Below are 141,239 nucleotides of genomic sequence, written 5' to 3'. Positions count from 1 at the left end.
ATTTCTCAGCAAATGTTGGTATCGTTTAATAAAATATTAAATAAATGTATATGTTAGATTCCAAAATGTATTAAAATATGAGGTAATGCTTTATAAGAATTCAAACATATGAATGAAAAGCTTTTAGGTCACTGTATACGATGCTCTTTTGTTTTTTTACCTTATGATCACTAAGATTTTAAAGTGTATGAATTATGCAATACTCAGCGTGTTCACAATCATTGATTTATTGCATTATTACAATATAATGAAAGGTTTGGCAAACGAATTTTAGTTGGAGGACCTTCTGTTGACCAACACCCCTTCTTAGACACAGGTTCAGGTAGAACTAACCGGCGCAGGGAATATTACTGGAACCGAGTGTCGGCTGCCATCCAAAGCTGGTTTCTCATTGGTCAACGTAGTGTTCGAAAATGCCACATCATATTTTTGGTGAAATATTTCAATACCGTGTACACCGCCTATTGAGTAGCATCTATACAATACAATGCATTTTTAGTCAAGTATTAAATTTAAACATCAGTAATTTATTTCAACAACACGGTTCGTAAGTTATTAAATCTCTTCAGTGCTGCAATCATCCCGTCAACACGTGAACAGGTTGAATACTTTGGCAACAAACTGGCAACCCTTCACAGCTGATCTGTCACGTGATTCAACTTACACGTGACGCAACTCTCATCACATTCAGTACTCCTTCACGTGCGTGGATTGTGCGATCGTAAAATTGAACATATGTCAGAAAGCCATCCTCACATGTGAATTTCTTAATGAATTTTATCACAGTTGCAGATCAGCGTTATGTTGAAGCCCACCAATCGCACTATTGGAAGTTTCTTTAGGACTCAAAGATGTTATTGCAGAGCTTGCAGGCTCGTCTATAATTACCAGTACCACTGTAACACCGTGTAAATTGGTGAGTCGAAACGATATTTAAATGTAAGCAACTTTGAACATAGTAATGTATAGGCATGTCAATTAGGACAAACTAACACTTAAGTAATCCATCCCACAGCGCCATCACTGCGCATGCCCATAACACCAATCACCCTATTCACCTGACACCTGTCAATTTGTCACCACCCGGCAGGGATGCCAGATTAGGTACAAGTCGCGAATTTGGCTACATTTTAAGGCCTGGCACTACTAATGTTCAAGTTGTACTACTAACGACTTCAAAATATAAATTATTTGAGTTAAATTTGATATCATGGATATTAATAATAATTCATACTTAAGATAATAGGGAAAATCCTTATTTTTGATCGTAATAACGACGAAAATATGAAGTAATCCTGTAAATCATCTAGTAAGTCTAGTTATTAATTTGAGATACGCATGGGGCTAAAATCTCCGAACTTTAATTATAAGAATAAAGTCTTTCGGCTGTTGATCACAGTCCTTCACTGCCCAGTAGTGTCCTACACTCAAAAGGGAATTAACCAAACCTTTAGAAACAACTTGTAGATTCTCTTCCTCACCCCTTGACGTTCACCACTTATGTATACTGAGTTCCCTACAGGTACGTAGATTCTTTTATAAAGGTCGACATAAATATAGACCTTTCTTCTTACCTCATGTTGACCCGTCGGCTGGAAGTTGGGTGGGCTGCAGGGTTCTGAACTGGTTGAGCACTACCCGTAGTTAATTGCAGTTTATCTTCAGTGATTAAACGGAATGATTATGTGATTCCAAATCTGCCCTCCGGGCGTTCCTTCCTCTATTGAATCAGTGCTAAATTTAGGCAGCCATTAGGTCAACATAGTTAAACATGTACATAAAGTTACAGATCTCTACTGCTGTTAGTTTCAGAGATTGATTCGTAGGAAATGTCATCCCCAAAAGTCAACATCCATTTTGCCAAACATGAAGGATCATAACACCTAAAAGGTTAAATGAATCGGTAATAAATTTAGACAGGCACTAGGTCTATTACATGTGTGTGTATTAAGGGACCAAAGCTTTTGCATAGGGGGAAAGAGGTGTAAGAATAAAATATTATTTGGTATAGTGAATATTCGCAGACCGAATGTTTGTGTAACAAGGTATATCTGTGACTGGAAAATATAAATTTTGAGACTAAAGCACTATAGAGTTCCATGGTTGTACTCTACCAATTTTTAATCTTTTTTTTTTTTCATGAAACGACACAAAATTGCCAAGACAAAAGTAGTTGGGTTAAATAAGGTTAGGTTAGGTACAGTTAGGTTAGGTAGGTTAAGTTAGGCTAGGTAGGTAAAGTAAGGGTAGTTAGGTAACGTAAGGTTAGGTAGGTAAATTTAGGTTTAGTTAGGTTCGGTCAGGTTTCGTTAGGTTTGGATTGGTTCGTTCATTGCCTGTTTTTATCATACAATTTGGATTGGGTTGGCAAGTTGTTCATGAATTTGCCCAAGAAATGAATATGAAATCCATTTAAAACATATCAAAATACAGTATACAGGAAACACATATCGCCCAAAAAGTCATGGGTCCTAAAACGAATAATGACATATTTTCGAGAATACGACAGTATCCTGCTCATCTTATATATATTCTAATGATACTCTGATGTTAACTAGCAATTCTGAAGAGTGGAACGTTTGTACTAATGCATTAAATAAAGAAAGCGCTCATATTATAAACTAATGTCAACATTGTACGACTCACCTCTCTTGTGTTTCGGAAGTCGAAAGAATGAAAGGTATCTGTTCTTTATGGAGTTGCTACAGCGATTAATAGCTGCACAGTAACGGGGCCCCATTGCAAATGTTATAAAGAAATACACATAACAAAAGAAATCCTGATTTTGGCGATTATTTCGCTTTCCTCCCTTTATTCCTTGCTTGTTAATTATTTAGTTTACTCCCCAGCCGCTTTGCGGTGCCACTTTGGCCGGTGAACCAGAGCAGTTGATAGTTCGGTCAACTCAGTGACATGCAGACGCCAGGTTGTTACTTAGCTGATGAAGAAGTTTGTACCCGTATCGTAGAGAATGGTGATGATGTTTATTCATTAAAATTGTCATACACGAGGTCAGTCTTTTATAGCGGAAGTAGGCGTGGGTAGATAGTTGACCCCTGCTCCGTGGGCGGCGCTGGTTGACCTAGACCACGAGGCATACACTGGGGAATTCGCGGGATTGGCTACTCAGCGACAAACAGCGTTTGTAGGGGAGAAATCCACTACACCACTAGCTTCTCCAAATAAAAATCCTAGATCCGGGCACTGCTGGGTTCTGATAAATATTAATCAGCGCTCCATTAATTTATGCCTTTCATTTTTATTTTAAGGAGTTTCAAAACTAAATGGATTCGAAAATAATGTAATAATTGTAAATACAATATCATGTGTTTTTTGTGGGAATATTATGTAATTCATCCTGAAACCCGGTTTTATAATTGTAACATCCATTGGACTACTGTTAATGAAAGTGAAAACAAATTTGTGCTTTGAAGATCACATAAACCACTAAGAATGTCGGACCAAATGATGGGTCTGATATTCATTTAGACATTGATGTTTCAATAGGTTATTATACAAGGCCGTCATGCACTCATTTTATTCTAGGCAAATGATGTACAGCATTCACATACGATAAACGAAATCCACGTGATCGAAAGTGTTTCGAGATGGCCAACGAAATCCTGTACCTGAAGAATTTTAGTTATGAAGACCATCTGAGAAAGCTACACTCTTCACCACATTACAACAACTCCCCTAAGTTTCCACCACATAGCTCCATCCCTCTGAAATAAGACAAACATCTTTTCTTATCTACCTCTCCCGGGCAGATGTTTATTTCTCAACGTCTTACGAAAACCTTGTTTATCACCCCCCTCCCCCCCAACTCACACCAATAGACATACGGTATACTTATACCAACGTAATAAAATTAGTTTGATTAATTTAAATTCAAATTTTAGTGGCCATACAGGATGACAAGTATTAAAGGCTGTGTAGAAGTATAATGAAAAAAGTGTTCTTCCAGTTCGCAGCTCGGAAAACGGGGGTCATCTCTTGCAGTAGCCCCCCTCCCCCCCACACATCGCACTATTGCACCACAAAACCACTATCACATGTTACAAGTATATAATTCCCCAAGCGTATATATAACCTGAGAACCTGTTCAAACATATGTCATTCTTGTGTACAGGTGAGCGTCACTCTTGCTTCCTCTACAGTACAAGTATATATTGTCGTCATATCTGTTTCTATGTTTATTTACATATTTTCACATTGTCTAATCATTTTTTTCCACACCGTGAAATGGAAAAAAAAAGTAAAAAAGTAAAAAAATAAACAATGATAAACGAATATATGGTGAGACCCTGCACCTGTGTAAAGGCAGAAAGTCAGTCAGCTCAGCAATCCAGGATTTGGTCACAATTTTCATGATGCCATATGGCAGCAGGGTCTACCGTTAGACAACACATTATGCTTCCAATGTCTTTCCAGGCAGTAGTACTTCTCGTCATTGACGTGAGTGTAGTTAGAGGGTGGTTTGGGTATGAGTGTAGTAAGAGAGGTATTGTGGGCACGAGTGTACTAACAGAGGGTGTTATAGACATGGCTTTTTACTGATTTGGGCATCAGATATACTGCAGATGCTTAAGACAACACAGAATATTTCCACTTCCACATCAATTCACCTACTTCCCTTCACCATGTTCCCTTACATATGTCCCATTACCAAGTACAGTATGTACAGTCAACCAAAGCTGCATTGACCCCACCCTGGTTTTCATACTCGCAATTTTGCCTGGTGATACTTGTAAAGTAAGGCTGTATGTAATAGTGATTGTGATTGGTGAATCTATTTTCGTCTGTATCTCTGTCAGGATAAATACAGGGCGTCCTCGCCTAACGTCGGGGTTACGTTCCTGAAAATGAAGTTATGCGAAATGACGTTAAGCGGATCAATTTTCCCCACAAGATATAGATAAAATACGGGAGTTACGTTCCTGAGCCTTCCTTTGCCCCATGAAAAGTTATATATACAGAAAATCATTGCCATTTCTAGACAAAATAGTATATAGAACTACAGTACTAAGTTTGTATTGGTACTCACCAATGGGCGGAAGTGGTAGACCAAGTGTGTGGTGGGTAGTGGAGCAAAGGAGGAGGATGGCGGGAGCGGAGGAGGAAGGTGGGAGTGGAGGAGGGCGGGAGAGGAGGAGGGTGGTATGTCACTGAGACTCTGGGGCTGCCTCCTCCTCCTTCTATGACTGGGGTTCCTCCGCCACTGCTTGCTCCTCCTCCGTTGTTGTTTGCTCCTCCTCCGTTGTTGTTTGCTCCTGCTTCATTGTTGTTTGCTCTTCCTCAGCTGTCGGCTGTTGGAAGAAGCTCCTTCTGCCGTCCCGCGATGAAAATATGAATCCAATGTTGACTGCTTGATGCTACTCATCTCCTTCTCCTTAGAGATCTCGGTGTAACAACCAAGACTGTTCTCAATGCTGCATTGAACCTTTGAGCTATGTTCTCTGTTTGGGTCGTCATCTAGAAGCATTTGCATTGCTTGCTGGAACATGTTCAACGATTCTGCCAACCTCTTGGAAGCCAGTTTTCGTTAAGGTTCTTCTTCATCGTCGTCTTCAATGGGACTGTGTTCTGTTAATTGTTGCAGATCTTCATTGATGAGCTCTTCTGTATGGGATGCCAGGACGTCCTCAATATCCTCTGATTCCAGCACATCAAAGCATGCCTGTCTCACCAAGCTGAAGATATCCCTATTCACAGATGGGACTAGTCCGTGAATCCCATAAAACTGTTGACGCACTCAGGCCACAGTTTACGCCACACACCATTCAGGCAACTTTCTGAAACCTCTTGCCATGCCTTGTCAATGTTGTCAATTGCAGAAAGAATGTTGAAGTCACTCCAGTATTCTCGGATCGTTGGTTTATTTTCTCCGTCTGTAACCTTGAGCAGCTGGGTCATGGTACGGCATAAATAATTCGCCTTGAATGCGGCGATGACGCCTTGGTCCTTAGGCTGCATCAGAGCTGACGTGTTGGGAGGCAGGAATACAACTTTTACACTGTCATGCTAGTCGTCGAAATTGGGAGGATAAGCTGGAGCATTGTCAAGGATCTGAAGAATTTTGAAGTTAAGGTTCTCTTTGGCACAGTATTCCTTCGGCGCAGGGACGGCATACACGTTTAACCAGTGGCTAAATATGGAGCCGATTATCCATTCTTTTTTGTTTGCCATGTAAATGACAGGAAGGTGATCCTTAGAGTAACCTTTCAGAGCCCATGGGTTAGCAGCGCGAGAAATCAGCATAGGCTTCAGCTTGAAGTCACCGGCAGCGTTCGCACCAAGCAGCAGCGTCAAGCGGTCTTTTGCCGCTTTAAAACCTAGCGCTCTTTTTTTCCTCCTTGAAGATATAGGTCCTCTCAGGCATCCTCTTCCAAAAGAGACCAGTCTCATCCACATTGAAGACTTACTTCGGTGAGTAGCCCCCTTGCTGGATAATCCGTTTGAATTCTGGCAGGAATGTCTAGGCAGCAACCGTATCTGAACTGGCAGCTTCACCAGTCATCTTTATATTGTGGAAGTTACAACGACACTTAAATCATTGAAACCATCCTTGGCTGGCTGTAAATGTCTCTTCCTCTGATCCTTCACCCTCTTCTGCCATGAAGTCATCAAACAAGGATCTGGCCTTATGCTGGATAACCATAAGGCTCACAGGGGCATTGCAATGATAGAAAAGGTGGAAAAGATGCCGGCTATGTAGATGGAGGACCAGAATCAACGCAATGGGCCTGTGAGCCTTATGGTTATCCAGCATAGGCCAGATTCTTGTTTGACAACATGAAGAAAACAGAAGGTGAAGGAGCGAAGGAAGAGACCTTTACGGCCAGCCGAGGCTGGTTTCAACGATTTAAGCGCGGGTATAACTTCATAATGATGACTGATGAAGCTGCAAGTTCAGATACGGTTGCTGCCAAGACATTCCCGCCAGAATTCAAACAGATTATTCAAGAAGGAGGCTACTCATCAAAGCAAGTCTACATTGTGGATGAGACTGGTCTCTTTTGGAAGAGGATGCCTGAGAGGACCTATATCTCCAAGGAGGAGAAAAGAGCACCAGGTTTTAAAGCGGCAAAAGTCCGCTTGATGCTTCTGCTTGGAACGAACGCTGCCGGCAACTTCAAGCTGAAGCCAATGTTGATTTCTTGTGCTGTCAACCCACGGGTCCTGGAAGGTTACTCTAAGGATCACCTTCCTGTGATCTACAAGGCAAATAAGAAGGCATGGATAACCGGCGCCATATTTAGCCAGTGGATAAATATGAAGGAATGCTGTGGCAAGGAAAACCTTGACTTCAAAATTCTTCTGATCGTTGACAATGCTCTAGCTCATCCTCCCAGTCTCGACGACTTGCATGACAGAGTAAAAGTTGTATTCCTGCCTCCCAACACGACAGCACTGATGCAGCCTATGGACCAAGGCATCATCGCCGCATTCAAGGCATATTATTTACGCCGTACCATGACCCAGCCGCTCAAGGCTACACACGAAGAAAATAAACCTACGATCCGAGAATATTGGCAGGACTTCAACATTCTTCATGCAACTGACAACATTGGCAAGGCATGGGAAGAGGTTTCAGAAAGATGCCTGAATGGTGTGTGGTGTAAATTGTGGCCCGAGTGCGTCAACAGTTTTACGGGATTCACGGACTTAGTCCCATCTGTGAATAGGCAGGCAGGCTTTGATGAGCTGGAATCAGAGGATATTGAAGAAGTCCTGGCATCCCATACAGAAGAACTCACCAATGAAGATATGCAACTGTTAACACAACACAGTCCTGTTGAAGACGACGACGATGAAGAACCTCAACGAACGCTAAATTCCAAGAGGATGGCAGAAGCATTCAACATGATCTGGCAAGGAATGCAAATCCTTATAGATGACGACCAAAACAGAGAACGTAGCGCAAAGATTCAACACAGCATTGATGTCAGTCTTGATTGTTACACTGAGATCTATAAGGAGAAGAGTAGCACCAAGCAGTCAACACTGGATTCATTTTTTCGTCGTGGGATGGCAGAAGTAACTTCTTCACAACAGCCGGCAGCCGAGGAGGAGCACACAGCAGCCGGGGAGGAGCAAACAACAACGGAGGAGGAACAAACTTCAATGGAGGAGCAAACAGTGGCTGAGGTAGCTGCAGAGTCTCAGTGACTCACCACCCTCCACCTCTTCTCCCACCTCTGCCATCCACCTCCTCCACTCCCGCCATCCGCCTCCTATGCTTCACTACCCACCACACTCTCGCTCTACCACCTCCGCCCATCGGTGAGTACCAATACAAACTTAATAAAATAGTTGTATATGCATGCACTATTTTCCATAGAAATGTAATGTATTTCATGGGGCAAAGGGAGGCTCAGGAACGTAACTCCTGCATTTTATCTATTTCTTATTGGGAAAATTGATCCACTTAACGTTGTTTCATATCTCGTAGCTTTTTCAGGAATGTAACCCCGACGTTAAGCGAGGACTTACTGTACTATCAAGCAAATTTGAAGCAAGTTTTACAGCTGAGTGTCCTTCCTAATGCCAAACCAATTTTGCAGAGTGGGAACTGTGCATTAGATGTAGAACTTTCCAGCATCCTTTTCTGCTCTTTCTGAGACTTTTCTCTAAACTGTACATCTATCCTCGATATTCGCTGATTTGGGATAACACAGTACCCTCAACTGTGACCCAATATTTCATTATCACAGGGTGATTTGGGGATGGGTCAGCGATGGTAGTCACCGTGTTCAGCAAGAGAGGGCAGCAATGAGACAGAAGCTACAGTGTATGTTACAAAATGCATTGGTTCCCAGGTTTGTTATTGTTTGTGACTGCTTTCATCATCGGTCATGCCTGCTTGACTGTTTTAGCCATTTTTTTTGTACATTTATTACATCCTGCATCATATCACCAGTGCAGAAAAAGAAGGCTGCCCCTGACCCCAGTAAATACTTAAGACGTGTTTATTCACTGAAAGATAAGGTTGATATGATAAAGAAAATCCACAGATAACACTCATCAAAGTCTAAGTTGCCTGTTCCTTTACTAAACAATACTTGTATCATATACAGCTCCTCCCCGACTTACGACCTGCCTCAGCTGTACCTAAATTTTGTCAAATTACGTATTTTCGAGTCCCAACGTCAGTGATTGTGCTGTGTACTGAAAAAATTTTCGTTTGTAATTCACTTTAAAATAGCTGGCAAGCTTAAAAGTGAGAGTTTTGTGGTGCTGAGAAGAAAAAGAGACACCCATTTTAGATTTTCTATGTACTGTATTATTTAAGCATTTTCGACTTACGACCTGGATTTGGGTCCCTAACCCCATCGTAAGTCGGGGAGGAGCTGTATATTTAATTAAATTTGAGTCAAATACCCTTGTTCATATAAAGTAATTCAACAAATTAAAAAGTAATATAAATATTACAATACATCTGTGAAGATGGCATGCTGCTATAAAATAACAAAAATGAAGAGTATGGATATGTATGTGTGTGAAGTAAATGTGTGTGTGGACTTGGCAAGTCACTAAGTTAGACTGTCACTGTAGCTACATCCCCCTACCAGGCCAAGCTGTGTTATTGTTATTTTTCAACTCGTATTTTGGGGTATATAAACTTAATTTTTTTCCCGTTATATGCACACACAATCATTCATACAGAAAGGAAAAAAAATATAAAAAATTATTATCGGAAAAACATAAAGAATAAACATTTCTTATGTCGGCGGGAGTTAGCCCACTATCGTGGAAAGGGAAGAGGGATTGCATTCCTGTCTCTCGTGTCCTTAGTGAAACGATTGGCAAATGGCAATACAGTACAGGTATTTTTCTTTTATTTTATCTCTTAGTATTATATTTATTATTTCCTCACATTAATGGAGGCATTCATTACACCATGGAGGGATAAAGAAGCCATGCTAATCTGCCTTTATTCAAAATTCAATGCTGTGGTTGGTGAAATGGTATACAATACAGAGTAAAAACTTTGGATATCTGAAATCTGCGGATGGGAAATCCGTAGTTCGTGAGGGTCTACTGCATACAATTTAGTTAAGACAATGACACAACGGATGATAGATTTCGACAACTCTCCATAGACAAGAGGAGGTACAGTGTTCATTTTGAAATTCATTGAACCCACCCATAAAATTATTTGTTTGATTGTGTACACCACCTCCACAATAACCTACTACTGTATTGCTTAAATGGATATATTTTGCCCCTTCACAGCCATTAGATAACATGGAAGAGACAATGGAGGGTGATGGTGTCAGGTCACCCTGGACTGAGCATGGGCAGCGTATCATGTCAGCCGTATTGGACAAGTATAGTGAATACTTGACAGTAAGTCAATGATCCTCAAATTTTGTTTCCCTGTTGAAAATTTTTGTACATGTTTGGTTATTTGTCTCTGGAACATTGTTACTTTACAAGTTTGGCCATGAATATCAAAAGAATAACCCATAATCTGATAGGTTTGATGGCGGTGTACTGTGTCTGATACGGTTATCTCAAATTACCAATCCCAATTGGGCAGGCAGTTTATCATAGTTTTCAGTGTGAGTTAACACCTTACAATAGCAACATCCCCAAGTTTTGTTCCTTTTTTTGGCTTAATATAATAATAGTCCATTTAGACAAGTGACAAATGCTGTTTTTATTATGGTAATTAAAAAGTGTATTCTTTAAAAAGTTTAACAGTTTTACCATTTCTCTCGTCAGCAACCTATCTTGCAATGTTCTAAGGTCTTGTGAGATTCTACATGGCTGCTATCATCTACTGTATTGCTCCTTTCCTGTAGTACAGTACCATAGTGGACTTAACAATGGCTAGGTCAGCTGTAAGCTACTTTCTATTAATGACTGTCTTTCTTCAGGTAACCGACACCATTTTTGAGACCTTATTAAAGTTTAGCTCCTCAAAGCCTCATGTTGTGTTGGAACAGAAAATGGCCAATACGACCACAAGTACCCACATATATCCCAACCCCAACAGGCTTTCAGTGGGTTCAGAGCCTATCACATCTAAGGTTAGTCCATGATACAGATTAGGAATCATAGTATTGTACTGGAAATTCATATCACTGTTTACATAAAAGTTATTTATGTAGGAACCTTTCTAGCATTATGATGCCATTGTGGTAATAAGAAATCACCAAATGGGAATTAAGTTCATACTGTAATATTATCATATACAGTATTCAAAAGTAATATCTCTAACAACTCCTCTTCACTTCACTTGCATAACACTTTAGGCTGTAAAAGCAAGTTCCACATGAATGAGAGAATGCTGTCAGCTTAAGACTGCTGTAGGAAAAGCTTAAGTTAAGACTTGTTCACCATCTTGGCCATATCACCCACACACACATACCAATTTTTTTTTAAATTAAATATTATTTAACATATACAATGATTATTTTATGAGATAATATACAAAACACTTGCATTTAACTCACCACAAATGCTGTTGAGTGCTTCATGAGGTGCGGTGGTGCAATAAGAGTTATTGGGAGACGTAGTAAGCCCTAATGTTTTTGCAATCTGGCTGTTTTTTCTCCTGTATCAAACTCCATAAAACATAAAGTTTTATAAAAACTGTTATTCCTTTACGGGCTCTTTACCACCACTGCTTTTACTTACACTTGATAGCTTCTTTCCACGTATCTTGAATAAGGGTAATACACTGGACAGTCTTGAACAACTGTTAAATCCAAGAGCTGGGGTCAAGAGATCAAGCATACTTGCTGGGAAGTATAAACAAACTGAGTCCAGCAGCATGGGTGCACTGTGTACTCATACTTGGTGGTAGCAAACACCAAGAAATCGACACCAAAGGAATTATAATGTCTGAAATATTTTCCACAACGTGGGGGTACCTGTAATTATAAACACATAATCAGTTATTGTTGTATTGTAGTCACATGTTCAATGCAGACTACAGTACCCATATACTGTACACTATACCCATATTTAAGAGACCAATTTCTTTGAAATTTCCATTATTCCATTAACAAAATATGTTTAGCCTTGCCTACCCTATTCCAACAGCTTAGTTTATCAATAGACTGATTTTGTCTAAAACACTTATTAAAGCCTCTATCTCTGTAAAAATCATCTTTGATAGGTTATAGCATAATAATGTTGTTCAAGAACTTTTTGAGGCATTTAGGTAAAAATAAGTTGTCAACAATTGTGTAAATGAGGCAGAAGGTCAGATCAGCAACCTGGGACTTGGTCAAATTTTTTTTTTTGATGCCATATGGCAGCAAGGTCTACCATTCCAGTGGTTGTTAAACTTTTTTTGCCTCCCCCCCCTTCTGCATAAGTCCTAGATCCCACTCTCCCCCACCCCCTGATGCAACCCTTGGTTATTATAGTGGGGGGATGAGCAATCGTGTACAAACGCATTCAGTTCCTGACCAAACTTTTCTCTCTGACCGCTCGCGCCCCCCAGTTTAAGAATCACTGCATTAGACAATACATTATGATTCCAATATCTTCCCAGGCGGTCTTACCTCCCTGTTTAATAGCTACCTACTACCTACACTAAATGTGTACTGTAGTATAAAGATCTATACTGTATACAGTCTTCTTATCGTAAGTTATGGAAGGACGGAGTGAGTTAAGTCAAACAGGTAATATATGCAGCTGCTGCAGAACATAACTTTTAAGGATATTGATGGAGGGGGTAATGTTAATACTGTATTGTAGTATTTCTTGTGAACTACAGTGGGGTATGCTATAACGAACGGATTCTACCACGAATATTCCTATAACGAACGGTTTTACCTATAAAATTGAGAATGCTATAACGAACGAAACTCCTACAACGAACGCGGATGAATATGGGACTATTTCGTCCTGCGCATGAATATCGTTGTACCGCGGCTCATAGCAAGAGCGTCAGGCGCCATATTGGTTCATTGTGTAGTCAGTGCACCACTGAACTTGTTGAAATTTCCTCTTTTGATGTGGAAATTCCTGTTATTTTTATAACTATTTTGTTATACAAGTGTACAATTGTAACAATGAATCGTCAAAAGCGAGTGAGAAAGCTAATAACCCTTGAAACTAAGAAAGAAATTATAAATAAACAGACAAAGTGCCTGTAAGACAGTCACCAAAGAAGGCTAGGAAGGATGACTCCTCTCCTTCCACCTCTTCCTCTGCATGCTGAACAACACTAAGGTAGATAAAGTACCATATTTTTTACAATTTCCACAGAAATTTTTCATTGTTAAGTGGTTGTATTTGGGAGCCTGGAACGGATTAATCCTATAACGAACGAGGTTCTAGAACCAATTAGATTCGTTATAACATACCCCACTGTACAATGATTCATGAACAAATATATAAATAAGGAAAGATGAATGGCCATGTAATTGGAGGCTATCCAAAATATTAGACCCCCAGGAGTGCAGTTGTAGGCTTACAGTTAGCCTGGCCATTTATAGAGAAATCAACAAAGCTATGCAATCCGGTCAGTTTTAAACTATACAGCAGCAAATCTGGCCTCTGGCCAGATAGTAGAATTCACTAACATGTGGTTCCTAATTACAGTACCAGTGTTAATGGTGATTAGTTCTTTATGATAGCTTTTTTACCCCTATAGGAAATGGGCACTAAGTTCAAGAGCCGTGAGGCGATCATGGAGTTATTAATTCCTCTCGGAGTTGAGTTCGGTGATGAAGTCAGCTGTAGAGATATCAACCAGGTGAGTGTTTGACTCAGGACAATTGTAATCCCTTAATTTGTAGGTCACAACTGCAGACTTAAATGTAACCTACAAAAGGTGAACATTGTTATAAAAAATCTATTTATCATTTCACCACTCGCCATTCAGGTGGTTGGTCTGTTCCTAGTCATAATGGATAACACCCTTCCCACATTTGTTTAATATATGAATATACAGTTAACCAAAAGTCATCATCGCCATCACTGTTTTATGGCCATTTTCCGTACTTGTGTGGGTTAGTGGTGATTTCCTGATGACAGTTCTCCAATCTCTTTACATCTTCATTAATTTTGCTGCAGGCAGCATTTGACTTAGCACTGTCAACTGCATCTGGTCTTTCCAAATCTCGGTTTGAGACCCGGGGACGATCCTCCACCTTCCACCCTGATGAAGTCAAGTTGACAGGCTCTGGCTGGCTTGAAGCTCACCTCCTGTACAGTATCACAGATGCAGGTGTGTAAGAATTATAATACACTGTAATATTAACAATAATTACTAGACTGTAGAATATTTAAAATTCATGTTGAGAGATTTTATTAACTCGCCTCCAGTTCCATGGGTTGGTGGTTCAATCCCAGGCACTTCCAGTTCACCCAGCTATAAATGGGTACCTAAGTTTACAACTTGAGGAAGTGGATTTGGTTGAATGCTGCCTCCTTGTAAACCGAAGACTTAATTTACAGTGTGCCGCATCCATACTATCTGTAATGGGTAATCATGTCTATGGGATCCACTTCCACTTTTCAATATCCGTGGTCCAACGCATGCAAGATTACTGCTAACTGGGAGCAAAGTTTCCATAGTTAACCGCTCTGTTTACGGAGTACAGTCAAAGTCCTCGTCACTGCATAGTTATTATTTTCACTGTAAATGTGAGGCACTATAGCCCCAGCGTATTCTCAATTGTTAGTCTTCTATTTTCAAAAATTCTTCCCTTATAATTACATCCAGAAAGCATCAGACTGAAAGTGTTGCAAATACCTTATCAGCCAACTTTGATAGGCTTCTGTATGAGTGGTTTAATTACCATCACAATGAAGATACAGTACTCTTATTTCTAGGCCACTTTTGTGTGAAAAGGCCATAAAATTTCACCAGGAATTAAAAATTAATTAGTCTTGCAACTTTAAATGAACCATGTACGCAGCATATTATTGTCACATGACGCCATGTTGTGCGTGACAAGTTACTAACATAATCCGCATTGACCTATCAAACTTTCCCTCACAAGAACTCTGTCATTTGTCTACATGAACCAAATACTGTACAGTATCTTAAATTAATAATAATTAATTCATCTTAGGTTAGAAAAGTTGTTTTGTTTGATTGTGTGGATTGCCAAAATAATAATATTAAGTAAACTGTAAATCAACCTACAGTATTATTAATAAGTGTCACCCATTTTTGGGTGGTTAATACAGTACAGTCAACCCTCACTTTACGCGGTTAATGTAACCCACAGGGTGCCGCGGAAAGTGAGGAACGCGTAAAGTGAATAACATAACATATGGGATTAATTGAAATAGAGTCCGGGCCGACCCCCAAACTCCACTTTTTGACGACACACAACTATGTTGTAGTAAAAATATTATCTTAACTTTATGATGGCATGCACACACAATTAATAATTAAGAGAAATATCAAAAATATTAGGTTTTTTAACACTTACATTAGTAGAAAAGATGGCTGGGCACACGGGGACGGGCGGTTGGTTCCGAGGCAGAGGGCAGATTATTGGCCCTCACCTGTATCACTTGTATCAATTGTATCACTATCCACCACAGAGGCTTGCAGGGCCTCTTTGTCAAACCCCCCAAAGTTCATATAAGTCCATATCCTCACTATAATTATCAATATCACTGACTTGGGCCAGCTGTGGTGGGTGGAGGGTGAAGAACTGGTAATGTTTTGATGACTGGGCGACCTTGTGCGCACCATGTTCGCGCCGCTTACACAACATGGCGGATGGCGGGAGGTTTGGATCCAAAAATGGCGCGGCTCGCCAGCCGCTCTCCGCGTAATGGGGTACACGCACCGCGGAATGTGAGCATGTTAGGTTCCGGCAGGGCACCGCTTAAACGTGGAAACGCGGAATGTGGGACCGCGTAAAGTGAGGGTTGACTGTATCATTATTTTTAATGTAAGAAGGAATAATTTATTATTGTCTATGGTAAAATTAGTAAAAGATAAAAATATAAATACCTGTAAAAGTAAATTTATATGAATAATAGCCCCTTTTCCCTTCTCTTATAAATAGTTTGCTCTATTTACAGGGCTGGAAGTGAAATCTCCGTCGCTACCTACAGATGTCAACGTGGGATTTGGATTGGGCGGGATGCATTACTGTAAGCTGCTTACCCCAACCCGTGCCCTCGAATACCTCATAATCGACAGCCTTGTGGGTACACAGCCTTAGCTTCTACTCACAGCTATTTTTCATATCTGCTAAAGCTGATCAGTTATGAAGGCCCCCAGATTGGCTACTGATGTACAACACCAGTCCCTTCCTCTTCGTTTGTCACACCTGGGCCAACACAACCAAGGATGCTATATACTGTGAAACAAAAGATATAAAAAATTTGAAAATAGCTCTCATGCTACTATAAGGTCCACATCCTGTTTACAGTTCTCTCAGGCCATCATCCATGAGAATTTGTCTAAATTATTCTACTTAGCCTGACATGACTTAATCCCGTCAATGCCCTTCACTTAATTTGGATCCTTTATGGTTGCCTGGAAACCAAAGAGACAGTTACAACAACTTCTTCAGAAGGATGCTGTCGTTGACTTGAACTTTGATCTGTCACTTATCATGTGAAATTATCACGGTAACATTAACCACTGCATTTAAAAGCTGAGAATAACATTAATTTTGGCTGTACTCACAATTTTAAAGCTGCAGCACCAGAGGTTGGGATAGGAAGTGTAGCGAGTCCGGCTTGTGGTGTAATATACTGTGTTGTCATATCGAGTCTTGTTTTCTACTCCTGATTTATATCTTCACTGTTCCCTTTACATAATTTGATCCCTTATATATGTCTAATTTATTCATAATAAGTGATAAGAGCAGGAGTTACAAGTTTATTGCTTCTCACTAGCATTGTTTAAATTATGAACTGGCAACACGTCTTACGATGTACAGTATTATTATTCATAAATGTGCGACTCCACAAACATAAATATCTTTTTCACCAAAGTTTCTTACGTTTCCAATAATTATATGTCAAGTACAGTATTTACAATATTTTTGTTTTGTTTTGTGGAACAATTACACTCACTGCAACAATACCTAGTGTCTTGTGCACTTTTTCACAAAACACTGTGTTTTTGCATACATGACAAGGTCTTATGGCAAATTTTTTAGCCTGTCTTGAGGGTAGCAAACTTGGGAAGTAGCGAGGAGGAAGCAGTTGGGTGTGTGTGGGTGTAGTGGTGGCAGGGTCCATGAACCAAACCCTGCGCTTCTCCTCACAACTGCTTTATTTCACCCTCCGTCTTTCTATGATACCTTGCCTAACAGCATCATCTGACTTAGAAGAGGTTTTTGGAAAAAAGGAGGTTGGTGAAACAGGCTGATGTGTCTTGAGAGGTTGATTATTTGTCATAATTTAATTATATTAATTCTTCTGGGACATTTCAGACGCTGCAGGAATTTTAACCCTAGTAAAGTCACGATACGAAATGAACACACACAAAAAAATAATAATAATGAGTAAATAAATATATGAAAATACGTAAATAAAATTGTAATAATAATAATAATGTGGTATATTGATTATAAACACTGTACTTATATTCAATTACTACTGAAGTTATTGAGTAGGGTACATAAAAATATAAATGTTATAAAAATCAATGGCAACTAAAAAAAAAAAAAAACCTACTGAAAATGACTGAAGCAATAGATGTTGATACTTAAGACACTATAACAAGAAAACTAATTACTCTAAAGAATTTATACGTAAAATGACTATTCTGCAGTCTATCAGCTCTCAGCACATTGAAGCCCATCATCCCAGAACCTCCAGTATTTGCAGTACAGAACAAAAAAAGCAGCAAAAAAATGAGACAAGGTGGTGACAATATCGGATTTTGACAAAACCTTATTTACAGTGCAGGAAACCCAATATAAATTGCCAGTAAGTATAAAAAAAATATAAGTAAGGCCATTTATAGGTCAGATAAACCAACTGAAGTAATAAAATATTTGGTAAGAAATCTATAAGATTGGAAAAATATGTGATACATTCGTGTTATTCCATACCTGTACAAAATACATATAATGACATTTAATAGACAATAAAAAATAAAAAATAAATTTTCTAACACATATAAGTATTGATGCGTCTGTGGGACCCTTAACACCATAAAATAACAATGAAAGAATTGAAGCACAGACTAATGCACCTTCCTGTGGGCAAGGTCTAGACGGTTACTTAGGGGAGATGGACACAGTGGTCAGTTTTTCCCAAAAGGGGTTGACTCTGTCACCTGTTGCAAGGAGAGAGCGCTCAAGTGCCTGTTTGTAAACAAGCGCTACATTACCTCTGGCAAATTGAATACAGCTCCTCCCCGACTTACAACGGGGTTAGGGACCCAAATCCAGGTCGTAAGTCGAAAATGATTAAATAATACATAGAAAATCTAAAATGGGTGTCTCTTTTTCTTCTCAGCACCACAAAACTCTCAATTTTAAGCTTGCCAGCCATTTTAAAGTGAATTAGCAAAAAAAAATTTTGTCTGTGTACAGGTAGTTCTGCTATAACGCGATAATTGTGTTCTTGTAAAATATCTTGTTATAGAAAATCGCGTAATAGAAATAACAGGGCTTATGGAGAAAATAGGGTTAGGTGCAGATTACTCGAAATCGAAAAAATTTAGTAGTTAGCCTAACACAAAGGATAGCACAGTCTAAATAAATGTTACATTCATATCTAATAATGATATCATACAGTAAATGTAACACTTTACCTTGAAAAAATATGAATGTAACTTGATGGGGGAGAAGGGTGATTTTGAGGTTGATAACATCGAGCTTCTCTTCAAGTGTTATATCCTTTCTTTTACGATCATCACCGGGAATTCTATCACCAGAACGCTTCTTGGAGATATTCTTCTTTACCATATTCACAGTTAATACCACAAAATTGGAGAAATAGTAAGCAAAAATCGCGTTATAGCAGAACTCACTGTACTGAAGTTAGGACTCGAAAATACGTAATTAGGCAAAATTTTGGTATGACTTAGGCGGGTTGTAAGTGCGGGTGGTCATAAGTCGGGGAGGAGCTGTACTCATGTATGACTATTGATCACATGACAAAACAACACAAAATATGAACACAACTAAACGACCCGGCCATACCTGTTACAAGAATAAGGAGAGCAATCAAGCGCTGTCTTACGTTTCTCGTTCGCTAGTGAAAAAGTGTACTGTATAAACTTTTATTCTAATTGTGTTAAAAGATGAATTTGATACCATAATGATCCTGAGTAAATTCTCTACAAGACATTTCCAATAAGAGATCCTTAAAGAAAATATTTCAACATGATATAATGATGGAGACTCCATCCATACAGTATATATAGTTGTAACTGGTCGGAATAATCTCACTATTAGGTATTGTTTTTTTTTTTAGAGTTATAGTGGAAGCGCCCCTCAGAGAAAATTCCGAACCAGCACAAACACAATTAAATAAAAGTATTCTCCGTGACCGTGGAAAGCTAGTACAGTACCTGTGATTGGGGTTAATTAGGCACACTGGTAAAAGATGACACTTCTATTCCTTCCAACACTACAGATAGAATCAATAATTGTACACAAGCACTAGAGTACTTCTTAGAGTGGCTTGTAACACTACAATGGGAAACAAAAGTTATACATGGTATCAAAAAAAATATTAAAAGCTATTAATTGCATCTGAAGAGGACTACTAGTACAGCAGTACTACATACACCAGAACATCTGAAACAATTCCTTCGTACATCCTACATCACTTAGTGGCACATAAAACAAAAAATATTACTTGCACCGATGAACATGGCATCCGACAAAATTATAGCAACCATTGTAGAATAGAAATCCCGATTTTAGTCATACTGTACTACCCAGAACCCAAAAGTTGTAACTACTGTACTAACCTGACAAGGGGCAGGCATTTACAACAAACAGAGAAAATCACTCATGACCCGTCGGGCAAGCAGGTGCTTCCGCTGTTTTTTCATTACTCTCTCTAGATTTTCAGGAGTTATGAGTGTATTTCTCCACCAGCACCCGTAACATACTTCACACATAGGTTCAGAATGCACCCGTACTTTAAGGTACTAACAGCCTTTCACAAACTTTTGGAGAGGAACTCCTACGTCCCACGTGTGCAATCAACCATGAAGAGCGTTGATTACACACCTGGCCTTGGTTAATTCAATCACATACACCCAAAACTGGGGAGATGAATGTCTCTATGTAACCACTAGACCCCCGGTCTTAGTGTGTGTGTGACCTTTCATTCACTCAGTCTACACTCAGTTTACTCCCAGTACTTCATGGACAGGAAGAGTGACCGTCAGCCTGCCTAGTTAGGCCAGTTCAGAGTACAACCAGGTGAGCCCTGCCCAGCTGAGGGAGGTGGTTCTATTTTCCCATTAGTAAGATTTTTCACTGACTGACTGAAGAGATGTGGTGTTGTATGAACCAAGGTGGGGAGATTTGATGAACCAGATCGACCACCGACCAAAGTGCAGATGCTGGTCCCATGTAGTTAGTCGTCAGGGACACCTGTTCACCTCGTGCGTTGCCAGCTATACGACCACTGAACACCAACCAACCTCCGGCCACCGAGTGGGTTCTCAGAACCCTGCAAAAGGAATACTCTGTTAGCTACTGTTAAATTCTTCTCCACCCTATCTAAACACTGTCTGAGATCGAATAAAATCTTACTTGCAACACTGATGAAACGTGCGCGGGAAGGGACGAGGCCACGTGGTCACTTTCCTTGGCGGAACGCGTAGTTAGACATCTGTCTCGGTCAATGACCGGGAGCTACTGAGACCAGATCAGCTTCGGTATGCCTCAGGACGTTGGCCTGCCTTCACCCAATGACATCATCTTTCGCATATTACTAATAGTTTCTTTGGGACACACGTAACATATTTAGACTGAGAAACTATCCACAATAACATTAAATTTTATAATTGTCCCTTAACTTCATGAATCGTGTCTACATTAATTTGATAAAGTACATTTAGTTTTATATAAGCCTAGTTCAAAATGCTTCCGCCTTCCGCTCGATGGCGTTGCTTGGCCTTTTTTTAACTCGTCATGAGGCGTGGGTGTTTCAGCCTGGCCTACTTATGCTTTCCTGTTTTGGCAGATCGGCTACTTCTGTTCTAACGTCTCAAAATATCACACGAAAATTTCTGAATATATATATATATATATATATATCATCCCATTGCTTGGGAAAAAAGCTTAGAAGTATTTAAATCATCTTGTGTCACAGAAAGACTTCTGGTTGAAGCTAGTTTGATTAAGGAATCAAAATCAATAAACCTTAGTGATGGTCAGTTCAAAACTGATATGTTACACAAATTTATTTGTCAGTGGCCCAAGGTTAAAAATGCTTTGAAACCCTTTGATCTAGATGTATGATAGTTATTTAGTGGGTCCCTTATTTTTGACCTGACCTGACTAGTCACGTCACCCCTTTCTCTTAAGCTCCTCTACGTGTGTTGGTGTGGGGATTAGTGGATGACATCATTATGACCTGACCTCATGTTTTATAAGGTCACCCTGTATATTAAGCCTCTCTCTGTCCATGTAATCCAGTTGCCTCTGAAGATGTCTTGAATAAAGACGAAAGCTAAGGTGCTCCGTTGTTTCCCTTTTCCCGTGTGATTTTATCAATATATATATATATATATATATATATATATATATATATATATATATATATATATATATATATATATATATATATATATATATATATATATATATATATATATATATATATATATATATATATATATATATATATATATATATATATATATATATATATATATATAAATAAATATATATGACCGTGGACCGTTATCTCTTACACCACTAGGACACTAAAAGCAATCCTAGACTTTGTTATATTTCACACAGGGCCTGTTCATCGAGCTTACGGTTCCGTGAACCTCCAAGGGAAATGCCCGTGCCACTTAAGTGATCGGAAAGTAGCGTTTTACCAAATCCGGCTTCGAAACACGAGGTTCCATATATATTTCATTAGCCCATAAAGCACGCGGACTTCTACATATAATCAACAACCTCACCCTGCCAGGACTCGAACCCCACGATATATATATATATACACACAGGTACTCCCCGACTTATGACGGGGTTAGGGACCGACATCCAGGTCATAAGTCGGAAATGCTTAAATAACACATAGAAAATCGAAAATGGATGTCTCTCTTTTTTCTCAGCACCACAAAACTCTCACTTTTAAGCTTGCCAGCCATTTTAAAGTGAATTACTGATGTAAATTTTGTCTGAATAATTTAAATAAAATCTTGGTTATGGTAAATAAATATATTTAGGACAAAAATCTGAAATACAGGCATGAATGAAGCTGTATGTTACAGCAAAGACTAATTTTCCACTCTTCACAAGAAAATTTTCTCAAATCAAAACGACATACAGTAAAAGTCCAAAAATCCGGACCACCTGAGAATCCGGACTTTTCGAAAACTCAAACTTAACTTTTTTTTTTTTTAGCTGGCTTTTGTGTGCATGCGTGAGCGCCACAGCTGCACAGCGACCACACGGTCGCTACTTTAAAACGAGCAATCAAACTGTGACAACGTATGTAATTTTGAATCCTACTCATTCCATTTACAGAGTACTGTACAAGCCCATAATAATGGCTCCTAAAGTAGATAAACTTCGTTGTGTGAAGAGAAAGAAGAACACTGAAATTGAGTGACAAACTTGAAATAATTAAGAAACTAGAACGTGGTGTGAGCAATACTGTTCTAATGGAAACATATAACATTGGAAAGTCTACAATTTATGATATAAAAAAGGCAAAGAATAAAATTTTAGAATTCACAGCTTTATCTTTAAAACTGCTCTTTTAGATAAATGAAGCATGCTATATTTGCTAATGAATAAACTATCAAAATGTACCTGTTCATCTCTTCTTTATTTCTCCTGAAATTTGAATTTTAAAAGCACTGCCTGAGAATCCGGAAAATCCGAAAATCCGGACCGACCCAATCCCCAAGCAGTCCGGATTTTTGGACTTATACTGTATCTCGCATGGAACTCTATTTATGCATATACCACTGCACATGTACAGTCGGCCACAAGAATAAGCACAGTATACACCTACGATTTGTGTTTGATACAAAATATCTGTATCCAATGGTAGTAAACTTGTTGCTGAAAGGGATTGCTGTTATAGTACAGCTCCCTCCTCCTCCTCCCCCACTTTTTCTCTTACCCTAATTTTTTTTTTACTGAAGTTTAGATTAGTAAAGGAAAGAAGAGGAGTAAATAGAAGAATAAAGAAGGGTAATCAGAAAATAGTTAGAGATAACAGGTGGGGGTAGCTGAGTTTCATCATGCATCTGGATGCACAGTTTCAATGTTACCAGACCATTTTCGAACCTTACAGCTACAGTGTGTATACTTATTCCTGTGGCCAACTGTACAATAAAATGTTAATACTGTACTGTAAGCAAAATAATGTACAGTATACTACTACTATACTGTACTCACCACCAGTAGATGCAGTTGTCTTGAACCTAGAGTAGGCAGACACTGTCCACTCATCTGAATGTAATACTGTATTCATGTCTTAACACTTGCAATGGAGGTGGGGTGGGGGATTAGTGGGTCATGTTACTGACCTGACCTGATGCAATGTCAGGTCACCTATTGTCGGGGAGGGGTATTAGAGGGTCTCATGACCTGAAGATGTCTTCAATATACAAAAGCTAAGGTGTTCCAGTCTTTCCCACTTACTGAATGTACAGTACAGAATGTACAGTACAGTATACAGTAAAAGTAATAGTAATCACTTTTTATGTTCTTAACACTGCTTTAGTAGCTAAACATGATGCAGTTTTTCATAACAATGGGAACCTGTCCCCAGGCCCTGAGCAAAAAAGTTTGGATCGATTTTCTAGCAATTGCACATTATTTCAAAATCGACATTTGCTCGCAGACCCAGAAATAAAAATATGACAGATTTTCCAGATTTTTATTTAGTTTTATTATTATTATTTTAAATGCTCCTGATTTTCACCTTTGAATTTGTTACCAAACCAAGAATTTAGGGAATTAACCATAAAATTTTTTTTTAGCAAATTTCAATTCCGGCTACAGGAGATTTCTGTATATTGACAAGTATGCTTTTTCTCTATGCCACATAAACAAGTAGATTTATTAAGAAACTGTTATCCATTAAAAACTAGGGGGTTCACAGGTAAAACCATATCACTATTTACTGTAAAATATACAGTGGTCCCTCGATTAACGAACACAATTGGTTCCACAGAGTCGTTCGTAATAGAATAGAATTAACAAAACAATAAAAATATAAACTAAATACTGTAATGTACAGTATACTGCACAATAATAAATAAAAAACAATAGAATACTATATTTTAACCTACTTTGAGGTGTGCATGTCGTATTCCCGGCCGCTTTGTTTATATATCAAACATCTGATTGTACGTAGAGGCAGTCGATGATGACATGCCATATTCATTAGAGTGCATTGGTTATAATGCCTTCTTCATGTTTCATAATAATTTCTGCACTGTATATTATCAATATGTGAACTAAATTTCAGAATGACCAACAATTTTAATGTAAAAATGCAAAAATATTCAAGAGACCAACAAAATGGATGCTCACTCCACTGTAAACAAAGTTAAACTGAGAAGTGTTGTTGGGTGATTCGATCAGCTGATTGGCACACAAAAACTGTTCCCTGTACTGTATATATTATCAATACGTTAACTAAATTAGAATGACCAATAATTTTAATATAAAAAATGCAAAAATATTCAGGAGCACAACTTTCTTGATATTTACTCCACTGGAAACAAATGTAAACAGAACCAATTACTGCACTGGCGGACTAGCCGATCAGCTGATGCGCACAACAATGCGTGTTTCACGTAAGGCTTTCGTTAATCGAATTGAAAATCCTTATGGGAGCTAATTCGTTAACCAAAATTTTGTTAATTGGACCATTCGTTAATCGAGGGACCACTGTATTGACAAAATATTGTGTTCCAGATAAAAATATAGACAGCACATGAGGCTTATACAAACCTATAAGTCAATTAAAAATAAAATCCTCCATTCACCATGAGCAATATGATTAAGTTTAATCATGTTAATTAGAATAAAAAAATTTTAAATTTTGCCAAATACTAAATCCTATATTTCTTGTACAGTAGTATCAAATAATGATTAATTTCACATCTGGATATACTTTCAAATGTTTTTCACACACACACACACACACACTTTAAATATATAGTACTGTACTTTAATTTTTTCTTTAAGATAACAAATGAAGCACTTTAACGTGAGGCTAATCATGGACCAAAGCTGCCAAGCCAGACAGCTGTCACACCACAGTTCACATTTAAACAGACAATACATTCCTGGCTTTGTGTTGGAAATCTAATAAAGCAAATCAAAGCGCATGAGAAAAATTTGAATTTCATAAAAAAATGTGCAGTAATTGTAAACTGGCAAAGCAAGCACTGAACATTAATAGACTATCTATGTATATCCCTTTCAAAAAAAAAGAAAAAGTTAGGGGTAATAATATGGCTAATACAATACAGTAAACCCTCAAAATTCTGGACCATTTCCGGGCAAGAAATATTTGTCCAAACCCATAAATATTTGTCATTTGAAATTGCCACCAAGCAGCAATCCCTTGTCCTATTCCTCCTCCTAGACCCGTGAGCAGGTAGTTTATTTCCCCTCTTAGAAAGGACTCGCCCGTAATGCTGCACTGTGATCGGCTATAAGTTCAACACATTCAACCACAGAGATATGCTAAGATCTTAGGTAAAATAATTCAAGCTATGGTGATGATAATCCTCCCAGGAAGGGAGCAGAACACGCACACCTGGCACAGTCCATCTGTCTTCTTTATTTTGAAGTCAAATTATGCATTTACAGTACAGGTATACTGTATTGTATTTTTCTATACTATTAATGATGAAACATACACCAAAATAGGCTGATCACAAGAGAATATAATGAATAAATAAAAACAAACTGGTGAATGAGGAAACAGCCCCCCCCCCCCACAAAAAAAAATCCAGACCCCTTTCCCCCTAAATTGTCCGGACTTTCAAGGGTTTACTGTACTATAAATTATTTAAACTCTTATACATACTGTAAACACATCCATTATTCTTCCACAACATGTGTGACTCATTTCAGTCTTTCAGGAAAAACTAAGGAATAATTTAATAAAATGAGCAACCCAATGTTGAACAGAACAAACTGACACTGGACGAAAAAGTAACTTTGCAATATTTTTTTTTTTTTTAGTTAATTATGACAATGAATAAACATTAATCATTTCTGAAAATGCAATAGCCCCAGATATCCATCAGCAATGCTTGTAATCACAGGTGAAATTTACCCTGTATCTTAAGAGAATGTCATAACAAAATTTATAAACCGCAGACACAATAGCAAAAATAATGAGATTTTTTTTCTCATTCTAAGTACAGTATGTAATATAAATATTTTAGTAAAATCAACTCACATCTTTAAGATAAAATATGTTCTGAAACATATACAGTATTTGTTCAGTTAGGGCTAATTTATGGGAGTATGAGCATATAGTAGTACAGTATGCTGATCTCCCAAGTCTTAGCATTCAGCAGCTTATGAATTACCTACACACTTAAAAGGATGTTAATCTACTAAAAGGCTATTCCACCATCAGTAGGAACACTTAACTATGTACTGTACTTATTTATTCCTGAGTGTTCAGTGAAAAAAAGTTATATTTGTGTTGGTGCATGCAGTACAGCCTCTTCCACTTACAACTGTTACAATTGGTGATGTCAATCCACCCTCTCCATGTGGTGTGAACTGTGGGAGTATCACTTATTCCCAACTTAAGGAAACACCAGAAATGAAAAAGAATCAGCATTCACACAAAGAGGATTGTTTACTAAACATGATGAATCTGTGTCCCAAACTGTGTCTAATGCTGACATGCCCTATACCCCTTCCTCCTGACGTTACGTCACCTTACTGTCCAGTAGACAAGAAATAGATAATCTGAAAAAAAAAAAAAAAGTAACACATTCTACTCATAATTTGTATTTTGTCCTATGTATTTATATCATGCTTAATATATCCTGTGTTGTAACTGCACTGGTAATTGCTTAATTCTCTCCCACCCCTCTACACCCTGACCCTCCCCAACTCCTGTATTACCGTACCACCCACTGGCTCCAGTCCCCCACCCCCTCCTCCTGCACTCGTGAATGCTTTGGATTCAAGAGTGTACACTCCCAGGGTTCACACCACATGGAGAAGGTGGATTAACAACACTGATTGTAACAGTTGGATATGGAAGAGGCTGTACATATCTTTTTCCTTTCAATTCAAATACACCGTTCTTAATTACATATTAAAAAAACATCATCAATAAGTGGATCAATGTTAATATTCTCCAATATGCCAGCTTTAAGGCTTTTTTTCCTGAGTTTTCTTTATTAGAATTTTTTTAGTTTCTGATGGTTTATTCTCATTTTGGAGGTACTTTTTCTGACAGAACGTAATTCTTTTATCTTCATACTGCGTAAAGTATAGGGCTTAGCAGCAATAAGATTATTTGCCCTATCCTTTGAACGTAATGATTGAGATTCAGCCTTTGTCTCCAAAATATTCTTGGAGCTAAACATATTTCCAGTAGAAACTGGTCTGGAGCTCATAATATCTCTGGGAACAAACACTGCCTCATCAGTCAGGTTGTGATTACTATTATCCAAAGATTTTCTAGTGTATTGGTTATCTGTATTTTTGCTTGTGTACATGGGTGAACTTCCACATATATTTTCATCTTCAAGCAATGTTAAATACAGCTCATCTTGCATTTCTTCATCATTTTCTATACTATGTTCTGATACATTGTTTTGTAGCTCAATGTCACTAACATGGATTTCTTTTGGTGAAATTGTTTTAGCCAAAGCTGTTGTTACAGATACTGCTGCTTTACCATGTGCTGTATTGTGCTCCTCAGCAAACTGCTCTTCATTGCTTGTTAAGGAAAAGTCATCAGGAGTCATTTCCTCATCACCTCCACACATCATGCTATTCATTTCTGGTCCAACAGTGACCATCTTGCTGTCTGATACCAGTGGTGAATAAGATGCAGCACCAGCACTCAACACATTCCGAGATATTTCAGTTTCAGTAACCGATGACTCTGAGAGCATATTTTCATCTCTTCTTAATGAATCTGATGTACTGGATGGTGGTAAAATTGTAGATGATGCCACATTAGCATCAATGGTATTTAGAATATTTGATGAAAGCTGTACTTCATCCTCAATTGTAGGGTTCAATGTAGGATCCTGCTGTTTTTTACTTTGCACTGTATTGTTACTTTCATCAATTGTTAAGTGCTTCTTCTTTCTTGGGAAGTATTTTGTTAGAGGTTTGAGGATGTGTAATACAACAGGAACACTCCATGATTTCCCTAGTAGAGTTTGTCTCTCTTTCGGAGTTAGATTACCAACATCGGTGTAATGTTGTGGGAATCCAAAGATCTGACAAAAAATAAAAAAAATAGCAAGTCTGAGCATTTCATTCCCAAATTCAGTTCAGTAAAACTATTGCAAGAAGAAAACACAAACGCACTCAACTAAAACCTGGCAATACGTATTAACTCTCCAGAAACATTAAACAGTCTATATAAAATATAAAAACAAGCTTAGTTTGTTTCCATGAAAATTATATTTCTTAATGTTTAAGGATGCAGTGTTAGTCTCAAAAAAAAAAAAAAAAAAAAAAAAAAAGAGGAAACCCCAGGAATGCACTGTCCTGTCACAACAAAAAACCTCCATGTAGTATAGACTATAATATTCCAATCAGCTAATTCTAACTTTCAAAATAGTAATTAATATCTGGAAGATGAACAGATATCTCACACCAATAAGGTTGCAGAAAGAACAATGGTGAGTAGTACATAAATGGCACAACTCAGCAGCTCTTGTCTTGAATGGCAACAGCTATTTCTGATAACTGCTTTACTGAGTTCTGGTTTCAATTGGAAGTTCCAACTAACTACTGTACCTGTATTATCTCTGACTGCTATTTGATGGGTCTTCTGGGTATTGGCCATGTAGATTTAACTTGTGGTATAACAAGAGTACTTATAAGGTAGTTTATTATGAAACTAAACAAAGATGTGTCAAGAGAACATTAATTCAATCACATCGGCCTACAATAGCTTCCTCCTGGGACCTATTAAGGATAAATAAAATTGAAGGATAGAAATGAAAAGCTAATGGACAGAGGCAATAAAATAATATACATGCATAGATTTTTTTTAGAGTATAAATATTATGTACACTCTCCTCCAAAAAAATATCTCCCCCCCCCCTCCCACCCCAGGCCTTGATATATTTGGAAATGAACACAGTAACATGTACACAGCAGTCTAGGTTCGGATGGTATTTCTGAATGTGAGCTGCACTTTCGTTCTTTCTTCTTGCACCTGATAATCACCATGATATCTGCAGTATACCACCTATTGTCTTCATAATGTATTGAAATAGGGTGAATTGTGATACCATATGCAAAACCAATAATGTCATGAGTAACTCTGCTGATTTATGTACCTTGGATACTATATCAGCCCCGGAGGATGGGTTGCCAAATGGGAATATAACATTACTATGTTTTCATGAACCGAGGTTACAATGGAATCAATTCAAACGAAATATGAAACACTATGATCCGATACACTGTATTACATTCTTTGCAAATACAGTAAAACCTTGATAAATATAAATATAAATATAAATATATATATATATATATATATATATATATATATATATATATATATATATATATATATATATATATATATATATATATATATATATATATATATATATATATATATATATATATATATATATATATATATATATATATATATATATATATATATATATATATATATATATATATACATACAGTCGACCCTCGTTAATTCGGACCCCTTTAATCCGGATTTCGGATAAATCGGACGAAATCTGAACTGTCCATATCAAATTTCTGGTTCTGGGATTGTCCCAGTTGCAATTGGGGTTGCAATTTCAAATTCTGTGTCACTACTAAGAAATAACAAAGTCCCTGGTGCACTCTAAGATTAAGAGAAAACGGACGACTCAGGCGTCCTGAAGTGAGAGAAAACGGACTCCTATGACGGGGCACTCAAATAAAGAGACATGGCTACATGTTTTGTGGACTACCCACTTTACAGTATCCTTTTCATCACTTTGTAATAAACCTCGTTATGCCTATGTGTTTCTGAGAATTATCATAACATTATATATTTATATATTTAGCGGTTGTACAAACACAAGGCCTCACACATGCCATTCAGACTGACAGACTTGACAAGTTTTACCAACCATAAAGACAGTTGAAGCTTTAAACACCACTCACAATGGATCTTGAATATTCCAACTGTAATCAGACATACCTAAGTTGCCTCAACAATTGCAACCCCAGTTGCAATATCAAATTCTGTGTCACTACTAAGGCATAACAGTCTCTGGTGCACTCTAAGATTAAGAGAAAACGGACGACTCAGGAGTGCTGAAGTGAGAGAAAACGGACTCCTATGACGGGGCACTCAAATAAACATACACATAGCTGTATAATGCAATATTAACCCCTAAATTGGTTAATTCGGACAATCGGCTAAAACGGACACCCTTCCCCCCCCCTATTAGTCCGTTTTAACGAGGGTCGACTGTATGTATGTATATGTATGTATGTATGTATGTATGTATGTATGTATGTATGTATATATATATATATATATATATATATATATATATATATATATATATATATATATATATATATATATATATATATATATATATATATATATATATATATATATATATATATATATATATACTGTTGTGTATTTATAATCACTTAATAAATGCTATTGCAGTGCATTTATCATCACTTAATAAGTAATATTGTAGTGTAAAGTATTATGTATCTGTATATACCCTGGTTTATTCATTAATCATTTGTCTAAGTACAAGTATCCAAACAGAGTCATCATCATATAACACTCAAAGGCAGTAAATAATGTTTTTAAAAAGGTATCTTAATATCAAATACTTTACAGTGTTATAGTGATCCCTGTTGTAAGCTGGTCTATTGAAATCTTACACGAACGCATCTGAGTAAACAACCTTCTGATACAGCTTATCCTTTTATTTTCAAGTCATATTTCAAATTACATACAGTAATATATTTTTCTCTATTTCTGAAAATGCTATATCAATCTTGATAGAACCATACGAGGCCAATTATATGAGAATTCAATACTGAATAAATAAATAAATAAGCCTGACGAATGCAACAATGCCAGATCAGCCCAGCCTGCTTACATACTCAAGTATATTAGTTCTCAGTAGGCCTAGAGCAAATGTGATTAGACCACTGTACAGTATTCAGTAAGTGTGGTTCATTTCATCAAATTTTTTTAAATTTAATCCTCCCCATTTCTTATTTTATTTTATTTATTTATTTTTATTTGTTTTTATTATTTCTGGTGACCAGAGCATCTCAATAGTTCGAAAAAAGCGAATTCTGATACATTGAAGTCCGATTTATAGAGGTTTTACTGTATAGTAATAACAGGCATATTATGATGCTATATACAATTACAAAGACATTATAATTTACTGCATTTCAATATTATTTCTACCTCAACTGATGAGGTAACAAATTTGAATATAATGTATCATCTCATGATTTGTGATGGCAATGGAACATTATCTGATACACACTAAAAGATGATTTCTGTCGGTGCAAGCTGTATTTTCAATGAGTCTCGGGTACTAGTGTTGGTCGTGGATTTCCAACAGAAAACAACAGCTATTTGACTGCCGCTGATACATTTTCACTACATTAATATCATTATATTAAAGATGGACAACAGTGAATTGATTCACCATAATCACAACAAATGCTAGAAATAACAACTGGCAACCTCAAAGATACTCGGAAGGCAGGCCTACCAACACAATGCACGAATCACAATTAGTGATCGGAAATATTCGTCCATTGTGACGCATTAAATTGATGAGAAAGGTGCCGATACTTTTTTGGGAGTGTACATAGCATGCTTTCAACAAATCGGTAAGACAGTAAAGCTCTAATACTGCAAATAAATTCTTGATACAAAGGATTCCATATCAAGGGAACAGTAAATAATATGTCACATTCATGGAACAATCAAGGTAAGAGCAGATATCCCACCTTTTCGATCTCTGTGCTCCATGGTACGTCACCTATATCATTCATACGAATAGGCCATTGTGATAAACCACCAAGTTTCAAAGAGGCAGAATTTGTTGTAACACAGTTGATTTTCTTCACCACAGCTTTACGTCCACTGATCTGTTGGAATATTGTATAATATTAACATTTTTAAGATAAAATTTGTAGCAAAAGAATAAATAAATAAACAAACTATATACAGGGAGGTTTTCATTTTATGGCAGGGATGTGTTTCAGAGAAACAAAAATTATGGTGAAATATTTTATAATAAAATTTTACCACAAAAATGAATGTATAATTCGGGATATATGCGCTTCAACATGTACAGTTATACCTCTTGAAAGTCCAGGATGTGTTCCTAGAGAAAGCTTTCAACAAATCAGGTCATTATAACATACAGTACTGTACTAGTAGTGATGGATTGGATGTGAAATTTTGACATACACAGATGTGGATGTGACATCAACCTTTAACACACACACACAAACACTGTACACAGTAAAGCCTGATATAACAGACTATTTTGGGGGAAAGCCAGTCCTTTAAATACTTGTGGAGTAATGGTGTTTTGCTGGCTGGGTTGCGTGTACCCAATTACCCTCCTTGCAAATATTTATGGCACTTGATACATCTTGGAATTTTGGTATATACAGTATTTTAAATACAAACATACTGTATATTTTTATATGCTTATATGTTTCAAAATACTAAATCCAGTAGGTGCATCATGTGCCATAAATATTCATATACTGTATAAGCAAAGTAAATTTTCAAATCACAGTCTGTATAGCAGGCCAGTGTAATGATTGTTTATCAGACCACAGCTTACATCCCAGAGAAATACAACACATATAACAGTAAGCAAATAAGCAGGTGTACACCCATAAGTTGACATACCCTACAGTGACAGCAAGGCCTGTCCCAGGAGGCAAGGCCACAAAGTACTTAAGTTAACCGTCCGATATTACCGTGTTAAGGAAACCACACCTTGCCAAGACAAACCCGGGCGGTAATAATTAGGAAGCCTTACCAACCTGTGACATGACAGCGCACCTGGGCAAACACAGCTGTCCAGATCTAACCAGCTTAGTGTTAATTGGGAGAGGTCATCTGCCAGCTCTCCTCCAATATAAAGGCCCTGCAGCCCCTTCCACGGGTCATTCATCGTCATTCATTCAGGCATTACTTCAGACTTCACTTTCACGTTACTATCGACAGAGGACAGAGTCACGCTCGTCCTCCCTCAGGTTGGGAGGGAGACTTCCCTCCCCAGCACCGCATCACAAGCTTAGCAGTCTCCCATAGGAGACAGTCCAGAAGCACCTAACGGGCCTTCCTTAGGTCACACGTGAGTCATTGTCAGAGCTATCCATAGGGTGAGTTACTTACGGTGGGAAGTGTATCCATTTTATGTTTGTGTCCGAGAGTCAGCATCTAGTAACGTAAATATAATGTTCGAGTAATGTGTCCATACCATTCAGTTAATTAATTAATAGTTGTATTGAAAGCGGTGTTTACAAAGATTTCCCCTAAGAAGGTATTTACAGTTAAATAACTAACCGGCCACGCTACCAAACTTCCTCTCTTCACATTCCTATAACTAAATATTCTATCTATACTTTCTACCTCTAAATCCCCCCATTACACCAGCCACCCACTGCAATGTTGCCACATTCTTTTATCTTACAGTACAGTACTTTTATCTCCCAAATAACTCAATAAAATAGTGAGATTCAAAACTTAATCTATCATAAAAATGATACATGTGTGGCTAATGTTAATTTGCCAAGCCAATCTCCATAAAGCAACCAATTACATTAAACTGTGTGTGGTTGTGGACTAAACTGATGATTCGCCAGCTATGTGGCCGTGAAGGTGACAGCAGTGCACAGAATATAATGTCAATAGCACATCCGGCAACTACGCTGGTAAGGCCAATTTCAGTTTAAATACGCACCACACAACCACCTCTGCTGTAAGTTTACTTTATCCTCTTTGCCACTGATTATCAAGTTGATTTCAGCAGAGAATATTTAGGAAAAACATTGAAGGCATAAAAAATAAAAAATAATACATGTTGCTACTGTTACATACCGTATAATGAAACCATAAAAGTTGTGGAAACATCATTTCAATACTTTAATGCGACTTAGAAATAAAGTACTGTATATACGTATATAATATACAACAATAAAATAAGAAATATGAAGAGCATGGGTATGTATTCTGTGTCTCTAAGATGCAGTGTAACTCTCCAGCGCCACCGCAGAGATCCCTCGCGTCAGTTGTGGAAATTGTCAGATGCATGTACACAGCCTCCCTTACTCCCCATGCAACCGGTGGAGGGGCGAAGGCCACATTGTTTAAACCCGCATATTTTAATGGTTTACTGTAGATATATGCTGATTGCATCCAGGTCTTTCACCAATTCCTAACATGGGTATTATCCGCTCACAGGCAGGGGTACCATGGTTGCAAGCCAGTCTTTGTTGCCTGGTTCTCAACAAATACAAAAATACATATAAAAGCAGTGTCAGTCTTTTTTCTTTTTTAATGATATATACAGTATACAGTGGACCCTCGATTAACAAATACAATTGGTTCCACAGAGTCGGTTGTTAACTGAAAATTTTGTTAACCGAATCTATTTTTTCAATGGGATAATGGATAATTGGTTCCAACTCACAGAAAAGTACATACAAAGTACTGTATACCGGTAATAGAATTAACAAAACATTAAATATAAACAAAATACAGTACTGTACTGTACAGTATACTGCACAATAATAAATAACAAAACAATAGAATACCCTGTACTGTACTTTAACTTACTTTGAGATGTGTATGTTGTATTCCTGGCTGCTTTGTTTACATGGCAAACAGCTGATTGTAGAGGCAGTCGGTGATGACATGCCATATTTTTTACAGAGTGCATTGGTTCTAATGCCTTCTTTGTATTTCTTAATAATTTCTGCACTGTATATTATTAATATGTTAACTAAATTTCAGAATGACCAACAATTTTAATGTAAAAATGCAAAAATATTCAAGAGACCAACAAACTCGATGTTTACTCCACTATAAACAAAGTTAAACTGAGAAGCGTTGGCGGGTAATTCGATAAGCTGATGGGCACACAAAAACTGTACCCTATACTGCATAAAATTATCAATACGTTAACTAAATTTCAGAATGACCAATAATTTTAACATAAAAAATGCAAAAATATTCAAGAGCACAACTTTCTCGATATTTACTCCACTGGAAACAAATGTAAACATAAAACCGATTACTGTATTGGCGGACTGGCCGATCAGCTGATGCGAACACGAAAGCGTGTTTCTCGTAAGGCTGTTGTTAATAGAAGTTGTACGTACTCATTAATAGAACTAAAAATCCTTATGGGAGCTAATTCGTTAACCGAAATCGCGTAAATTTTCCCACCACACACACGTACACTCTTAGTCAGGCTTATATTAAAGAGCGAGCTCAGCAGCTTCTTCAGGGGAGAGAAAAGGTCGCCTACATGACATGCTGCAGGATTGGGTCAGGCGGTATCTGATGCATGATTCTGTTATGTGTAGCAGTGCTCCTGGGCTGGCAGTGTTGTCAAAACATATGTCTAGAGTTGCTTGAAACACTTCATAAAAATCAAACTATTAATACCTAGTACAGGGTACAGCAGTACCATGAGGTACTGGTAACATTTCATCATGGATATATCCATGATCGGCACCAGCCAACACCTATTGTTTATCACGGGTACTGTATATCTGTGATTGACGCACAGCAATGTAAATAAGCTAATCTGTGGTAGTGTAATATGCTGGCTGCTGTTTTGAACAATTGTGCCTCACTGCTGATATGGATGTCCAAATAATGGATTCCATTTGAGTAACGATATTGCTGCGGCTTAATTAGTTCGGTATTTGTTTTTTTCACTGTATTCTGTTTCCATAAAACCTTGACATAACATCTTTTATATTATGAAAACTACACATTATAATATCTAGTGAAAAGTATTTAGTCTTAAAAATTCATCTCCATCACTTATACCATACTGATGAGTATTCTTCCCCCAGTCTTCAAAGCCATACAAATGAATTACCGGCACCGTACATTGATTGACTGACTAGATAAAATATCTGGCATCGCAGCCTGTGGCTATTTGCTACCAAAAATGAAATTCATAATTCAAAAACTATGATGTAAATAAAATAAAATCCATTTAAGTTTAAATATCAAAATTAAAATCCCATATCTATTTAAAAATCATAAATGGTAGAGCACTACTTCTACTGCAATTAAACTTTTAAAGGCCACCATCAGGTACATACTTAACTCCTCTTGCTTAGCACCTTTGAGATGGAGTAGAAACCATCCTCCTGCCGGCGCTTAGCCAGAAAACGACCCCACTTGAGAAATAAATTGTTCAACAATATAATTAACATATTCACCTTGAGAAGACAGCGACTCAAATCTTGATCTTTCTCCATCTCTGGTGGGAAAGGTCTGCGCATTCCTGAAAGAGATGAGTTATACACTGAACAAGATTTATGATGTATAATGGACTGTACAGCAAAAAAGTCAATTGCCTTGGTGGATTTGGCTATTTGTGAGGTTCTTGTTGCATCAAAAACCCTCTCGTGCATGAAGATGCAATTCGCGTCATATTCATGATAAGACCAACTTCGAGGTGACGCAAATTGAGTCACCAAACTTTAACAAATTCACCAAAAATTAAGTTTTCAACAGAATTGTCATAGTAGCAAGTAATTTCTATCAATAAACTAATTGGCAGCTCTTGAGGCCCATAGGAAGGGAAGACCAGAACGATAAATGCACAGTATTATCTCAGCAGTCAGACCGTGAGTGTGAGCCGTGTCAATTTAAATTTTCATAACTCCTGGATTACAGTGCTTACCCTACTCCCCGAAATAATTTCTTTTTAGTGTTAGAGAAGTAAAGTGATGGTTGTGTAATGTAATAGTTTTTTCATATTTACAGGGAAGATATTTAGTTTTCGAAAGTAATTACCGTATCAGGCAATACAATCTCATTATGGTGACAATGTCTCTGAAAGAGGATGATTTTCTTGACTTACACAAATTTTATCAGTACCATTCTCTTCGTTTTAAAGTTGGCTATAAGATGCAATATAATTTATATCAATATAAAACATAGGCACAAAAACAATTGAAAAAAAAAAAGAAGAGAATTGATTTTTGCTATTTTCTAAAAAATTAGTGGTCATATCAGAAATCTGATCACTGCATTGGAAATCTCACAAATTTCTGCTTCTTGCAGTGGATAGTACTTAAAAAGTTGGCAAAGACAATTTTGAGCTAGGAGGTTGTGAACATATTGGTGTGTATTTTTTTCATGTTTATTAAAGTGAAGAAAAAAATTGCTATATACTTGTATTACTTATTTTCTTGTTTATGTTACAGATAATTCAGTTACAAAGCCAAAAATATTTGGTTTATGCTATCAAAAACAAGTTTTTGGGGGAAATCGAAAAAATAAAATAAAAAATAAATCACCGTGTGCTGTCTTGCTTGCCCTGGGGGCATTGGAGATGTGATCTTGGAACCAGAAAACTTAAAACTTATCTCGTGCATGAGAGGGTTAAGAACCTTTACCATTTATCAAATTACTTCACCACTTATCAGGTTACTAATCATTCAGGCAGTTGGTCTGCTCTTTGTTATGAACTTTATTGTCCAGTGTTAGTACATAAAGAAACTTGTCATGTTTGGTCAAATTACATTGGATAACACCCTTCCCACGTCTGTCCTGGGCCAGGACTCAAACCCAGGACACAGTGCCCGAAATGTTTGCTTCAATGTTGTCATTCCAATATTAATTTTAAGATAATAACTGGAGAATTCTTAGGTTAGTTTCAAAAATGTTCTGTAAGTGAAGGTATCTAGAAATTCAACTTAGTACTGTCTTGTATATTCAAGGAGAAAATAAGAAGGGACAAGCAGGAAGAGTGAAGTCAGTAATAATAAGTAGAAGAATTTATAAGTAATACCCCCATTAACTGGAATCCCTCAAACCCGGAACTCTCCAATAGCCAGAATTGAAAAGACTTTCAAAATAGCAATTAAATGCCAGGTAGATGTTTTAATTGCCTGTATGATGGCCTGGCGAATTGGCTAGGAATTAACATACCTAGGTAGCATTGCTGATCGTCGCATTCGAGCTATATCACAAAAACTGATTTTTAGAAAAAAATGGCTTTTTCTGGGGCACATTTTCTTGAAAACTCCAATAAAATTTCCCCAGTACTTGTACTGCACCCAGAAAATTACAGGGATGGAGTTTTTTCCCCAAGTTTGAGAGATGAAAATCAGGCGCATTTTCTGGCACCCTGAAAATTCCGGAGATGTGGATATTTTTCTTGGTTTGAGAATTAATCTAATGCGCAATTTCTTGAACTTCCAAGAACACTTTTGTTACCCGGAAAATTTCGTGGATGAGGGATTTTTTTCCCGGATTTGAGACGAAATACTGTATCATTTAGGAACTACAGGTTGTACCTCTCTAGTCCGGCAACCTCGGGACCTGACCGGTGCCGGACCATGGAAATTCACCCTTTTCCTGGATAGATAGTGACTTGTGCTTATGCTTGGAAGCACTAGCACCACTTTCTCAGCATCATGGTCTCTTTGAAGACATATTGAAGGGTTAAATGTTGTATAGTAGCTTCTCAAATTTCGCGACTTTTTAATTCTTAATGTATTTTATTGGAACACAAAATAATAAAAATAATAAATAAAAAATTTTGACGGCGGAAACTTGAATTTCGACGGGTTTGGACGGCCCGCCAACGTGCATAATCGTGTAAACAGCATCATTTCTCTTATGTACAAAAGATTCATTATTGTTTATTACTGAATGTCTTTTTTATTGAATTAATGTTTATGTGTGCAAAATGAACAATACAATTCATTAATAATACGTAGAATATTAAAACACACGAGGAAATGAGACAGCATTGTTTTCGTTGATTACAAAACCAGTGACTGACTGGTTCTACATACAGTATTACCCCGCCTAACGCGGTTTCACTTAACGCGTTTTATCATATACGCGGTGCCTCGCCAGAGCTGAACTTTCACTTAACGCGGAATTTTTCATCATATACGCGGGAAGCGGCGCGGGAAGCGGCGCGGGCACGATGCGCACAAGGTCGCCCAGTCATCAAAACATTACCGAGTTCTTCACCCGCCACCCACCACAGCCGGCCCAAGTCAGTGATAGTGATAATTATAGTGAGGATATGGACTTATATGGCCTTTGAGGGGTTTGACAAAGAGGCCCTGCAAGCCTCTGTAGTGGATAGTGATACAATTGATACAAGTGATACAGGTGAGGGCCAATAATCTGCCCTCTGCCTCGGAACCAACCCCCCATCCCCGTGTGCCCAGCCATCTTTTCTACTAATGCAAGTGTTAAAAAACCTAATATTATTGATATTTCTCTTAATTATTAATTGTGTGTGCATACCATCATAAAGTTAAGATAAAATTTTTACTACAACATAGTTGTGTGTCGTCAAAAAGTGGAGTTTGGGGGTCGGGCCAGTCTCTATTGGAATTAATCCCATATGTTCTGTTGTTCACTTAACGCGGTTTTCACTTAACGCGGTACCCTGTGGGTTCAATTGACCGCGTTAAGCGGGGTACTACTGTATAAAACTGAAGAAAATAAGACCTTGTCTGTAGCTATAGTAAAATTAATATGGCTGTTTTAAGTAATGTTATTTAATGTTAATAAATGGAACAATAGAAGTAGCTAACGATAATGGTAAAGAAAAAAGAGAGATCTCGTATGTAAGTGCGCATGCGCACACGTGAAAAGATATCGTCATTACTTTACATAAGAATATGAAAGCAACACTTATTTACTGTTCATATATATTTTAATTAATGTTTCTGAATTTGTTTTTATTGAATTAATGTTTGTGTGTGCAAAATTAACAATACAATTTATTAATAATACGTGGAATATTAGAGGAGACGAGACGGCTGCCGGCATTGTTTATGTTAAAGCTTACAAAACCAGTGACTGATTGGTTCTACATATAAAACTGAAGAAAATAAGACCCTGATTTTAGCTGTAGTAAAATTAATGTAAAAAAAAAAAATATGGTTGTTTGAAGTACAGTGAGTTCTGCTATAACGCGTGTTTTGATAACGCGAATTTGCTCTAACGCGATTTATGAATTAGGAACAATATTTGTATAACGCGAACGCTTGTTTGCTATAACGCGATTTTTGCTTACTATTTCTCCAATTTTGTGGTATTAACTGTGAATATGGTAAAGAAGAATATCTCCAAAAAGCGTTCTGGTGATAGAATTCCCGGTGATGATCGTAAAAGAAAGGATATAACACTTAAAGAGAAGCTCGATGTTATCAACCTCAAAATCACCCTTCTCCCCCATCAAGTTACATTCATATTTTGTCAAGGTAAAGTATTACATTTACTGTATGATTTCATTATTAGATATGAATGTAACATTTATTTAGACTGTGCTATCCTTTGTGTTAGGCTAACTACTAAATTTTTTCGATTTCGAGTAATCTGCACCTAACCCTATTTTCTCCATAAGCCCTGTTATTTCTATTACGCGATTTTCTATAACACGATATTTTACAAGAACACAATTATCGCGTTATAGCAGAACTACCTGTACCTGTAATGTTATTTAATGTTAATAAATGGAACAATACAAGTAGCTAACCATTAATGGTAAAAAAAAAAGTGAGACTGCGCGTATGTAAGTGCGCACATGTGAAAACATATCGTCATTACTCTACATAAGAATATGAAAGCAACACTTATTTACTGCTCATATATATTATATATATATTGAAGGGTTATATGTTGTACTCTGTGTAGACAAACTAAAATCGTTCCGGACCACGGGAGTTTCCGGACCACAGAATGCCGGACTAGAGAGGTACAACCTGTATTGAGAAAATTTTTTCATCACCCCGAAAATTTGGGGATGAGAGATTTTTTCCCGGCTTTGAGAAAGTTGTCTCGTTACCAGAATATCTCTCATTCCCGGAAGTGCTCCGCACCATCTGTTCCGGCTAACGGAGATATCACTTATATGGTGATCACTCAATAAAAATGAGGAATTTGATATTGCATGTTGGTCCACCTAATGCTGATCCTACACTGAAGTGTTCAAGAGCAGAACCAAAATTGGTAGAAAAACTTTTCTTTTTCAATAAATTTTTTTTCTTTACATGAAAACGGATAACTCTACCATCAAAATACTGTTTTATCCAAATATCACACACCTGGTATGTTGCCCCAGAAATATCTTGGTCGTCTTTGAGGAGAGCAGTACTTTGCATCAATCTTGACAGGTTCTTTCTCAAGGAATCTAAAATAATTAAAAAGGCCCTGTAAACAAGCACCACTCCTTAACAACAATAAAAAAAAATTATACATATGTACAATATCAATTAAAAGTAGCAACCAAGAGAACCGTGTCATCTCAAATCACTATAAAGAAAGATCAAATACTCGAGCACCATAGGCTGGACCCAAAAGACAACAAAATCAAGACTCAATGTATTGAAAAAACCCGTCCCAAGAGAGATGCATTCATGCACCTAACCTTCCCTAATGACTGAAATTCATAACTCTTATGCCAGGAAATTTGCCTTCATAACAATTATAAATTTTTAAAGTTATAATTAATTAATCTCCAAAGGAAGGAACAGTCACATTAAACTATGAGCCCTCCTACTGTTAGGGAAAGACAGACTAAACCCCCACATTATTGAACCTTCACTTCCCATGACACATATGAACTATCCACTGTCAGCTTAGTTGCAATAAGACTGAATATTGACAGTTCTTTAATATATATAATATAAACTTTATAATCAAATTCTGGATAAAAAAAAAATATATATATATATATATATACTCAAATTATTTGCTATCTTGCAAGGATTCCAGCAATGAAAGTTATATTCTGCTAAGTTTAGACTGTGACATTTTATAAGATAAAAACTGTAAGCCTAAAATTAGCTTCACCCTGGCTGGGAGGAGGAGTTGAGGTGTTGACAGCCAGACGTGGGGGGATTACCCAGTGCGTAGTTATCAGTCATATAGAGGGAGTTTAAGGTTTTTGCTTATAAAATGTCACTTAATTGAATTGGCAGAATATAACTTACACTGCTGGAATTCTTGTAAGATAGTGATTAATTTGAGTATAAAAATGCAAAAATTTGGACTAGACATAAAATTTTTAGTAATTATTTAGTACATTTGAGTACAGTACAGGTTTGCCCTTAGGACAATTACTTCTTTTACTTTTTTACAATACACTGTATGTATTTAGGATGAAATATGCATGTAAACGAGTAAAAAAAATGAAGAAAGCTACGTATATCTACTCAAAAATATGAGTTGAAAAGCTTGTACTTAAATGTACTACACTAAAGGACTAAAATTTTTATCTCTTGCAAACTATAGGATGTTTATACTCAAATTATTTGCTATCTTGCAAGGATTCCAGCAATGTAAGTTATATTCTGCTAAATTTAAAATTAAAATTTAAGGATCATTGTGGGGCTGCTTATTTGCTCAGTGGCCCCCAGAACCCCCACTTGGTAAAAGTTAGGACAAGTACCAAAATTGTCTGGACTTTCGAGGGTTTACTATATGTTCTATTTTGCCTCAGGCCAAATCTCACATCAGACATACAATTATCCTCTGAAAGATAAACAATTTACATGCCATGGAAATATAGTACAGGTACCACAATACTGTTTGGGGCTGGTCCCATAAACTCTCTAACAAACCAGCAAACTGGAGCACTCAGCAAAGCAAGCAATTTATATTGTAATGTAATTTATACTATGCATAAAACTACTAGTTAGAATATGTGAATGCAGTACACACTTAGCTGTTTGCACCACCAAAGGTGGTGTAGACCAAAATTATTAATGGGTGAAGCTGCAACTAAATCTGAGGTGGAAATGCTTTCAGCCAATGTCAAGCAAATTAATAGTTCAGTGCATATGTGTTCATGCTCAGCAGTAATAAATTTCATTCAATCTCCCACTTTTATGGTACCTTCATGTCAATAGATGTCCTTAAGGAATATTGTACTGTTTAAAGCAGAAAAATAAATTATTTCCATAATTGATTAATTTTCTAAATTCCAGGGACACAAGTTGGGACCTAGAGAGTCATCCCTTTAAGCTTGCTGGCTATACTAGTTAAATGATGCTAAGGAAAAGTTATATATGAAGTTGACTCCACAATCCATCTTCCTCAAACTATGAGGGTGAAGTTCATAATTTGTTTTGCATGCTGGTTAATTACTAGTCTACTTTATACGACCAGAAAAACAACGTACATGTTGATATGCAACTTGATTTCTTGAGGCATATTTGAAACATTTTCAAATAACCAGAAGAGATGAGTGTTGCCATTGACAGCTTGAATAGTTTTCTGGACACGGAAAAAATGAAAGAAAAGAATTCCACTACCAGTAGGATCTGAAAAGAAGTCAAGTCCATAAATCAAATATGTAACACAAAATATCCTACAAAACTAAAACAATTCAGTTCCATAAAATACAATAAACAGCAAGTGTACTGTATTCTCCACATTTTGTACTAATAAAAATAACTATCAAAGTGCAAGTCACAAGATACAGGTAATTTCATGAGAAGACCTTAAATACTAGATCAATATTAATAAGAGTATATCTGAGTAATACAAGATACTTCCAGAGTGTTTATCAAACTGAATAAGTGGTAAATGAAAATGAAAGACATAGTAAATTTCCTTTTTCTAGAGGAGCCTGTCGTCAGGTGGCTCTTGTTAGATGGGGGCAAACTTCCAAAGGATCCTTGGGCATATTGGCTGTGCTCCTAGTGTCTGCCATAATTAATCTAATAGTACTACAATGTATTATCTAACCGACAACCCTTCCTCTGCTGTACAGCAGGGAAGATTACACCTGGTTTAAAAGTAGCCAAGAACAGGCTCATCATCTTCATCTGAAGCTGAAACCCATGAACGTCTATCATTCAGAGAACCCGTCATTTCGCTGTCCAACCAGGTGTGGATGTTGACAGCGCAGATCCAGAACTACATCATCCAGTACCCCTCCAACATGTGCAAGAAGTATTGTGACAAGAACATATGGTCATAGACAATGCCCCTGTAAATCCACCCACTATGGGAGCGTGGTTAAAACACTCAAGGTGAAACTCCAACCACTTAACACCACCTCACTCCTCCAACCCATGGATCAAAGCATCATATACACTTTCAAGGCCTACTATCTCGGGCGGATGATGAGGGAACTTGTACAGCAGACTGAAGACAACAGGAACAGTATCAAGGAGTTCTGGAAGAATTACAACATCAAGGCCATTGATCACACCAATGAATCTTGGAAGGAAGTGTCACATTAAACTATGAGTGGTGTGTGGTCCAAGATTTGTACTTAGTCCCTGCGCTATTTCTTAGGATTTGCTGATGTGGGAAAACTGCAGCAGAACATCATCAACCTTTATTCAAGACATCTTCAAAGGCAACTGTATAAATACAAAAGCTAAGGTGCTCCAGTGTTTCCCTTTTCCAGTGTGATCTTATCAAGATTTATCTTATCCACGTTTCCAGTGTGGATATATATTATAGGGTGATTCAGCAAAGAGTACATTAAATTGAAGGATGAAATCCTTGGATAATTCTAAACCACAATATTTCTCTGGTAAAATGTCAGATTCTGCATATGCCCACGTGTTCGTGACAGATGCGAGCAAATTAAACATAGTCCAAGCATTCTGGAAAGCGTCAGACAATCAATGGTTCAACGTGTACAGGCCTGCATTGAGGCAGAAGGGGGCAGCTTTGAACATTTCCTTTAGGTTGTAACAAAGAGGGGTCACACTGTAGAGATGTGACGAAATTATTACAAAAACCTACGGGGATTTCACTTCAAATTCACTCTCATTAATACATCTTAAACATCTTAAATGTATTGTAACATATGAACTATACAGAATCTGACACTTTACCATAGACATTGTGGTTTAGAAATATCCAAGGATTTCATCCCCCAATTTAATGTACTCTTCGCTGAATCACCCTGCATATACTCCCCCGTTTACGGAAAGGTTCTGTTCCTGGACCCTATCTGTAAGCCGAATTTTCTGAAAACCAAAAATGACCCTTTCATGAGGTAAACATGTACTGTACTGAATCACAGATGGCATATCACAAGGGGAGATGATCAGCTGCCTTCTGCATATCCTCTGCAAATAGTGCTGTTAAGCCGTACCAGTTACCTTCCGTAAGAACAAACTTTTGCACAACCCAAATTTTTTTATAATGGGACTTATGGGAGGCATTCTGTATCCCCAAATTTCTGTAAATTGAGTGTTCTGTGTGTGTGTGTGTGTGTGTGTGTGGGGATTTTTACCCTCTTTTCAAAAAAAACAAAAACAATAAAATTAATGAAAAATGCAAACTATATTCTTTAAATACTGTTTATGAATGCACCTTATACAATATAAATTAATAATAACATGGTCACAAAAGAGGAGATGGGATGCCATTGTTTTTGTTAGTGTTTGCACCCGGGAGTCCGGGGCGATGGTTCTACAAAAGAAAATGAAGAAAATAAGACCCTGGTTGTAGCTGTTTTAAGTAATGTTAATAAATGGAACAATAGAAGTAGCTAACCACTAATGGCAAAGAAAAAAGCGAGATGGACTGGGAACGCCTACATATACATGTGCATTCAAGGAAACAGTGTCATTTATCTTAGTAAGAATATGTACAAAAGATTCATTATTGTTTATTACTGAATATGTACTGTATTTGATTGAATTAATCTTTATACAGTATATGCAAAATGAACAATACAATTCATAATACTATGTAGAATATTAAAACACTAGAGGAAACAAGACGGCATTGTTTTCGTTAGTGTTTACACCCATAATGTTAGTTATCCACCTGTAACTGAAGAAAATAAGACCCTGGTTGCTGTTGTAGTAAAATTAACGTAAAAAATATGTGGTCCCTCGGTTAACGAACTCAATTCGTTCCAGAGGGTCATTCGTTAACCGAAACCATTGTTTCAATGGGATATTGGGTAATTGGTTCCAGCTCACAGAAAACTATATACAAAGTAAAGCCAAAATCACAGATATACACACAGTGGTCCCTCGGTTAACGAACACTTCGGTTAACAAATTACCTTCCATAAGAATCTTCAATTCGGTTAACGAACAAAATTCGATTAACGAATCCTTACGAAAATCACGTTTTGTTGTGAGCATCAGCTGGTAAGCTAATGGACTGGTCTGCCAATTCAGTAATCTGTTCTATATTTACATTCGTTTTCAATGGAGTAAATATCAATAAAGTTGTGCTCTTTAATATTCTTGCATTTTTTATATTAAAATTATTAGCCATTTTAACATTTATTTAACATATTGATAATATACACAGTACAGGGAATTAGTTTTTTGTGAGCCCATCAGATGCTTGACTCAGTCACAAGGCATCAGTTGGGCTTTGAAAACAGTGGAGTGAACATCTATTTTGTTGGTGTCTTGAATATTTTTGCATTTTTCATTGAAATTATTGGTCATTCTGAAATTTATTTAACATATTGATAATATATAGTGCAGTGTTGATTTAAATAAAATAATCTTGAATTACATCTAGTGAACTTAAAATTTTATTGGTGAAATTACTGCATCAAGCATGGGTCCCCTGAAAGGTGATATCTCCTCCATCCCCAATTCCTTCTCTTCTCCCTTCTCCTCCACCCCCACTTCTAATTCCCATCATCATCATCAACCAGGAACCTTCTACATACACACCTCAAAGTAAGTGTACTTAACTGCATTTTTTTTTTACTTTGTATGTACCTTGCGGTGAGCTGGAACCAATTACCCAATATCCCATTGAAACAATGGATTCGGTTAACGAAATTTTCGGCTAACTAACGACCCTCTGGAACGAATTGTGTTCGTTAACCGAGGGACCACTGTACCAAACTAAATTATTCCATTGAAACAACACTTCGATTTTGTGCGAATTCGATTTAAAGCGACCTCTCTTGGAACGTATCTACCATTATACCGAAGTTCTACTGCATACACAAAGAACTGTACACTTACCCCAATAATGGAAGGCAGATCCAGCTGGACATGCCTCACTGCAAGAGGCTTGCAGTCATTTTGAGTCTGAGTGCTTTGAAATTCCATATTCAGCACATATTTGTGAGGGAGCATGTCATCTTACAACAAATATTTGTATTTATTTATTTATTTTTGTCTCAAAAAATAATTTTTTCCAGCTTAAGAGGGGTCCGCCTTAGCGAGGTTTTACTGTACTATATAAACTGTGATATTTCTTTTACGAAAAGAACTTGACATTTACTGTGGTAAATTAATTTAATGTAGTTGTAAAAATGGTTAGTTGAGAATTTTTATACTGTTTTTATGGATTTTTCTTCTTCTAATATATAAATAAATTCTTTGCAGAATCAAGAGCACCAAAGCTAAGCAGTGCCAAACGAATCTGCTCTAAGACGAATATTACTATACAGCATGTGTTGAAATAACAATCAGTTCACCTTTAAATGAGCACAGACAGTTGCTGTAAGAGTAAAGTATACATACAGCTTTAGAATAAAACTGCTTAAAGGTGGTGTTCCTGTAGTAAACAGGCAGATGATGTGGGATGAGATGCATCTGTTAGGCTCAACCATAAAATTTCCTCACTGAAAAAAAAGCGGACACAGCAAAATAACCAGAAAGCCAAATTTCACATTGTGGGGTTTTCCCAACAACTAAAATGAGTTCTGGATGGTCATAAAATTCCCCATTCTAACCTTGCACATGGTGGCTGTTGGGAAAAACTCAAAAGCCAAATTTTGCATTTTGGTTATTTTGTTATGTCTACAATGACTATATCACAAAAACTGGTTTTTAGAAAAAAAAAGCCCCCCTTTTTTTAAATGCGAGTAAATCTGTTGCTTGACCCAAACACATATAATGCTCAAACCTATCCTATGCAAGCAAAAAATGGGCAGGCTGGGGTTGAGATGAATCTTAGGCATTAATGCTTTTTAGTAAAAAAAAATAAAATAAATAAAAGATAATAATAATAATAATAAAAATAAATGAGCGAGAATGTCATGAAACAAACTGTTCTAAAAGAAAGCATCTTAAACTAGGGATGCCTGTACTAACTTTATATAATCTTATAGTGTATGTGTACTTACCAAATAATCCTTTTCTGTTTGGATTGACAAAACTGAAGTCATTGCAAGGGGAACCTCCAATGAGAAGATCAATTGGGCATATCTCAGTAATCTGTAATAATACACACTGGTAGTAATTAATAGTACTGTATATCACAGTAATATGAAAATGATAATGCAAGCATAAACATCACTGTTAAAACTAGGGTTCTTTTATTAATACAGAGGAAAAATTAATTTTTGGTCTTCATTCACAATGTTGAATTGCATGTAAAAGAAATTTGGATTTCCTCCATAAAAATTCTGAACAATTCTGAACAGTCAACTCTGAACTTTGTGATTTGTGCAAATAAAATAAAATAAAAATAAATAAATAAATAAATAAAAAATAAAATATATTCAAAGGCCAAAGTACAGTACTATATACAAAATTATTAATTAATGATAACACTTAAGACTTTCTTAAATAAGAAGATTTTATACTAATATGAGCAAATTCTTAACCATCTTTTTCTTCTCACCTTATTAATATAAACTAGACTTGTGTCTGGAACCTTGACAATAAAATAAATTCAAACATTTGGTTATTTTAGGTTATCATTCACTTTTAAAATAAGATTTATATACCATAAGCTTACTACTTGACAAAAATGTACCCCTAAGGGACGAAGGCTCTTAAAGTTTTACTGCGAAGCATAAACATGTACCACTTGGATTCCTTAATTTTTTTGCCATCAGTTAATTATTAAACATAACTTGTGGAACACCACCATAATCTCAGTCTCCTTTTGCACAATGTAGATAATATATAATCAGGTCCTGCTCTGGCCACACTTGCATGAGTTTGCAATAACTACCTGATGGCAGCACTCCAGGATGCATGATCTCTTGCAACTTCATTAGTCATTTCTCACAACCTCTCTTATTTTCCACACTCAAACTCATGCATCTCTTGACCCACTGTCCTCCCCATTCTCTGTGTATGCCTTAATCTTGGCCTATCTCAACACAAAACTTTACCAATACCCAGCAACCTTCTCTGCACAGGGTTTCCTATCACTCAATGTCAAAATACACATCAATCTCACCATTCTCATTTCACTTTAATCAAGTACAGTACTCCCTCTTTATCGACGGGGGTTACGTTCTGTAAACGGCCGTCGATAAAGAAACCGTCGATACCGTGATGGTTACGTAATTTTTCTAACTATTATTAGCATATGTTGAATAAATGTACCTTTAATCATTAATGCGTTTCCTTTACGCATAACCTTAAATAATAGTGTATAAATAATAATATAATAAGTGGACAAAAATACTAGCAAACTTACGATTTCATTTATTGAAGTGAACATCGGTCCTTACAGTAAACAAAACAGTGTACAGTACAGTAAAAGTCCAAAAATCCGGCTGCCCAAGGCAAATTGTTTACCATTTATTATTACAACACTTTACACTGAAACGCGGGTAGTTTCAACAAAAATATTGTATATTTCCATTCAAGTATTTATTCAAGTCAATTAGGAGGGAATATTATTGTAATACAACAGTTTTTTAACTAAACCATTCGAAAAGTGATTACGGTAACATCTTTTGAACGAAAGAAAGTGAGTCATTGTTTTCGTCACGATTTGATCCCACTTTCCACTTTAATACGTACGTCATTTCAACAAAAATATTACATTTCCGTGAATGTATTATATCAAGCACAGTATGAATAGAATATCATTGTAATATAACAGAATTTTAACCGAAAACTATTAAAAAAACGAGTAACATCTCAAGAACATCGGAAGCATAGGTAAAGTCTTTTGTTTTCGACATGTATTTTATCCTATTTTACATTGAAATACATCACGTTTCAGCAAAACTACTATTTATTTCCGAGAATATATTCATTCAGGCGCAGTTTAGGTAAAATATACGTGTGATGTAATAATTTTTTAACTGAAAACGATTCGAAAAACACGTAGCCTCTAGCCCTGTTCAAGGAGAGGACTGGGAGGAGCTGTTTGGTGCTGCAGACGATGACAAGGAAAATGATTTTGATGGATTTTAATGAAAATATTCAGAAATATGGTATCGTAATATTTATTCAAGTCAATTAGGATATTATTGTAATACAATACAACAGTTTTTTAACTAAACCATTCGAAAAGTGATTACGGTAACATCTTTTGAACGAAAGAAAGCGCAAGTCATTGTTTTCGTCACGATTTGATCCCACTTTCCACTGTAATACGTACGTCATTTTAGCAAAAATATTACATTTCCGTGAATGTATTATATCAAGCACAGTATGAATAGAATATCATTGTAATATAACAGAATTTTAACCGAAAACTATTAAAAAAACGAGTAACATCTCAAGAACATCGGAAGCTTAGGTAAAGTCTTTTGTTTCCGTCATGTATTTTATCCTATTTTACATTGAAATACATCACGTTTCAGCAAAACTACTATTTATTTCCGAGAATATATTCATTCAGGCGCAGTTTAGGTAAAATATACGTGTGATGTAATAATTTTTTAACTGAAAATGATTCGAAAAACACGTACCCTCTAGCCCTGTTCAAGGAGAGGACTGGGAGAAGCTGTTTGGTGCCAAAATAAAAATCCGGCTAAATAATCCGTCGATAATCGAAACCGTCGATAAAAAATCCGTCGATAAAGAGGGAGTACTGTACAGGTATTCCTCGATATACGAATGGGGGTAGGTTCCAAAATAAAATTCATTAAGAGAATTTTCATATTTCGAATAACAAAACAAATAGGAAAAATAGAATCTGATTCCCCAATGACAAAAATACCCCCAAAACATGAAATCGGTTCACAAACAAGAAAAAACATACCAAGCAAATGATAAATAGCGCACAACTACTGAAATTCCTTACCTAACACATTAAAAACATTAATTAGTTACTATACTATCTACATGAAAATATGCAGTTAAACTGTTAAGGAAAAGCTAAATAAAAGTTTAATACAGCCACCAGCAGTGCCATTTGCATAGATGCTGGCTGCTTCACTCATGGCCACCCTCAAGCGTCACCACAGCAACGCAGCCCGGCCACCTCTGCCGACACAGCATCACCCCTCCCCCCTGCTCTCACACACAGGGAAATGTTTATTCCCTCATAGACCTTATAATAGTTATTTTACCTTTTTTTTTGGACATTATGTGCTGTATGTAGGATTGTGTGTGCATGTAACCGAGTGGAAAAAAAAGTGAAGACAGAGAAGTTTACCTATCCAAAATTACGAGTTGAAAAATAATCATAACATAACTCCCCCAGATCATCCTGCTAACTCTCGCTGATGCAGGAAGAAATGTTTATTCTTTATGTTTTTGACCATATGATAATTTTTGTATTATTATTTTTTGCACAATCTGTATGTAGGATTGTGTGCATGTAACTGGATGAAAAAATTACGAATTATGAGTTGAAAAATTACCATGACCTAACTCCTACCTCAGCCTGGTAGGGAGAGCGCTAGGTGATGTAGCTGCCCCAGCTGACTCCTAAAGGCACGCAATTTGAATTTTGGCCGGGACCCAAATTCGTATAAGCAGTGTATACTTTTGTAACATAAAAGAGGTAGTACTTTAGGAAATTTGTATCCAAAAATGTTTGTATCTCAAATGTTTGTATATCAAGGGATACCTGTATGTGTATAGCATCCTCTTTAGTGCGTATACTGCACAGTTATGGAGAACTTGAGCTTTATTCCTTTGTGTCTTACTCTAAAATTTACTTCAGATTGGTTAGAGATATTGCTCCTATTTGGGGAGCAAGCTGAGCATAGCACTGAGAATTGGTACCCCCTACCTTCCTTATTGGTTTGCTTTCATAAACGAATTAGCTTGATCCAAGACTTTAGTTTTTATCTGAAAAGAGTGATTCTGAAATACAGTTTTATATCCAAGATGAGATTGAGTAACTCAGTAACCCTCCCTGTTCCCTATGGAGTACTGAGATGAGATGGATCTGGGATGTTGTTCCTCAAGTTGGGGATTATAAGCGACATGCAATGAATGAAAAGATCAGAGGGTTATGTTTCTTCAAGCTTGGAAGCAAAATTCCCATGCCTTCTACCTCTTCAAACCAGAATAACGCTAGGCTTATTGGGTGTGAGAAACAAGAAGATACAAACATTACAAGAGCTCTAGATACATTATTAAACTACAGACTTTTTTTCTTAAATGGACATGATCCCTATATCACAACCTCTGGCTAAGAAATTAAAAAAGAATATACTTCCTACCCTTTTTTTCTCATCTTATTTCTTTCCAAAAAATTCTTGTTTCCTCATTGGAGGGGTAAAGACAAAATCTAGGTCAAAGGGAGGATTACAACCCCCTGTATTCCTGATGAAGAATCTGCCTGTGAGTATGAGGAGGATCACTGCACCCAAGAAAGAGGAATTTTCTTCTCCAGTGTTCCCCAGTAACACTTCACTCAGCAAGCTGCTTTTATCCTGCCAAACATACTCAAGTTTACCCAACACCCTTACAACTATTCTGGATTGGAATCAGTGGAGTTGAAAATGTAATGAACAGTGGCTGGGTTAGTCTGTGTGTCCTACACTGGCCAATGGCACAGGTGTAGACCTTAGCAGAATGCTACCTTTACTGTATTCTCTGTTTGATGCTTTTGATATTCCAAATGCTTATTTGGTGGTCTAGGAGTCCAACAACAAATTGATTCATTCTTGACTAGACTTTTGAGATTAAAGAAATTGGTCTATGACTAGCTAGCAAGCTGATGAGATGATAATGTTAAGTAAATGAATATAGAAGTATAGCACAAGTGAATAAATACAGTACTGTACTGTATAGTTATTTGAACTATAAACTTCTTACTCAATATTTTTTTTCACAAGAAATTTAAATTTAGTTAATGAAATTATGGTTATATATTTTACTTACCTGTCCATTGGTAAAGTTCTGAACATCTCCAATGAAGGTAATTTTTGTTCCAAAGTTTAAGGTTGCCACATTCATTGCAGATTTATTTATTTCAGAAGCAAAATATGCTTCTACTTCAAGACCAAGTTTATCCAGTGCGTAAAAGCCTATGAAAGATAATTTAATAGTAAGTAAACGTATTACATGCACAAAACCATTAATATATACAGTAGACCCTCAATACAATATAATGCAAGAGTGGGACCAAGAATGAAAATGTCAAAAAATGATATTAATCTACAATAAATTTAGAGAGAGAAAGAGATATCCCCCCCCCCCCTTTTTATAGGCACAGAATCATTTTATGTCCCACATCAAGGCCTGGGGGAGGGGGGGATAATATAATAATAATAATAATAAAGAGCCATAAATAAATAAAAAAATAAAAAAAATATGAATAGTGAGAAATGATATACAGGTATGTATGTTGTGTTGTCAAAGTAAGAGAAACAGTTGAAACCCTCCAATTATGTATAAATGAGGCAGAAAGTCAGATCAGCAACCTGGGACTTGGTCACAATTTTAGTGGTGTCATATGGCAGCAGGGTCTACCATTGGACAACACATAATGCTTCCAATATCTTCCCAGGATGTAGTACCTCCCTGTTTGATAGCTGCCTACTTCCTACTACCTGTGAAAATGTCAGAAATGATCTTAATGTTGATCCTAGGGCTCTAGTGATATCCAGAGTTCACTTCCCATTTTCAAGACGACTTGATGAATCCATTTTTACATTTGAACTAATACCCTTTGCCAATGACTGGCTAGCTAGCCAGTCGGGCAGTTGGTTAGTTCTCTATTATGCACTGTTGACAAGTACTATACTGTACATGTATAGGCTCTAAAAATACCTGAATATGCACCAGTCTAGTCTTAAATGAGCTCACACTCAGTGCTATCATAACATTTTCTGTCAGATTATTCCAAGAGAACCTTTCCTACATAGATGTTAGCTCTGACAGTTTTCTGTGCTTGAGGATTCATTTTTTAGAGAAGTATTTAATTTTTTTTGTCATATCAAATAAACTTTTAAAAGTTTAATATGAGCTGAAGACAATTGGTCGGCTCACAAAAAACAAGTTTCCACCCTCACTAGATGGCAGGACTGACACACACACACACAAAAGACAAAAATGAGTTTAACTTTGCTATCGAGAATTGTAAAGTGCTATGTGGAGGGGAAAGTCTATGAGGAACTGAAAATTCCACAGATCCATGAATTCACCTTGGGCTGGTTTCAAATGTTGAAAAACCAGTACAGCATCTTAAAGCCACTGGAGATAAAAATTTCAGCAAACACAGTGATGGAAAATGTTCTTATGCCAATCACTGTCAGCTAACAAGCCAACCATCCCATGATGCTCTACTCAGACTCCCTTGTGTATTGCTGGCATTTTCTACACCTCCAAACATTTCTTCACTTCCAAAATCCACACTCTCTCTTATAACTCTACAATTTGTACATATTATCATATAAAATTTAAGAATAATTTTAATTTTTATCTACAGTACAGTACACCTGGATAATTCGTGGATCTTTATTTCAAGGTCCTCTAATATTCGTGGATGACACCCTGGCAGTACCCAAGAATGTCTAAGGGTAGTTTTAAAGTTGCTGGCATTTTTGCGGCTGGGACAGGTAGCCATTCGTTCTAGAGACAGTAATTTGCTTTAACTGTATTGTATATATGTGTGTGTGTGCAGACACATGCACACACAAAACACATACAAATCAATAATAATGGGAAAATCCTCTCACAAACCAAAAAAAATAAAAAAAATATTACAAATATTGAGTCTACCCTCAAGTCCACTCCGTACTTTGTTATTAATAAAGCACGGAGTGAACTTGAGGGTAGACTCAACATTTTTACTTTTTTTTTCCGATTATTTATGAGAGGATTTTCCCATTATTATTGATTCGTATGTGTTTTGTGTGTGTATCTACACACACACACACACACATATATACAATTGAGGTAAAAGAAATAATTGTCCTAAGGGCAAACACATAAAGGGAATATACATTTCTTTGTTCTCAAGTAAAAATGTAACCTCCCCCCCTCTGTCAGCAAATGTTATTCGCGGATTTGGAGATTCGCGGCCATTTTGAGAACCAAACCCCCATGAATTTGAAGTGCATGCTATATTTAATTGTCCGCATATTGTATGAGAAAATGGAGAGAAATTATACAATCAGGCAACTGGCAAAGTGATTTTGTGAGTGGAGACAAGTCTACTTACCTTCAGTGAATTTGAAGAGTAAGTTATATGGTGACTGTAGGAGAATGATGACACATTGCGAGCTTATTTGTAGAGCTTTGTAACATTGTAAGTGTTAAAGAATGAGATAAGTAAAATAAGAATGCATACTGTTAGTAAAAAAAAAAAGTAACTTTTGGGTTTTTGTTGTACAGTCATTCGAAATTTCATAAGCCAAGGCTTAATAAATTGGGGTCTACCTGTATGCACAGTATATATATCTCCTGGTTAACAAAAACAAGGAAAATCGTGTGCAGACCTGCTGGAACCCCATAAAGGATCACTTCAACTAAAACTATAAGCAAGCTCTCTGTAACCCCCATAGGAAAAGGCAAGGAACCTTCTCATCAGAGCAGTGTCTGGGCAGGTTGGCAGTGAAAGGGAATTGTGTAATGCAGAAGTAACTGTTAAAGAATGAAACAATAAGAAAGAAAATACTGTACAACATCTACTAATTAACAACATGTAGGGGAGGGGAGCTAAGATAAAGGTCAACTATCAGGTAAACTCAATATCTACTCATTAATAACTTGTAAGGAAGGAAATTTAAGATATAGTACAGTACAACTATAAGGCAAAACACAGTCTTCTACTCACCAGTGCCAATACCATCAAAGAGGGAGAGGACTCTTAGCGGTCTATTTGGAAAAGTTGATTTATCAGGTACGTCATCCTCCAAAATCATATTACATGAATTTGATTGATGATTGCCAGATTTAGCAGCCAGCTATTAAAATTTTGTAAAGTTAGTTGCATTGTAATTGGGATGTAAATGTCTCCATAAATCCTGATTCCTTATGATGAGTGTAAGATCTGTTGATAGAATGCTGATATGAGATTCATAGACTGCTTCATACATCAAGATGAATGAGCTATTAATAATTATATTTCTAACATAGGGTTAGTTAACCCTGTGTTTGCTTGTACATCACCCCCTGTATGCTAATACTCCCTATGGGCCCCTACCTGAGCTATACAGTTACAGATAGTTGCTATGGTCAGCCAAAAAAGTAATAATAATAAATAAAAGGTAGCAACTGACAGCCAGAAGGTATGCACATTTATTTTAAATGGATTCGAACTAAATTCATATGTAAATTTAGAAATGTATCTGACAGGTATTTAAATACAATATGGAAGTAAAGATAAACCTCTATATACAATAGGCCAACCTACAATAATTCACATTAACAATGCTGATATACTAACACCACTTCCCTATCTGCGATGTAAACAAACTCAAATTAACGATATTCGGCATATGGAATGCATCACCCACTTCATTTGTCAGCTGAGGTGTCATCTACCCAAATGCCACCTCGTGGCCATCTGATGAACTACAGTGCAAGCACTGTTTCTTCTTGATTACATGTGTGTAAGAAATGGAGCGCATGTTTATTGGTCATCATTGGTGTTGTTTTTTTTCCCCCTTACAGTGAGAGGATATCACTGAAGTTCACATTATACTCTGATTTTGTGACTGTGAAGTGCTTTTCCTGTTTAAGGGACAATGAAGTTCTTTCACTCTGACTATGAAGTGCATCAGGTCAGTAATATGAAACCACTAATCCACCACCCCACCGCCACTGCAAATAAAAGTTTATATATATTGGGTCGACCTGACATTGCATCCGGTCAGGGCAGCAACATGAGACCCACTAATCCCATACCACACGTCCATCACAACATTTTCATTTTTTTTCATAAAGGAATTCACTCCCTACAATTATTATTATGTTTTCGTGACTGAAGTGAGCAGTGTAATTTTGAAAACGTCTGGGAAGGCTAAGGCACCCAGAAAACCAAGTCTCTGGAGGTGAAGCGGCATGAGACTCCCCAGAGGCTGTGTGGGAGTCAGAGTGACATCTCTACTCCACCTTCAAGAGTCCCCTTAGCCTCTAATGGGACACACAATGATGACCAGGCTTGTTCTTAAGAATGTAGTGAGTGTTGTTTAATTGTGATGTAGTGCTAGTAGTAGTCTAGGATTTTTTTTTCCAGTGATATACTGTATATGGGTGTTTGACTGGTCAGGAACCTATTTCACTGAACCGTATGCTATAATTAACCAGATTTATGATATTTCGTCCTGCGATTGGGTTTTCAGTAACCTAACCCATTGCAAATAGAGGTTTACCTATATTGTATTCATATACATTTGTACAACCTGTAATGTATCTTGTATTTAATTAAAATTTTACAAAAGTAAAATATTTAGTATTCAAATACATTTCAATGTACTGTATTTCCATCTGTCACGATCCAAAGTTTTTTTACCCCCACTGGGTGGAGAGAAGGCACAGCCAAGGTTGAAAAAAGGTCAGGCAAACATAAACTCATTCAGTAGTTTGGTGATGAGCCATAATGATGGTGGGGCTCACACACCAGCACCTCAACACAGTCACTCAGAAAAAAAATACAAGCACTGGTTTGAAATATGATTCAAAACAATGACATGATATGGTATATTAGTAGGGCTATACAGTAACTACTTTAAAAATAACAACATATAATGACAGCAAAAAGCTTAGTGTACATCTATTTGCCTGGCCTTTTTTCAACTTTGGCTTTGCCTTCCCTACAGCCTTGTACTTAATGTTAGTTTAATCATTACCTTTTCCTGCCAATTCATTCTTGGTTGAATAAGACCATGTGTATCTGGATGGTATGGCTTACACAAGAAACAGTGCCAGGGATCTGTTTCAATGATGCGTTGTACTGCACTTGGTGATACTAGCAGCTCAACACACCAAGTACAAAACACTCTGGCAAGAACACATTAGATGATTTCTTAAGTGGACATTGATTTTCTTGGCAGAATTTTTTTTTTAATTCAGAAAACATTGTTAATCCAATCTAATAGGGGGAGGGAGGGGTGTCCAGATGAGCCAATTGTCTGGATCATCTGAGTGTCCCGATGGACCCTTTTAGTCTGGACTAAACTAAATTGTTTAAATACTTTGAAAATACATACAGTATACTGTACAGCTAAAGATGATGAGAGAGATCCCAACTGCATGAGTCAAAACATAATTGCTTGTGTGCCAACTGCAGCTTGTCATACACATTAGGTGTTTTGTTTGCACTAGTTCAGATCCAGAACAGATTAACATAACATAAATACAGTTGACAAGAAGCCACTATGGCCTTTTGAGTCTAATTTTCTGTCTAATACTAGTTGGAAAAGGTGAAGAATATGGGTTAAGAGTTAATGCTGCAATTACAAAATTAATGGTTGTTTCCAAATTGGAAATAAATCCTAAAATAAAAAATATGGTTGGCATCAGGGAACTTAAACTAGTGGAAAGTTTTGTGTATCTGGGTGGCTGAAATGCCTAACTGTGTGATGAACGGAGGGGTGTGTAGAGGCCCATGTGGTTGATGAATACAAGTGTCAGATGAAGTAACACAGAGCATTATGGTGACATGAGCGGTTTGTGCTGCACACTTAATCTTTTTATTGCTACTCTTTTCATTTTAAAACAATTAAAATAACATTTGTTTCTGTTAATATTAATTAATTTTATAATTGTGTCAAATCTTATTGCTTGAAGACTGGATGTCACCTGTTCACTTACATCTCGCAGCAAGCAGCCAGCGCTACTACGGAAATAGGTGCACCATTCCCCTACAACTTAACAACCACCTCCCTCATCACCACTGCTGTGGAAATTATTTTGTATAATTCCATGTAATATTAAATTGTAAATAAAATGTTGTAGCAACTTGCCCCGCAGAACCCTAAATCACATTTGGATATTCGGCTGGTGGGTTTTGTGTGAAAAAAGTGTGAAATAGACTTGTTCTCAGGGGTAGATCATGGATTTCTGACAATAATTCATATTATCGATGATTCGCTTGTATAAAAATATAAATAGTGGCACTGGTTTATTATTAATATAAATAATTAGTCTAATGAGCACAGGTATCCATGACACGTTTCACTGGGTTGAGACAAGTTAACCATCTTTCATCAACTACTTTAATTCTCGTAAATAGGTTTATAAAAATAAACTAATAATAAATCATCAATGTATTACAAGAATTAACACAGTTATTCGAGTAGACTTTAAACTAATAAATAGTCAAGTGATACATGTCGAATGAGGATTGGTTCCTGGGCCTTTTAGCTGAGACATGGGTCGAGCTGCTTACACAACTATCCACAGCACACGCTAGACATGACAGCAAGACAGCGTTTTACTTTTATGTTTCCAGACATTACACAATGAAGCAACTTTCAACACTGGCTGAAGTCAACTTAGAATTTCATTAAAGAATCATAAACCCATCCTACGAAAAGTGGTTTCGTAGAAGAGGGTAGAAGAGAGGTAAGCCTAATTTGTGAAGTTATTAAATTAATTATTTGGTGTAAATAAAAAAAATATCACAATCCCTCATCATCACCACCACCTTTCATTCTTTCAGTGATGAAGAGATGGATTTCCCTCATCAGAAACAAAGTTGCTCTACCAACCACCTTTTCTGGCAGAGCTTATGCTAGTGTGGATAGACATATTTAAATTATACTACTGTATATACTGTACAAAGTCTGTTAACTTAAGAGATCAAATAGAGAACAGTTCACCTTACCTTTTACAGTCTGGTTCATCACATTCAAGAACTTCACCAAGACTCCCACACACTGCACAGTACATCTGTTGCATTATAATATTATATTAATAAAATAAGAATTAAGAAAATACAGTAAAGTATTGCTAATCCTTTGAATATTTGTGCACTGCAACTACCTCAGTATCTCTGGGTTTTCAAGATCTAAAAAATAAAAATCAGTCCTGAAATATTGTTTTCTAGCAAAGCCAATAGCCAAGTGGTTTTATATCACAACCTGTTATATACAGGGGGCCCCCAAGTTCGCGGTTCTCGGTTATTCGCGGATGACACCCTGGACATACCCAAGAATGTCTGTGGGTAGTTTTAAAATTGCCGGGATTTTTGCGGCTGAGACAGGGAGCCATTCGGTCTAGAGACAGTAATTTCCTTTACCCGTATTGTAAATATATGTGTGTAGACACATATTTGGGGGCCCCCTGTACATAAATAAATCAATGAAAACAACTTACACATCAGGGTGCCAGGTTCAAACCGGGGCAACTATGGTTCGTAGTCAGGGAGCTAGTCCACTGGACCACGATGGGCCAATGGACTTGCTGCCTGACTAACAACTGTGGTGGCCCTGGTTTGAACCTGGCACTCAGAGATGTAAATTGTTTACAGCAAAATGGCTCTTGAAATAAAGGTTGCAGACTGAGGAACTAAGATATAATACTTGTCCCCATCTATACAAGCCAGAGTGATTACTAATCCCTTTGAGTGCACCAATCACCCCCCCCCCCATCACATGATTCATTTTTAGTGGGTGGGAGAGAAGCAATTTGGTGCGACACATCTTGTGACAGCTAAGAGGTCTTAATAGAGCCAAGCCTGCTCAAACAATATACTGCATGCCAAAACTATGATCAACCATTTTAAATCCAGGAATAACTTAATGGATACTGTATTTCAATTCCAGCTAATGAAAGACAGATTGAAGGATATTCACTCTGTTGGATTAAGAATTCTACTAGGAATCAGGATTTCAAGACCAATTCTTCATTTCTAGTTATATCCTAATGTCAGGCTGCTCTTGTAATACAAAAGTTTGAGACAAAGAGCAAGGAGGTGCTAAAAAAGCCCATGGGATTAAGGGGTATGCATGGTGCACCCTTGGGAAATTTGACTATGTTTATAGCATCTTTTACTGGAAGGGAGGCTTCAATTCCCACCATTGTATTTGAAACCTTCAGGAGATAATATCCCCCAGTTTCAGGGGCCCTCAGTCACTGGTCAATAAGCCCAACATGCTGTTGTTGGTGTACATTGTCCCCTATCCCCCATAGCCTCCACTGCCTTACAGTGCATGAGCTCCAAGTGGTTGTACACTCAGACAAATTTAATGAATAAACCAGGGTATATGCAGATGCATAATACTGTACACAACAATTTTACTTTTTAATTGATGATAAATACACAATAGTATTTATTAAAGGGTGATAAATACACGATTGTACTGTACTAATTTACTAAGTGTTGAAGACAGACGTTGGGGTAAGCCTATCAGCTGTTAGACCACTGTAAACAAATTATTCATGGTTTTGAGTGTGGGATTCTTTTTCAGGAAAGTTGATTCCTTTAGGATACCCCTGAAGATGTGAATTACACGAAAGCGCTTGGGAACTTCGTGTTTTCTTGTGGTTATCAGCATATACTTGGATCATGCGCACCTATAGTGATTTAATTGCACACACACACACACACATATATATATATATATATATATATATATATATATATATATATATATATATATATATATATATATATATATATATATATATATATATATATATATATATATATATATATATATATATATATATATATATATATATATATATATATATATATATATATATATATATATATATATATATATATATATATATATATATATATATATATATATATATATATATATATATATATATATATATATATATATATATATATATATATTACACGTGAACTGAAAGTTAAATAAGTACAATACAGTAATTCAGGGAATTTTCTACTTACATCATTTGATCCATCCTCTTCACAGGCTAATTTGTTGTCTTCAAATTCTTCCTGTATGAAAGAAAATAATTATATTCACCAGTCTTATAACCATTGGGTTTACTGTACTAGAAAACAGTTAAACTATAAATTGGAATAGTTTCCATTTGACATGAAAATAAAGAATGATGAACCACAAACATTCTTTAAGCAAGTCTTTAACTTTGAAAATGAACAATTAACAAAGGAATAAAAAATGGGAAGTGTTGCTGACCTGAACTGCTCCAAAACCAGTGGATCATATTGCACGTCAATACAGTAAGCTCAAGTTGAAGATCAACTGGCATTTTTTCAACACCAAATAAAAAAGGAGAACAACAGAGTGCATGTCAGCTTAAAATTAGTGAGCAATTTTAGATTGCAAGTCAAGTATTAACAAAATACACAAAATACTTTAAGGTTTTCATCACAAACAGTAATCCACTGCCAAGTGGGCTATAGCTCATATCCTACCTGGAGAGGTAAAAATTAATTTAGCTAATCATAAATATCTCGATACTGTAATATATTTTGTGTGCAAAGAACGCTTTTCTTTGCAGTTTTGAATTCATTTAGGTAATTTGGCCAATATCAACATCAAATGGACAATCAGAGAAACAATTTACAGCATCCAGCTGTGAGAATTTTTTATCTTGTTGCTTCACATTAAAAAATCAAAGCAATCTTTGCTCTCAGTTCCAACACTCTTTTCATTACCACCTTGCATACATGTGTTGGGATTCAAAATCCTCAAGCAGGGTTACAAAGTGCTTGTGGTTTATACTTTTGCTCAAATGAAGATTACCACTTTTGCAACTGTGTCCACCCCACTGGTTAGATTTAAACCACAATTACAGAGGACCTCTTGGTAAATGATGCAATGTAAGAAAACAACTTTCTGTTCAGCATTTGCTTTTAACAACTTGGTCTAATACTTTTCAGCAACCCAACATATTAATAAACCCTAAACATCATTGATAATTCATAAAAAGTAACATAAATATAGCACAAAAGGTAGTTCTACAATACATAAACAGCTCCTTCCTTCTCATAATTTTGTGTGGGTTATACCAATACACTAACATGGAGACAGGTAGGTGCAGGGCTGGCTGTGTCCACGCTATGTAAACAATGACCAGGAAGCTAATACTGTAAGTACCAATTGCATTTAATATATTAACCAACTGCCCATCAGTTGCAACCTGTAGGCTTGATGAGTAAATTCATGTCTCCTTGGACTGATTATATCTTCAGAATCTTTAAACCTCAACTGTAAAAATAATACCCAAGTCTATAGTACACATACAAAAATAGGAGTGCAGTATATACTTACTTTACAAACTCCACAAGTGCCTCCTTTAATATAAGGATGTGGGGATACTACTTCACAATCAGTTTGGTCACATGATATACACAGTGTCTCTATGTCATATTTCCCATCACGGGCTGCCTTTAAGAGGAGATCTGAAAATAAGCGTTTATACACATGAATTTTATTACTGTACTGGAAAAAATAAATAAATAAAAAATGATGAAGACAGTATATTAGGACATTTTACATCACTTATTATTATTATTATGGTTGTTAATGCAAAATGATTGATACATGGGGGATAACGAGAAATAATATCCTAAAAAGGGGATAATAAGGGTCAGTATCCCAAACAAGGGATAACAAGGGTTAATATCCTAAATGAGGGATAAAAATTAATATCCTAAACAAGGGATAATAAGGGTTAACATCCTAAACGAGGGATAACGAGGAATAATATCCTATATGAGGGTTAATGAGGAATAATATCCGTGGAGATGGCACACATTTGTGTAGCAGTCTCTGACTCGCCACCCAGTAGCACTCAAGAGCAGAGGCTGAGCAGTGTGCTATATTTTTGCAAAACACATAATTTTCTTCATATATTTTTTTTTACTGTTACATGCACACACAATTGTCCATACAGAATGTACAAAATAAAATAAAAGAAATGATTAACGTAAGGTTATAAAATAATTTCTTATGACTGCAGGAGTTAGTGTCCGATCGTGCGAGGGGAAGGAGGGAGCAGGAGGGAGCAGGAGGGGGGTGCAGTGTCGGGGATCTCAGCCTCTACTTACAAGGACAAGCTGTGAACTGTGTTATTGTTCTATTTCAATTCGTATTTTCAGGTAGATACAAAAAGTAATTTTCTTCAATTCTTTTTTACTGTTACATGCACACACAAAAGCTGATACATAATGGAGAAAAAAAAAAAAAAAAAAAATATATATATATATATATATATATATACTGTATACATAAATAAATAATTATCATATGATCAAACACACAAAGGGAATAAACATTTCTTACATGCACTGGAGTTAGCCCTCAAAGCGGGGATGGGGGAAGCGAGAAGGGGAAGGGGGTGAGGCATGGGGATCTGTTCTCTGTCTTGTGTAAACAATTGACAAATGGCAATTCAGTATTTTTTCTTGTATTTTATTTATAATTTTTTTTTTATTCTACACACTTACTATGATTATGAAGTGCTTTTCTCTGTTTTTGTGACAAGTGCTTTTGCCATTTTTGTGACTGAAGTGAGCAGTGTACCTTTGAAAATGTCTAGCAAGCTGTTGTTGAAGGCTCCTGCGCCTGGGAAGGCAAAAGTGTTCATGAAAACTGTGGAAAACCGTGTCTCTGGAGGTGAACCTTGACATTGTGAAGCGACCAGGCTTGTTCTTAATGTAGCGAGTGTTGTGTAATTGTTTTCCATTTATTTTATTAGTGTAGGTTTTTTTTCGGTGATACATACGTGTGTTGGCTTGGCTTGGCTGGGAACGTATCCCATTGAACCCCATGTTATAATGAACTCGGGGTTTTCAGGAACATAACCCCATCGTAAATTGGGGGATACCTGCAATTTAAGGCTGCATACATACTGAGATACATTGTTGCACAACATTGTCTCTGGACTGTTTCGCAGCTGTCTCAGAAAAATCCAAATTTGTTGTGCGACTGTCTCACAACAGTCCAGAAACACGATTTTGGATGTTTCTTGTTTCCCATCCCATATGGGAAACATGATACAAAGTTGCTCAATCTGGACAATTTTTTTCGAAAACCAACGAATATTACTATAGGTAGGTGTATGTAATTGATATGTGCATGGCACAATAAAGGATTTTCCCAGTTTATTTTTTATGCAATTTCATTTAGTATTATTTTCCCCCTTTACAATACGTCAAATATTTGTAATAGCCCTTGTCTTATAGGCAGAAGTATTATATAAATGGGTTAATTACATTTGATTTGTATACTCTATCACCCTCTGTAACTTTCCACTAGCTATGAGGTAGCATGTTCAGAGCACGTGTTAAGGTGTGCCCACGGAAAGTCGCGTCATTTAGTGCTGAGCAAAGGCATTAAGTAGCCGGCTCTCTGGCCACCTAATGCGGGCAGTAGTTTGATATCCTTGATTAGAGGAAGACGTTATTGAGAGCCATTGTGAATGATTCCGTCTTCCCTCAAGGGAGGACGTCGGATATATTTCCGTTCTCCCTCGATGGGTCCCTACTCATTATCACTCACCGCTCATCGACAGGACTTACTTAGCAGAGCTATTATAACATAGCCTCCATCCTCATCTTAACACCCATAGCAAGTACAGTGATTAAGTTACGGTGATATACGCTTGGAACTGTATCTGAGATAGTTCCTCAATAAATAGATAACAGACAATTGGGTTTGGCTACTAAAACCCTATATAATATACATGTTCCAGCCTCATTAACCCAGATGGAATCAACGGTTAAAGGGCCAGAACATATTTTAATAAATTTACATTTACAAATTCCTTCTGGGCATCAAGGAGTGCATCACACACTTCCGGAACGATGGCAGATATTGACTGTTTTGACATTTTGAAGGTACACATCAGGCTTGTAAATGAGTCCCCACTGGCAAGATACCTTAAGATACTGCCAGGAGTATTTTGGCAGGGATTGAGACTCGATGGTTTGTATTTTGCTCTGTGATTTAGGGACCAACCCTTTTCAGTAATATTCAAAATCTGAAGCTGCTGTTCTTAAAAAGTTTCTAAATCCAGCTGCATCTTCTAGTTTCAAGTCTGTCATTAGTTTTTCTCCATATGTTGTTCCTTCATCCACCATCGTCTAGGTCTTTCCCTTACTCTCCGCCTTCTTTCTTCTAAGGAAATAACACAGGCACCCGCAGCAGTGGCCACTTCTGTATCCACCGACATGACGACGTCGACTGCTCTAACCGCCAATTCATCACTCTAGCTTGGTCTGGACGTGCAACAATGTTTCTGGACTGTTTCGTGACTGTTGCAAAACAATCGCAATACAGTCCAGCAACAAAGTTTACCCACTGTTTCTGGACTGTTTCGCAACAGTCGCTAAACAGTCCAGAAACAATGTTGCCGTGTCTCCCAAGTATTTCAGGACTGTCTCACGACTGTTTCTCGATTGTCTCGCAACAGTCCAGAAAAAGTGTTGCACGACTGCTTCTAGACCATGGATCTTGGTGTGTATGAGGCTCAACACATCAAGTATTGAAGGAAGTCTACGGGTAATCAATAAAAAAATGTACCGTCCTCATATCTAAAGTTTGGAGATCACAGGCCTTCACTCTAAATGTGTTTGGACTGTTTTTACCAATCCTCCAAGATTTTGCATCTCTCTGGGAGACACAAATTTTTTATTTCGTTCTTCCATCCCAGCCTCTGCTTTCCCCTGGTCCTCCTACTGTCAATTTTGCCCATTAATATTTCTGTTATGATCCCCTCATCCCTATTATATGACCAAAGTATCATGTCAGTGTAACTTGTTTTTAAGTCACCTATAACACCAAATTTCAAAGACCTCCCTCTTTCTGATGTCTGCTGAGTGTCCATGATCCTGACCCATACAACAGCCTCGACCATATATAGCCTTTCAGCAGCCTTTTTCTCAAACTGAAGTCAATGTCCCTTTTTATTACATCTTATAGATTATTAAATCCTGTTTTTGATGATTTCTTTCTCACATCCACCATCAAAGCTAATGTTACCTCTCATATACCCTATTTGCTAGCCCTTAAAACAAACACACAGGTTGCGTCCTATATGTAATTACCGAATATTGTTGGGAGAGGGATGGTTATTTTTTACATTTAGATATGCCTTGGGTCACTTGCAGTTCCCCAATGAATAAAAATACAGAGTATTTCAGAAACACACTTCTTAATTTTGGGGGTGCACTCCTGAGACATAAATAAGACTCCATGACTTGTGTCAACATCCCATCATTACGAAATTACAGTATACCACAAAATTGAGTAGGGAAGGACTGCAACAAGTCTATGGATATAAAACATGAAATTATCAAGTGCTACTTAAAGATAATGCTAACAGTCGAGTAGGTCTGTTGACAATTCACATACTGTACAGTGACACGTACATCTCATCTGGCACAATTCGCAATCAATCTTTGAGCTGGGATTATTGGTGACCACCTTATTGGCCTACGTTGCTACCCCAGCTACTGACAAGTGAAATATACACATATTTTCTTGAGAACACTTTGCCGGTGATGTTTGAGGATGTGCCCATCAGGATACGTCAACAACTGTGGTACATGAGTGATGGTGCCCCAGCTAATTTTCCTTGATAAACAATAGAATTCCTAAATGCTGGGTATCCTGGCATGTGGATAGAGCATGGAGACCCCTGTCCCATGGCCACATCGATCGCCTGACCTGGGTAGCCGAATATGTCCTGTTAATGCCCATACCATTTTTGAGGTCTAGGGCAGTAGAGCATTCCCATTTGATCTTGCAATTGTATCTCCCCTCAAAACAACTATCAACCGTATAAAAGGTAGGCTGGTTGCACAGGTTTCCATCAAGTGACAGAATGTCGAAATGAGAGCCATCTAACTAGCCAGTACACACATCATGCAAGCAATAGACCATCATCTTCATTTACAGCAATGTGAGCAGAATCAGTTCTTCATCTGCACCTTTTATGGTAAATGTTTCTATAGTAAATTCAAAGACACTTTATACAGTTGCATCATGCAAAGTCATCACTTATGATAATTAGCATTAATTTGAGGGTCATAATTTTTTTTGATAGACAGAAAAGAAACCATGACCACTTCTTTGGAGAAAAAATTATTTCAAGCATTCCAGTTCATCAAGCAAAACAGACATGAGCAAATAATTTCTTGGAGCTTATCTACCAAAGCTATTGAAGCAACACTGGCCCCAACCTTTAAAAGGCAAGATGACCAAGAATTAAGGAAGAAACTTTAACAAGCCACAAACTCCATAATAGATACTGTGGTTGCTGCCTAAATGATGAAAATGGGTAGACGGACAACATACCCATGAAACTTCCCATATAATACACACCTTTAGGTTTCGAGTTCTGCCTCTCATTAGCATTTGATGAATCCACACTGTCAGATTGTGATGATGAGGAGGAAGAGGCTGTCCTCAGCAGTGTCTTCTTTATTCGACATAAACAACGTTCAACCTTGGGAGACAGATGTATATCTGTAAGATAATGAATATTACCAATTAGACACCAAAATTTGCTTACTGATATGTAACAAAATAATTATGTAAAATATACATCCTGTGTCAAAAACAATTTTGTGTGTAGGATAAATGAATTCAGATAATAATCCAATAATGATGTGTAAAACTTCCCCTCACATAAAGAGACTGTGTGTAAGCCACCTGTTAGGGTCTAATATGGGGTCACATGGACAGGAATTTTTCTATCCCATAATCTGACCAGGACTGACAAGCAAAACCATATGGTAGACCTTGAGAATAAGCATGGACCTGTACAATGGTGGGCTGCCATGCTAACCTCTTGGCTATCAAGATTATGAAAACCTGAAAATTTTATTTACAGAAAACCCAATTCAAGTTAGGTCTGGTAGGTATATTGCAACTACATTCTGTAATTCAATGTCAAAATTCTAAAGCTTTTTCAAAATTCAATATACTTTACTCGTAGAAAATAAAAAGTTAATGGTATACATTACATTTAACTGTATAAAAAAATTTATTGTCATCAAATGCAGTTTCATAACTTCTGGGGAGAAAAAAGAAGTTTAATTATGTGAACTGCTCTTCAAGTTCATGCAATGAATACAATCTATAGCAATTACATTGTAATGTCTACAAGAATAAAGGGAGATTTTGGACACACTCACCTGTATTTTGTTCAAAATTCACTGCACTGGGGAAGTCATTTACAGCCCAATTCACCAATGAAAATTTTGAGTCTAAAACTTCCAATTTACACTGTTGTCGAAATTCCTGAGAAAAATATCAATATACTGTATCAGACCAGACTTGAACAATAGTGGTGCTGGTTCAGTACATTCTGGAGCAAGTACATGGCCAGTGCTTGCCAACTGTGTGCAACTGGGACGTGACTGACTGTCCAAGCGGCCAACAGGCTATTCAATAGCGAAGACCACAAAGTACAATAGAGTCTTGATAATTCACGAAATACAAATTCGCATTCTGAAATTTGTAGGTACAGTACCTCTATTACTACCTCTTATTTAAATTCTGCGTTTAAATATTCACAAATCGCGGCCAAGTGCCGAAGTCTTTGTTTACATATAAAACCATAAGTTGTGGAAATCTCCTTTCATTGCTCTAAATTGCCATGGAAACAAGGAAAATATAATAGAAATATTACTACACTGCCCCAATGTGACTTAGAAATAAAAAAAAACATTCTATATTAAACTATAAAAATAAAAGTAGTAAGTGAAATGTTTCTGCAAAGCAGGGCGGTTGGGTGATGGCCTGACCTCCCCCCCCCTCCCATTCCTGAGCCGAGAGCACACCCTCCATATCAACCTCATTAATACATTATGCAATTTCACAATACAGTACAGGGTAATTCCCATACTATTTAAGGTTCATTTGCTACCTGGTTAATAAAATAATAAATTTTCACATTATTGTATTATACAGTATATTAAAAAAAACATGAGTTATTGAGTGGTATTAAATTTTGGTTCTTTGTTGACAGTGTGGTCACAGCCAGTTTGGTGCATGACTGTCTCAATGTTGGTATATTAGGAAAAGAGCTGTTTATGTAAAATATTATATTCTTTAGAATATGTATTACTGTATTTTTTGTATCATGTATGATATTTTGGGTTAATTAAAGGAGTTTTAGAACAGTTGTGGTTATTTCTTGGCCTCTGGAAGCAAACTAAATATAATCTATTTAATTAAATTAAACTATAATTTGCAATTTAATAATACAGCGATATCCCCGTTAGCCGGAACATTTGGTGCAGAGCACTTCCGGGGATGAGAGATTTCCAGCTAACCAATATTTTCAGGTTACTGGGAGAAGTTTCCGAGTGTCTAAACTAGATATCTTGCACACGTACACACACACACACACACACACACACTAGCCCACTTCCTCAGAATGTTTCTGGGTGCTGGGATGTTTTCCTCAAGTCTAAACTACCAGAGTCCATAAATGCAGTTCTAGTTAAGTTAGAGACTCCATTTCTTTACTATAATAATCCAGAATAGTTTATATAAAAGTTTGGTAAAATAAATATATATGAAAATTAAAAATTTATACGATATGGGTGTGAATGAAACTGTGTGTTACAGCAAAGACTGGTATTTTCCACTCCCATGGAGCTGTGGGGGATTAGTGGGTCTCTTGTACCTGACAGGTGGAGGGGGATTAGTGGTCTCATATTACTGACCTTCTGATGGAATGTCAGGTCACACTTTCTTGGGTGGGGGATTAGTGGGTCTCATGACCTGAAGATGTTTTGAATAAACACGAAACCTAAAGTATTTTTAGGAGTGAAAAAGCAGAAATGTGTGGGTAATTCGAGAGTTGGAGTGGAAATGAGTGTTGCTAAGCACTCCTCAACAGCTGATATCTAACTCGCAGTCACACACACACACAAATTTGTCACACAATAAGAGCCTCACTCCATATGTCTGCTGTCTTAATTCCCTCGTTAGGGGTATGTGAGTGGTGTTGGAGTGTGTGGGTGTGATGTTGGGGTGTGTGTGGGGAGGGTGTGTTTGTGGCTGGTTGTTGCAATGTGTGTGTGATCATACTAATTGGTGTCACGATGTGTAATGTTTGGTCGCACGGTCACTCCCCCCCCCCTCCTCACTCAAGTGTGGCTATTTGTGATAGGGAGATGAATTTGATACCATCCTTAATAAATTATCTACGAAACATTTCCAATAAGATATCTTTAAACAAAATATTTCTATATGATATAGTGATGGGAATCCCATTCTTTTATATACCCTGTATATATATAAAAAAAAAGTAAGAAATGTTGATACCGTAGTCAGTAAAATCGGTTCTAATTTCGTTACACACTATTTTGTTTGTTTTTTTAATAAAAACAATCCTGAATACTTTATCTAAAAGTTTGTTTAAATAAATAAATAAATTAAAAAAAGCTCAATCTGATACGGGCATGAACAGAACTGTTTCTTTTATCTTCACCACTGATCGGCTCGTTAGTCGCTTGGGCAATCGTCACGTCTCTGTTACACACTTTACTCAATTGACTGTAATACATAACTAATCATGTCTTAACACTTGCGATGAAGATTGGGTGGGAGATTATTGGGTCACGTTACTAACCTGACCCAGTGTTGGGTGGGGGATTAGTGGGTCTTATGACCTGAATGTCTTGAATGACAATATTTTTTACCTATGAGGTATATTCATATTACTATACTGTATTGTATATGAAGGTTACATATATTAATAAACACAGACTATTACAGTACAGTGGTCCCTCGGTTAACGAAAGGTTCGATTAACGAAATTTCAGTTAACGAATTAGCTCCCATAAGGATTTTCAGTTCGATTAACAAAATCCTTTCGACAAACACGTTTTGTTGTGCGCATCAGCTTATCAGCCAGTCCACCACTACACGATCTTTCACAGAAGAAAAAACTTACCTCCAAACTTGAACCCCCTGTACCTTGGTAACATAGTCCTCAAACGCGAACAAAATACTAAATTCCTCGGAGTTATTGTTGATGAGAAACTTAACTGGAGAAACCACATACAGTGGTAGCGGAAAGTTTGGGCGCAAAATTACAGGAGCCCAAACTTTCCGCTATTATCAAAACATACGATAAATACCAATTTCCGCTCAAACTTTTCGCTATATTTCAATGCTAGGGTTTGTACCGCTATTTAGGCGAGACAATACGCACTACTTGGCAACTCTGATTAGTCGCTTCAGTGAGCACATGGGTGCAGTGTGTAAACTTCTCTCACGCGGACTAGTCGTTTTTTTGCGTTTTGTTCTGTGTTTTTGCCTCAATATCTCTGTAATGGGAAGTGGTACAGAGCTGGGAAGAGACACAATTGTTGCTATTATAACCCTCTATAAGGAGGGTTATAAGTGTAAAGATATAGCCACTCGTGTGGGAATAGGAGTGCGCCAAGTTCAAAAGTGGATCAAGAAATTTAGAGACGGCGGAGGTGAGGATATTCCTACCCCCAAGCCTCGCTCTGGTAGGCCAAGGAAAATACAAAATCGTACTTCCAAGGTTATAAAGAGGCAGTTGGATAAAAATCCAACACTCACAGCTCGAAAACTGAAGGAAAATAACCCTGCACTGGTCCAGGACGTGTCTGTAAGATGTATTTCTGATCATTTACTCAAAGATTTACAATATCGCAGTTGTTGTGCTAAAGTTCTTCCCCTCTTAAGTGCAAAAAATGTACGGGATCGCATTGCTTTTAGCAAGAAATATAAGGATTGGACCCTAGAAGACTGGGAACAAGTCTTGTGGAGTGATGAGTCAATGTTTGTGGTGTCATCTGGCTGCAGGTCCAAGCGTGTCAGGCGTCCCAAAGGATCGGACCCAAATGACCCCCGCTACACAGCTAAAGTTGTAAAGCATGCTCCAAGTGTTATGGTGTGGGGATGCTTTGCATTTGGTGGAGTTGGCAATTTAGTATTTTTTGAAAAAAATGAGTGTAAATCAGCACAGTTATTTCGAGTTATTGTGTGATAACCTGCCTGAAAGCTTTGAAAAGTGTAACGCTAGCTGGTTTATGCAAGATGGAGCTCCTGCTCACACAGCTCGATCTATTATCCAGTGGTTAGAGGACTGTGGTGTAGATTACTTCAAAAAGTGGCCTGGGAATTCACCAGACCTAAATCCCATAGAGCACGTGTGGCATATCATTAAAAAAGAGCTTCAGGATCGTGACGCTTCGACAGTAGCGAAGCTAAAAATAGAAATACAGGATATTTGGGATAATATCATTCCCCAACACGTAGAAAAACTGGCAAGATGCATCCCACAACGTTTGGAGAAGGTCATCAAGCTTAGAGGAAAATCGCTTGGCAAATAAGGTACGTCATGAGCCCTTTAAATATCTATTTAAATGTCACAATTGTTTACATTCGTCTTGCGCCCAAACTTTCTGCTACCACTGTACAAGCAATTCACAGTAAAATCAATAAACAGTGCGGTATCATGTATCACACTCGACAGTCACTCACTCTCACAGCAATCAAAGAAATCTATCATGATCTTGTTTACCAACACCTGATACACTGTCACACACTATGGGGGGCCTCTGGCTCTTCAAAAACACAATCTCTGGTTACTGCACAAAAGAGAGTTGTATGGACAAAAACCTACTTGAAAAAAACAGATAACACAAACGAAAAATTTGCTATATTGAAATTTTTAAAATTCGAAGATATTAACACTTACTGCTGTGCCCTCTTTGTTTACAAATCTATCAATCACTTGCTTGGCAATAATTACTTCCAGTTCCGGAATAATAAGAGATACAACTTAAGGCACCCAGAGCTACTAAGACCACCCCCATGCGCTCCTCTCAGTCCCAGACCTCCATAAAATATCATGGTGTGAAGGTATGGAACAACTTACCCCCACCCATCCGAGCAAAGACTATGCTCCCTTCATTTAAATCATCTCTAAAAAAATATCTATTGTCGAAGTATTAATATTTCTTGTAACACTTAATATAGTTACAGTATGTACCTGCTTTTATTGTACCACCAAATCCGTTTTATCGGAAATTATCATGTAAATAAATAAGTAATTACCATTGCAATAAACATAATTGCCAACTAGACATAATCCTGAAAGCTCTGTCCTCTTGTACTGCTCCCCCATTATACTTATGTTTTTAAATTCCACTCTAATTTATATGTATATGTATATGTGTATGTATGTGTGTGTGTGTGTGTGTGTATATATATATATATATATATATATATATATATATATATATATATATATATATATATATATATATATATATATATATATATATATATATATATATATATATATATATATATATATATATATATATGTATATATGTATATGTATGTGTATATGTATGTATAAATAAATAAATAAAAATAATAAAAATAAATAAATAAATAAAAAATAAAAATAATTAATAAAATAAATAAATATTGAAGTGATAACCGTGGTAACATTATGAGATGTACTTATTACTACCATGCTATTGTACTATTCCAGATGATACTAAATGTTACATAATACTTCCTTGAGATAAATGTATAGTATATATCAGGTGCCTCAAAGAGAGCTCAGGTTCTCAACTGGCTCAGCCATGTTAATATTGTTATTTCTATCCACTCTGTATCTGTATTTTTCTGGCTAAATAAAATGTTTCAATTCAATTCAATTCAAAAGTTCTATGTTTACATTCGTTTCCAGTGGAGTAAATGTCAAGAAAGTTGGTCTCTTGAATATTTCTGCATTTTTTATATTAAAATTATTGGTCATTCTGAAACTTAGTTAACATAGTGATAATATATACAGTACAGGGAACAGTTTTTGTGTGCCCTTCAGCTGATTGAATCACCCAACAACACTTCTCAGTTTAACTTTGTTTACAGTGGAGTGAACATCCATTTTGTTGGTCTCTTGAATATTTTGCATTTTTACATTAAAATTATTGGTCATTCTGAAATTTAGTTAACATATTGATAATATACGGTGCAGAAATTATTATGAAACACGAAGAAGGCGTTAGAACCAATGCACTATGTAATGAATATGGCATGTCATCATCGACTGCCTCTACAATCAGATGTTTGATATGTAAACAAGGCTGCCGGGAATACGACATACACACCTCAAAGTAAGTTAAACTACAGTATGCTGTTGTTTTTTATTTATTATTGTACAGTATACTGTACAGTACAGTACTGTACTTAGTTTATATTTAATGTTTTGTTAATTCTATTACCGGTATACAGTACTTTGTATGTATACTTTTTCTGTGAGTTGGAACCAATTACCCAATATCCCCTTGAAATAATATTCAGTTAATGAAATTTTCGGTTAACGAACGACTCTGTGGAATGAATTGTGTTCGTTAACAGAGGGACCACTGTAATGTATCTGCACTAATTAATGAAAAACAAATAAACAATAGTGTATCATGAATGAGTCAGTACAGTAGGCAAACAGGAGACGACCCTTGTGGGAGGGAGGTGGCGTGTGTCACTTTTACCCCCCCCCCCACGGAGGATAGATTAATGCTTATAAAATGTCACTGACTTGACTTACGAGAATATAACTTGTATTGCTGAAATTCTTGTAAGATAGCAATTATTTTGAGTATAAACATCACTTATTTTGCACCACACACACAACTCCACATATACTGTACACACAACCATACACACATACTCCACACACACATACTTCACACAACCACACACACACATGGGAATTGGTCGGGGTTTTTTTTGGGTGGTGGGGGCAGATACTTTTACCCCCCCCATAGACCCTTCTCCATCTGGCTGGGAGGAGGAGGTGGGGTGTCAACAGCCAGAAGGGGAAATTAATGCTCACTCAAGGATTATGAAAGGTTTTATATTTTTCGTTTATAAAATATCACTGACTTGACTTAGGAGAATATAACGTGCAGTGCTGAAATTCTTGTAAGATGGCAATTAATTTGAGTGTAAACATCCCTTATTTTGCACCATACATAATAATTTAGTAATTAACTTAGTACATTTGAGTACAGGTTGTGATGATTTATGTGGTTGCAGTTTCAAAGCTTTGTGACATTACTTATGTATAATGAGTCTCCATATGCCCTGGTTTATTCATTGATCAGTTGTCTAAGTGCAGAAGTAGCCCTATCGAGCCATCATGTATCAATTAATTTTTAAATAGAAATTATAATGTAAAATGTTATAAGACAATGGTTTCCTAGTGCTGTTAATGTGTGTGCTGTGATAAGTGTCTTGGCATGTCACCACACCACCTGACTCCTGAACAAACTCCTCATTAACTTCTTCAAATCCTACAATGTGCTTGGCAAGCTCAAAACACACACCAGAATTAAGACAACAAGCAACCAATGAGGGTCTTGTTGTGTGATTGCATGGAGGCGAATTAAAAGATCAGCTGGTGAGGAGCTTATCGCTTGGCAACACTGGTGCATGTTACCAATCCATCTCTCTAATCACCCACACCTTTCTGCTTTCTCACTCCATATTTTAAAATGTTATGTAATGCAATGCAATGTTGAAGGGATACAACTTTGCTCATTTATATTATACTTACCACAATCTCCCTAAAAATACTTTAGGGTTTGTGTTTATTCAAGACATCATCAGGTCATGAGACCCACTAATCCCCCACCCAAGAAAGGGTGACCTGATATTCCATCAGAATGTCACTAATATGTGACCACTAACCCCCCACCCTATCTCCACCTGACATTGAGTCAGGTCAGGTCCCCAAAAAAAAAAATATTTGAAATTTCATCTTTATTCAAGACATTTTCTCGATTTTCAACCTCAAAAAATTTGTTCTCAAAGCCGGAAATTTTTTAAAAATTCCGGCTTTGGGAATGATTTTCCGAGTAAATTTCAATTCCGGTTATCGGAGATTTCCGGGTTTGAAGGATTCCGGCTAACGGAGACATTACTGTACATGTCTTTTGGTAACTAACCAGTGAATTATCAAGACTCCACTGTATAAAGTTAACCTGAAAGATTGAGCCTTAAATCCCATTTTACATGTTAACCTAAACCACATGACTCTGTTGACTAAGAAAGGTACAGTACAAGATTAAGTAAACTACAAATAAACCAGATTTATAATATTTGTGTTAAAGATTTCTGAAAATAACATATTAATGAAATGTAGGGGAACTCCTTTGTGCATATGTGGGGGTAATTGCCATAACTTCAATAAAATTTCACAATGTACAGTATTAACATTACACTTACAACATAAAAAGTTACACCAAAAAACTACAATGGCACAATGTATCCAAGCACTAAACACTACAATGTATAAAACTAACAATGGTCCTGCAATAAGCAACCACCTGTTTCCCTATCCCTCCCCATACACCACCAACACTACCCTTCCAATGTCGTGCACTGACAAAATCAATCAACCAACCATGTTAAATCTACACAAATCATCAACATCTTGTAGTCATTTTCCATGTCTACATGGGTTAACCTTGATTACCTGATGGCAGCTCTCCATGCTGTGTAGTCTCTTGCATCTTTTATCGTCAGGTTTTGAACTCGGATGTCATTTCTTACAACCTCTCCCCATGTTATTATTCTAGGACTACCCCCAACTCTCCTCTCCACATTTATAAGTGCACCTCTTGACTCAGTTGGTCTCCATTCTCTCCATATACCTAAACCAACTCAGCCTACATCTGAGCAAACCTTCACAAATATTTTTAATACCCAGTTACCCTCTTAGCTCTGAACAAAGTTTCCTATCTTTCAGCGTCATATTGCACATCCACCTCAACATTCTCCTTTCAGCTCACTCAAGTCTGCATATGTCGTCATCTTAACCACCTATACTTCACCTGCCCTACATCACACTTCTCATGCCAGTTGCATACCCTCCAGCCACAGCTAGCTTCTGCACACACTGCAGCACTTGATCACGTCACCCAGGTAGCAGAACAAACTGATAACAATGCAGGGATACATCCTCAAGGTAGAATTTCTCTAGCCTTACTGAAGGGTACATTATTACCTGTGCATGTTAATCAATATATTGCCTTGTAGAACATCTGCAAACTGCCATTTACATCACTGAAGCCACCTTCCATGTTCACTGCACATTATTAAGTTGCTGCTGACACCTTTCTTATAGACAGCACACAGTCATTTTAACAATGAACAGACTTAAATGAGGTATTAAACTACTTGACTGGGCACTACCCAAACAAATATAGGGGGTCCCTGGGTTACGAACGGGTTCCGTTCCAGAAGATTTTCTTATGTCGGATTTGTATGTAAGTCAGGGAACACATGCTATGTGCATACCGTACTTACAGAACAATGTTTAAAATCCCACTATATCATATCCTAAGTCCTTATATACATCTTAAATCACTTAATTTAAGAAAAAATAAGTAAAAATAGAATGACAAACTACAGTAAATGAAAGTAAAAAATAAGTCATCAGGTAAATAAAATATACAGTACAGTGACCCCTCGTTTAACGAACTCAATCCGTTCCAGAAGGTCGTTCGTTAACCGAGAAGGTCGTTAACCGAAACCATTGTTTCAATGGGTTTTGGGTAATTGGTTCCAGCTCACCGAAAATTTCCTAAATTCAACAAAAATAGTAGAAAAGTTCACTTACTTTGAGGTGTGTATGTAGAAGGCTCCTGGATAATGATGATGATGGGAATTAGAATGGTGGTGGAGGAGAAGGGAGAAGAGAAGGCATTGGGGTGGAAGAGAAGTCACCCCATGGTGCCATTTCACCCATAAAATTTTAGTTCTCTTGGTGTAATTCAAGATTATTTTCTTTAAATCAACACTGCACTGCATTATATATTGTCAATATGTAAAATAAATTTCAAAATGACCAATAATTTGCTTGGAAACACAGAAAAAAAGCATTTAGTTGAAGAGAGTCTCAAGCAAGATGTTACCTCCAGTGAAAACAGAGAGAGACTAACGCCTGTTTGCTGTGTTAAAAGGCTGGATGCCGCGCATTAAACTAGTCACTTTACCTTCAATTATGTTCAATAATTGTTAAAATGACGAAAAAAATTGAATATTAAACTTTTAAAATTATTGAATAGTATAACTTCTTGATATTTACTAAAATAGTAAGGAATTTAAGCCCTAGAACCGATTAATGTATTGGCTGACTGATACTAAAGCTGGTTGCCCGGTCAGTGAAAGCGAAAACATGTTGAAGTCGGTTCGTAAGAAATTCGTTAACCGAATTGAAGATCCTTATGGAAGGCAGTTCGTTAACCGAAATTTCGTTAACCGAGGCGTTCGTTAAACGAGGGGTCACTGTACTATAAATTTCAAGTTTAACCCTGTTCGTAAGTCAAGGACCACCTGTATGCATACTACGAATTAGGTAAAAGCTGCTCTAATTGAGAAGATTGCATCTTCAAGACTTAAGTAACATGAAATGAGCATAATCTAAAAATGGTCAAATTATATGAGGTGTTACACCCTTTTCCCCTTCACTTCATCTTGTATTACACATACTGTACTGTACTTTGTACTTACCTGAAGACATTCCAAAACTGCTGTTTTATATGTGCCACTCTGCGTGTTGGAAAAACTACTTCTAAAATTCTCGGCAAAATCCATTATCTTTCTTACAGGTACCTGTAATGACACACAGTAAAAGCAATATTTTCAAGAAGTTACTACTGTATATATGTGACACTGAAAGATAGGAAACCCTATGCAGAACTATGAGGGTAGCTGGGTATTGGGATATAGGTGGGTTTTGCATAGGTGTAGAATGATATGGTTCAAGCATGTAGAGAGAGTGGAAACCAGCTGGGTAAAGGGATGATTGAATTTGAACTAGGGTAGGCCAAGAATAACATGGGGAGGGATTGTACAATATGACCCCCAAATGAAACTGATGAGAGGGAGCAAGAGACCATGTAGCATAAAGCTGCCAACAAGGAATCACAGGTAACTCATACAAGCATGGAAAATTGGCCTTATAATGATGATGATGATGATTATGATGAGCTAGAAAAATATATCAACACTTACCGGTGATACTCTGTTGTCTGCAAACCAAAATACCCAAGCACTACTCAGGGAGGGTCTTTTCATGCCACAGTCATCATGGTTCACAATAACACCTAAAGAGAATATTAATTTTTTGTTATTATTTTATGGGTTATTGTTAAAAAATAATGACATTTACAGAGCTCATGTAATCAAATTTACAGGAATGCCCAACATAAAATTTTAATCATTGCCGTGGTTTAAGAAATCTGAAAAAATCAAGCTGTGCAGATTAGCAGTGCCCAGCAGCTCAGTCGTAACCAGACTAGGGGCCAGGCAAGTGATTTTTCATGTACTGTACATGTGCTCGGCACTTGCCCGGCGGACAAGTTAATAGTTTGAGAGTAAAATACCTAGACAGAAACTTATCAGGTACTGCATGACCCCATCTCACTGTACATGTTTAACCAGAAAGGGCTGTCAATGGGGGCATTTGTCATCAGCGTACAGTACCAGGATTAGTGACGTATGTCAAGAGGAAGTAATTTACCTCTACATTAAGCTGCCTAACAGCCTCTAGCTAGTCGGTCAATTTGACAATATTTCAAAGGAACAACCAAGATGAGAAGTTGTAAGCCTGAGGTGACAGGACTTATGACCTTACATGACAAGTGTTACCATAATTTACACCAGATTTGGGGGGGGGGGGGTTAGTGAGGATAGGTGATCATAGGTAGAAGCCGTCTCTGTCTCCCCACACACCCTGCAATTGTGAGGTGAAGTAACAGGATTTATAACATCACATGACAAGGATTACCACTTGGGAATGAGAGATTTCCGGGTAAAGAGACGACTCTCTCAAAGCGGGAAAAAAATCCCTCATCCCTGGAATTTTCCAGGTAACGGAAAAAAATGTTTCGGAAGTTCCAGAAATTGACCATTAAATTATCTCTTGAACCCAGAAATTTACGGGTAACGTAAATTTTTCTCAGAATTTCAAGAAAATGCACCTGATTTCCATCTCTCAAACCCGGAAAAAACTCCCCCATCCACGGAAGTTTCCAGGTATCGGGAAAATTATATCAAAATTTTCCAGAAAATGTGCCCCTCGGAAATTCATACCCAAGGCCGGAATATTCCGTCAAATTTCAGCTTTAGGAGCGATTTTCTGAGAAAATTTCAATTCCGGTTATTGGAGAGTTCCGGGTTTGAGGGATTCCAGCTAACGGAGATATTACTCTCACTAAGTGATTGAATGTTAAACAAGGGATACCTGTATTGTGTTGTCAATCTGTGGAAGTCACATACTGTACAGTACAGTATTGTCAACTGACAACTACAGGTATACAGTACTGTACTATAATTATACCATAAACTGTGTTTGGTTTTATTACTTTATTTGTTAATGGTATTTAACGAAAATTATATTTTTTCCAAGCTTATATTGTGACTTTTTCATGTAACTATAATTCCATTTGTCCAAAAACAGAACCGCTCTCGTAAAATCCGGGACCCACCCCCGAATGGAATATTTATGAAAATTCAAGAGCTTGTGCAGTGTCAATACTGTACAGAAAAATAAGAGCTGTACAATTACCTGGCCATGCTCTGCTACCTGCTATCTTGGCCCATACAAGCCTTCCACGGTCAGCATTCGATATGAAGCTCATGTCTGCTGGTGTAGTTCTCTTCTCTAACATTATCCACTGGGTCTGTTACAAGGTATATGAAAAGAACATCATTTATGGCTCAAATCATTAGTTTTTGAGATAAGCTTCCCCCATTCCCTCTCTCAGAATCTATGGATTTGCTATAAAAACCAAGGAAAGTGTACCCTGTACAATACACCAAAAAAAGACGTTTTTTTCTATAAAATTTTAAATCCTCATTTATACATAATTTGGACCAGAAATGCCATTGAAGAGAAGTGTCTTAATACTGACGACCAAGGGAAAAGCTGCTCTCGTGTCCACAAAAAACACAAAATTACATCATATTATAGTAAATTCTGTTTAATATACCAGCCATGGCTAAGAAATTAGGTAAGGTTAGGTAGGTTTGTTTGGTTAAGTTGGTGAGGTCTAACACCGCTTCTACAGTTTTTTTTTAATTTCAACTAAGGTTAGGTTAGGTTTAATTTAGAAATAACCACCACAATTTCACTGTAATCTACAGAGAACACTGTCGTAGTTTGTGCATTTTTTTTAAAGGTAGTGGATATTTTGCAGTGACCGACTAAGTTCCTACTAATGCTATTTTACCTTGAGTGTGCTCTGATTGGGTTAATCATCCATTACTAGCGAACAATGCGATAACTATATTTGACCGTGACTGGCAGTATTTGGCATTTATTTCGCATTGAATCAATCGTTGTGTATCTATACACAGGAGTTGCTCAATTTCGTTCATTTTTCCACAGATTTTCTTATCATTATAAAAGAGGTGATATTTACTAGAACCTAATAGAAACTAAACTCACCAACCAAAGAAACCAACCTAACTTCCTAGCCAAAGGGCGGACACCCCCGTCATATTTAACAGAAAGTACTTACCCAATCAGAGCGCACTCACCGTAAAATAACATTATTAATAACTTAGCTGGTCACAGCAAAATACCCACTACCATAACCATTGGAAAAACATAAGTTTCAACTTCGATTTCGTTTAGTGGCAACAAGCGAAATGGTTAACGTGTAAATTATTGCTGCCAACGATTCTAGCAAGAACACACTGCTTTTCCACCATAATTTTTGTAGTTAATTGCTAGTGACAGTGTTCTCTTTTAAGGAAGTGTTTCTTTTTTATAATTTATACTATAATACCGTCAGCGAGCCATGGAAGGTGGAGAGCATAGTGCGCGGGTCGTCTGAATCGCATTACCATGCTATACAATACATGACCCAACTCTGAAAACATAGCGTTTCCTCAATAGGGGAATACGTTACATTAGGTTAAATTAGTATAAGTTAAATATTGACAACATTGTATAACCACTCAGGGGGGTTGAACGGGTGCAAAGCCCCCCACTCTGGGGAAAGGTCAGGTTATGTTAGGTTAAATAAGGAAAACATGATTTTCTCCCCCATAAAGAAAATAACTCCAATAAAAAAGCAGCAAAATTCATGCAAAAAAAAGTTTTTGCTGGCGAAATCGCTCGCAGCACTTGAGTAAACGTTTACCCTATACAGATAATAATGTGTGGAAAATGAGCGAAATCGAACTCCTGGTAGTCGCGGCTTCCTCATAAATTAACGGTAATTATATAGGACTAACACGCGGGCGAATTTGATTGAAAACAATAATAAAAATGCAGGATTTTCTTTGTTATATTACAGTGGACATTGTTGTAGTTGTTTAAATGTTAAAAAAATATATATATTTAAAATAAACGCTACTTAACATTTGTGGGTATGAAAAACAAACCTAACCAACCAACCCAAACAAACCTACCTAACCTTACCTAACTTCCCGGTATATTAAGCAGAGAGAACTTACTATATGGTGAAATTTGAGTCATTTTCTGAACGAGATAATACTGCAGCATCGGCGCTATGAGCCCTGGCGGGTTAGTCTTATATATTAACCAATTAACTTTATCATTAAATATAAAATACCCTATATCTTAAGTATGTCCACTACAATAAATTACCCACACGCCAATCAGTAGCGAAAGGGATAAAATAAATATAATTATTCTTGCCTTAAACTTCAATTCTTACAGAGATGCTTTAATACTACTACTCTACAATTAATCAGTATTCTCATTTCTAATATATGGGCAATACCTTAAAACATTTACTCAATATGTAAGTATGGTCAAACAAAGTATAATTACATTTAACTCCTCGTATACATAGGCCTACTGCAGCTTCCCAGCTTGATAAAACCGCTCTTATAAGTTATAATACATGTGAGGGAAGAGAGCGGCGTGTACATAAACAAAAGACAATCGTAACCTGTTGATTAATAAGTATGGAGTTGGTTATAAGTGAAATATATCCTTTATTATGGTATTAAATAGTCTAAGCAATAATATTATTCAAATTACACAGTAGCTTGTTGCATTTTCTGAGGATTTATAAACGTCCAAAGTTAAACTCAATGAGGGTTAAAGAATGAGAGGAAGGGTGTAGGATAAAGATTTACGCCACAAATGGGTATTATTAGAGAGTTTGCCCCTTATCATAGACCTTTTTGAGTATGTTCTTTCATATTCTTGGCCCAAAATAGGGTGAATGGTATTATTGCAGTTTTTTACAACCATAGAATTGAAAAAAAAAATCCCCCCCCAACAGAAGTGTAATTCTGTCCTTTAATGACTTGAATCCTGGCATTGTTTTCGCCTCTTTGTGGATGTATGTCCGCTCAGGCATGCGCTTCCACAATAATCCAGTCTCATCCACATTGAATATTTGCTCAGGCAAATAATTCCCTTCCACAATCACATCATCTAACTCCTCCTAAAAAGCTTCGGCAGCACCAACATCAGCACTAGCTGCCTCTCCACTCACCTTAACTTTGTGTAAACTGTGTCGTTTTTTAAATCTGTTAAACCACCCACGACTTGCTGTAAAGGTTTGCTCACATTCATCTCCTGCCTGCTCCTTCAGGCTTTGGAACAGGCTTCTTGCTTTAGCCTGAAAGGTAAAAAGGCTTAAGGGTACACGCTTCTGTATTTGGTCTTCTATCCATATCACCAATAATTTTTCCATGTCGTGAATAGGACCTTGTCTTTTCTTTGAAATTATAGTTCCCTTTATAGGTGTTGTTCCTTTCACTACATCACGAATACGTTCCTTGTCCTTCAGAATAGTGGATATGGTCGAGTGCGAGAAACCTAGGTCGCGTGAGATTGTTGCTACAGTTTTACCATTCTCATATTGCATTATTATCTTCATTTTCATCTCAAAAGTAATTGCCTGTCTCGTTTTCTTCTGAGCACCACCAGCACTCTCACTTGTACGCTTTCCAGTCATTATAAAGTCAATTAAATACGATAATAACGTAAGTAGTTACACAGCGCGATCAGTATAGGATACGATAGCCCAACACCAACTAAGCGCTGTACTGAGTGAGTGTAACCAGTGGTTACTGACCCACGCTGACCCTGGGATCGGAAACGTTTCAGTATAGAAATATATATCATTTAATAAAATATTATATATATATATATATATATATATATATCATACATCAGAGCAGGCGTAATGCGGATATATATAGTGAGTCATATATAATATATATATATATATATATATATATATTTATATATATATATATATATATATATATAATACACCTCAAAATATAGACATTGGTTTTTATCAATTTATCTTATCCACGTTTTCCATGAAAATATATATATATATATATATATATATATATATATATATATATATATATATATATATATATATATACAAGCCTTCTTGTAATAAAACTAAGTATTCGTATACTACTGTTTTTTAACGTAAATTCCATTGTAATGTATTCCCCCATACTTTTTTGGGATGGTTTTGTAATGCAAGGAAACTAATTTGTCAGTATAAAGGGGACACGAGATATTCACTTTATGTACTTTGATTGTGAACTCAAAGAAGCCATTATTAATAATGATAACTGAAAACACAGCCATATGAAATGTTGCTCCACAAGTACACTATATATCATGTAAACAAGTCACTTATGTATGCATATGGGAGTGAAGTAACACTTCAATATCTACATATGTAAATCATTTACGTGAGATTGCATTGCCTGTATTGATTAATTTCCAGCACGCCATATGGTATTGTGGGGTTCAGATGTTTGTGTTCACACTCAGGATGGAATGGAGAAAGGAAACTCACGATGTGCTCTCTATATACATGTTGTATTGGATGTGCAATGCAGCTTGGTGCTGGGAAGGCAGCATGGTTACAAGCGTGATGTAGAGAGAGCTGGTTGGTGAGGATGCTCAGAGGAGGACCAGCTTGTGGGTCGCCATGCTCGCCGGCGGGAGCGAGGACCGCCAGGCAGCGGGGGAGGAGGTGTTGCTAGCTGGTTGGTGGAGGTAGAAAGAGGGCAGGTCATGATGATGATGATAATGAAGTAAAGTGGCAAATGACTTTGCACTGGGAAAGGAGAGGAGAGAGAGAGAGAAGTAAAGCATGGAAACGGGAAGAAAAGTGGGAGGGGTAGATAGCAGGTGGGCTGTCCACCTAGCGGAGACGAGAGGGCAGGGCAGGTCACCACGAGGTCAGGTCTTAAATAGCGGGGGTAGGCGTGGCTTAGTAGTTGACCCCCGCTCCGTGATGTATGGCGGCGCTGGTTGACCTAGACCACGAGGCATACACTGGGGAATTGGTGGGGTCGGCTACTCAGCGACAAACAGCGTTTGTAGGGGAGAAATCCACTACAGTATAGTACATAATGAATTCAAATATTCTAATTACATGAACTTGGTAAGTATTAATAATAAATTAAAAGTTATTCCTGAGCCGCTTTCTAATTTAGTACCTTTCTTACGCACTAGATAACGGGGTTTACCCGGGGTAAAAATCGTACTGATAAAGGGTATTTGGTAACTCGTCAGGGTATCACTTCTCACTGCCACTCTGTCCTGCGTAGCAGTGAGAAGTGATACCACCCTCAGTGTCAAGACCTGACTGAATTACTCAGAATAGGCAAACTGTACTACAAGCTTTGTCAATAAATTTAAACTAAAAAAAATCAGGGTACACCCGGCTACTCCAGAAGAACGCCGCGCTTTCCTCTCATTCCTTCTACACTCATTGGTTAAACTCACTCAAAAACGATATATGCCCACTTTGTCTACTCACTCATGGGTCCGCTATAGTACATCCTTCTTTCCTCACACAACTAAACTGTGGAATTCTCTGCCTTCTTCTGTTTCCATATTCATACAATCTGTCTCACTTCAAAAAGTTGGTTTTCCTGCATTTTCGTGGTGTAGATTAATATAGTTTTCCCCTTCTAATTTTTTTACCCTTATTGTTTTTGCACCCCAAGGCCCCATTCTGGGTCGATGACCTGTGCTCGGGTGGGCTGTTCCCCATAAACACACACACACACACACACACACACACACACACACAAAACACAATTTGGTACAGTTACCCACTGAATATTGAGTCACTCATAGAAAACAAATACATTTGTAAGTTACAAAAAACGTAAGTATTTAAACTATTAAAGGGATAACATGCGAAAATTCTCTGCCTATGATCGCCTCCAAAAGCTCGTGTGTACTACACAGCACAACATAGTACAAATTAAATAGGTTATACAGACGGAAAGATTCAGAAAGTATATTTAATAATACCATAGTTATGTTTAGACGACGTAACTAAAAACAATATGAAGATTTAATTGTAAGGTTTAAGTATATATTACAGTGAATATCAATAAAAACTAAGGTAAATATGAAATACCAAATAAATCACTTTAAAATATGAAGAAAATGACCTCAAATGATAGAAATAAATGCAATAATATAATACCTTAAGTTATAGACTTACGAACTAAATAAGCCTTAAATAGAAGAATATGTATCTTGTCAGGTTGAGCTCGTGGTAGACCAACAGTAAGAAGTATCGCATGACCCGACCTGACCACGAAACGACATTAACTTAGGGCAAATGTGAAAAGATTTTTAGTCTGTATATTGACAAGGAACGAAATATCCTAATACCGTTATGAGAATAAACTACTAGGATTTAGACAAAGATCGTTCATATACCTTTTCTTTTATCCTCTTCACCACTGATCGGCTCGTTAGCTGCTTGGGCGATCGGTCACGTCTCTGTTACTTTTCCTTTTCTTTTATCCTCTTCACCAAGTGATCGACTCTTTAGCCGCTTGGGCGATCGGTCACGTCTCTGTTACGCACTGTTGGCAAGTACTGGGCATGCACCTGCTCCTGAATGTACCTGAACCTACTCCAGTGTTGGTCAAGTCTTGTTTTGAAAGAGCTCACACTCGGTGCCGTCACAACACTCTCTGGTAGATTGTTCCAAGAGTTTACAACCCTCACTCCGAAAAAGTTTGCCCTCACAGTTTTCTCGACTTGCGGCTTCTTCAATCTTGAGCTGTGACTCCTTGTGGGGCGAGCGTTCGCCAGCTCCAAGTAAGGACACTCGACTGAGTACCTGCAATGCCCTTTGAGATGCTTATACACCTCAAATAGGTCACCCCTTGCCCGTCTGTAGTATAAGCTAGGCAAGTTCAGGTGCTCCAATCTCTCAGGGTAGCTGAGGTACCGAAATCAGGCACCAGTCTGGTGACCCTCCTTTGAACATTTTCAACCAACTGACAGTCCCTAACATATCTCGGGGACAAGACGGGGTGACAGTACTCCAGATGGAGAAGCACTTCACTCTTGAAGATCGTTACGAGGGACGGTGGGTGACGTAAATAAAATACTGTGACGTTCTTCAAAAATTTTTCCCTATTGTAAATTCTTGAGTTTGGTGAAAAGAAAGATTCAAGAGTTTATTTAGGTATGACAATGGATTAGCGTGTAAGGGAGGAGAGGTCTGTCTGTCTGTTTGTCTGTCATACCTCTAGGTATAATAACCTCTGTCGATCTGTATGTCTGTCTGTCATATCAGTTTCATATAAAATCCTCTGTCAGTTTGTTTACCTGTCTATCAGTGGTGGAACAGCTTGTGAAGAGGGACGTGTCTTTAGTAAGCTGCCTCTTTTTCTTGAGGTTGTTAACGGGATGTCAAGCTGATGTGGCAGGCGAGAAGTACATCCTTGCTTGTTGTGTTCTGAGGTCCTCTAAAGTGCGGTGTCCTCTGTAGTACTTTGGATAGATAACAGGAACATTTACTCCCCAGGTATGCTTTTATACACATCGGGATATTGGGTGCCGTCTATCACAGCTGCTACGCCTTTCCCTGCATATGCCGCCAATTCCAATTGTGATATCCGAACCTATGCCTTTTGAGATTTCTTAGTGACTTATGATGAAGAATCCCCATTGCCTTTCTCTCGAGTTTTCTGGTCAATTAAAAAACAAAATGGTTTCCTTCGTCAGAGTTCTTCTCATAACCTAACCTAACCTAACCTAACCCCCAGCCAGACGACCTATTTCCTCCCTACACGTGTGTGTGTCTCTCTCCTCCCACATACAATCTCCATCCCTCATCATCCAACGTGAATAATTCATTCTTGTCCTACGGTACAGAACGTAAGGCAGTACTGTATAATGTATCGGCAAAAGAATCCCCGAATCTCTCTCTCTCTCTCTCTCTCTCTCTCTCTCTCTCTCTTCCGTTTAAGACGGGTATGCAAGACTGTGTAATGGACCGATAAAATGATTCAATCCACCTTGTTCGTCTTTCGTGCGAATTCAAGACTGTCGGGTGTGCTATTCAGGCGAATGAACACTCGTTGTACTTTTTGTTTGTCGTGTGTTTACAAGACTGTATTGAGTGTTAGTAAAGACTGCCATCCCTCTTTATTTTTTGCTTGTTTATCGTGTGTTTGCAAGACTGTTTTGTGTGTTTGTGTTAGTAAAGAGAGCCATTCTTCTTTACATCTTTTATCGCGTGAATGAAATAGTCTATAACATTATTCAAGAATTTCTTCAACGCAACATTGGCTGGTAAAGAGCGATGGCTAATTTCCTTTCCTATTTATTCTTAATTGAAGTATAATAATTCTCCAACATCCATCCCAGTAAAAAACAAATAAATGAATAAAATAATAAAAAATGACGAGACTCCGAACATGACTATCATCAGTTGAAGAATTATCACAGGGCACGATGAATTATGACACATATTAGTACCGTCGTTATTGCGCATTTGGGTGATTTACCGATGATAATTACACACCAGGATCGTATGATAGATATTAAGCAGTTAATTACCTGGCACCGTTGTTAAGGGTCTGTTGTTGTTAGAGACGCGAGGCTATTATAGTCTGCACGTCCCGTTTGTGTTAATATTATGACGTTATTGTCTTATTATCTGAGGGGAAGGGAATTAATGGTGGGTCGAGTTATCACAGTTTATTACATATCAACCAAATGCTGCTTCATATCTACCAAATACTGCCTCATATCTATCAAGTACTACCTCGCATCTACCACATATCCACCAAATACTACCACATATTTACGTATGCATGCATGGAGTGAAGCACGGACCGACGATCAAAGAGGAGTATGCGGCCGAACTAAAGAAGAGGGTATACGGACACGGACGGACGGACGGACGGACGGACTCAAGATTGAGGTGATCATTAAGATTACTGAAACACACTACTTCCTGGTCGATGTGAACTACAGGTGTCTGTTGATCTGTATTATTCGTCTGTCTTTCTGCCTGTTCTTCTGTTTGCCTGGATAACTTTTTATCTGTCTGCCTGTCTATCTGTTTCTCAGTCTGTTTCTGCCTGTTTTTAGTTACCTCCGTTTCTTTGTGTGTCTGAGTATCTGTTTCCTCTTGTCTGTGTCTGTCTGTCTGTCACTGCAACGAACTATCTAAAATTAGAATAAACACTGGAACAAGGAGTTTTATTCAAGATAAGTCTGGCGTAACACTCAACCAAATACTACCAATAACTGTCATTCTCAAATACTCTTACCATGACTATTCCTCGCCACTAAAGATTTAAGAATACACTAATTGGTTGACTAAAACTAAAACACAAGAATTACATCTAAAAATAACATAAAAAACACATACATCCGTGAACTAGATACGTTCACTTCGTACTAGGACGAAAAAAAATAACATTAATTTTCGTACAAAAGATTCTCACCGTCCAGTAATTGAGGCTAAATGAACATACGTATTGAGTTAACAGTGTCTGTATAATTCTGATTTTATTTTCGGACGTAATTTCTCGTGTTTTAGCTAATAGGTGTGTCCTTAATCTTCACCTACGAGAAATAATCACCGTAGGAACCTTTGAGGATCCTAACTTACAAAGTTACAACAGGCCCCGACACCCAATACATCTTTACACTGGGAAGTATATATACATAAAATTTACATGAGGTAGAAATTACACCTTTGCTGAGTAGTCTCTGGTGTGTACTTGTCATGCTGCGAGTCAAAATTACATTACAATTTTGTATGGGTGAGTTTTTTATGTTCCCTAATAACACTGAGGTCGTATATTAATGTGGCTTGGTGTCTTGGAGGTCACGGAACCCTCTGTGTTTTTACCTGTAATAATGATGATGATGATGATGATGATGATGATGATGTTAAGAGTATGAAAACTACTACTACTATTACTACTTCTAATAATAATAATAATAATAATAATAATAATAATAATAATAATAATAATAATAATAATAATGATAATAATACCACTAGCCACCTCCTCCTAATAATAATATTTCATAATGATTGAAGTACACATTGAATCTAGTTAAAACAATTAATTTACACAAAGTAAAAAAACAATAATAATATACAGTTTTAAAATTTTTAAAATCATGTGACGTTAGGTTCATATATCCACGTCAGTCACAGCGATATATCTTAATTATAAAGTATTGGTGTCTGGTGTGTGAACTGGTCTAGAATTCGTGCTACAAAAATCTTAGTTCTTGTAGCGTCGTAGTTTTTGTAACACTTCTTCACTACTCGCGAGAAAATCAGTATCATCTACATACCAATTATTTGCTATTTCTTTATTATTTATTAGCACTACAGCTCAATGATACTAGTAAAGATCTTGTAGGATTCTTGTATCTCCATCATTAATGTTTATTTCCCCAAGATATCAATAATTTATCAAGTCTTACCTTGTGAAACGCTTTTCCCCCAAAACCATATATGAGATATATAAATTTCTTTACACCTTAAAAGCCTTCAATTTGATCTTCATAACTCACTGTGTAATATAACTTGGACCTTCACTCTGATTGCTGACAATAACGAAAGTGCTGTGAGCCTCTAATGGTTCACTCAGGATGGTTTTATGAAGATACAACAGTGTGTAGTACAGTACTGGTGTAACGTAACTTGTGATGACGTAAGGTAACGTCTGTCACATAATCTTAGTCACGCATGAATTAATTAGTTAACACTGATAACATAATAATTACTGGAACTATGGACTCTAACTCAGTCTCACATTAATGATTAGTGTCTGCACTTTAATTACAAAAATATCATGAACTGATTACCTGTAGGACAAGAAACATGAAAAATGAATAGAATATAAATTTTTGCTTGTATTTTTGCATAAAGTCAGTCGCACGGACTTACCTGTCAATTACTGAAGCTGGTGTACATGAAGGGTGATATTAGTTTCACCACAGGCGCTCTGCCTTCAGTCACGGGTCAAGGAGAAAAGCTGAAAGCAGTTTTAGTTAATATTCGAGTGATGTTGAAACATAAGCCTGATGAAATTTGAAATAAAATCACCGTCTGTCATCATGGAAATGCCCATAGTGGTTTAAGAAAAAGAGGTAGGTGCTTGTTTACCGTGGCCATATGAACACATAGAGGCGGGTGTACGCAGGAGCAATAGCTACCCAGAAATAATAATAATAATAGTAGTAATAATAATAATAATAATGATACTAATAATAATAATAATACATCTTTATCAGATGGTTTAGAAAGACGAGTAAACATAATTATCTTGTATGGTAATCAACAGAAAGTGAACGGAAGATAAAAAGAGGACAATGAGAGAACTCGATTCAGAATCCGGATTTGATCAGCTAATTTCTTGCTGACCTCTGATGAAGAAAATTCGCCAGGAAACTAAGTGTGATAAATGAATTACTCGCATACACTGCACATAGGTTATTGTGCCAGTGTGTCTCCTGTTACTTCTCCCAGGAAGATTTCTCTTCATCTTGTTCTTATGACGCCGAACCAAATCTTAAAAGCAAGGAAGAGAAGTCAGCTGTAACCCTTCCCACAGTATGTCAGGGCGGCGCTGATCTGTTGGTCGGAGAAAGAAATAAATAAAATAGAGGGTTTAGTGGATGAAACTCCTGTCAAGCTTCTCAGTCTGTTTGGTCCTTAGCCAGAACTCTCCTCTCAAGATAACTTAATGAAGGTCTTTCTCGTCCAGACTGTGACTGTAGGAAGTAACTAGGATTAGTCCTCAGGTTTCATAAAGGATGGCGGCCCTACTGAGGTCCTAGTTTGTGCTGCATTCAACTGTTGGTTCCTGACCTCCACCGCCTAATATCAAGCTGTTTCTAGGTGTCACAGGTCACCAATCGAAAAACCAAAAACCATAAATGAACAAGATGGGTGACCTCTGCCCCTTCCAAGAGTCAGACGCTGAATCCGCTATGTCTGAGGGTTGTGGATCTGACGTCCCCTTTACAATCGGTTGGTGTGGAGTGCTGTGTGTTGTTGAGAGTTTGACTTAGTCTGACACACACTTCTACTGGTCACTAGGACAACTACCACACCCCTGGACACCTTAAAAGTTCTCTGGTTTAACTGGCTGATTGATCTTCTCGAGAGTAATATGTGCTGATGGTGAACGACTGCTCCACCTGACATAGCGGGTTGTGATAGGTTGTTCCTCGGCTCACAGGTCAACTGTCTTGATCCTCAGTCATTAAGTGAGATTTCAATATTTTAGTATTTCTCTTTTCGTTGACTTGTGGGAACATTATCCTCCCGTAGGCAAAGTGAATTGATAAATCGAAACTCATTATCATTTAAAAATATTTATTAAAAACATACACACAGAAGTAAACAAATAAAATAAAAACTAAAAACTGCCAGCTTATAGCAACAATGGACAGTGTTTGAAGACCACGTATTTGGTGTTCAGTTTTACAGTATTTATCTGAAGTATTGGTATATATTTTATGATGTACATAAACTACAGTTCCCGCGCGTTATTGGTAACGGGAAAAAATTCTCTTTGTGTAAATGTCAGGTAGAACAGCGAGGAAGAATTCAGAAACATAACAAAGAAATAAAGGACAACATAAACAACAAGATATAAAGCAATAAAAAAGGTTAGTGGTTTAAGACACAATACCTTACAAGACAAAAAGACAAAAATAAAGAACACAAGACAAAGACAAAGTAAGACAAAAAGAGACTACACTGGACTGTTTTAGCCAGGAAGAGGCGGCGGGAAGGGACGTTGTGTTCACTGATGAGTGGGTGGCTGGGCGACCATCAAGTCCTTCTCGCAGTGTCTTACTTTAGAAGGTTACTCCGGGGTTTCAGAGGAGGCACGATACTGTTTACGATCCCAGGGATGTACAGGGACTTTAGTTATGCGCATATGCATTCAAGATTCATTAATTGTATGTTTCGTATGGATGGGAGATGTTAGAAGCGTGTCTATGAGTACAAGAGCAGTTAATAATAATAATAATAATAATAATAATAATAATAATAATAATTAACGGTTTATTGAAAGAGCTTGGTAGCCAGAAGGCTGAAAATATACAGTTACATAATTGGGGAATGGGTTTCGAATTACAAATAATATACAAATAAAATAAGTGATATAAATAAGATATATAATAACTAGATGGGGAAAAGCTCAAACTACAGAGCATTTCAACATAGTGACAGTGCAAGAAGTAGTATTTACTGGGAGTGAATACACTGGTTTATTACAAGTTATTGATAATTTTTACAATGGTTGGGACTGGGCTGTTCTTATAGCGATCAGTTCGTGCACGTATGGGCTGGATGCGGTTGTGGTGTCGAACAGCAATTCTCGGGCTAGGGATCTCAGGTGGTAGTAGGAGCCGGTGTCGAGGATGGTGCAGAAGCTTCTTACCAAATTTGCAGGTGAGGTCGTGGTGATGGTCAGTGAGAGTCGAAAGGGTCAGTGTGTTGAGCGCTTCTTGATATGTGGAGTAGGAAGGGGAGAGAATAATCTTGCATGCCCTCTTTTGCACTTTTTCTAGGTGTTTGCGTTGTGTGGCATTTAGGGAGGAAGACCAGGTAGGGGAGGCATAGGTGAGCTTGGGAAGTATGAATGTTGAGTAAACACTGAGGAGCTCGGGTGCAGGAACTCCGAGGGACTTGAGTCGGCGGAGGAGGTGGAGACGGAAACTGGAGGATTTGACATCGTCACTGACGTGTGGTTTCCAATTTAGTTTGTTGTTTATGGTGACGCCGAGGAGCTTCGTGGATTCTACAACCTGGAGTGTGTTCGGACCTAAATTAATGGAAGGGGGTGGGACAATGTCGGAGGAGAGGTTGATGTGCATAACCATGGTCTTGGTATGGTTGATGGTGACGTGGTTGTTGGTGGCCCAGTTTTGGAGACTGTTCAATAAATCCTGAAGGGCGGTATAGTCGGGAGCAGAATTGTTGACGCTGATCCCAATGGTGGAGTCGTCGACATATTTCCAGCGAGCGGGGGTTTCTCTTAGGGCATCATTGATAAGCATAAGGAAGCAGAGTGGTCCCATCTTGGTGCCTTGGGGGACGCCACAGGTGAGTGACTGAAAGGTGGAGACAGCCCCTCGGAAGCGTACAGCTTGGCGTAGTGTGTTTTTGTGTGGATAGGAGACGTTAGTAGTGTGTCTGTCTGCATACAGACGTTAATAGTGTAGCTATGTGTACGGAAGACATCAAGGGAGAGAGAGAGAGAGAGAGAGAGAGAGAGTCATCAACGCCTTATGGCTATAACAAGCTGGGATAAGCAATAGCAAGTCACATTTGCAGCTGTGAAAACACACATGATGATGATCACCAGGCAGGGTGAACCAAAGCTCAAAGAACTTCGCCATTGATGAATGGTTCTGCATTAGAATATAACAACCAGGTGGATATCCTGGGAATAAAATTTGACTCTGACATGACAGCATAGAGTCAAGAGCAAAAGTCTTATGAGAAAGGCAACAAACAAACGAGCTGACTAGACAACAGGAGGCACAACACCTCTACAATATACACCACCCATAACATACAACACGCGACTGAAGGAAACATAAAACTTTATTTGATTAATTTATTCTCACATCAATAACATGCGAGGAAGCTTCACACCTCTATATTACACCACCAAGAATAATCAGTTATTACCTTATATACATACACACACACACACACACACACATATATATATATATATATATATATATATATATATATATATATATATATATATATATATATATATATATATATATATATATATATATACATACAGTATATATATATTGTTGCCACAGTGACACCTGCTTCAATTGCAGCGCTGTTAGCCATACAAATTGATTACTTTTGGAGTGATAGTAATTTTTCCTGTTATTAAACTGAAGCACTTCGGACTGAAGTTTCTATTATACATAGTATAGAATGTATATATTACTAGTGATAACACCAGTCATTAAACACCCTGCAGAATGTAAACATTAGCAGTGATCATAGTATTAAGATATCGCATACCATGACCAGCGACCACTGAAGATAATGTGGCTCAAATCCTGAAAATGATGGACACAGAGGAGGGGAAACTGCGGCAGACAATCAACCAATGAGTCAGGGGTTACGGGGCCAAAACTGCTGTCAGCTACGGTGATGAAACAGTGAACAGACGTGAAAAATAACCATTTTGTCATCTGTTCACACGTTCATCTCTCCTGCCTAACAAAACCCAATTTAATACCTTTCCTGCTCTCCCTCTTGTATCTGTACAGCCAGGCATGGGTCACGTCCCACCTCCCTCCCTCAGCCTGGTCAGGTGTCCCGCGGCCAACACTCTCACAATACACACCCTCACAATAGACAGTCTTACAACAGACAGCACCCTTCAGTCGTCCTGTTTGCTAAACCATTTTCTTAGCAATATGATGTTTTCTGTGATTTCTGAAGAGGGTGCAGAGGCCAAATGGATACAGAACTTGCTCCTTGTCCTAAGGCTCACAGGTTCACGCTCAAGTCACTCCGAGACCACATGGCTATAAATGAGTACCGAATTTTACAGTTAGGGAAAGGGAGATTGTCAAGTGCATGGCCGGCCACTGCCTCCCTGTGCATTGTGATGTACCCGCAATGCATCAGGCCTTCAGGGTCCACTTTAATTTTGTTCCCCTGATTCCTGATTATTGTGACTGGCAAAGACGTGATCGAATAAGAATTGGTAATGGAAAATCTCAAACTTTTATTCGGTGGGTTTACAAGTTCAGACTTTTTACAGTATATGGAAATTCCTCTCCCGATGGGGTTTATGTCCTGTCTAGATAATTAAAAAAAAGTCTGGAATGCTATGGTAAATCAGACACCAAGTGACTGTTTTTGTTTGTCATCACGGAGTCTGTGTAGGAGTGAAAGAAACAGAGATGTAGTCTGTAACAAGATGAGAAGTCGAGAAGCAATGCAACTGGGTCAAAACAACAGTAGTCTTTAGGTAAGGAAGAGACGACTCCAGCCGAGAATAATAACAGTAAAGGAACATATCTAGTCGTAAAGAGCCACAGTTACTGGCTGGTCTTCTGGTCATAAAATACGAGTCAGAGAACCAGATAGATGACTCCTCCCTCGCTACCACCAGCTTGCATAACTATCAAGTGATTTCCTCTCAGATATTATCACAAAAGAAGAATAAGTGGACGACAACACCAACACCACCAATAAAAACCACAACAATAACAGCACACACACACACACACACACACACACACACACACACACACACACACACACACACACACACACACCTCATCACCAGCGGTTACAACATCCAATAACTTTATTCTAATTTAATATGAATATTGTAATAGGTGATCTATTAATATTACCGGTACAATTACTATAAGTGATCATATTTCACGCTATATTGATATATTCTCTATGCTGTTAGGCTATATGTTAGTAAATATATTCATGACATATTAATTTGAATATAATCAGGTTCAGTAATTGTCATAAATATTTATTACACGTAGGTCATGTAGGTCAGGCTTTACGATAGGGTAGTTATGTTGTTCGTTTGATGGTAATAGCTTTTTTTGTGTTTAAAACCACCGTAAGGGAGAGAGAATAACCTCAAACCTGTAGTCCCTGGAGAGAGAGAGAGAGAGAGAGAGAGAGAGAGAGAGAGAGAGAGAGAGAGAGAGAGAGAGAGAGAGAGAGAGAGAGAGAGAGAGAGAGAGACTACACCCATATTTAGCATAATCTCCTTCTCACTCTCCTCCTACCACCACCTGTCTTCACCTGGCACCCTCCTCCTACCACCACTGTCTTCACCTGGCACCCTCCTCCTACCACCACCTGTCTTCACCTGGCACCCTCATCCTACCACCACCACCTGTCTTCACCTGGCACCCTCATCCTACCACCACCACCTGTCTTCACCTGGCACCTCCTCCTACCACCACCTGTCTTCATCTGGCACCCTCCTCCTACTATCACCTGTCTTCACCTGGCACCCTCCTCCTACCACAACCACCAGTCTTCACCTGGCACCCTCCTCCTACCACCACCTGTCTTCACCTGGCACCCTCCTCCTACCACCAGCTTTTCCCATTAAATACGACAAGATGGATGAGAGAATTAGCCTGAGTATTTTATGTACATAATTACATTGATCCCTCCTCCTTCCCCCCTCCCCTCCTTCCCCTTCCCTCTTCCCTACTGCCCCCTTCCTTCCTTCTCCTTAAAAAATCACCTCAACGAGTTCATTATGTGACTAATTGTTCAACTGAGAGAGAGAGAGAGAGAGAGAGAGAGAGAGAGAGAGAGAGAGAGAGAGAGAGAGAGAGAGAGAGAGAGAGAGAGAGAGAGAGAGAGAGAGAGAGAGTAAATGTGTGTGTACGTGTGAGTATATGTGCCTGTTATTTCAGCGTGTGTGACTCCTGGTGGCCACAACCAACACTTCGTCTACAGGGACTTGAAAGAGCTCTTCGTATATTTTGTCTTTAAGAATCTTTGTTGACATAATATTGGGTGTTCGTGACGAGAGGCCGGCTGGTGATAAATACTGAACTCGGATGAGGTGTGACAGTCATGCACACACACAGATAGATTGTCTACCAAGAAGAGAACATTTTTAATCAGTACGAGTAGGCCTTAAGGTCAGATGATGTTTACCTGATTCTTGAGGAGACGCAGTACCAAAATCGACAGGATGAAACCTCTGTAATGTGTGAACAATAAAACACTAAAACACTGAATTTCTGGATGTTTAACAGTCCAGGGAGGAAACGACCCAAACCAGCTGTGCTAACTAGATCAAGGTTGTTGGAGGTGACGGTAAGAGAACATGATGTGCTTCACCTCCTTAACACGGGTAAACCAGTTGACTTAACAAGGTCAACCCAAGACTGCTGCTAGAGAGTGCGGACCAATTAGCACCTCCTCGTACTTTACTTTACTGAGGGGAAGAGGAGGTCTGCTGCAGCGTGAAGAAAGGCAAACATGCTTACACTCCATAAAAGAACGAGCCGAGTATAAGTCAGCCACTACAGACCAGATTTAGGGGACAAAACTACTGTATCCTGCCATATGACGTAGATCTTTGAGGAGGAGCAGATGTTAAAGAGGAAGAAGGAGTTCGTTGTGTTCCAGCGCCAGGGACTTGATGAGTAAAAAAATCCGCCGTGTTGTCTAGCTGGCGCCTTTGACCACTTCTAACACGTTTTACAACTCCTTGGTGACGCCTACCTTCAGGGGTGTGGTCTAGGGTGCGACTAAACGGTGTAGAATTCGACAGTACTTGAGTGATCCAAACCAAACCAAACCAAAACTTATATACTTAGGCAGATGACTTTAATCTTTTACTTTAGAAAGAAGAAGAAACATTCCACACTTGACCTGACATATCGACAACACTAAAGAGATCTTGGAAACCTTGCTGATATATTCTTAGTAAATGGACGGGACTGGAGACGGACGGAAGAAGATATAAATGGATGGACGGACGGAAGCGGAGACGGATGGACAGACGGAAGAGGAGACGGATGGAAGGACGGATAAGGAGACGGATGGACGGACGGAAGAGGAGACGGCTGGATGGACGGACGAGAGAGGAGAGAGACGGACGTATAAAATGCTTGAAAATCCAAATTTCGTTCATAAAAAATTAAAACCATAAAATTACAGCATTCAATAATAATAATAATAATAATAATAATAAGCAGTAGTAATCAGGTGTGCCACAATATAACAGTTCGGGAAAAATTAATGTCCTCGGCAGCGAAAGAGAACCATCGCACTAGTTGGCATGGCACAGATATTGCACCCTGAAGTTATTACCCTTTTCATGCCCCAAGTGCTGCCTTGAGTCCAAAATAAAGTATCCCCCAGACTTTTATTAATTCAGTGGGTTGACACAGATATCTTGTGGTGGGAGATCTACGCCAGATCAAATTCAGCAGCCTCAGCACAGCCACCATTTCTGCGGCAGCTCCTTCCCGCCAAATCTTCGGGAGAGTCAGACGCCCTAATATTTCTCCTAGTATGGGCAAGGAGACTATTATCTATCTATATTTTAACTCATGGAATTACAGTTATAAAAGTTTAGTTAAAATTATGTAAACTGTGCTCAATAAATTTTAGAAATTCTTCCGGTTGTAAAAATAATATATAATTGAAGTGGCCGAGTGTAGATTAGATCTCATTAGTGAACGATGTTTTCCTAAATTTATTCACGACTTTCGTGTTTCATAAATCTATTACATTACAAATAACAATCTCAGTACTACAGTACTACAACATGATTTAGGTCAAATTTACTAGTGAGTCGATTTGATTCGGTAAATATTAAGACTCCGAGGACAATAGCAACGAACATCTCGGTTTCCTTGGAGAGATATCAGTGGGTGTAGCCGTGAGCCACGACGACGTGGACCAACACAGACATAATCAGCCAAGCTGGATAAGTTCACAGTAGTTTGTAGATCTATAATTTCTGCTCGTACTCTATATTCCCCATTAAACTTTCCTTAAGACTGTAGTTCTCTTCTTTAGAGTATTAGTTGCTCAGAGAGTCGACCAGTAACGAAGAGGATAAAATTAAATAAGAATTCCTTTGAAAATCGAAAAACTTTTGTAAACCTCGTGTAATGCTGAAGGGTGTTTCCCGGGAGGTTAGCAGAATTAATAAGCATTATTTATATTCATTAAAACGTGAAGGTAAAAATGGGTCCCACAGGCATAACTGCCCGTTAGGGACAGTGTGGATATAGCACATTAAATACTAGACCTTCGTTATGCATGGAGGTAACGTGTCCGGTACTGCACCCGACCGTCTTCACTTACCCAACTGGTGGACTGGAAGAGTGTCCCACAGGCCCAGTCTAGATTCAACGAGCCTCGGGACGGGAGGCGAGTGATGTTTCTATTCGCCAGCCTCACGCCAAGTATTCATTTAAGACCCTCACCGACACACGTACAGTACAGTTGAGGACAAGGAAGGTCAGTACACGTCACCGTCAACTTCACTTTCATCGTACCAGTTATATTAAAACGACCGCTGAGGGAAGGAGCTGTTTTCAGTCTCAATTACGTCTTTTCATTTATATTACACACAAACATCTAAATTATAATTCAGGCTGGGTTTAACTTTAATTTATCAAAGCTTTGCCACTGTAACAGACTTTATAAAACCACAACAAATGACGTTTTACTTATGTTTGTGACTGACACATGACCCACTGGCCACAAAATGTCAGACTACAAAAACTTTTAAAAACAACACCAAAATATACAGGAATAAAACAAACATCATAATGCTGTAAAATACAGTCAGATGTTTCAAGAAAACAAAAATAAAAAAGCTAAGTTTGGCTGTTGTCTCTGGGTACTCCATGTACTGTAGTGTTGCTAATGGACGTCTTGGACAGGACGGACATTTGGACGGTCGGACGGAAAGACGTATGTCCCCCTACACACGCCCCAGGGAACCATTATACCCACAGTTAAATTAAATATACCTACATAATATATTTTATTTGTGTCTACGAGAATAAAATTTGTAAAACTCACGAATTTCTGTACACATTTAAGTTCACGCCAGGAGTTGTAATGGCAGGTATTTCAAGCCCGTACAGACAGACTGTGAGGTCATGCAAGTCGACCACACAACGTCCTCAGTATATACAGTCCTCTCCAGGGAATAATGTTTAATGTATAAGAGTAAATTTACGGAATGAAGCACCAAGATTAATTCGACCTGAAGAACGGGAGATCTAGTTGAAGATAAATGTCAAAAGATTATGTTTTCAATACAGAGAAGGAGAGAAAGGTGTTAGGACAGACAGACGCCTCCCCCCCTTCCCACCTACCACTTCATCTTCTCGCGATGGTCACAAAACGTTTCATTATTTTAAAAGTTTCGTCATCACCTCAAGTGTTTCTGAGGACACCTTACTGGCAGAGTTGGTGGTGAAAGTGTGACCTCTCTCTCTTACCTACTGTATAATATATATATATATATATATATATATATATATATATATATATATATATATATATATATATATATATATATATATACTTACTTTTTTATCGCTGATATTTCCCAGCTTCATGAATACATCAAAAGGAAACGAAAATGAAAAATAGTTGGGTAAAAATAAGGATTTTTTTAGTTATTTTTAACAGAGCTTTAAAATACCTGGCCTGACGAGGATGTATCTATAATATTATTATATTATCTATGATCTATAATAATAAAAGGACATGTCTGTGAGTGCCTGTGCCTGTTCTTGCCATAGCCCCAAAACGGAGGCAGTTAGAGACCTGAAACTTTACACACATAATGCATGGGTGCTAAGGCTGTGCACCTGAGCATTACTATTGACCACGGACCCCAGGGAGGTCCGGGCAAGAACCAAAACTCTTTCCTGACTGAGATATCACCACGACTGTCACCTTGACTGTGACAGTCAAGGTGAAGCATCATAGTGTCTCAGTGGCGAAGCCCCAGTGGCGCTTTCAGTATAGGCGTTTATTGTAAGGTGTTTTTAGATGCACGGAATAGCTAACGCATTAGCTTTCCCGGACTGTCATTAAAAAATACGACATTGCACCGCGTCTTGGGGAATAATTGTTGTACAAAACAGTCTTCAGAAAACAATAAAATTAGGATAACTGTTATTTGGACTCAATACGGAAAGAAATAGTGAAGAAAATATATAGAAAATTATGGAACGAAAGACAAAAAAGGAAAAAAGTCAATCAGGCAACAATAAATAAGAATAACACCAAAAATCGGGCCCGTTGTAAAGGTAATTTCTCCGGAACTTCATCTTCTCTCGCGGCTAGGAGTTCGCATATTTGTGCAAGAAATACGATGAATTTCAGGTTCGTTTAAGTCTTAATTTTTGCACTTACAGAACTGTATTCAACTTGTTCACCTTCATTTAAAGTTTCTTATGAGTAATATATTCATGTTTCAATCATATTTGAGTAATTATCATTATTGTTACACCAAAGTCACCAACGGCTAATGAAATCGGACAGCGCCCACTTAAAAAGGGCGGAGCCAAAACTGGTTTCAACTAGGCGCACTCCTTTTCAATTTTTTCACGCCATACGCTTTGATTTAGGTCCTATACAATATACTACCGTATAAAATTAGTTTTATTATTATATCACAGTTTTTTATTGCCTTACATGCCTCCAACTCTTCAATACTTAATCCCCATAAGAGGTCATGATCAGCGTATTTTCAGTAGGAGAAATCGCTGATTGGTTGTAACCTATTTGGGCCGCTTGGGCGCTGCACAATGTAAACGCCTGATAGAGGCGTTAGCTTTTCCCTCTGAACGTGTTAGGCGCACAACTCAAAAGCAGCGTCAGCGCATATAGAATAGCTAACGTGGTAACTATTCCGTGCATCGAAAACACCTTACAATAAACGGCTTAAGTCAACATATCTTAGCAGAATATTAACTATACGCTCCTGTCATAGAATATTGGTGGGGGGGAGGGGGGTCATAGTGTCTCCCCGTCCTTCCTTCCATTCGTTTTATATCATAAACAAGTAAGTCGAGTTCGATAATAATTTTTTCTTTAATTATTCACTTTATGACTAGAGTTACGTCGCCTTTTCGCCTTAGAAATGTTAATTGGGACATGCTATGACTTCCAGCAGACGCGTAATGTAGGGAAAAGTTCTTCAATAATGTGAATGAAAAAATTATATCATACGCCATTTACATACGAGAACATACCAAGTTATACTACACATCCGCCGTGTGAAGAATATCTTTAGCAATGAGTGTGTGTACATGAACGAGGAGGAATTGAGATACATACAGAGGGAATGACGTGCAAGAACTGATATGTTATGTAACTCGAACGTTTGATAGAATTCTTTCTCTGAGTACGGACTTGCGGAACACTCTGCATGGCAAGTATAACCAAATATAAGTAACACAGAAATCCTGTTCATTTAAAAAGAAGAAAACGCACAGAAACCACATTTCAAAAACTTAATATGTTGAAGGAAATAGAAATACTCAAAGGAAATATGTAAACTTCCGGGAAATACATAATACTTTACAAAATACGGAACGGCCATCAAAGTAAGCTGGTCAGGCTATATATTATTGGGTTGGCTGTCGAAGAATGAGGAAGTATTGGGCTTAATAATCTCTATGCTTCACTCTGTGGTACCATAGTGTGTACCTGGGGTGTGCCTGGGGTGTACCTGGGGTGTAATTTGCGTGTACCTGCCCAACAACTTTATATATGTGCTCCTTAAGAATATTTATGGTCCTGTTGTTACTTCCGTAAGGCAATATTTTCCCTCGTGTTCAATAACCTCGTGGACGTGGCGGTGAGGGCCATTGTGTCTTACTTCACTGGTGTGGTGGTCGCTCTTATTACCTCTTCCATGGTCAAGTATACCATTCTCTTGGCCAGATTTAGACGGATGGGTGGGTCAGTGAGGGCGGTGATGGTGTGCTAAGACTGTTAGTGATCGTCTGTATTGCGTCGACCGCCAGGGCGGGTTTACCACTGTCATGCCTCGTACTAGACAGACAAGTGTGTGTCGAGATGACCGGTGATGGTTTATTTACCAGGCAGGTTGATCGACTTTACTGACCATACGCCAAGAGTGTATGGCACTACTTTGTCTCTGCTGTCGACAGACGCCATCTAGCGTATGGTAATGGCGCTGTGTGTGGGCAGGGGAGCGAGACATGCATTATGGCACCACATTTAGCTTAATGGAGCCAAGTTTTTGGCTGACCCTCAAGCTTAATGGTCCGAGGGTGAGGGATCTTCACTAAGCACGCGAGGCTTATGCAACGTTATTGTTCATATTAAAGGTCATTATATTGACTCAACGCGACACTGTACTGTAGGGGGTCGTGTGAGAGGTTGTTGGACACACTGCCCCTCTTAATGAGTCATCTGATGGTGATATATTTCCCACACTCACCCCTCAACCCCTGCCTCCCCCTTCACCCCCGACCTCCCCCTCCACCCTCTACCTCCCCCTCCACCCCCTACCTTCCCCTCCCTGGTAGGCGGGACGGGCGGACTCAGTGGAGTGGAACCATCTTGACACACGCCCACAACCCACCACACACACCAGCTGTGCCCAGTTTCGTGAAATTCCGCTGAAAACTGGTGCATGGGTTATTTATACTGACACATGATACCAGACAAAGAGACAGACAGACACATGCCGATTACTATATCCCCTCCAGCCGAGAGACTATAAAAATACAACATTATTGGCCCCAGGTAACACAAGGTACACAGTTCCGTACTTTATATTCAATGGTCACTGTACAGGCGGTGGCATTAAGGCGTTACTATTGTCATGAGAATTGAGGCTCAATAGGTTACGTCATGAACTATCATCTTAACACGTACACTAGTTATTATTGTTATTGTCTTAAGTGGTCGTCTCATTATCACAGGAAGACACTTTGTATGCAGATCAGGTGAAGGTGTGGTCAGGTAGGTGAAGGTGAGAGTGAAGATGAGAGTGAAGGTGTGGTCAGACGCAGGTGAAGGTGAGGGTGAAGGTGTGGTCAGGAGCAGGTGAAGGTGAGAGTGACGGTGTGACCAGAAGGAGGTGAAGGTGAGGGTGAAGGTGTGGTCAGACGCAGGTGAAGGTGAGAGTGAAGGTGTGGTCAGACGCAGGTGAAGGTGAGAGTGAAGGTGTGGTCAGGAGCAGGTGAAGGTGAGAGTGACGGTGTGACCAGGTGGAGGTGAGGGTGAGGGTGAAGGTGTGGTCAGGTATGTGAAGGTGGGAGCGAAGGTGTGGCCAAGTGAAGGCGAGAGCGAAGGTGTGGTCAAGTGGAGGTGAAGGTAGGACACTGACACACCCACAGGCCACCTCACCACTAGAACCTGTGGACCAGTGACCATGTAACAGTAGTCAGGACACAAAACAATATAGCCAAGAGTTCTAGAAGGAGGGTTGGTTGTTGTCAGGCCAGGGTAAACATGGCCAGGTGCTCTTGCTGATACATAACACCGTGTTGCAGGTACTGGCTCTCTCCCACAGGTGTATTGTGGGTAAGAGGAGGAAAGAAAACGAGAAATATTCATACTAATAGCAACAGCAACAACAACAGCAACAGCAACAGCAACAGCAACAGCAACAACAACAGCAACAGCAATAATAATAATAATAATAATAATAATAATAATAATAATAATAATAATAATAATAATAATAATAATAATAATAATAATACCGTCATACCAGAATTAATGAGGTATACAAGACCTCTCATAGGGTTTGTTTATACTGTACAGGAGCCAATTAATTTTAGTTCTCACTGTTTTCGATTCATTAAGTTACTGCCTTTGTTGATTGATATTGTGTGTGTGTGTGTAAATAATTTCAACTTTCAGAAGGGTATGAAACTCACTATTTATTGTAGGAAAGGATGTTTTGACTGATGTATGATGTTATGGTGTTGGTTGATGTTATGGTGTTGGTTGATGTTATGGTGTTGGTTGATGTATGATGTTATGGTGTTGGTTGATGTATGATGTTATGGTGTTGGTTGATGTATGATGTTATGGTGTTGGTTGATGTATGATGTTATGATGTTGGTTGATGTATGATGTTATGGTGTTGGTTGATGTATGATGTTATGGTGTTGGTTGATGTATGATGTTATGGTGTTGGTTGATGTATGATGTTATGGTGTTGGTTGATGTATGATGTTATGGTGTTGGTTGATGTATGATGTTATGGTGTTGGTTGATGTATGATGTTATGGTGTTGGTTGATGTATGATGTTATGGTGTTGGTTGATGCATGACGCTGCCGTGTGAGGTTATGCATGGCGTTACAATACTGAGTTGATTAATGAGTTTATGATATTGACTTACCGATATATCTCATAATACTGGTGAATTATATAACAATGTTCAGGTGCGGGTTAATGTATGACGTCAGGGTGATGCATGACGTCAGAGTGTTGGTGATGCATGACGTCAGAGTGATGCATGAGGGTACTATGTCAACAAGTTATTACCCAGTCAACACTATAAGTCAGAAAGAGGTGTAAATAGCCGCTAGTGGTGAAGGCAATAGCCACAGGGAGCCGGGTAAGGAGCGACACACAGGCCATGTTGGTTAATTCAGCGGCAAAACGACGTGGCGGTAGACATATATATAAAGGAAATTATGCCAACAGACTTATATGTGTCTTCAGTGTGATGATGGGGCTAGGGGGGAGGCAGAGAGAGGGGGGGAACAGGAATGGTGGAGGAGGAAGAGGGGTGGAGGAGAGTATACAGTTAGGTCCCCCAAATCTCTTCTCTCTCTCTCTCTCACATACACACACACACACACACACACTCACACACACGCACACACACGCTCACACACACACACAAAGCAAATCACGATATCACTCTTCGAATGTTTCTAAAGCAGTAAAAGCCATTCTGATAAATAATATCTATCAAGGTAGCAGTCGAGACGTTTCCCATCATCCAGATATGACGTGCGTGTGTGTTGGGGTGAGGGAGGGAGGGGTGAGGGAGGGAGGGAAAGGAGGAGAGCGGGTGGGAGAAAGGGAAGAAGAAGAGGAGGAGGGCGGAAGAGAGGGAGAGAAGGAGGGAAAGAGGGAAGGAAGGAGGGAGAGAGGGAGGGAAGGAGGAGGGAGAGAGGGAGGGAAGGGGAGGTACGAGGCTCAATAATTTACTCCACGGGGCAGTTTCTACCACACACCACCTCCCTTATAAAATAGTTAATGCCACATATTTGATAAAGCAACAAATATGAGTGACTTGATGTATTATTATGACAAAAAAGTATCGCAACAAACCCACCCTTCCCTTCCCTTCCTTCCCTTCCCTTCCCTCCATTCCCTTCCCTGTGTAAATAAAAAAAATATGACCGCAGTACTAAAATATTAACTAGGCTCCTCAGTGCTCCCTCTGTCGGTTCGTCGGGAAGGCGCGAGCAACCTACTTCACTATAGTTCTGGCCACCGATCACAGCCTAACCACTTACTAGCGACTGTTGTGGGTTAGCTTAAGGCTATTACTTATTACAGCCCGATATATTGCTAGTGTTTGTTGTATCCTATTAGTGAGGATCAACCTATTTCTAAGGGTTATTGTAGTCTCACCTATTTCTAGTGATTGTTGTGGCGCGATATATTTCCGATTGTTGTATTTGTTATAGTTATTACAATTGTTGTTGTTCAATCAATTTCTAATCCTTCTACATACACGCACATATGTACAGTCTCGTTCAAAATTCTTCGACCACTGCTGGGGACAGCTGGCAACTCAAGGCCGTTTGTTTACTATAGTACGTAGTGTAATATAATACTAAACAACAAAGCCCAACCATTAAATTAAGCAACGGGGAACTAAGTAATCAATCACCGATCACTTTTACATTTATTAATAATCTTTACTACGTACAATAGTAAACAAACGGCCTTGAGTTGCCAGCTGTCTCCAGTAGTGTTCGAAGAATCATGAACGAGACTGTACATACAATTAAAAACACACATACACACAAATACAAAACTTACATATGTGTATATAAACACACTCACATATATGAATCCAGTTGAACACACACACACACACACACACACACACACACACACACACACACACACACTCACTTTTGCCTCCATACTAACGGAATGGGAACACAATTACTGGGGAATATTTCGGGGGGATTCCTACGATCGTTTAATTGTTAAGGTCGGAAGGTAAACTGTTGGAAGTGAATGGCGTTGAAAAATGTATGAAGGATTGAGATGGAAAATTCATATGAAACTATTTAGATATTTGAGGTAAAATCCCGAATACCTGAGGGAAGGTGGAGAGGTGAGAGAATTAGAGGAAGGAAGTGAGGAAATGGAAGGAAGGAAGGAAGGAAGGAAGGAAGGAAGGAAGGAAGGAAGGAAGGAAGGAAGGAAGGAAGGAAGGAAGGTATAGAAATTTGGAGTTAGAGAATGAAAGAAGTAAAGAAGTGTGGATGTAAATTAACCACATATACTTCACTCAATCCTTTTATAGGCCTAAAATTTCCTTAATATAAAAAGGAATACTCAGCCTCTCATGTCACAGCATCTGATTAGGAATACGATTTTTGTTACTTATTATTATTATTATTATTATTATTATTATTATTATTATTATTATGATTATTATGTTTATTATTATTATTATTATTAATATTATTATTATTATTATTATTATCAATATTATTGTTATTGTTGTTGTCGTTATTTTGTTGTTGTTGTTATTATGAACATCGTTGTTGTTGCTGTTATTGTTATCATTTAATAGCATAGTAAACAACGCCCTGGGCCACTGGGTATTAAGCTTCAAAAGACGCTGGTTTGATATCATTACGCCGCTTCAACAAGTAATGAAGCCAATTTATACGAGAATAGAAACACACATTTAAGGCCGCGCTCTTTACCTGAAACATATGGTGATGGCTGATAAACGACAAACAGACAGACAGACAAACAGACAGACAGGCAGACAGACAGACAGGCAGACAGACAGATAGATAGTACAGGTATACAAACTAGTGTAAAAAGAAAAATGATTTGACCAAGGACAGTCTAACAAGGCCACCCTAAGATTAATGACGTCATCAATAACTATAATAATATAATTAAGATTCACTCATAAATTACTGCGTTGATATTTTACCAGTAGTTAAAATATTGTACTTGATGTTTAAGATCCGGATTCAAGTCTTACCTTCAAGAACGTAAACAACATCATTTTCTAAGTATCGTTAATATAACTTTAATAAAACATGATTGATTTTATTGTTTTAAATTATTGTATACATCTTATTTCAATGATTGTACACCAGGGTATGAAATGAGCACCAGGGGATACATTATCATACATGAGGTGTAAAGATTATCTTGAGCTAGGGATAAATTATTGTACATCAAGGAATAACAAAACATATCCGGGAAGGGTAACAGATTATCATACACAACGGGATAAACTATCGTACATTAGAGGACAAATTACGTTCGAGATAGAAGGAAAAGATCTCTTACTGCGGAATAAGTTATCGTACTCCAGCGGAAATGATCGTACACTGGAGGATAAATTACCATACTAAGACGGTCAAGACATGAAGACTCGAGGTCGTAAAATTACCACACAGGGAGACTACCAGCCAGCCTCCTACACAAGGTCTCTGCTGCTGAGTTATTACTGGGGCTAAATCTGGCCACACAGACGTCGTAGCAGAAAAGAGAGAGAGAGAGAGAGAGAAAGAGAGAGAGAGAGAGAGAGAGAGAGAGAGAGAGAGAGAGAGAGAGAGAGAGAGAGAGAGAGAGAGAGAGAGAGAGACATTAATCTCACCTCTCCTCCCTACCTCCGCCATACGCCCGTCTGCTCGCTCGTAACCTCGGTCCAACTTCACTTTCTTGTGGAAATAACTTTTGGGTTGTGGACGGCATTTCTGGGATGTGAAGATCACCAACATTTTATATTTTGCGGTGAAGCTGTGGGAAGGTTTCAGCCTGGGTGGGAGTGGAGAGAGAGACACGGCCGCCAGATACGGCTGCCTCATCTCTCAAAATTTCCCCGTGGCTGAGTTGAGGGCGCGACAAACGCTATTTATTTGCCCAAAGCGAAAAATACTCACATTGAACTTATCTAAATCTAAACTAAACGAAGCATACTTAGCTGAATGAAACACAAATGAAACCGGTCACTCATAACTTAGAAGGAACGAAACTTTTTTATAATCTAAACTCGATCGCACCAATTTTACAAAAACAAAACCTTATCGAACTCTGTCCATTGAAACCAAAAGAAACTAAACACGCGACCTATTAATTCAGTATACAAATGACTGACCTAATTCATATATGGTTGTCTGACCTACTGAGAGATACATTAACCTCCAATAACACAATTAGGTAACTCGGTAAAATAATAAACAATAATACAACCACATTTGTATGTTATGGTGACTCAGATAATGGCGAAGGGTGAGTCATTGTAGAGGGACCGTGTTGTGGGTGTGTGGGTGAGTGGATGTTGTGTTGTGGGTGTTGTGGGCAGGTGTTGTGGGCAGGTGTTGTGGGTGTTGTGGGCAGGTGTTGTGGGTGTGTGGGTGTGTGGATGTTGTGTTGTGGGTGTTGTGGGCAGGTGTTGTGGGTGTTGTGGGCAGGTGTTGTGGGTGTTGTGGGCAGGTGTTGTGGGTGTGTGGGTGTGTGGATGTTGTGTTGTGGGCAGGTGTTGTGGATATTGTGGGTGTGTGGATATTATGGGAGTGTGGATATTTTGGGTGTGTAGATATTGTGGGTGTGTGGATGCTGTGGGTGTGAATGTGTGTGCTGTATCTTGGCCGTGTTAATGGTGCGGGTAGTATTGGTTTCCCCACGTGATGTATGTACGAGCTGTGAGAGTTACGGCCGGGATACGATTCGACTGTTTCTGTGTTCTTGTCTAAGCTCCGTGACTGTACGGTGGAGAAGGTGACTCAGGTACGGTGTTGGCAGCAGAGAGAGCGAACAGATACTCTCTAGCTTTATTCCCGACGGGACTGAAATGTTCGAAAGTGGAGGTATTGCATAGAGATTAAGTTAAATTTACCGATTATTCCACTAGTTAATGTCTCTGTAAGATTATAAAATGGTTGCGGGATTTGGTTGAGAGTATCTGAGGGCACGTAGCAGGGACCAGGTTGATGACGGTGACTAAATAAACAGGAGGTGGCCAGGTGATCCTAGAGGCGAGGAGACAGTAAGTGTGTAAAGACTTAGTAGGTTGGTCCCGTCTCTCTCTGCACAGTGAGTGACCCGGGCTGTGGGAGAGAGACAGGGCTGGCGAGACTATAAGGACGGTTCCCTGTCTCCTTGAGGGTCTAGATGCGGGTATAGGATCACGTAGAGAAAGGCTGCAAAAATTCGAGAAGGTGGTTTCCGTATCTCCAGCAGGGTGAGGGACGCGGCTGGCTTCATAACTCGCTGGTTGGAAAGATTGAGAAAGGGAAAGTGCAATGTTCTGTAGAGTTGTGGAGAGCAGAGGAGTGCCTGACGGACCAAAGAGGATCTGTTTCAACTTCGGTATATGAGAAAGTTAGCTGTACAATCCTATTTGACTATGTGGAAGGGAGTGGAGGCAAAGAGAGGCAGACATGGGAAAGGAAGTGATGATCCACTGGAGCCACAAAACAATATAAATCTGATAGAGCCATAAAAACACCACTCGTAGGATTATTAAAGTGAGGTAACTCCACACGGGGGGGCTCAGGTCACGGGTTCAGTACTATGTAAACACATAACACTAATCAAAAGATGCGTTAGCGCTGGTTCGGCCAAAACATAGTTCTCACCGTGAGTCAGACAGTCAATCATCTAGTCAGACTGGTAGTTATAGAGCTGACTGGCGCAGCTTGGATATAACAAAGAAGAATATCAAATGTAATTTTTTTGTGGTGAAAAGTTCGACGAACTTATATAGTTTTGGCAAAAACTTTGATAAGTCTTACATCATTTTGGTGAAATTTACGATGTGCCTCGTGTCGTAGTCTTTCTTAAGACTTTCATCATTATACGAGAAAGAAAAAGAGACGAAGAAAGAAGGTTTTTATCTCTGCTATCGTTTTATGTTTCCCAACGACTTTTTTGTTTACGTGTGTGACGTCACTTTCCGCGCGTGCGCATCAGGCCAGCGAGTACCAAGAATCTCAACATGAGCGATGATCAAGGGAATGGATTCAATGGGTTTATCCATATCAACCAGTTTTCTTTTGAGTTTAAAAAGTGATATACGAGGAGGTTAAACAAAGGCGTGACCTGACATAAATCACGAGGCCAGTGAGAACTAGACGTCGAGGAGGTGGAGGAGGGGCAAGTGGGGGAGGAGGGAAGGGTGTCATAATTTTGGTGTCTGGTAAGTGAGGTATCAATTGTTGGGGCGATAGAAGGGGTAGAGAACCTAAAGGGGTACAATAGAGGAAGTATTAGTAAGATAATAAAGTTAATCAGTTTTAAAACATTCTTCAATAAAAAATTAGGACACAAACAAACTTGAAGAAAGAGAAGAGAGTCAGATATATAATAATACATAGATGTTCTAGAGAGTCCATTATGAGTTTCTAAAGTGATATAAACAATGCAAGAGAAGCCCCTGTACAACACGACTAAAACGATTAATGGCAACAGTCGCCTTATGTATGATTAACGGCAGCAGTACGATGGAGAGTTATAATGTGACCTCTGAGCACCAACTTCTCGTCTCTCCGATTCATGTTGGCTTGGTGGAGCTTCTGATCACTCTCATCAGCCGCAAATAACAACACCTCGGTGAAACACTCATGGGCTCGTGGGCCGTGGGTTCGAATCCTGGCGGGTTGAGGTGTTGATTAAATATATATATATATATATATACATATATATATATATATATATATATATATATATATATATATATATATATATATATATATATATATATATATATATATATATATATATATATATATATCTTGATAAAATCACACGGGAAAAGGGAAACAACGGAGGTGCTCCGTTGTTTCCCTTTTCCGTTTTCACTGTGGATCTACATGAAATATATATATATATATATATATATATATATATATATACTGCATATATAACTATAGTACTATACGAAAAATTTCAAGTAATAAATACATTGAAGACTCTTGATATAATTATGAGCTCTGTTCACCTTCTTATGGTGTTCATTCGAAACCAATTTCCCTATTGTAATTTGATATTCGGCTGGATACTCCTATCACTACAGTTTTCTTCTCTCGCCAGCAGGATATTCATATCAATATCCTTCCCATCTCCTTTTGATGAGTATTCCTTTTCAGTTCCACTGTGTGTGTTGGTTGGAGGTTCAGCGCAGTGACCTGTCGTCCAGGAAAGGTACAACAGGCTATGCACCCTTCACCGTCAGTGTACAACGAACTTCTGCACGGAACTGTACATACAGTATACCCAGTTAGAGCGGACTCCTGCAGCAAAGGGGATTTACTCCGGGACGAAGAAAGAAAAAACTTAAGATTAACAATTTGTTTGATGGGGAGATTCTGGGAAAATTTCTAACACGAAGTCCTTTGATTTCCTCCACATTTTTCAGACCATGTTCAGCAAACACCGCCCCTCCCTCCCTCCCTCCCTCCCGCCACTCTCAGAATTCTGATTTTAGCAGAATTAAACCGACGTTGCGTAAACTATGTTATTAAAAGTTCATGTTCACTGAAGAGGAATAAAGTTATATTATCAGCAATATACAGCATTTGTGTTTATACATACAAATAATATCTCTCCGAATTTCTAAGAGCTTGTGTGTTGTTTAATGTAAAAACTGGTGAGTTGTGCTTTAAGATAACCGCCATTGAAACATATTAATACAAGATATAAAGACAAGGTTACACACACACACACACACACACACACACACACATACATGCACGCTAGATATGTATGTATGTATGTATATATATATATATATATATATATATATATATATATATATATATATATATATATATATATATATATATATATATATATATATATATATATACATATATGTGTGTGTGTGTGTGTGTGTGTGTGTGAACATTGCCACACTTCTATTTAATAAAGGAAAACAAAGAAGACTTGAATAAATATAGAAAAAACAGCATGACATTAGTTACACATTATTGAACGGGTTAACTCCACTCTATACCCGCCAATGGATGTTTTTACTCTTTAGGCATACATTGTTGTTATTGTGTTCGTCTAAAAGATGAAAACGCGTATAACTTATTCATACATGTATACATAAAGACATAGACCAATATAACTTATTTATACATGCATACATAAAGACAAACCTATATAACTTACTTATACATCTATACATGAAGTCATAAACCAATATAACTTACCTATACATGTATACATAAAAACATAAACCAATATAACTTACCTATACATGTATACATAATGACAAACCAATACACATTATCTATACCTGTATATAATAAAGACAAATACCTCCATCATAACTGCCCTAAGGAGAAGGAAAAAGTAAATTGTGTATCTTTAGGAAATCATGTTAATATTTTCAAGGTTGTGAATGTCATTAAACGCACCAAAAATAACTCAAGTTTCACAAGAAAGCAATTTAGAATTTTAAGAATTTAATGAGTGCTGTGTAATTGTTGATATATTTCGCGGAAAATATTACGAGAACGAACGAGAGGTGGTGGTGATGGTGGTGGTGAGGGTGGTGGTGAGGTGGTGGTGGTGGTGGTGGTGGTGGTGGTGGTGGTGATGGTGGTGGTGAGGGTGGTGGAAATGATGAAGGTTCTTGTGGTGATAGTGATGGTTGTGAAGATAGTGAAAATGATGGTGGTGTTGGTGACAGTGAAAATGATGATGGATGATAGTGATAATGGTGATGTCGGAGATGATAGTGAAGATATGATGATGATGATGATGATGGCAGTGAGTATGATGATAATGAGGATGATGATGATGATGATGTTAATGATAAAACCAGTGATCATGAACATATTTCCGACAATATGAACAAACTCCTTGTAGTGATGATAAATGATGATAGATGGTGAGAATGATAATAATAATGATGTTATTGGGGCATGAAGGCCATTAATTAATTATTACAAGTAAAACTCAGTGAAATTTCGTTCCAAGTTTAAATTAATTCTTATCGGAGTAAAAATAACATCTTGGCCTTTCACTGTATGTAAACACAGACTCTCTCTCTCTCTCTCTCTCTCTCTCTCTCTCTCTCTCTCCACCTCCCCTCTACTCATTTTTATTCATATTTTATCTTCTCTCACACACTCTCTCTCTCTCTCTTCCTTATTATCATCATTACCTCTCCCTCAATAATTCCCCTCTCCTAACCGCTACTCTGGCTCTTTTCTCTCCCTTAGTTTTCCTTTCCCCTCTTCTCCCTCACACCTCCTCTTCTACTTCCAGACATTCCTTTTCTTACTTATCCCTTCTCTCCCCACTTCGTCTCGATCTCCTCTTCCTCTACCCCCCTTTTCCCTCACACTCATTATCTTCTACCAATGCCTAGCCTCTCTCTCTCTCTCTCTCTCTCTCTCTCTCTCTCTCTCTCTCCTCTTCGCTCGCCCTCGTCTCTCAGCTCTCTTTCTCTCTCCTCTCTCTTTCTCTCTCTCTCTCTGTCTCTCTCTCACTCTCTTTCTTCCCCTCGCCCTCGTCTCATAGTTTCTTCTCTCTCAGCTCTCTCTTCTCTCCCCACCTCTCTCTCTCTCTCTCTCTCTCTTCTTCCCTCGCCCTCGTCTCTCAGCTCTCTCTTCTCTCCCCTCTCCCTCGCTCTCACTACCCTCTCCCTCACCATTTAATGCAATTTGCCATTCTTTGTTTCAGCTAATACAATATATGAAGACACGAAGACAATTTAATACAAGTATACATCCTAGGAGATAATACAACAGGTGAATAATACACTACACCACTGGGAGATAATACAACAGGTGAATAATACAATACACCACTGGGAGATAATACAACAGGTGAATAATGCAACCGGAAAATAATAAAATACACAACTTGGGAATAATCGATTATATTAAGGAATAATCATGTTTGAGTGATTATGTTTGTATGTGTTTGTTTGTATGTATGTGTTTGTGTGTGTTTTGTATGTGTTTGTTTGTATGTGTTTGTTTGTATGTGTATAAATGGATGTATGACTTTGAAAATAAAGAGTTCAATATCATCATCACCATCATCACCATTATAATCATTGTCACCATTATCATTATCACCATCATCATCACTGTCACCTTTATCATCACTACCAACACCATCACCTTCACCTTCATCATCACCATAACCACTATCGCCATTGACAATCACCATCATAAGAAACACTCCATTAACGTGATGAAGTAGAATGAAAGTGGTGGCAGTCGGAACGTGTGTGTGTGTGTTTGTGTGTGTGTGTGTGTTTGTGTGTGTGTGTGTGTGTGTGTGTGTGTGTGTGTGTGTGGTGGGTTGTGTAGTGTGTGTGTGTGTAGTGGGTTGTGTGTGTGTGTGTGTGTGTGTGTGTGTGTGTGTGTGTGTGTGTGTGTGTGTGAAATAAAATACAAAGTTGGCCATATAAAGACACGTGTTTATGTCAGTTAGTGAAATGCGGCAAGACGAGACCGTAGAGTTATTTCCCAGATCGTGCGTGATGGGGGTGTGTGTGTGGTGGGTGTGGTGGGTACGTAGGTTGTGTAGTGTGTGTGTGTGTGTGGAGTGGGTTGTGTGTGTGTGTGGAGTGGGTTGTGTGTGTGTGTGTGTGTGTGTGTGTGTGTGTGTGTGTGTGTGTGTGTGTGTGTGTGTGTGAAATAAAATACAAAGTTAAGTCATATAAAGACACGTGTTTATGCTGGGGTTAGTGAATGCGGCAAGACGAGACCGTAGAGTTGTTTCAGATTGTGTGTGATGGGGTGTGTGTGGTGGGTGTGTGTGGTGGGTGCGAGGTGAGTGTGTAGTGGGTTGTGTGGTGTGTGTGTGTGTGTGGTGTGTGTGTGTGTGTGTGTGTGTGTGTGTAATGTTATGCTTCTGAGATATATGTATACTCATCATCTATATGTATACACTGATCCCTATTTGGTGTTCCTTGGTATATATTCATACTTACACCCAGTTATTATCCCTATGTTTGGCTAATTAAGGAAGTTATTCGTTCATTATTATTTTCTTTACTTGCTGCTGTTGTTGTTGTTGTTTGTTGTTGTCGTTATTTGTTATTGTTATTTGGTGTGTCTCTTGTTACTGTTATTTTGTTATTTGTTACTGCTGTTGTTTTGTTGTTATTATTTGCTGTTGCTGCTGTACTCGTTCTAACTGTACTGTGGGTCACTGTGTGTATGATTGGGTTAGTCACTTTGTAAATGTATTGGTCTCCTTATGTTTACAAATCTCTGCTTAGTACGAGCAGAGAATTATTTATTGGCAACAGGGGAGTTCTTATGCTGGTTATAATTACTTGAGGGTCAGTCCACAGACAAATATTTGAACTATAATAAATAATAAGTCATTAGATTTTTTACATACCCATATATATACAGCTAACATGTACAGTACTTGCTCGAGGGACCACAGTGACCTATGCAACACACGTGAAGGTTCTGTAAGTTAACGGTGACTCTACTTACTCAATAGTTATAGGGCTGTCTACACATGCACACACAATGTGCACAATACAAACAATTTCCATCTATATTTTTCCTTCTTCTATTTCCTTAATTTTGCAGTGACGGGAAATCATTCAGTTGATGACGGGGAATCGACCGGAGGTGTCGGAGAAATGGTCAGCCTGGCTGGTGGTGGCGGGGAATCGACCAATAGTGACAAGGAAACGATTTGATGGGGAATCGTCTTGACGGGGGAAACGTCTAGCAACCTGGCGGGGAAGTGGTGGTGTGGCTGGGGTAAGTTGCTGGATGTGGTAGAGGTGTGACGGGATATGTAGCGGAGGTGTGGCGGGGGTGTGTTATGGGATGTAGCAGGGTTGTGTGGCTGGGGTGTGTGACGGGAAAGTGGCTGGATGTGGCGGGGAAATGGCGGAGTTGTGTGTCAGGGAGGTGGCGTGGGGGGTGTGGGTGTGGCGGGAGTTGTAGTGGGGCTGTGGCGGGGGTGTGGAGTGGGGTGTGGCGGGGGTGGCGGAGGGCCAGGCTGGACACTGCTGGTGATAATCACATCACTTTGTCTGGCTGTCTCCTGTAAGTCAGCCCTCTTAGTTCTCGTCTCCTTCTTCTTCCCCTCATTATCAAAACCTCCTCCATTCCTTCCCTCCGTCCTCTCTTCTATTCTTTACCTTCGTTCTCTCCTCCTCCACTTCCCATCTTTGTGCTCTCCTCCATTCCTAACATATATTCTCTCCTTCATATATTATCTTTATTCTCTCCTCCTTCCTCCTTTTCACTTTTACCTCCTCTTCCTCTTCTTGCATTCAATACTTTCTTCCTTCCGTCATTATCATTCACCTCCTCTCTTCCTCTTCATCTTCTTCTTCCTTTTCTTATCAAGTCTATTTTCATTCTCTCGTTCTGATCTTACTCTTCCTTTCTTCATCATCGTCATCTCATCTCCTCCCCTTACCCTCTGTCTTACAACCACCTCCACTCTCCCTCACCAACCATTCCCTCTCCCCTCCCCCTTCCCCCAAATCCACCCCTATCTCTCTCTCACCCCTGTAATCCTTCCTCCTCGCACCACCAACCATCTCTCCCTCTCCTCTCCTCGTAACTTAAGAGTCTACGTACTAGTAAATTGACCCCGTCACCTCACAAGGAAAACCCCACTAAAATATCGCCTTCACCCCCCTCCCCCCGTAACTTGGTGACGAACTTGTTATCAACTAGACAAGATAATAGCAAAGTTCTATACGAAACTAGGCCAAATTCTTAAGAAACTAGACCAGAAGTTGCGAATTTCTCTTTATGAAACTGAGCAGCAGCAGCAGCAGCAGCAGCAGCAGTAAGTGGTCTTTGAAAGTTTATACATCTAAATTATGACAACTACAGTACAAGTTAATTATTTAGCATGTAGATAATTGCTTGAAACTCTTGTACATGGGATCAAAGGAGACAGAAGTACCAAAACATCTTAAGTAAGTTTAAAAGCAAACAAAGCGAAATGTGAGCAGTATTAGGAGGGATTAAACCAATGTCTCACGTAAAGAATATAAAGACATTGTCTCTCATAATTACAAAGCTAAATCATTTTCCTTTGTTGCTTGGAGTGGAGAGTTAAGTCAACTGACAATTACAGAATAAAGTTGCAGATGAAACACTATATTCTCAAGGTAAACATTCACCTTTAATCAACGCGCCTCCCTTTGTTTACCTGGCAAAAATGTCAAGGTTAGTGGGGCGGGAGGCCGTGTGTTGGGTCCTGAGCCACCAAGATTCTCTGTGTTATTGTTGTCCTCCAGCTGGTGTTGAGAGAGAGCCTCTGGTCAAGATAGAGTCTCTGAGAAATGTTGATATCACTATGAAATTATTTTTCTGATGTACAATAATTCAGCCACTTAAATGCTTTTTATCTTCAGTGACGGTAAACATGAGACTTTGTCAATAGAACTCGTCTCAGTTTTTCTTAAGTTCAGGCAAGTTTTCTTCGTACTTGGAGAGCGACGTACGCATCTACCTGACCAATATGGCATGATATATGTACTGTGACTACTGTAAAGAAATACGTTTTTGTATCCCTAGTTACGAAGATACACTCAAGCATACGAAACGTTGATGCAAAAAAAGAAGAAAAAAAAAGATGAAATTTTAGAAGATGTAAAGTGGTTTCGATGTCAGCTAGTCCATAAAGGTTCCAATAATTTCCAGTTTAAGAGACTCTCGTGTGGACGTGAAGGGAACTGTGTTATTGGCCCACTCTCAAAATATTCAGTGAGAGAGACTAAACTTTTACTTCCTCCCTACAACACTGTTCACAATACAAAATATACAACAATACACAATATAATATTAACAGCAGGAAAACAACAAACAAATAAAATTCTCTGAGAAAATAATAGTGTGAAAATCTTTATCTTTAAAACAGGTGACCTGGAAACTGGATCATCCAACGCTGGCACAATACTAACCCTTACCCTCTTGACCTTCACCACTTAATAAACCTAAGACTTCCCTCACACTCCTTCCTTCAATTACTCCTAACCCTTTTACTATTTTTATTTGACATTTAATCCCCCTTTGAACCAGTTATCACCCTGACCTGAATTGTGTGGACTAACAAAGTAACAGACACACACAGACACAGACATGCCAGGAACAAGTCCGTCTTCTTTCACTCTCGAGAGCTCAGGAAGAAAATTTTACAGATATACACGAAAAAAATAACACCTGGGAACTTTTAAGGGATTAACTACAACAGATTACGCACGGAAATATTCGAGTATTTTATCTGTTAAGTCTTTACTTTTAATACAGATTCATTGACGTGGTGCTCGAGGGTGAGTTTCCACAGCGGTTGGGAAATTCATGCGACACACAAGCAGCTGTGAGAACAAGGAGCCAACTGTTGCTTACCCAGGCGTCGTAGCTTCCCGCTCTCTCTAATGACACAAGCGGTTTGTGGCGGGCGTTGTAGCCACGTATAGTGCAACATTAATGCCCTCCACCTCTCATCAAGGATCCTCAACTAAACACTATCTTAATTTACACGTCTGCGGGGAGCGTTTACAGTGTGGCCGTAGACAACAACAACGAGGAGTTGTAGTGTAGATGTAACAGTTTAACGCCGTTGTCAGACTCAGCCGTTACTCAATAGATGGCGGTGACTAAAAAGAACGAGGGATTTTTACGAGAGCGTCTGTTAGTTGACAGATTTAATGCCTCACGTCGTTTGCTTATGCAATATTTACATTTAAATAAAGCGCTGCTGCTAGTGTGTGTGTGTGTGTGTGTGTGTGTGTGTGTGTGTGTGTATTCCAGGGCACTGCGACGACCTGCATAACGAACAACTCTCACGTTTATCTTTTATTAGCGATAAAATAAGACCGCATTATTTTAATTTCAGGCGTCATGGCTTCCTTTAACGAGCAGCGGAGTAATTGTGAGAGCTGCTCGCCGCCCACACTGCCAGCTGTTAATGGTGGTGGTGTCACTATTAGGACTCCTCATAGTTATGTTATCATCTCCTAGAATAATTCCACTACACCTTGAAGAACTGAACTCTTAAATGAGATGAATCTAACCCCTTAAATACGATGAACTAATTCACTCCAATACAGTTACTCGAGTACAGTCAGCTAATCCTTTGAGTACAGTTACACGACCCGGAAGAAGGTGCATTACTAGAATATGACTTACAGCGGCCACATTTTTAAGCGCCATCTACACAGTGTGAGACTTAAGCGAGATCTCTTATACGTGCTCATTTAAAACATCTCAAGTGAACTATATAAGAAATTCATATCTTAGCGATGACGACGGAGAGAGAGAGAGAGAGAGAGAGAGAGAGAGAGAGAGAGAGAGAGAGAGAATTAATTGGAATAAAAGGAAAACTACATAAGTGTTTCAACTCTGAATTCACAAAATTCCCACCATTAATCTTCTCTCCATCAACTAGGAATAAAATAATGATAATAATAATAATAATAATAATAATAATTACAGCCTCTATAATCATACAACAATGAATGGCTCGCAGTATAATTTCCAACACTATAATGACCTTTGTGTGTGTGTAAGTCAGCCTCTGTGAACGAGTTAAGAAGGAAATACAGAGAGAGAGAGTCTTTGAGCATCCGGGATCACGAATTACGACTAAATGTTACGATGTTAAACAGAGAGAACAGAACGGTATTTTTTTTTCGTACCTGGCCAGATCACCTGCTAATGACAACACGCCGCCATGTTAATTAATGTTCATAGTTTTTGTGTTGCCAGTACGCACGGTGCCGCTGAACCTGTGTTGTTGGTGTTGCTGTTGTTGTCTTAATGTATTCAGGATCCTTTCAGAGGTTCAGGTGTGGAGGGATAGTGTTACAGGTGTGTACAGGAGGTGTCGACGGTGTGTGTTGCGTCCTGCCAATGTTGAAACACTGTGATGTTTGTTTGTTTTGAAAGGAATTTGAAATAAGGTGTGTATGTGTGTGTGTGTGTGTGTGTGAGAGAGAGAGAGATACGTGTACTTAAGAGTAAAGTGTGTGTGTGTGTGTGCTTGTGTTTTCATACGTGTACTTAAGAGTAAAGTGTGTGTGTGTGTGTCTGCTCCCTGTACCCAAACAGTTCACTCCCTCCATGCCTCTCTCCTCCCCTCTCTGTGTCTTAACTATTTGATCAATTACTCTACCTTTATACTCCTCAGGTCAAATCTACTCCCATATTAACTCCTCTACTCACTCACACTGTCCACTTACTCCCTACGCACTACTTATCCATTCTCTCTCTTTTCCCTCTCCCTCCCTCCTTCCTTCCCCTTATCCCTCCCTCTCTCTATTCACCATTCACCTTTAATTCCCATATCCACCCACGCACACACATCCACCTGGCAGACACAGCTAACCCACCCCACCCCACCCCACCCTAACCACGTCTACCCTTCTACAACACAAAGCGACTCTATCCTCCCCACTAACCACCCAATCACACTTCAGCCATCTCTCGTTTTTTTAACCCACGAAAAATTATAACCAGTTTAGGATATTTTTTCGCCTCACTAATTAAGGGCAGCGGACCATACTGGGGGAAAAAATTGTTAGTTCTTTTTTAGCGTGCAGCTTGCTAAGTCGGCCATAATGATGGTGCGGCCCTGTGTGATGCACGCAGCCACGGGCTTTTAAAGTGGATGGATGAAACTAATCTTCTATCCTAGGGGAGGGGGAAGGGGCAATGGTGGTTTTGTGGTGGTGGTGGTGGTGGTGATGTGTAGAGTTGTGATGGTGGTATGTTGGGTTGTGGTGGTGTTGAGGTGGTGATGTATAGTGCTGTGGTGTTTCAGTAGTGTTTTTGCCGTGTTACTGAGATGTTAGGTGGTGTTAAGGTGATGTTATGGTGAGGTTTTGTGATATTAAAGTGACGTTATTTGATGTTATGTAATGTTATAGAGATACAATGTGATGTTATGGAGATACTATGTGATGTAATGGTGACGGTATGTGAAGTTAAAGTGACGTTAAGTGATACAGCTGTGATGGTATGTAATGTCGCATAACTGAATTGATTCCATATAAAACAACACGAATAAAACCAAACTACTGTAACGAGCTTTTCTTAACAAGGCTTCAGCTATGATCAATCAAGACTAACCATGATAAGTTAAAATGTTAAGTTAAAATAGGTTAAAACATAACTAGATACAAACAAGTAATCAAAATAAGTTATGAAATTAAAAATAAATGTGTAAATAAAATATAAAAGCATAGAAAAGTATAAGTTCTCGTCAAATATAAGCGCTCAGTTAAAAAAGTTTGCGGTTTTAATGTCCTATTTTGTTTACCATCGACTGTCACTTGTTTTTACCGCGTCTTGTTACCTGACTGCCCCTGGCTTATATTTTTTCCCGGTAAATGTTAACCTGTAAACAATTTTATACGATGTCAAGTTGCAAAAATAAAAATTAACATGAAGCATCATCGCTACGTACATTTAAGTATGATAGACGAGCATAACTATGTGTGTTTAGGCTACAATAAACCTCGAGGATAATTTTTGCTTATCTAATTCTTATCTTCACGCTGTAATGAATTATATTAATCTTTATACGCGTTATCTCACTAAATTCCTCTCTACAAATATCATCCATTTAACCAGAATTTAAGAGTAAAAACAAATATAGTTAACTGCAATAATTCCGTAGTATAAATTTGGTTATACAATTCTCGTCTTTACGCTACATGAAATTTGCATAAACATTTATACATGGTATCCCTCACTATATTACAATGTACACACGCTAGCTGTTCACGACACACCGCTCCACACTGTTTAGATTTGGGAAATTCCTGCATCCTTTTGAGGGCGTCACTCTGAGCTCTCACGTCCGCATCAACTTAATGGGTACAATGGTGCTCTTAGCAGACACGTTCTAACATTATTATTATTATACTAATTCCTAGTTCTATTATTATCATATTTGTTGTTGTTGTTTTTATTATTGTTATTGTTGTTGTGAGTGTTGTTGTTGTTATTGTTGTTGTTATTGTTGTTGTTATTGTTGTTATTGTTATTATTATTGTTGTTCTTGTTGTTATCGTTGTTGTATTATTGTTATTGCTATTGTTTTTATTGTTATTATTGTGAATATCATTATTATTATTATTATTTCATTGTTATTATTACTGTCGCCATTGTTATTTCTTTCTTCATCTTCACTTCCTCCTCCCTCTCCCTCCAATTATCACTACTACTCCTGCTCTCCTCATTATAGTATACGGCCGTGGTGTAGTTAGCGTGCTGCCTGCTATGGCCTGTTAAATTTTACAGCTCACGTTAAAATTATCTTAGCTTGCGTTATGTCCCAATTTGTTTTGTTTTTTTAGCTTCTTTCTTCGTGTGTGTGTGTGTGTATGTGTGTGTGTGTGTGTGTGTGTGTGTGTGTGTGTGTGTGTGTGTGTTTATTTGGTTCCCCTCTTCACTTCCTGTTTGTCTTTTTTTCTCTATTGTTTTCCATATATACAGTATGAGTGAATAAAAAATAAAAACATGATGAAACAAGAATCAAACGACAAACACACATACACACAAAAAAATATAGTAACACACACAACGAACATCACAAAACACAAACAAACAAACTCAAACAAACAATGATAAGCACCCACACACAAACATGACAAGCAAGCGCAAACATACAATACAAAACAGAAATAAAACATAAAAACACAACAAAAAACAATAACAAAGTATAAACTGTTACATAAAACAACTAAAATAAATTTAACGTGTACAGTAAAACTTAACTAGCAATAGCAGGCGGCATGCTAACTACAGCCTGGCAGTAAACTCATATTATGGCGTGGGGTGTGAGTATGGGGGAGCTTAGTGGGGTGAGAGTGTGTGTGGGAGCTTAGTGGGGTGAAAGTGTGGTTGGGGAGCTTATTGGGGTGAGATTGTGTGTGTGGGAGCTTAGTGGGGTGAGAGTAAGGGGGAGCTTAGTAGGGTGAGAGTTTAGTGGGGGAGCTTAGTTGGGTGAGTGTGTGGGGGAGTTTATTGGGGGTGAGAGTGGGAAGGTTAGTGGGGTGAGTGTGTGGGGAGCTTAGTGGGGTGAGAGTGTGAGGAACTTGGTGGGATGGAGAGTGTTAGTGGGGTGAGAGTGTGAGGCTTAGTGGGGTGAGGTGTGAGGAGCTTAGTGGGGTGAGAGTGTGAGGGAGCTTGGCGGGGGTGAGTGTGGGGAGCTTAGTGGGGTGAGGTGGAGAGCCAGACCTCACAACGCCCCATCTCCGGTTTTACAGGTCGACTTGATAACGGTATCCTATTCACTGACTTCCTTTATAGAAGAATAATAATAGAAATACTACCACACACACCTCCTCTTCACCACTCACCGTCTCTCCTCCTCCTCTCCACCACACACCGCCCTCTCCTCCTCCTCCTCCACCACTCCGCCTCTCTCCTCCTCTCCACCACACACACCTCTCTCCTCCCCACCACACCTCCCTCCACCACACACCACCTCTCCACCACACACCGCCTCTCTTCCTCCTCTCCACCACACACCTCCTCTCCATCACACACCGCCTCTCTTCCTCCTCTCCACCACACACCTCCTCTCCACCACACACCTCCTCTCCACCACTCACCGCCTCTTCTGTACTGGTATTGCCCTCCCCCCGAACGTGTGTGTGTGTGTGTGTGTGTGTGTGTGTGTGTGTGTGTGTGTGTTAGTGTCCAGCGATGATGATTTACTTACGAAATAGTTAAAATAATTGATGTTGTTATTACTATTTTAAAAGTAACAATTGAGACTAAAACTTCTCATCCGAGTTTCGTGTATCATAATGAAACGAAAAAAGAACAAATTAAATCAACTGATACTTACGTCAAGATGGAAATCATGAACAAAGGAAAATAAATTAATTCTCTCGTGTTTACTGAACCTGCTGCTTGGACTGAAGACTTCACCACTGTTCATATCTAATATCTCTATTCCAAGTTAATTATACAGTTAATAATCCAAGAATCATCTTAAACTAGACTAAACGACAGGGATAATATTTGGAATTCCTAATTATGTTAACTTCGGTACAGTCCCCTTCACTAGTGCGTTTACAGGGGCTCGTCAGGTAAACATTCCAGAAATCTTTGAGATATTTGTTTTAATATTACATTAATTTGAATCCATAGTATGTTTACTATTGCGAGTTTCCTTCTGTCGAATGTAGTCAAACACAGGGCTGCCACACTGCTCAAAACCTGACCAGCCCCTGTAAATGCACTAGTGAAGGGGACTGTACATACCGATGATGTTAAATGTTGATATAAGGCGGAGTTAACTTTAGTAGTGTGCTATAGAGTATTTTTTATCCTGTTTATAAGTAATTCAGAAGCACGATGTTATGTTGTGTTTAATGAGTTTGTATTTTTCATGGCTGATATTTTAATTTATCTTCTAACACTTTATATCTAGTCCAACACATGCATTATATACTTACACAATACACAAGTAAACACATATACACACACATACGTACACATACACACATTTTAACACGCTTTACATTTTAACATGTACATTATCATATCTTAACATTCAATTCTACATTCTAACATTATCATTTTAACATATTACAGTTAAAAAATACTAAACATATCAATATATCAGTATTTTAACAACTTGGAATAATAATACAGAGTGAAACGTTAAATTTAACATAAAAACAATATTAACATTAACAATTCTATATCCTCTCCCTGTTAAATTCCCGTTGCAGCTCAATCAGACAGTGGCATAATGTTTTGTTCATTTCCGGTGAGTAATATTATTTTTGCTTTTAGTCAGATAAACAAGTATATATCTGTCTATTTAATAAACAATTGATTAACTTCTCTGGTTGATTGGTAGTCAGAATAATCTCTATTGCTGTGGTTGAGTATCACTGTAAATCAATCCATCAACTCTGGTTAATCTAGTGGTAGTTAATCATAGTTTGGGGAGATAATTAGGTAGTTGTGTGTGTGTTGATGAACTGTGGTGAAGGGATGTGTGTATGGGGAAGAGTCTATGGGAAGTGTCTTAGGGGAAGTGTCTTAGGGGAAGTGTTTGTGGGGAAGTGTTCTGGGGAAGTGTCTTTGGGAGAGTGTTTGTGGGGAAGTGTGTATGGGGAAGAGTCTTAGGGCAATTATCTTTGGGAAGTGTCTTTGGGGAAGTGTCTTAGGAGAAGTTCTGAGCAGTGTTTACGGGGAAGTGTTCTAAGGGGTATCTGAAGGAAGTATCCAAATGAAGTGTCCTGAGGAATCATCTGAGGGAAGTATCCAAGTGTAGTGTCCTGGGGAAGTATCCTGGGGAAGTGCCTAGGAGAAGTGCCCTGGGGAGGAGTAGGATATTAAGAACACAGAAAAAAAAAATATATGCTATTGTTTTCGTCGTGAAATATGATCAGCATCCTCTAGCTAAGTCACGTACATGGTGGTCACACTCACACACACACACACACACACACACACACACACACACACACACACACACACACACACACACACACACAGGGCTTCTCCTTTAACAAACAAGCAACACAAACTAGCTCATTATTACCCGACAACAATCATCTTTCCGAGGAGAAAAACTAATTAAAAGTAAAAAAAGGAAAAAAAAAAAATTAAGTGGTGACGTCAGGAGGAAGTGAAGGAGGAGCCTCTGTTTGACGCTCGGCAACTGAGGGTCCTTCACTTACACAGGTATCAGGTTATCCCCCCCACCAGCAGGTGAAGGGGGAGTGCTCTGGTGAGGGTGGGTGGATTGGTAAGCTACGCATTAGCTGGAACAACAGGGGGTAACACTAGAACAAAGAGTGGGATGGAACAAAGAAAGAGTGGGATGGAGCAAAGATGGAGTGGGATGGAACAAAGATGGAGTGGGATGGAACAAAGAAAGAGTGGGAAAACGAGGAACAAGAGAGAGAGAAGAGGAGGAGGAAGAGGAGGAGAAAGAGGAAGAAGAAGAAGAGGAAGTGGCGGTGAAGGAGCGATGGATGCACCAGAACAATGAGCAGGTTAGTGAAGACGGCCACATCAGCATGGTGGGAGGTGGGCCAAGTGTCCTCGTGCACACTCTTACATCCTATCGTCAGCCTGAAGTAGGGGGAGGGGTAGGGTCCTTCTGCTGGGGTAGGGAGAGAAGGTGGGGAGGTGGGGTTGATGGGGTGGAGAGGAAGAGAGGTGGAGAGGAGGAGAGTTGGGTGGTGGTGGAGAGGTGTAAAGGGAGAGAGGTGGGTGGAGGTTGAGAGGGGGAGAGGTGGGGTGGGTGGAGGTTGAGAGGGGGAGAGGTGGGGTTGGTGGGGTGGAGAGGGAGAAAGGTGAGGTTGGTGGGGTGGAGAGGAGAGGGACAGGGTGGGTAAGGTGGGGGTTACAGGGATAAAGGGTTCTACGGCTAGGGAGAGAGATGGAGTGGGGTTGGGCTGGGAGCCCTGAGGAAAGGAAGGTGTTTAAGAGTGGGGAGAGGGGGGAAGAGAAGGTTCGGAGAGTGGGGAGAGGGATGAGAGTTGTTAAATCAGTCTGCTGGTGTCTGCTTGATACAATCTGCTGGTGTCTACATAATATTAGTCTGCTGCTGTCTGGGAGTTACGCTGTCCTCTGAGGTGGATTCTGCTTGTACTAGTCTGCTGGTCTATGTACGTATATGTTTGCTGGTTTGTGTACGTATCGGTCTGCTGGTCAGTGTCATTGGTCTGCTGGTATGTGTAATTATTGAACTGTTGGTCTGTGTAAGTATTGGTCTACTGGTCTGTGTAATCATTGATCTGTTGGTCTGTGTACATATCGGTTTACTGGTCTGTGTATACTTATCGATCTGCTGGTCTGTGTACGTATTGATCTGCTGGTCTCTGCGGGAGGCTCCGTCGTCTGCAGACTCTCTCCTATATACACGTCTGTTGTGATTAAGGCGGAGTTTTCTGCCCTACTTGAGTTCTATGGGACCCCTCTAGATTGGTCCTTTCTGTACACACACAAAACTTTATGGTGGCAATCTAGGTGAGTGACGGACGTGGCGCAGGGGAGGAGGGGTAGGAGGAGGAGGATTAAGGGGAAGGGGTGGTGAGGGGTGAAGAGAGGTAGACTGAGTAAAAGAAAGCGGAGAGGGATAGGAGAGGGGTGGAGAAGGATTAACAGGAACAGCAATGGGTGGAGAGAGGTGGAAAGAGTGGAGGAAAAGGGAGAGGGGAGGGGGTAGAGAGGGGAAGAGGGCACATTAGGATTTTCTTCCTCACTCCTCGTCATCCAAGAGACTGTGGGGTAGGTGATTCGCTCCCCAGGGCAGGTGAAGATTGACACAAGCATTACTCTTCCTCACTCTCCAGTTCTCGAAGTTAAGAAAATGCGTCAGCAATAAACTGTTTCATGATGGGATCTTTATTATTATTTCAATGACCAAACCAAACCAAACCTAACCTAACCTAACCTAACGTAATTCATATATACCCTTTTCTTCATATTTTGTTTGTCGGTTAAATTCTTCTGATGAACACTTTGTATTATTAAACATAAAAACAGTGACAAAGGCTGTTTTATATTTCACGCACGACAACAATCTTTCTCATTGGCCATCCTTCCGTGATAGTTCATTGACATCTGTTTTCGTCATTGGCTGCTTTGTATGACGTCATAAACTTCTGAATAGGCCATTGGTTCCGCATCCGTGACGTTATTATTGTCCCGCTGCACTTGGAATTAGGCTAAGAGTGGTCGCGTATTGCAATCAGTGTGCCATGAAACGAGGAGCAGCCATGACCCTGCCACTCTACATGACACCCCTTCCTCCCCAACCCTCACCAGGTGTCAGGTTGAAATGAAATATGGCGTCTCCAGGACCCCGAGGCCTTGAGATCTCGAATATCACATAAACTTTTTTAAAAGAAAGCAACTAAATTTAACTTAATGGTATAATTATCGAGCAAGATTCGCCCTATAATGGCTTTAAGAAAATGATGACGCCAGTTTTCATGGGGTAACTGATCCCAAGTGATGGTGTCGCTCTGTCTGTCCTGATGTTGTATCACGCACGGCTATTAGCTGCTGCTATTCCATTCTGTCCTTGGTTGTTTCCCATGACATCATAAATTTCAAGATCAGCCACTGGTCCACAGACTCCACACTCGTGACGTATTGAATAACTCGTACTGCTATTGGTCGCCTGTTGTCCGACAAGACATCATTAATTTCTCCTCCTCCTGTGTTGCCTATCCGTCCCTCCTTACCTCCTTCCTCCCGTCCATCACTCTTCTCCTCTCCTCCCTTCCTGTACTCCTTCCCGACACAGTTCTTCCTGTCACCTCTCTCATGGTTGACGGGGACAAGAACGCCTCTGTTCTCCGTAGTCCCCCGTAGTCAACAAGGACTAGGACGCCCTCGTGGTAGACAAGGACAAGGATAAGGACGCCCCCGTGATATACAAGGACAAGGACGCCACATAGGTAAACAAGGACAAGGATGTCCCCGTGGTAGACAAGGACAAGGACGCCCCCGTCAACGTCTTCAACACCTTCAGGAAATCAAATCAGTGTAGCCAGAGCGGCGGACTTTGACGCTCCTAGTCCGGGTAATTGGCAATTGTGGCCAAGCTAACCCGCCCCCGACGGCTCCCCCACCCCCCTCTCCCTTTCTGTGTTGTGATGTGTCCTCACTACACAATAATGAGTGCCACTGTGTCGTATCCTCACCACGCAGTCTTCGAGTGTCTGGCAGTGTTGTGAGGTCACGATACACTACTTAACTTATAAAATTATTTATTCATCTCTTACATGGTAACTCTTCGTGGGGTGAAAATAAAGATGGTTATACTTGAGGATGGTAAAATGTACTGCTTTATCCTACGCCTGCCAGGACTACCAACATTGATCAACCCAGGTGTGAGTGAGGGACAAGATGAACAAATTTTTTTTTTCGTGTAAGGAATGATATAAAAACACCTTAACCATGGTACTATTGAGTCCTCAGGTGTTTACAAGAAATCATTAATCAGAACGATAACAGGTAGCTTAAAGTTGCACTCACAGGATGAAACAAAACATCAAAGGAAATGGTGTTGGTGTCTTAGAAAACATTTTGTTAATTTTACTTGCGTTTTGTTAACGTTTTCTTGCTCAAAGGCCGAGGAAAAACAGTAAAGCGCCGGGAGATGACTTTTTAACCGAGGAAAACTTGTGTGACTGAGGAAAATATGTGAAAATAATAGGAAAAGTTTTGTTTTAGTGAGGAAAGATAAAGATCTGTTTGTCGTGTGTGTGTGTGTGTGTGTGTGTGTAAATAAATAAAATAATAATAATAAACGGTTTATTGGAAAAGTTTGCAGCCCGAAGGCTGAAAATATACATTGTGTGTGTGTGTGTGTGACCTTGAATACCAACCTAGATCCCACTTTGTCTCCTCATCGGTCCGAGAAGTTATGAGGGAGGGGACTGGGTTATGAAGAAGGGGGCTGAATGTTACGAGGGAAGGGACTGAGGTTAAGAGGGAGGGGACTGAAGGCTATGAGGGAGGTGACTGAAGGTTATGAGGGAAGGAACTGGTTTTATGAGGGAGGGGACCGAGGTTATGAGGGAGGGGGCTGAGGTTATAAGGGAGGGGACTGGGGTTATAAGGGAGGGGGCTGAGGTTATAAGGGAGGGGACTGGGGTTATGAGGGAGGGGGCTGGGCAGGAATGGCACTAAACTGTATAGTACGAGGCAGGGTCAGGTTGAGTGTCACTCCCGGGTGCCACAGCTGCGTCTGGCCGCCCTCACTGCCAATTACACCACAGTGCCGCCTCCGCCGCCCGCAGTGCCAACCATGAATGGCTCTATCTCCTGCAGGCCGCCCAGACGCGACTTGGCACAATCCACGCATATGTGGGCCATGACGTGCGCTGATTGGTGCTCACCCACCGCCAGGCCCGCTAGTGGCCCTTCCATATGTGATATAACAATCTAATCCAATGCATTCTGACCGTGAGGGTGTACTTAACCTAATCTAACCCACTTAATCTCACCTACTTAACCTAGTCGACTTAACCTACTTTACCTAACCTACTTAACATTTACCAACTTAACCTTTACCTACTTAACCTAACCCACTTATCCTAACCTACATATCCCATCCTACTTAATCTAACCTACTTAACCATGCCTGTTTAACCTAACCTACACACAGACATCTACACTAAAATCTGATCTCACTAACGCAACGTAATCTACCTAATATAACACAATCCATCTTAAATAACGCAGCACATATAAAATAACGCGACCCATGTTAAGTAACGCAGCTTATCTAACATAGCGTAACCAATATAAAACGTAACGTAATCAATATATAACACAACGTAATCAATAATACCGTAACATAATCTACCATAACGCATAATCGTAACCTAAACTTAACAAAAGGTCTCACAACGTAAATATCGGTCATGTAGTGAACGTTATGGGTAATTTACGTCATAGCAGTACAGCGTCAGTGGCTCCTCCAAGTGGTGATCTGTGAATCTATTTGCTGGTAATTATTCTGGTTGTGATTTAGGTTAGGTTAGATTGGGTTTATAATAATATTGGTAAAAAAAATACCTAAAAAAAAACGCATATTCGTCTCCCTACTCCAGCACATGTTAGTTCCGGGTTTGGATGTTTGTTGATACACACACACACACACACACACACACACACACACACACACACACACACACGGTCGAGAAATAGTTAAATGAGGATTCCACTTTCTATATACCATAAAGAATATTTATTCTACTGTGTTGTTTATTATATTCTGGAGTGAGACGTTTAAATAATGTCTCTGTTTACCGGGTGATCGGAATTGTTTTTTGTCATATTGAAAATTACATTCTACCACACCAGCACATTACATGACCCGCCTTTTGTGTGAACTCTGTACCTTTATTGTTCAATCATTAGTGTATTTTCGGCTCTCTGTGTTCTAAGGAGGAAGAGTTGTTGTCATACTCGGCGCTGTAATGTTGTCCAAGTCTGTGTTTACGTCACCTTACCAGCCTTGAGCAGACCAGCCTTTAAAACTCCTCATTGGGCTCTTGTTTAACAGATGGTGGTGTGGTTTGTTGTGGTGTGTTGTGGTGTGTTGTGGTAGGTTGTGGAAGGTTGTGGTGTGTTGTGGTAGGTTGTGGTAGGTTATGGAAGGTTGTGTTGTGGTAGGTTGTGGAAGGTTGTGGTAGGTTGTGGTGTGTTGTGGTGTGCTGTGGTGTGTTATGATAGGTTGTGGTGTGTTGTGGTAGGCTGTGGTGTTACTTTGTGTGGTGTGGAGGTTGTCGTGTATTGTGGTAGGTTGTGATAAATTGTGATAGACACTTGTTGGAGATCACTGACCTCTTGACAAGTGTATGCTTTAATATTTATATTTTGTATACAGTTAGTGAGTTCAGGTTAATGATCATAATATATGCTGGGAACACATGACGGTATTTCCTTCTGAAAACAATATACTGTCGTGTTGATGTTGACCTGATGGTAATTATTCGTGAGTGGAATGTTATTTAATCTGATACAACATAGTTATTTTTGGCCCTATTGTATTTTATTCTGAACATGTGAACACCGGAACACAGAGACAAGGATGGATCAGTTGTTTATCACACTAATATTATAGTAACCAAACCAAACCTAACCTAACCTAACCTAACCTAACCTAACCTAACCTAACCTAACCTAGCCTAACCTAACCTAACCTAACCTAACCTAACCTAACCATTAGTGAAACTTGTATTGTCTCTCACTTGCCTGACCATTAAGAGCTCTGTCACACACCAAACTTTGACTCTAAACTTCTGCCTGAGTCTAAAATATTCACTATATCGGTTAACTGTCAGACATTATCACAGGTCGCGACTGGAAGGATTTAAACATTCTAATCTTGATAATGTTGTTCTCGTATATTTTTGTCAGGTTTGTCTGCGTTAGTCAGCTCAATAGCCGTCTTTCCCACATGCCTGACTGCCTGAGGGAGTATTGTTTTTCAAATAGGTTTTTCTCTCCGTCTATATATTCGTTTAACAGTGGATCTCGTGTGTCTAAAAGGGGGATTTTATCTGGGAGTATTTCAGCGGGCGGGTCATGGGAGGTTAGCAGGGGTCAGGAGGCAAACGAGTTTAGCCCGGCTGAAACGAATTGGCTGTAAATGCAAACACGACTAATTGCATTCTGGATCTTCCAATCGATCTTGTTGTTTCGTTCTCTTTCCGGGTTACAATACATGGACTACGAATACCAACGAGTTCCTTAGGGTTATTCACCCCTTAGGACCACACATTCTGATTAACTGACTGACTGACTGATAATTTTCTCCTATCTATACATATTTCAACTACTTCTCTTTAAAAAGCTCTCGGGAGTATGACAGGAGTTACTAACGCATCTGTAGCCAATTCCTCTTCACAAGGACTTTATAAACACACCTGTCCCTTTGTTTTTCATTTATAATCGTATTTGAAGTCTCTTGTGTACACTTTGACCCAGAGCTCTTTCCCGCCACAGCATCAGATAAAAATATTCCCTGTCAGTGTTGAACAAGTGAAGCCGAGGACAATCAACCCTTGATACCTTCAACCTCCCACTCCCTGCTCTTACCTCACAAGAAGCTTTGAGAGTTCACACAGATATTCTTCAATGTTTTCTTCTTGTTGGTATATTCAAGACAGCTTCCTTGTTGTGGAGTATATCCCTTTTCTATAAGATGGTATAATACAAGACACTTATTCCCATGGGTATATCTACGCACTTTCTAATTCTTATGCAGTTATATATCATACATGTATTATATTCCAAACTTTCTATTCTTGTGTAAATACCTCCAACTATATACTTTCTCTTTCACTAGGGTTAAATAAAATTATAAACGTCTTTCTGCCATAACCAAACCTAACCTATCCTAACCAAACTTAACCTAACCTAATAATGTTTTCCAAGTTCACGTGTTTATAAAAGTTTGTGATACACGACAGTAAAGCTAGCGAGACGAGAAGGTGTCTGTTGAGAGAGTCTGAGGTGCCCAGCTGACTCCAGTACACATATGATGCTCGGACCTCTGTTAACCCTTTGAGGATGATGGTTTAACCTATAATAACCCTTTGAGGATGATGGTTTAACCTCGTGGAGATCATAATTTGAATCATTATCCTTAATGAGTTGTGGGTTAAACCATCATCCTCAAAGGGTTATTATAGGTTAAACCATCATTCCCAAAGGGTTATTATAGGCTAAACCATCATCCTCAAAGGGTTATTACAGGTTAAACTATCATCCCAATTTTGTATACCAGATTCCACATCCCATTAAAGCTGACATAAATTAGGAGAGAGAGAGAGAGAGAGAGAGAGAGAGAGAGAGAGAGAGAGAGAGAGAGAGAGAGAGAGAGAGAGGACATGGCAGCTGGTTGGGAGGATTAGTTAGATATTCACAGAGGACTCGGTGACAGCAAGAGCGACAACAAGGGTAGACTGAGGGATGCAAGAGGCAGGTTACTCTCTCTCTCTCTTCATACTTAAGTTGTAACCGACGTCCACACTTAGTGCTTATCTCCTGTTGTGGGGAGATGATGAAGATGATGAAGAAAAGATGCAGGAGGAAGAAGAGGAGGAGGAATAGAAGAGGAATAGAAGAGGAAATGAGGAGGAGAAGAAGGGAAGAGGAAAAAGGAGGAGAAAAAACAAAAGTACAGGAGAACGAAGAAGAGGAAGGCAAGGATATGGTCGGAAAAAAAAGAGGGAAATGAAGAGAAGGAAGGAAATGGAAGAAGAAGGAAAATAAGAGAAATAAAAGGAATATAAGACGAAAATAACGACAATAACGACGACAAAACGATAACGACCACAACAATAATAATAACGACAATAACAACGACATAAACAATGATAACGACCACAACAAAAACGATACAATAATAACGACCCCAACAACAACGATAATAACGACCACAACAACAATAATAACGAACACAAGAACAACAGCAACGATAATAACGACGAAAAGAAGAAGAAGAATAACAACAACGGTAAATAAGAGCATTGAAGAACAGCGTGGAGAGACTGAGCGCCGCCCTAACTATACTTCGTTTACAGAGGAGCTTTCTGGCCAACCCTCCGCGCTAGAAGGACACGTGGGGTTGCGTGGAGAAGAGCAGTCACATATTAAACACACATTGGCTTTTCCGCCTATGAGTCCTTGTGGTGAGACGGACGAGGGGAGGAAGGAGGGTGGAATGGGAAGGGGAGGGAGGAGGAGGAGGAAGCGGAGGGTGAGAGGGAAGCAGAGGAAGGGAGGGAAGGAAAAGTGAGTGTGAGAGTGAGGGAGAAGGGTGAGGAGAGGGAAAGGGAGGCTAGTTGGGTGGAGAGGTTAGAGGATGAGTGGGGAAGGGTGAAGGGAGGGAGGGGTGAGAGGGGTTAAGGAAGAGAGGGTGGGGGGAGAGGGGATGAGATGGGGAAAGGGGGAGGGGGTTATTAGGTGTTTTGTTTCCTTCTCTATTTCTCTTCTTCTTCTCCCCTTTCCCTCCTCCTCCTCCTCCTCTTCCTCTTTTCCTGGTTCTCCTCTTCCTCGTGCTTCTTTTCATCTCCTCATCTACCGTCTAAAGCCCCTCTTCCTCTTCATCAACGCTTCTCTATTCCTTATCTTTATCTCCTCCAATTCTTCATCCTTTTCGCCCATACACCTATCCTCCTCTTCTTCTGGTCCTCCACCTAACCTACCTCTTCCCCTTCCTCCATTTCCTCCTCCTGCTCACCCCACCTCCCCACTTCATCCTCCTTCTCGTTTTGCTCTTCTTCCTCCTCTTCTTCCTCTTCCTCCTCCTCCTCCACATCTCAGTGCTGGTTAATATTTCATAGTAAGAGGCAAGTCTGACGAGGTAAAGTTACTACGCTGAGTTAAGACCCTTACGTTCTGCCTTTATACGTCCCTTGTATGTCCCCCCTGATGTGTTTCCCCCCTGGTGTGTTTCCCCCCTGGTGTTTTTCCTGCTGGTGTGTTTCCCTCTGATGTGTTTCCCCCTGGTGTGTTTACCTGGTGTGTTCCAAATATCTCCCCACGTATCTCACACATAGTATCCCCCCCCTGGTATCTCCCTTAGTATCTCCCACTTAGTATCTCCCACCTAGCACCTCCCACCTAGTATCTCCCCTTAGTGTCTCCCCTTAGTGTCTCAGCAGGCGTCTGATGCTCGGATGGTTCTAAATAATAATAATATGATCCGGGAATTTCAATTTAGTTCTTTAATAAAGTCGTTGAGAAGGTGTGTTGCCATGGTTACGTTGTTGTCGTAGTAGTTATTGCCAGTTCACACACACACACACACACACACACACACACTTATAAACTGTATTGGTTGTGAACAAGTAAAGAGTCTGACTGGGACAGTAGTCTGGAGAGTTTAGACTGATAAAAGTTTCTTAACTCAGAGCAATTAACCTTGTCACACGGTAATTTGTTGCTGGGAGTTGCAGTGTACCTTGCACACGTTGCAAGTAAACGGAATTACACTTAGAGAGTTGGATGTTCTAGATGCAGACCGGCCTCACTAACGACTTGTCCACTTAACAACTATGACATGTACTGTACATATAAATGACTGTTTACACGTGCAAAACATAACCAGAAATATAAAATAGTTCCATATGTAACACAATATGGAGCTGGTCACGGGCTGCATTAACCTACAAGTGACAAAAGTATCTCTTACAACGTTACTTTATCATCAAGTACATCAGATATATGACCTTGTCTGATTAATCGTAACCAACAATCTTACTATGTAGAGAATATTTATTGTTTTAGAACTCAAGTATAAATATGTAAACATCCAGTTAAACCTCGCTAAAGATATAATGCAGTAACACAACCCAGCTTAAACCTAACTTAGAAATAACTATGAACTCTGAGACAATGTTTCCTTGTCTCGTGTGTGTGTGTGTGTGTGTGTGTGTGTGTGTGTGTGTGTGTGTGTGTGTGTGTGTAACAGTTCCTCGTAATCTGGTGTCTTTGTAATCATTAATGTGCTGGTGTTGATGTTATAATGTATTACTGCGACTTCCATAACTAAAGTCTTACAGCACGTATTCTAGGTTACTGCTACACTATTCATGAACAACTAAAAATCAAGAGAGATTCATATATCTAGTTATACACTGAACACATTTACTGCACCTCTGTTCTGTACATATACCTCACTGGGGGAAATTGTTGTGTGTAAAGGTTAGGTAATACTGTTTAATAGTGTGTACATTACTCCTGAATATAATGTTGAACTCTCATCATTTTGAAGTCTCAAACTGTACCTGTAATTATACCTGTACTGTACCTTTTTCTGAATTAATTAAGCAAAATAAAATAAAATATATGACAGGTAATGATTTAATAGGATTTTAGTATTATTTTATGCCCGTCCAGCTAATAGTTGGTTCACTATCAACACCACAAAGTGCACTCGTTAACAGCTGACTGTACATGGCGGTAACCCAACCCTCCACTCCGAGAATCGAACCTGTAACCAATACGCTGACGAGGCGAAACTCAACCACTAGTCTACGAAGCCACTTTCTTCTTCCTCGGTAAAATATCCAGAACTTATTATTCTTACACTCGATTATTGAGCTCCTTAAAATGTAAATTATCAACAGACCTACTCATCCATTTATCTCAATTAGTGGCTAAAGTTGCCCCTTAACCCTAGAAAACAGAAAATTGAAGGGCAAACTTAAGTATATCTCGCTGACTGTACTATACACTGAGGTTGGCGCCATTGTGTTCTTTCGTGCTTGGAGTTACGACCTAAGGTAAAGTCTCAGTACAATAGTGATGTCATTTTGGATGATCACATAACCTCCAGTAAACCAATATATCTTACAGTATATATAATAAAGTTTAAGGTAATAATTAGTCTTAAAGATTATACCTATTACAATTAAAACTACAGAACGACACTCACTTAGCAGCAACGGACCTCTGCCTTGTCAAGTCTCGTCACTGTCCGCCCAGTAGTGTGGAAGGAGTTAAGGGCGGAGGGACGGACAACACAACCCGCTCGTACGGATATAACCCAAATGTACTGTTATCATATTCATGTCTACGGGTGAGAGGTTTTAAGGGTACGATTGAGTGATTGAGCGAGTTTATGAGTGTGTGCGGCAGAGAGAGATCATCTACTGTAGGTTACTCTTACATTATTAACCGAGCCAGCAAGGAGGACCGTGTGGAGGTTTGTGAGGCCAGCAAGGAGGACCGTGTGGAGGTTTGTGAGGTCAGCAAGGAGGACCGTGTGGAGGTTTGTGAGGCCAGCTAGGAGGACCGTGTGGAGGTTTGTGAGGCCAGCTAGGAGGACCGTGTGGAGGTTTGTGAGGCCAGCTAGGGAAACCATGTGAAGATCTGTGAGGCCAGCAAGGAAGACCGTGTGGAGGTTTGTCAGGCCAGCTGGGAGGACCGTGTGGAAGTTTGTGAGGCCAGCTGGGAGAACCATGTGGAGATCTGTGAGGCCAGCAAGGAAGACCGTGTGGAGGTACGTGAGGCCTGCAAGGAGGAATATACGAAGTCAATACGAGAGTCGTCAGTCGTGGCATCGAACTATTTATACAAGGACGAGAAGGACTGCTCAAAATGAACCGTAACATGAAAAGA

General features: G+C 38.6%; 2 protein-coding genes across 11 annotated transcripts; one reads left to right on the top strand and one right to left on the bottom strand.

Annotated features, from left to right (window-relative positions):
* The first annotated feature begins 708 nt into the window (after nt 1–708).
* On the top strand, nt 709–16,715 carry LOC121855736. Of its 9 annotated transcripts, none has more exons than XM_042350833.1 (7): nt 709–916; nt 8,718–8,789; nt 10,236–10,353; nt 10,887–11,039; nt 13,622–13,723; nt 14,044–14,197; nt 16,018–16,715. In XM_042350833.1, the coding sequence occupies exons 2-7, from the start codon at nt 8,776–8,778 to the stop codon at nt 16,158–16,160; spliced, it is 684 nt and encodes a 227-aa protein (XP_042206767.1). In that variant the 5' UTR covers nt 709–916; nt 8,718–8,775; the 3' UTR covers nt 16,161–16,715. The 9 variants fall into 9 exon arrangements, with proteins under 9 accessions (XP_042206767.1, XP_042206771.1, XP_042206769.1 ...); XM_042350837.1 differs by having other exon boundaries at nt 8,718–8,794; nt 10,240–10,353; XM_042350835.1 differs by having other exon boundaries at nt 8,718–8,822; nt 10,240–10,353.
* A 10,548-nt stretch (nt 16,716–27,263) lies between these two features.
* LOC121855737 (DNA (cytosine-5)-methyltransferase 3A-like) lies at nt 27,264–84,485 on the bottom strand. 2 transcript variants are annotated; one of them, XM_042350841.1, is made up of 18 exons: nt 84,406–84,485; nt 82,168–82,282; nt 80,613–80,704; nt 80,109–80,210; nt 69,718–69,823; nt 68,903–69,046; nt 63,845–63,975; nt 62,494–62,544; nt 60,451–60,515; nt 58,472–58,622; nt 56,455–56,584; nt 53,556–53,701; nt 48,647–48,737; nt 43,745–43,886; nt 41,667–41,752; nt 36,801–36,865; nt 32,322–32,462; nt 27,264–28,564 (listed from the first exon to the last, which is right to left on the bottom strand). In XM_042350841.1, exons 2-18 carry the CDS (start codon nt 82,268–82,270, stop codon nt 27,509–27,511), a joined length of 2,802 nt encoding a protein of 933 aa, XP_042206775.1. In that variant the 5' UTR covers nt 82,271–82,282; nt 84,406–84,485; the 3' UTR covers nt 27,264–27,508. The 2 variants fall into 2 exon arrangements, with proteins under 2 accessions (XP_042206775.1, XP_042206776.1); XM_042350842.1 differs by lacking the exons at nt 69,718–69,823; nt 80,613–80,704; nt 82,168–82,282; nt 84,406–84,485.
* Nucleotides 84,486–141,239: the final 56,754 nt, after the last annotated feature.

This window comes from Homarus americanus, unplaced genomic scaffold (assembly GCF_018991925.1).
Source record: "Homarus americanus isolate GMGI-L3 unplaced genomic scaffold, GMGI_Hamer_2.0 scaffold15894, whole genome shotgun sequence".
Classification (NCBI taxonomy): domain Eukaryota; kingdom Metazoa; phylum Arthropoda; class Malacostraca; order Decapoda; family Nephropidae; genus Homarus; species Homarus americanus.
The sequence above is the reverse complement of the archived record's forward strand: the minus strand, read 5'-3'. Positions and strand labels throughout refer to the sequence as shown.

What these genes read in the sequence shown, in the direction of transcription:
- LOC121855737 (XM_042350841.1), bottom strand. Translation starts at nt 82,270, where the DNA reads ATGTTAGAGAAGAGAACTACACCAGCAGACATGAGCTTCATATCGAAT. An exon ending in AGGTAGCAGAGCATGGCCAG is followed by an intron (nt 80,705 to 82,167) that starts GTAATTGTACAG and finishes TATTCTCTTTAG; the next exon opens with GTGTTATTGTGAACCATGAT. An exon ending in GAATGAATTGGCAGGAAAAG is followed by an intron (nt 56,585 to 58,471) that starts GTAATGATTAAA and finishes AAATTTTAATAG; the next exon opens with CTGGCTGCTAAATCTGGCAA.
- LOC121855736 (XM_042350831.1), top strand. Translation starts at nt 4,381, where the DNA reads ATGGCAGCAGGGTCTACCGTTAGACAACACATTATGCTTCCAATGTCT. An exon ending in TAGTACTTCTCGTCATTGAC is followed by an intron (nt 4,459 to 10,239) that starts GTGAGTGTAGTT and finishes GCCCCTTCACAG; the next exon opens with CCATTAGATAACATGGAAGA. An exon ending in GTACAGTATCACAGATGCAG is followed by an intron (nt 14,198 to 16,017) that starts GTGTGTAAGAAT and finishes CTCTATTTACAG; the next exon opens with GGCTGGAAGTGAAATCTCCG.